General features: G+C 43.0%; 2 protein-coding genes across 2 annotated transcripts; both read right to left on the reverse strand.

The window, feature by feature from the left end:
- Positions 1-9,873: 9,873 nt before the first annotated feature.
- Positions 9,874-69,119, reverse strand: LOC126334826 (uncharacterized). Its single transcript, XM_049997486.1, has 4 exons — positions 69,066-69,119; positions 44,015-44,291; positions 26,008-26,598; positions 9,874-10,504 (listed from the first exon to the last, which is right to left on the reverse strand). The coding sequence occupies exons 2-4, from the start codon at positions 44,285-44,287 to the stop codon at positions 10,112-10,114; spliced, it is 1,257 nt and encodes a 418-aa protein (XP_049853443.1). The 5' UTR covers positions 44,288-44,291; positions 69,066-69,119; the 3' UTR covers positions 9,874-10,111.
- A 19,103-nt stretch (positions 69,120-88,222) lies between these two features.
- Positions 88,223-138,517, reverse strand: LOC126334827 (uncharacterized). The gene is made up of 4 exons (XM_049997487.1): positions 138,468-138,517; positions 117,097-117,370; positions 107,588-108,178; positions 88,223-89,504 (listed from the first exon to the last, which is right to left on the reverse strand). The coding sequence occupies exons 2-4, from the start codon at positions 117,364-117,366 to the stop codon at positions 89,112-89,114; spliced, it is 1,254 nt and encodes a 417-aa protein (XP_049853444.1). The 5' UTR covers positions 117,367-117,370; positions 138,468-138,517; the 3' UTR covers positions 88,223-89,111.
- Between the last annotated feature and the right edge of the window lie 5,662 nt (positions 138,518-144,179).

Consider the following 144,179-nt stretch of genomic DNA (forward strand, 5'->3'; position numbering starts at 1 on the left):
AGTTTGGAAAAGGTAACTGCGCTTGTAGAGTTTGATGGCCCCGTGAATCTAAGTGTAAATGTAATTGTAACTGAACAAGTTACTTTAACTGGAGACTAATTCAAAAAATTATAAAGAGATTGAAAATTTTTTATCTTCAGTATTTTTAATTATTATTGTCCTGGTGAAAGACGTACAGAAATGTGTAAAGCTCCATCTCTGACAATACTCATTGAAAAAAAAGAAAGAACAGAAATTTATTACTCCTCCTATAAATAATGAAAAATCAAATTCTCTTCCATCTGACTGCGATTATAAAGATATTTTCTAACATCTTCTAACCATTAACACAATAATGCTCCTGGATGCAACAGAAAACTTACCACGTCTTGCCACTGCAACTGCTTGAATAATCTGCATCCAGCAACATGGTAAAATAATTCAAAAGAAATATTGCGATCCATGCAGAGAGCAATGCATGGTGAGAACTACTGATAAGACTACTGCATTTTTTTGTATAGAAAGTGAATGATCAGGATGGGTTTGGTCAACAAGCCTTAAGCGTTGTACAAAAATGATAGATACCAATGAAAACTTTTAATTTACTATATTGACTTTTAATTTACTCTACTGACTATTCACACACTGACAATCTTTACACGGACCTTTCCTTTTCTTCGACAGTTTCATTAGCAACAACTTTAATTGTTCCACAATGTCTATAATCAATAATCACGTATCTGGTCTCAACAAAGATACGAATATTAGTATCAACGCACGCATACTCAAAACTGAGAAAATTCGTAAAGTGCGCAAACAAGCAACAACTACGTGCAGCAAAAAGACAAATTGCAAAAAATCCTCAATTAATACCAAAGTCTCCTCCGGCGCTACTAGCACGGTAACGGCTGGCTGTGACGTCATCTGTCGCGCGGCTTCTCTCCACCGCTGGCTGCATCCGACTACTCTCAACAACTGTTCGCTCGCTACCACTCGCGATAATATTATCTCAAACTCAAAGTTTGTGTTTACACACCATAGCAGACTCAGTGGCCAACTTTCTAAATAAATATGAACGTCCAACTTTCATGAGGAACCTGTTCAAACTAGAATGACTCACCCTGTTAGAAAAACTAACATCTCAGGGATACTTTGTCTTTTTGATAGTGGCATCCAAGCAAGTGTTTTGGCCCAACCATTCTTTGATCCTATTGATAATAAGAATGAGCTAACTTTCATGAAAGTAAGTGGTTTAAGAATAATAGGGGCTACTGGAAAAGTTTGTAGAGCAGCTTTGATACCAAATGGTATACGTAACATGGTAACATAACAGTGGATCATTCTTGTTCACTCATGTCTGGGTTAAGTGACGAAATGTTAATTGGTTCAGACCTTTTAACAAAACATCAAGGAAAGATTCACTTTGATTAGAGCCTCTTACTGTTGACTTTGTCAGATTCTGGAATGATTATAGTGCCTTTCATTGGAAATTATGTGGGCAGTAGTAATGAAGCATGGAACTGCCTAGAAGAGAAACGAGGAATAAGGAATAAATGCAAGAAGATACTGAATTCGGGAATAATGTGCAAAATGCTAATGTGGAAGAGAACTACATCCTGGAAGAGACAGAGGCTAAGGTACAGTTAATAGATCAGATTTCTGATAATCAAAGGGAACTATTATTTTAATAAATCAGCAACAGCATCAAACATGATACAACAGGTTCTGCTCCTTGTTGACTAATGTTTAATCAAGAAACTCACAACATTCTTTCAGACATGGTTGATTTTCCAGTCATGTTTCAGAGCTCAGTAGATGAAAAGATAGCACAGGCTAGGGCAAACATACGGAAAAGAGCCTTGGACAGAAAAAAATGGCATGACTTGAAAATCTGCTCCCACTGTTTTAACACAGTTAAACTAGTGTTTATTAAAACAAAAGAAAGATCTAAGAAAATTTCAGCGGAAACAAAGAAGTTTATTCATGTTTACCAAAGACTACTCAGGATAATAGGTAAGCCTCATGCAAAACACATACCGATTGTTTTATCCGAAAATTAAGAGAGAACAAGGTCTACAAAATTTACATCAGGAGCCTTTCAAAATTGGCAGTAATCAGATTCTTTAGGGAGTCTACCACACTTTGGCAGATACATAGTTTGGTGTACTGTGTGATCCCAAGTGGATGAAACTTTATTTTCCTATCAAGTTTCGGTCTTTTCTTCTGTTCTGTCTATAGCAAGTAAGGAGTATATTCCTTCATGTTGTACATATGCTATTAATTTGTAAAATCTTACTAGTAAGTAAGAATGATTCCCAAAAATTACTATTCCGAATGCTAAATCACAAGAAATATGGGAGTATAGTTTTCGGTAGTAAATTATAAATGTTAAAATAACAGTGGGTTTCTTATGAGCACCAATGGTAGAAAAATAATGGCAAATAAAGTAAAAAATAATAAATGCGATCCACATAAGGATTAGTAACAACAGAAAACAGATACTTCGCTTTAAGAGAAATAATTGAAGCTGAAAGTTCCTAAAAACTGAAAGAATAAGTTCTGTATAAATTAATAATTTTCATGTTGGAAGTAAGGTTGTCCAATGGTAAGAGAGGGTAATAATGTTGTACCAATAGAAGCAAGATAAGTGTTGTAATATTGATTAAAGGAGACTTGTGAAAGTAGTGCCAGTATTATAAAAAAAGTTCGTGATTCAAGTTTAATAATGAAGTAACTAGTAAAACTGGACTAGAGTAACGTCACGATTTTATGAAGAGGTGTATTGCCGATAATCATTTTGAAAGATTAATAATAGTTTTCGAAATAATTTAAATTATAAAGAAAAATTCTTTCTGATTACTTCTCAATTAATTACTTAAATTATAGATGGAATATATAGTATAGAATTTGTTTTGCCCTACATTAAATAAAAGTTGTGTACTGAAGCTTATGCTATGTTATCTGTTTCTCATGTATATGGAGGCTTCAAGAACGGCAGCCTACGAGCTGTATGGGGAAGGAAGTGAGAAGGACACCAACCATAGAGACTCCTCCTCTTCCCCTTTTTGTAATAGAATGTCTGTAAGACACCAACTACAGTGATTTCCCACCCCGTAACTAAAATGTTACAGTGAAAGTCGTTCTTAAGGACACGCAACACAGTGCCTACAGTTGTGATTAAATGCGTGAGTACTGAAAAGCTACAAAAGGGCGAAATGTTTTTGTGCGTTTCTCTTTCAGGTAAAGACTCCAAATTCTAAGTCCCAAAATTAATTTGGTTATAATCGAAAATTTTATTTCACATTTCTATGTCATTTTATGTACATGATTTGTAAAAATCCACTATATAATTTTGTGAGCGTAGTGTCAAGGAAAATGTAGCTAAAATCATTTAAACCAATTTCATTTAAAACAGATCAGCTATAGTAACACAACTGGTTCAAAATATTTAATTCCGGGCGGTTAATAGCAGATGTTCCATTTCACGGTCCACTGTACCCCTGTATAAATACAGCCGGAGAGGCGGTGGTAGGGCACACTTTGCACCGAGCTATCAGGCTGTCCGTGTCAATGAAACACCCGCGTGCGGTCCGTCTCGGATGAGACTTGAATACGTTTTCTGTAAAAGTAGGAAGTGAGATCGTGAGCACAATACGCCATCCCGATTCGCTTAGATTACGTGGAAGGAACTGTTTGTGTACTGTCCGTAATGTTGACGAATCCGCGTGGCAGGTGCCGAAATTATTTTGCACCTCTAAGGCGGGCAATTAGCTTTTGGTAATTAGAACTCAGGGCGATAGACCATTTTTGTTGGAACTTGCCGTAGAGGGCAGCTCTGAGGTGTTAATACTGATGTTTCTGATAGGGGTGCTACTTGTAATATTTTGTGCTTGTGTACTTTTCCAGATTATATCAATTAGTTAAATTTCAGAACTTTTATTTAGAGTCATAGTTCCTGATACCGCTGAGTAAATAGCAAGTAGGAACATTTTCTTTCAGTGAGCACAAAGGTTAATGTGGACTTGCAGATTGGAAATTATGGTCAATATTTTCTTCATCGCTTTCTGGCTGACTGCAAAAATATTTTCCAGTCTCTTGTAGATGGGGAAGGTAGCGGGAAAGCACTCAAATACAATTTAACAGTCTGTTAATAACGACATAACGAAGTATCGACCAATAGGATATCATCATTACTACCTGCTATCATTTGCAGCCTCACATACGCACATAAGGTTGACCAAAAGGTGAATCAAGAGAAAATGGAGTTCATGCAGTTAGAAAGAAGACGAGAGAAACAAGAATTCCTTGAGATAGGTGGCATGAGGTTCAAGAGGGTTCATTGCTTCAAATACTTGGGATTAGCAGCAACAACAGCATAGAAATGGACCTCATCGAAAGAATAGCAATGTATGTATTCCTTCAGCGAGACAGCTGAAAATCAATGTCATAGAATAGCACAAGATATACCAAGCAGCCAAGTACGGGTCAGAAATCAGCAGTATGACTAAATGAGAAAAGGGAAACTACCAATATCTGAAAGAAGAGTAATGAGGAAGGTTTGAGGACCGATCTCAGATAAAGGAGAATGGAGAGGGAGGAAGAACAAGGAAATCTACCTCTCAAAGCAACAGACAACAATCCTACGGGAGCTGAAGACCGAAAGAAGCTAGTGAGCGGGCCTTGTAGCCTGTATGCCGAATAAAGACAGGCGAAGAAACTACTTTAGGGAAAATCAACCACCATTGAGACGGGTGTTACGAATTATCAAGGAAATCCCCCAGTTGGGAAACGGGGCCAAAATTAGTTGGTTAGTGTCGAATTGCAATTTATAATTTCTTTATTGATTACTTCAGCCATTAAAAGTCATTTCTTTATCGCTTGACCAGGAACAGAGCCAAACAGCTAGTAGGCATGAGTGCCTTTTCAAAACAATTTACTTTACAGTTAACGGCCGAGCCATTTTACTTAAAAACGACTTTGATAAAACATTTGATAGCAAATCAAAATTTTCGAAGTAATGAATTTAAAAAAATTACTTTACCGTTAATAGCGAAGCCATTTTACTTAATACAGACTTTGATAAAGCATTTAATAACAATTAAAATTTACCAACTAATGAAACAAAAAAACACCAATTTTGGATACAATTTCTTTACCGAACATGTAGGGAGCCAACTTATTTTAAAATTTGGCATAACAAGATATTAAATTACAAGCGCTCGCTAACAGGGAGGCAGAAGCAGCATTTTCAAAGGATGCCAAGTAGATTAAAACAATCAAAGTAAAGATACAGACATTCACGTTTTACAATAACTAACAATTTGAAAGCCACGTAATTTTAAAAACCCACCAATGAAAGGCAAACCTAACCTTTATAAACAGTGGCCAAAAAAGAAAGAATCAATAAAATACAACCATTTAACATTTTACAATAACTAACAACTTTAATACCATGACCTGCCACCAGAATGTCCTAGGATAGAAATAATTAACCGACCGGGTGTAAGGGCGGCCACAATTGTCTGTTGCAGGATGCTCAGGCTAGAAGCGGACTAACAGACCCACAACGCCTCACATTCAGCAATCACATCGACCCACGCGAGGCGAGGGGAGAAGGAGGAGGAATCAAATCAGGAACCATAATCCCTGCACAAAAATACACTTCCTCCCAGGCAGTACTAATAATTTTTAAATGGCTCTGAGAACTATGGGACTTAACATTTGAGGTCATCAGTCCCCTAGAACTTAGAACTACTTAAACCTAAATAACCTACAGACATCACACACATCCTTGCCCGAGGCAGGATTCGAACCTGCGACCGTAGTAGTCGCGCTGTTCCGGACTGAAGCGCCTAGAACCGCTCCGCTACCGCGGCTGGCAGTACTAATAAGAAGCCAAAAGATCACTGTCTGTAATTACACCGGCGACAGGAACAGGAAATCCGAACGCAGGAGGCCACAAGGCAGAAAGGACGCTGGTTGCACAAATCAAAATTCTTCAATTAACATCTAAACCTTTAACCAACTTAACTTGCAGTTTATCAGAGACACAGCAGGAGAACTCCGATGCAAAGGTTCCTCACACCCGACCACACACGTCGCCAGCCTATCCAACTGGGCACAGTCACGCAGCCCCGCGCTCTGTCACCGGAGCCCTCGTCTTCTCTGCACCCATGGCGGCGAAATACCACTCCACAGGTTAGGCGAGTTACTAGTCCATCATTCCCGCCTCCAGACGGAAAATTTAAAGACATCCGTTGCCGCTCGCACCAAATCGTGACTCGGAACCACAGGCGTGGCCCCCGGGTGCTCACAGCAAGAGCCACTCGTCTCGCACCGCCAGGATAGACCTCGCGGCTTCCCGGAACAACAGCCAACTTTCCAGCGCCACGCCATGCCACGCCGCCGTCTCGTCGTACGACACTCTCTAATTACCGATTTTAAAAACCGACCGACCGACTGGTCACCGCTAGGCAACCAAACGGTCATCCCGCCGAAGATCTTATTCCCTTATACAAGGCTAACAGGAAGCAACAACTCGAAGATCGATAATACCAGACACGCCTCCAGAGGGGAATCTCAACAGAAAATATAAATATGAAAGAATCAATTAACGATGGAATGGAAAGACTCAGAACAATCTTTACAGCGCGATATAAGTTGAGAGCCGACACAAGGCTCAACCATATATCCTGTAGGACGACCAAGGCAGCACTGGATGAACGACCTGTCAGGGGATCTGGTAGCCCTGAACACTGAAGACACCTAGAAGAATCGAGCAAAAAATAGAAACTAATGAAGGCGGTTTGTGGAAGCAGCTCATGGTGTGCAAGGCCTGTGAATGCTGTATGTAAGTACTTAACAACGCTGGATGTGAAATTCAAGGAGTCCCATTATTTTATGACACGAAAGGATGTGTCTTTTCTTCAGTCAGAGTATTAGAAGGTGGGAGCCTCTGATATCTTCTCGTACCTTAAAAAGCTTTGCCGAAAACATTGGTCTTCGAGGTACCAGTTTGTTAATACCCTTCGTTATCTTTATGTCAATGTGCTTATGGCTCTGTAAAAAATAATGTTGATATCTAGGAAAAGGGAAGAAAGTGAAAGGGGTCAGGCTGTAGGCAGCCTCGCACTTCGTTCTGATTAAGCGTCTTCATTGGGTCTGTAACATGGCAGGTACGTTTCATTCTTGAGAGTGTAAAGTATGCAAACGACTTGATTCTCAAGGGACATGAGTGATGATTACTGAGATCACCCATTCCTAATTTTCATATAGCTTGCTGTACTGATTTCTGTGTAGTTAGAGGAAAGAACAACAGAGTGGTGCTAAGGGATGCTTTTAGAATAGAGCGCAGAAAAAGCCAAATGAGCCCCAGGGAACCAGCCACCCCATATCATTATAGAGACAATGGCCGCAGACCGTTTCGCCTCGTTCAGTTGGGTCGCCGGTGGCTTCCGTATTAGAGGGAATTAACATTTCTCCGAACTGGTAGCGCCTGAGCTGACGTGATCAGCCCGTCGTCTGCAGCACATCCCTGAGGCCTCGATATGTTCTGTAAAGCATCTCCAAACTGCCAGTAGCTACCGGTATTATGGCTCGGGGCGTCCGGACGTCAGGCTGTGAAAAGTGTGACACGCTGAGTGCCTTGGCAAGATAAGATCGCCTCGTAACGCGGGAAGAGCGTAATTCCACTATTGGGACCCACCTTGTAGCTCGCCGCTGGCACTATTAAAAACACTGTCTGCGAGGAGTATGGGCGAGAAAGTGAGGATAAGATACAATTCGTCGACGTTTGGACACAAAGGGAACGTTGACTTACCATTCATCAGAAATTGCAACTACCTGAGAATGATGAGACTGTTTTGCATTGCAAGTGCGCCATTTTCAGACGAGAGCTCCCAGTGGCAGAGTTTTTGGCGATATAAGGAGGGCAGAAGCAGTAGGGCAAAAGATTTTACTCAGCGAAACGCGAAGGATATGGTGCCCTCTTCAGAGACGTTTGGAATGCGGTCTTCTTCGGATTCACTTGCTGTGGACAGTAGCTGATAAAACGCGTTACTCAGCAGTCCGTCACCTGCTGCAGCATCATCACACCTCGGCTCAGATTAACTTGTGGTAGTTACGCAGCAAAGTGGCGAGTGAGTAATAGTCACGATATTATCTTACTCAATACTCATCGGTCACGCCTTGTACTTGACCTCTTGGCCATGACTTTGTTTTCTAGGATGCTTATCCATCTCGCTTACCTAATCAACGCCATCATATAAGCAGAACGACTCTGCGTTTAGATTCGAAGTATGTTGCCCGAGTAATCTCAATTCCTTTGTGAGCTACATCGCTCATCCTAATAGTTTAACATGATTATTTCCGTGAACTCACGTTCCACACTCATTTCTTTCAAGAGAGTAGAATTGTTTACTTGTTTTTGTCCATCGGTAATTTACATTCGATTAACTTGTCAATAAATCATAATGCTTCACAATTCCTGTTTCATTCCAGTAGCCATCTGTCCCAAATCTACTTCCATATTCATTAATGTAATACAAGACCTACAGTTACAGTTCAGGGCCAACCTTCCACGCCGTTTCCTTGTGCATGCATCATTACCATACATTTGAATCGTAGTGGGGAGGGAATACTCGATGCATATCATAGGCTTATTTTGTAAGAGTTTAGCCTTAACTCCTAGTGGCGTCTTGCAAAAGGAGCAAGCTGTTGTTTTGAAAAATCAATTGGAGTTGTTTGAATTAATTTTTCAGATAGTGTTCTCGAATGTACTAATTCAGCGTCTTCATTGATGCAGTTGGAAAATGTGTATCTTGAAAGGCGTGTACTCTTCTTCAGAATGCAGCTGAAAATTTATCTTGCTATTGAAACAATTTTGAGGACGCAATGTCATCAGCTACATCCTTGGCAATGAAATCCGAAATTTCACCACAATTTGAAAATAAAAGAATTCGAAGAGTGAAAAAAAAATTTTAATGAATTGTGTCAGGACCAGCTGCTAGCGGATGGAAATATATATTTCAAAATCACTGTCTTAATGGTAGTTTGGACAATATTGTAGACCAGTTAAAAAGCAGATTTGAGCGTATCGATAATGTTACTCACTCTTTACCTGAGGTGTAATGTTCGCCCACCAGAAAATAAAAATCGCGCTCTCTACAATGAAATGCATAATCTGTAAGTAACTACGTAGATTTAATTACAGCAGGAAGAAGTAGAAATTCAATTCAGTGTGTTGTATAATTCCACGTAACATAAAGACAGTGATTATCTGTTCACCATTTTCAATGTATTAAACAAAATTATCGGTAAACGTTAAAAAATAAAATGCATTGTAGTGACTGACACTCGGTTTACATAAGCATAGGCGTATACTTGTATCTGCTATTTGGTGTACTTGTGCTTCTAGAACCTCACTTTGCTCACATGTATCTCTAATGAAACTAGACCATGCAGCGTGCCTTCTGTGATGCGAAAGTAACTATCACAGTTCCTTCAAAGATTTTAGTTGTAATGGGATCCACAACCAACACAAATTTTCTGAATGATAAAAATGTATTCCAGTGGCAGCTACTGGCTGTATTAAAGTATTCTTTTCTTTTGAATTCACTACTACTGCGCAGTTTATGCTGTTTGCCTGTTTCGAGTGGTTGTATAGTATGGACCACAAAATGCACATACTTACATTACAAGCCAAAGTATTCATAAATTCATAAAATGGTAAAACATAGAGGACTGGTCAGAATTTGCAATGGTAGACGTGACATCAAGTTGATCATCTGTGACACAGCATACCATTTACAAGAGTGTACTCGAGTACATACATGAGTTATGCTGTACTACCACTTGAGGTTGGCTACGTATCCAAAACTGTACAATAGTGGTGAGTAGGAAATAAAAGGATGTTTTAATCCAGCTAAATACAACCAGCGATACAGATTTTTGTCGTTTAGAAAAAAAATTCATTCAGTGATAAGGTGAACAGAGCAAGTTACACATGGAGTTGAAATTTATTTCATTCTGCATGCATTGCAGACGTTGTAGTGCTGTGGCAAGATTTGGCGCATAAAGTATTGAAGTCATCAAGCAATTCTAGTGCTGCATCACACTATATAGCCAGTGTGATTCACAGGAGCCCCTTACTCTCGAAGTGGCGTATGATGTACTGCATATATGGTCGGGAGTATTCGTTGTCATACACGCCATACAATGTGTCTGGCTGAAAATTGAAGTCCTGTAGAGCTCGCGTGAATTTGTCTCCGACGCGCTCCGAGGAGACCACGAAACCACAGAAGGTGGAAGTGTAGAGGGTGAAATGCTTCAGGTCCTCCATGTCCCTGAACAGTTCGTCCAGTGGGTAGGCGTCCGCCGCAGCTGCCATCCCCAGCGCGCGCAGCGACGCCTGCAGCTGTGAGTGGTAGGTCTCCAGTAGCGAAGGCAGGCGCTCGTGCACATCCAGGCCGGTGTTTGCGAACAGGAAGTATGCCAGGTCTCGGGCAGGGCTGGACACGTGTGTCATCTGTGGATGTAGAAAGGCAGCAGAGCAAAATGAATTCCGTTTAATACTGAAGTGATAGATTAACATGCGCCACCTGATACTAGAACTGTATACCTGACAAAAGGTTGACACCAGGCTCACCCAGACCGAATATTAGACACTTCTTTAAAAGTGCACACGGGTCTCTTTGGGTGGATTTACATAGTGTAGAACTGAAACCAGTCAGTCACATAACTCTCCTCTGATGACATCAGTCATGGCAGTGTAGTGGTGTGCATGTGTTATTTTGTTGGATAGTGAAGATGAAAAGATGTGAAGATGTGTCAGAATGGTAGACAGGAGCTTCTGTTTGTTGATGTGGCCGTGATTGACTCAGATTACCCAATTTGCTGCTATATCAATGCAGGAAATCCGATTTGTCTCCAAGGAATATTATACCACTTCTGGAGATGTCAAATGGCGCAAGGACAATGGTCGTAAAAAGATGCTTACCATCAGGGATCAGAGGCGGTTGTAAAGTCTTTTCATTGACAATCGGTTTCAAACCTGACAGGAATCGCTGTGTGAATGAATGCAGATCCATCCTAACCAGTTTCGGAACGATTATGCAGTGGATATTTGAGGTCACTTACTTTACAAAAAGCCATTCCTCAAACTACCACATGAAGCTGCTGCACGTCATCCAAACAATACAGAAACTGGACAGTAGTCGGCTGCATAAGCTAAATGTAGGCCGACGAGTCGCGATTTTGTCCCTTTATTCAAATGGTACCAGGCTCCTAGTGAACTAATAGCCCAATAAAGGTTTCAAGGTGGATTGTGTGGAAGGCGATATTCAGGCTGGAGGTGGTTCTGTGATGTTTTGAGAGTGGTTTACATACAAAGACTTGGATTCGCCCGTTCAGGATATAAATAACGTGAATAAGGATATTTATTTAACACTCTCAGTGGTGAAGTGTTGCTCTTACAGCTTCATAATGAGTTTGCTATGCACACCCCTGACCTAGATTAGAACAGCAGTGTTCACTGGGCTAAAACCTCATTTTCCTGGCTCGATGAAGTCTACCTCACCCTAACACTTCTGGACTGGCTCACTAACTCACCCAATCTTAGTCCCGTTAATGTTTCTGGGATTACTTCGAGCAGTGGGTGAAATGTAGCAATCAACATCCTATTTTGCAGGTACGTGGGACTAAGTCATCAGTCAGCAGATTCAGCTGGATACAGTACACTTGAAGAATCCCATGGACTCTCTTCCTGCCGAACTGTGGCCATTAAAGGGATAAAGGCAGTGTTACACAGTATTAGCATCAGGTCTCCTCGGGGTGAATAATCTGATGTCTGGTGTGCTTACTTCTTTCACAACAAGTGGTATACCAAATCACACATTTCATAAAAAAAATATCTTGCGGATGCTAGAAGCTCTATTTGACATTTTTATTCAATGTTTCGAAATTTAATTTGAGTTTTTAAAACTCTGTCCCCTGCCTACAAAAATTTACGATGGACGAGAGTCTCCACGTACAAATGCAGTAAATAGTTTTCAAGGAATACACAGCTCTGTGCAACAAAAATCTACTTGCGATACTTAATGAGTTATAGAAAGAAACTTCCTCAAACAGAACCTAGTATTTAAACAGCTTCTGCTATCCGAAAATCCTTGCTTCTCAAGTTAGCTCCAGTGAAGAAGTATTTTTGGTGCAGGCAATGGCACAAGAATGGGGTGTTGTTTGAAAAGGCAGAGTGGTCATTGTCTGAAATATTCCATTTGAGTAAAGAGCAGAGAAATGGCTTGTTGGAAGTCTTGGGACTCTACCCAGAAATACTAACGATAGGCTAGGGGTCACCAACAAAGTCCAATATAAGGTATTGCTGAGAGATAAGGTACCAGGGTACCAGTTCGGCAGTCACCATACCAGTTATCAACACTGTAGATGAGAGAATTAAGAAAAATTATCGATCAGTTTTTAGCTGAGTGTGTAATTCCACCAATGGTCTCGCCCTACGCATTATCGATATTTTTGGTTCCTAAACCCAGTGGGGAAGGATCCTAGCTGGCTGTGGTTTATTGTGCGCTGAATCAAAAGGTGATTCAGGAATCTGTATCTTTGCCTGACCTTCATAACTGATAAATTGTTTTTCAGATACCCAATACTTCACCGTTCTTGACCTGAATCAGGCCTACTACCATATGTGTCTCCCAGAGGAGTCGATGCCTCTTCCTGCATTTTACATTGGATTAGAAGCTCTTTGAACGCAGCTGAGTTCCATTTGGGTTGACTACCAGAGCAGTCATATTTTCACGCTTTCTAGATTGTGTGCTGGGTGACTAAAATTTTGGGGTGTTACAATCATTTGGACAACTTGATTATTTGCAGCAAAACTTTCAGTGATCACCTGGACAATACAGGACAAGTCCATCACACACTGTCGGAAGCCAGGCTGAGTGTGAAACCTGCTAAGTTCAAACTGGCCCAAAAAGATATGTCATTCCTTGGTCATCCTGTGTACAGTAAGGGTGTACCACACAGATACCTCCTATTCAGGTGTTGTGGTCATCCTTCTCGAAGAGGAGGAGGGAAAGAGCAAGCCTGTCAGTTATCCCTGCACCCTCATTATCCATTGGGAAGATCAAATAATCTGTGTTATCTGGATTGGAATAATTCAAGTTTTATCTTAAAGTTAACCTATTCCACCTAGAGACCTACATCCAGACCTTAACATCTGTTCTAGTTAGCACACGGAAGACGCTGAGGATAGATCGGTGGGCTGTACACATATCTGCCTTACGTTTTAATGTTCATCAAATAAGGGATACAAATAACGGAGTGGCTGACGCTCATAGATAACTGTTTCAACATGACTCTTAGACGGCAGATATCCTGCAAGACGAGGAACAAATGGCTTGTGTGCGGACAGTCCTCAGGGAGATTTTGGGGCTGCTCAGAGGTTTGGCAAAAAAAAGGTGATAATGAACCTGGGTTACTGAAATTAAAGCAACGGCTTAAAGGAGTGGAAGAGGTGCCTGGGTATTCACTTAACAAAGGATTGCTTTGCCTCTGTAACCGCTATGACAGGGAGGATCAGATATGTTTATCCCAGGGGCTGAAACCTCTGGTGTTTAAGTACTTTTATCATTCCATGTGTTCAGAGCACCTGAGAGTATGTAAGACCATTACGAGGATTAAAGAGCACCACAGTTGGTCTACTCTTGTGTTAAATGGCGATGTTCATAAATTACTGCGCCAGTGTGCGGACTGTTTGGTAGTGAAACCAAGGTGAGGAAGCTTAGCTCTCATAGGGGAGAGAAAACGTTAGAGAAGATGTTCATCTATTAGTTAGGTCCCCTAATCTGTACGGTAGTGAAACCCAGGTGGGGAAGCTTAGCTCTCATAGGTGAGAGCAAACGTTAGACAATGTGTTCATCTATTAGCTAGGTCCCCTAACCTGTACGGTAGTGAAACCCAGGTGGGGAACTTTAGCTCTCATAAGGGAGAGAAAACGTTAGACAATGTGTTCATCTATTAGTTACGTCCCCTAACCTGTACGGTAGTGAAACCCAGGTGGGGAAGTTTATCTCTCATAGGAGACAGAAAACGTTAGACAAGGTGTTCATCTATTAGCTAGGTCCCCTAACCTGTACTAAACAGGGTAATCGGTATGTGTTGTTGGTGATGGGTGACTTCTTCTGTTTTGTTTGGCTGTTGCTGAGTAGGGCAGGTATTATGAGCATAGCCATTCAGCATTTTAGTCGTATCTTCTCCATCTTTGGGGCTTCAAGATTCTGGTCAATGACTATGCGCTAGTTACTGTGTGAATTTAAGAGGTTTTGTGTTACCAGCTCTAGTTTACATGTAACCACCACCACCTATTACTGGCACCACTATTCACGGAAAGTGTGAACTGCAGTCTTAATTTTGCCTTAATCGTCTACCACAAGAAGTTGCAGAAGAAGTGGGATGAATATGTTGGATGACTTAATTTTACCTTTTATATGACCATGTATGAGACTAATAGGACCATTCCCTCCAAACTTATGTTTGCATTCCCTGTTAACTTGTCACTTTCCAGCCTCTGGTCAGTTAATGATCTTCATCCTGTAGATAACAATATTAAGGCCATTAAGAAGAACCGAAACTCTATGAGAAATAACATCAGGCTTGCACATCAGAGAGTGGCTGCCTTGCGTAACAAGGACTGTCATCACTATGGCTGGGATCAGGTTCTGCTTGAACTTTTGGGAGCAAACCAAGGAAGAATGGGGATGGGGACGAAGGGGGTGGGGCAGAAGGTCACTTTTAATATGTTTCCACGGCTTGTGGGACTGTATAAGGGGCCAAAGGACCTTTCCAGAGAGCTTTCTGGTCCAAGACCTCTGTACCAGCAAATTAACTGAGGCTCACATCAGCCAGTTGAAGATCACCACTGGGAACCAAAATGCTAAACTCTCGTACCTTTGCCACTCCCGCCCCATAAGGGGGGAGGAGGAGAAGGAGGATGATGCAGTGTGTGCGTGACATCCTTGGCATTCAGTAAGCGATTGTGTCTGTCCTGCGTATGTTCTGCCCCCTTTGCTGGGATACCCAAGTATGCCTGTCCTCAAGGGGAAACGCGAGCAGCGGGAGCCGGCGAAAATGGGGCGTGCTCGGCAAGTAAGAAGGGAAATGACTTGCTGGCAGTTGTGTGGACAGTTGGATTTCTGGGGGTGCTAAGGACGTGCGAGTGCTCTGTCGTGCCAGACATAGCTGCAAGGTGGTTGTCTTGCCTGTGGAGTGTTATTGTCACCATCACACTGGTTGGAATTTGGAATTTGTCAGCTACTCGATCATAGGGGGAAGTGAGCCTGCTCAGGAAACCGTTTGGTACCCATATTGTGGACTGTACGGAGGTGCCTTTTGTAATGGGCAATAATTTTGTTCTTAACTGATGCGTGAGACACTGATCTTGGTCCCTTTTTGATATAGCTGATATCTGTGGTCATTCCTTCGATTTTCTGTTGTGAGCGAAAGTGCTCATTTGTATTTTCCTACCGGACTGTGTTTAGCGGTTTTTCTTGATACGTGTTTGTGATTTGTGGCTAACGTGGATAATGATTTGATTTTCGTTGCCTACTCTCCATGATACTGTGTGGTGTGGCTTCGTTGTTTGTCTACACAAGCTCGCACTTTCTGTCACGTTTTTCTGTAAAATTAAGTGTAAACTACTTTTCCGGTGCTTACTAGCATTTTTTATTTATTGGTGTTTTTATTTAATTGGAACAGTGTTTAACGCCTTCATTGGTTGCCAAACTCGTTACATTTTTCGGAGTTTTGTATTTTCTTAAAACAGTGTTTAATTCTGCTTATTTGTGCGTGTGCAGGTCATATTAGCCATTATTTAATGCCTTATTTATCGACTTCAGGAGCAAACAAAGAAAGGAACCTCGCTGTAAGCTGAGGTTGGTCTTACGGCATTCATAAAATCATTTTGTAATGTGAGTTACTCTTAAATCTCTGGAAAAGTTGTTTATTTTGAGAAGACTACTGGCCAGCTGATATAGTAAATCCCCATTGCCTGTTATTAGCTGTTTTTCGAACTACCTGCCTGTTTCTAATTATCTGGTGATTTGTTTGTTTTCTGTTCCCGCCCACCAGGATCAGATGACTCCTTCTGTGTATCTGTTCGGCTACTGCTGTTTGTTTGTATGTCTGTAGCTCTTGAGATTAAGCGTTCACCTTGCTTTGGCGTTCTATATTTCAGTTCTGTATGGTACACACAACAGAAACGTTAAATTTACAGTTAATTTTCCTTATGATTTAATGCAACTGATTTCTTCTAAATCTCTCTCAAGTAAGTCTAAACATTGCCTAGAGGCAGCCTTTAGTATAAGTTCAGTACAGTGTTTGGGTCGGTCATTGTGCCTTAAAGTTAACTGTATTTAAAGACCTGATAACATGACTGCCCATGGAGATATGTTCATATGTAAGATTACGATTCCTCAGAATAGTTACTAATGAATTTCTTTTATTTTAACCAAATTTCGTGTAAATACTAAAGCACCTTCACCAATCATTTACACAGAGGTGACAAAAGTCATGGGCCACCCCCTAATATAGTGTCGAACCTTCTTTTGTCAGACGTAGTACAGCAACTCGACGTGGTATGCATTCAAAAAGTCGTTGGAAGTCCATAATTGCGGAGAAGTTGGCGCTGCAGGGTTTTGTGAACGAAGTTTGACCTCTCGACTATGTCCCATAAACGTTCTTTTGGTTCATATCGAGCGATCTGGTTGGTGAAATCATTCGCTCGAACTGTGCAGAATGTGCTTCAAACCAACCGTGAACAATTGTAGCCTGGTGACAAGGCTCATTGCCATCGATAAAAATTCTATCGTTGTTTGTGAACGCGAAGGAATTAATGACTGCAAATGTTCTCCAAGTAGCCAAACATAACCATTTTCTGTCAATGGTCGGTGTAAACACAGCCCACATCATTATGGAGTCACCAGCAGCTTGCAGAATGTCTTGTTGACAACTTCGGCCCATGGATTCGTGAGGTCTGCGCAACACTCGAACCTTACCATCAGCTCTTACCAACTGAAATCGTAACTCATGTGACCAGGTCACCATTCTATTGAAACCGATATGATCACTAACCCAAGGCGCTGCAGGGCAAGTCGTGCCTTTAACAAAGATACTCACGTTGACCGTCTGCTGCTATAGCATATTAACACCAGATTTCACTGCACTGTCCTAACGGATACGTTCGTCGTACGTCTCACTTGATTTCTATAATTATTTCAAGCAGTGTTGCTTGTCTGTTAGCACCGACAACACTAAGTAAACACCGCTGTTCTCGGTCGTTAAGTGAAGGCCGTCGGCCACTGTGTTGTCCATGGTGAGAGGTAATGCCTGAAATTTGATATACTCGGCACCCTCCTGACACTACAGATCTCGGAATATTGAATTCACTAACGATTTTCGAAATGGAATGCCCCAGCCGTCTAGCGCCAACTACCACTGCGTGTAAAAGTCTCTTAAGTACCGCCTTGAGACCATAATCACGTCGGAAGCCTTTTCACACAAATCACCTGAGTTCAAATAATAGCTCCGCCCAAGCACTGCTCTTTTATATCATGTGTATGCGATACTACCGCCATCTGTATATGTTCGTATCGATATCCCATGACTTGCTACCTCATTGTGAAGCTTGTGGCGTGGTCGATGGCTATTAATGCAGGTATCCTGTTTCTGAAGTGCTATTCGTTGTAGAGAAATTCTGTTCACTTAAGACTCGTCAATGTTGTTGTTAACTGCTTTTAATGCCCGAGGCATCATGTTCCTTGACGTATATAGTATATAAAATTTAAGTATTTTGAATTATTGCGGGTTTCGTCATGCTAGACATTCATCATTGGGCCTTAAGCCGATTGTGCAGTTGCTAAGTGTAGTCATTGGTTTCATCAATTGACATTCTTGATCTTTAATTGTTTGTTTGTACTCTAGCTGCAACTGCTTGGTACTTTAAATTTTGTTGCCGTGGCAATTGTTATTGGGCTTTAAGCCATTTGTGCGGTTGCTAAGTGCAATTATTTGCTTGATCAGTTGATGCTCTTGATCTGTATTTGTCTGTTAACGAGCAACGCCGTGTGGCAACTAATATTTTGACCGCAACTGCTTAGTACTTATTTAGATAACTTTTTTCTCGCCTGCCAGATGGGGCGATCGTCGTTATCCTTTTAAACTACCATCTTGTATCCATGAATTTCAAGAATTGTATTTACTGATGTGGTGAGCTTTGGCCTAAACTGTCTTATTCAGTAGTCATCAATGCTCCCACTATTAAATAGTGTATTTTATCATTGTAAAGAGTTTAATTATACATGTTGTGTAGGTTAATTACCGCTTTTACCAACTGTAAGAAAACTCTTATTCAGATCAGTTGCGTTTCGCTTCATTTTAAAGCATCTTGAGTGGTCACTCTAACAGTATTGCTTTTTCTCTTAGAATTTCGTTTGTTTTGATCATTAACAGTTCTAATGCTTACTTATTATTATAAAGAGCTTGTATTCTTTTCGTTAGTCACGGGTGTTGTTGTTTATTCCACTCTTCTTCGTCTCCAACTTGTATGTGTTGAGTCTTAGCATTGCCCGCAGCACTTTCGCTGCAGTTAACACATTTACACTGTTGTGCACTGTCCTCTTGTCATTTTCCGTGTTTTGTTTTGTTATTGTGGGATGAGTTCGTGTCTTGTTGGTTTTGTATAGTGGTCGAGACGTCTGCTATCGTTCTGTTAGTGTTAATATTTTTGGACTAGGAAGGCAGTACGAGATAGACAGAAAGATATAGCGTCTGTGTGTGTGTGTGTGTGTATGCTCTCTTTCTCTCTGTCTTTCTCTCTTCTTAGCCAGAAAAGATAAACACTGACAGAGCGATAGCAGACGCCTCGATCACTATCTAAAACGAACAAAACGCGAACGCATCCCACAATAACAAAACAAAACATGGAAAATGACGAGAGGAAAGTGTTCAGAAGTGCTCAACACATACACGTGGGGGACGATGAATAATGGAATAAATACCAAAGAACCGTGAGTAACGAAAAGAATAAAAACTGTTTATAGCAATAAGTAAAGCTTGCGAATTATTAACTTGCCAAAAAAGACGAAGAAGACAAATTTAATTATTTCTGATAATAAACTGCTGTTCGTGTGTACCAAATATTGTGTGTCTTTGTACCTTTCCACTCTCTAGCAAGCTCCCTATCGCATCAGTTGCTTTATATAATGACCTAAGCGCTTGTTACAATAATTATTCAGTTATTTATGAGGATGTTTAGTGTATTCAGAATGTTATATTCATTCATAAAATATTTTGTATAAAAATCTTTCTAACTTTGTAACAAAATGCAAACTACATTAAAAATGAGCTCTGAGAAGAGTGAAATTACTGAAAAGTCACGTGTAGGCTACATGTCAACCAGCAGCTGTCGCAAGGATTTTGATAAATACGAGGGTAATCCCAAAAGTAAGGTCTCCTATTTTTTATAAGTACATAGACCTGTTTATTTGTACAATGGTTAACATCAGTTTACAGCTTGCACATTTACCGTTTTTTCGACATAATCACCATTTCTGTCGATGCATTTTTGTAGACGCTGTGGCAGTTTTTGTATGCCCATGTCATACCAGCTCGCCGCCATGCTGTTCAGAAAGTTATGAACCTCTTCCTTCACCTCGTCGTGGCGCTGAATCGCTTTCCGGCCAAATGTTCTTTTAACCTAGGGAACAGGTGATAGTCACTGGGTGCCAAGTCAGGACTATAGGATAGGTGGGTGGGTGATTATGTTCGACTGAAACTGTTCCAGGAGAGCAACGGTTTGCCGAGCGATGTGTGGGCGAGCGTTGTCATGGAGAATGTATCTGCCCTTGCTCAACATTCCTCTTCTCCAGTTCTGAATTGCCCGTTTGAGTTTTTTCAGAGTCTCGGCTCCGACGACGAGGTAAAAGAAGAGGTTCATAACTTTCTGAAGAGCATGGCGGCTAGCTGGTATGACATCGGCATCCAAAAACTGCCACAGCGTCTACAAAAATACATCGACAGAAATGGTGATTATGTCGAAACAAGGTAAATGTTCAAGCTGTAAACTGATGTAAACCATTGTAGAAATAAACAGGTGTATATACTTATAAAAAATAGGAGACCTTACTTTTGGGATTACCCTCGTATTAACACGTTCTGTTGTATGAGAAAAGGAAGGAGGATTAGAGTTTAACGCGTCAGTTACAATGACGTTATTACAAATGGTGCATGAAACCCGGGCAATGATGGGTAGGAAGTCAGCCGCGTTTTCCATCAAAGGAATCATCCTAACATTCACGCTCACCAGATTAGAGAAATCACAGAAAACTTAAACCATAACTGCTTCCTAAAAGTGAGTTCAGTGTACTCTGATTCAGAGTGTAATGCACGTAAATATGCAAAAAATTAGTAACGTTTAATTAAAAATATATGAGTAATTGAAAAACTAGCGCCTCAGAATGAGCGTCTGTGACGCTGAACATATGAGTTAAAGCTATATGCAAAGCTTGGCTCGAACGAGGATATCTGCCTTAAGCTTGTAAGACACTAACAGTTACGAAAGAAATCTGTCGCAGCAGCAACCCTGCTGGTGTTGATAAGTTACAGTTCGCAGCGTATTCTTACTTTTAGAGGTGTCAGTCTTACTGCGCGACGGGGGAACCTCTGTAATGTGTGGAAGGAGAGGAGAGCAGCTTCTTTCAGTCTCAGGCTTTGAGTTGGTTGTGGAGCATGTTCGAGTAGCCTAACTGATAGTGTATGCCTACAGTGGGGAAGGAGCTGCACGTGAATCCTGGTTTGGCACGCAGCGTTAGCTTTAAGCATACAATCAATGCAGCATACCCTCTGCACAGAGTAAAAGGTTTTCTTTCCAGTCAGTATGACAATTTTTGTCATTAATGGAGGCAGCTGAAATGTGAAGTGGATTTCATAGAGAGTGATGAGGAAGATGAGAACTATGTAAAAAGTATTGAAACGAAAAGGTGATCTACGTCGCCGGTTATTAAAACTGTATGTGTCTCAGAAAGGAGTTAATTACGTAGTAACAAAAATTGTTAATAATTTGCGCAAGAACATACGCTGACGGAAAGAACACGTGACACCAAGGAGCTGCGCGATGTAAACGAAATGTGGTAGGAGTGTTTTTACATCTGAAGGACTGTATCTATTCAGATTTCACGCTAATGACATAAGACTGTCGCTAGTTGTGCCACTGAGATGGACGTGCTGAGTTGATGTTCGTGAGGAATGCCTTTAAGGCGACAGGCACCATTATCAACACCTCAGTGAGTTTGAACGAGGTAGTGTAACACGGCTATGAGAAGCTTATGTTCATTCTGCGATTCTGTGGAAAGACGTGGCAGGAACACAGTCACTGTGCGTGATTTCTGTCAGCGGTGGTTACGACAATATACAGTCGCAAGACGACCGAGCTCCAGATGGCCGCACTACCTAGAGGGAAGACAATCCCATTAGGTGTATGGTTCTGGCACATGGAACTGCATCTACAGCAGCGATTTGAGTAGCAGTTGGCACCACAGTGTCGTAACACACTGGTTACTTCAAGGACAGCCCAAACCACCTCCATTTACGATTTCAGTGGTGTTAAGCGAGGGCTCACTGGAGGGCGCGGCGGAGGTCTGTTGTGTTTTCTGATGAAATCTGGTTCTGTTTGGGCGCAAGTGATGGCCACATATTGGTAAGAAGGAAGCTAGTTGAGCACCTGCAACCAACCTGTCTGCCTGCTCGACATACTGGATCAACACCGGGAGTTATGGTCTAGGGTGCGAGTTTCTATGATAGCAGGAGCACTAACGTTGTTATCCCACGCACCCTGGCTGCAGATTTGTACGGCAATCCGGTGATTCGACGTGTTGTGCTGCCATTCACGAACACCATCCCAGGGGTTGTTTTCCAACAGGATAGCGCTAGTCTACATACCACAGTTGTAACCTAACATGCTCTACAGAGTGTCGATATGTTGTCTTGGCCTCCTCGATCCCCAGATCTGTCTGCAATAGAGCACATATGAGACATCACTGGACGACAGCTCCAGCGTCATCCACAACTTTCTATTTTAAACTGATAGCCTGAATAGAACTGAAAAACAACGTTTTCATTAATGTTAGCAACACTCCCGTACACACATCCTGTAAAATGACTCGTTTTAATGATCTATGGAACATATAACTAATTACCTAGCACTCTCACCGCTGACGCAACCCGTTACAGCGCGGAAGCTCTGTAACAAATGTGTATGAAAAGGCCGCGTGCATAATCACAGTTTGGGGCTCTTGGAACTTGGTTCATATTTGAGGTAAAACCAGGGGCAAAATGTTTTTGCTTATCCTGGACCATCGGCTGTTTGTGTAGCCATTCGAACATCTGTCTTACTATAGTTATGTGTTTAAGAAAGTTTTGAACTACGAACCGAAGCTGACACTCAGGCAAATCAATTCGTTCTTCTCGCAAAAGATTGTAATTGGGCTGAAATTAACGCCAAGCTAATGGCACGATTTGTATGTGCACCGTTCGAATTTTACGTGCAAAAACAGTTTCTGTTAAATAATTATGGCCAGCTTGGCACAAAATGAGATACTGTTTGATCGAGTAATTAAAGCTTTGAAGATAACTATGTAGAAAATTCAACTAACACCAAAACTGCTCCGAAAACAGTTTTCAGATTAAAGGCCACCTTATTTCCAAGCAATATAAAACGTTTCAGTGTGTTTTCTTCAAAAAAATACCATGCCATATTGTGGAAAATTATTTTCGTATAAAACAAGCTAAGCTCGTCTATTCGCATATAGGATTGGAAAGCTGGTAGGGCTACTATTTTGTCGTTCTGCTTATTTCAGCCAATCATACTCATACTTCTTTCAGACTGGTTCTTGCAATATATAATTGGTTTACATTCGAGGATGATATAATTTAAATTTTAAGATTCACATTTTTTTATTTTTTTGGATATTTATTTTACTTATTTTTCCTATAGCACCTAAATAGCATATAGTTACAGAATGACCTTGAAGATTTTGAGGGAATATTTTTATTTTTAGGTTCAAAATAGTTCAAATGGTTCTGAGCACTGTGGGACTTAACATCTGAGGTAGTCAGTCCCCGAGAACTTAGAACTACTTAAACCTAACTAACCTAAGGACATCACACACATCCATGCCTGACGCAGGATTTGAACCTGCGACCGTATCGGTCGCACGGTTCCAGGCTGAAGTCCATAGAACCGCTCGGCACACTGACCGGCTATTTTTAGGTAATGTTTATAAATATAAACAAATTGTTTTTACAGTGGATATACATAAAAATTGGAATTGTTTATAGAATTTAAATGCTAATATAAAAAGTTAGCAGCTATCGTATTGATTTTGTAATTCCTGAAACAGAACTTGATAGCACAATTATATCATTAATAGTAAAATGCCTCTTTTTGACTTCAATTCAAAATAAGGGATTATTTAACAAACTTCCAGTTCGAAGCTGACTGCAATAATTTTCTACTTATTCAGTTTCAGGTTGACTGATTAATATCAAAAACTTCTTAATGCAACCAAATTTTTAAAGTGAACTAAAACCCTTCTTTTTTCCTCACTGAAGTGCAATGAAAAAAGACTTAGATCACTAATTGGAAAACCTCGTGAAGAATGGGACTCACTCTTTTTGAAGGCAGTGCTTCTTGGTGAATAAGACAGTATGTTTAAATAGTGTGAGGAGCCTCTTTATGGAACAAAGCTTGCAACTGAGCACAACAGAGAGCCATAACATTTGAACACCCTTCTACAAAGTTTTCCTGATGCTGTTTTCTCCTTAAATATTGTGTAGTATTTCAAGGGGCCCTATTGACTTTGTTCCAAATTTTCCCACAGGAAAGAAAATTTTCATGACATTTGTCGCCATGCATAAACCGCATGTAACAAATTAGATGCATATCATTGTGATTGTCTATAACTTCATCCATTTGAATAGCGAAATTCAAATTTGAGTTTTTCAATCAACTGACCATTAACGCCGTCAGCCATACCGAGTATTTTGCGACTAATGATAGTGTTGTCTGACAAAGACACACTTGCCAGTTACTGGGCAGCTGACTCACCTATCATAATAGATACCGTTTCGGTGTAAGGCGCTGCAGTCATGGACTGTGCGGCTGGTCCCGGCAGAGGTTCGAGTCCTCCCTCGGGCATGGGTGTGTGTGTGTGTGTGTGTTTGTCCTTAGGATAATTTAGATTACGTAGTGTGTAAGCTTAGGGACTGATGACCTTAGCAGTTAAGTCCCATAGGATTTCACACACATTTTTGAGATACCGTCTCCAGTGCTGCTTATAAAGTAAGGTCTTCTACTGCGGTGTTCATTTATTTCTCTTTGCTACAGATAGACGAAACAAAAGCCATTGTAGGAATCGTTGCTTGTTTAGTGACAAGTATTTTTGTGTCATTTCTTTCAACTTGTGTGAGAAGCATTCCCCTGATTTGTTCACCAAACTATCGCAATCTGATTCGAAACATTGTTTCATTTGATTAGGAAGCATGCTTTCAGTAACTAGGATTTTGATACAAATGACACAAAATACACATTCTTTATTTCCAGTAGTAGTAAAAGAGACTGTTGTACCTAGAGGATGGTGTACATCAGAACACCTGATGTTTTTGGATTGGTACTACAGTCTAGTGACTGATTTTAGAATCACATAAAAGGAATGTGCAGTAGAGACTGCCATAAGCAGCTTCAATTATTTTCTACAGTTTTTGTTGTCGCTAGACATGAGGTTGTGTTTTGTGAAACATTTCTATATATTTTGAATTCTATATATTTAAATACTGTATGATATATTAAAGCTATTTCGAATATACTGTCAGTTCTTCAGTTACAGAATTTTATAGCAAGTAAAATTCTATACGTTTTAAGTCTAGTTATATTATGTATGAAGGTTAAGTCACACTTTGTGGGTCGTGCACCATCTTGTTCCTTTAAACAGAAGGAGGTCTTTTACCACTGAACACGTGATATTTGCAAATTAACTGAGTTTCGTTAATATTTTAATGATTTTATATCTTGAAAATGCAGATTTTCCAATAGCTTCAGTTTCAAGATGTATTTAGCTTGTAACTGGTTTTCTTATAGTCCTCTTGCTTAATTTGATTTCTCCTATGCTCATGATCGTGTAGAAGTGTAATAGTACAGTATTGTCAAGATAATCTGAAATGCAAAGCCTTTAAATTTCAAGAGAATCTTTGTTCCTAGGTACATGACCATGTTGTAGCTTGGAACATGTTTTCATATTTGGAAAAACATTAATTTTATCTAGTAATGTTTCTAACTTCAGAAGAAGACTGCAGCACATAAAGGGTGAGTGCCATTGTTTAAAAAAAGACAAAGACAATATATTAATCTATTACACAGCCGGCTGTAGGTTAAATTCCGAAGAGTATTCCAGTGGTGCAACATTCTGCCCTACATGTAATACCAGAATTCATCTGTCTGTCATCATATTTATTACATTTTCGTATATTCATGTCTTTAAAACTGTATGACACATTCGAAATATCACCTTTTGTACTTACATTTAATAATTTGTCCATTCTGACAGAGGGACACAAATCACAGAAGACACAAAACAATTAAAAACGAATTGCAGTCGACAAAACTAATCTTTAAACTAATTATTACTGAATGAAAACAACTGAGTCAAGATGCACAGTTTGACTGCCATCTACCATGGAGACACAGTAATAACATTTACTTGCTGTCCTACTAGATATCGCTACTAGCACTCACATTGTTCTTTAACTCAGGCAGCAAATAAAGCAAATTACTGTTTTTATGAATGTACTATAACAACACCACTGTAAGGCTGGGCACCCCTGGGAACTGCAATGCACATTTTCAAAACATCTCAGGTAGACAAGTAGACTCACAGAATAGACATGTCACTGAATAGGTGACACACATACCTGAAAATCGACGAACCGCACATCAACAACCTCCCCTGCTGAGTACTTGAACATCATGTTGTTCTTCCAGCAGTCACCATGAACCAGTACCTTCAGCTTAGTATCTTGTACTTTTTTCTTCAACGTCTTTCTCATCAGTGGCAGTAATGTATCTGTGAGCTCCATATACTTGTCTGCGTAATGTTCATAGCTGGGAATTCTCTTCACGAAATCGGCAACAGCGGAAAACGTACTTCGCATCATCGGCCGCAGAATAAACTCCAAGTCCTCAGTGCTGAAGTAATCGACATAGAGTTGGGTACCACAGTCAGGGCGCTTGCTAAGCACGTAGGCTGTACCAGCATGGAGGCGCGCGTACGCTCGCATCACCACCTCGCAGTGCTGGTAGTCGAGAGGTCGATCCGCATCCGCCAGTCGATAGCCGGCCGCCACGAGGTCGTCCATCACGAGGAAGGCCCTGGGTGTGGCTCCGTGGTGCAGGCACGTGGCCGTCAGTGGACGGAAAGATGTGCCCTCCACCCGTTTCAGAGCCTCGTGCGCCGTGGGCAACACCTCGGCCAGCACCAGCGCCTCCGTCTTGAATACGTCCCACTGTGGAATAAGATGGTTATGGCACTGTCTCAGATTTTTGTACACTTAGTTTACTTAAGCTTTGTTATCTGAATTGGACAGTATGAGGTGTCACTGTGAAAACGGATTCAATTTGAAAAGAGTCAGCAATGTACTTTAATAGTAATTCTATGACAGCTATTTCCTAGGTCACTATGAGGTTTCCCAGGGGCCGATAACACTGACTGGCTGTGGGGCTGCTGCTCAGCACTACATATTCTTTTTTTGATTATAGTACGTCACGTAGTGTGTGTAAATGTTGATTGAGATTTTTATTTTATTTCTAGCTTTTCTCTTTAGTATTCTCCTGCAATATTCAAATAGAACTCGTTGTGGTGCACATGCCAACCAGAATCATCACTTCGGCAAAAGTTGTTTGTTCCTGTGGAATATGCTGACAAACAACCCACTATGGTTCAAATGGCTCTGAGCACTATGGGACTTAACATTGGAGGTCATCAGTCCCCTAGAACGTAGAACTACTTAAACCTAACTAACCTAAGGACATCACACACACCCATGCCCGAAGCAGGATTCGAATCTGCGATCGTAGCAGCAGCTCGGTTCCGGACTGAAGCGCCTAGAACCGCTCGGCTGCCGCGGCCGGCCAACCCACAATGCATTGCTGTTTGTACCTAGTAGCAAATGTGGGAGACAACTCACGTGTTGGCTGACAGTCGTCGCTTGCAGTGGTGCATCCGGACAGGAAGTTCTTTCTGGCTAGGGTTTTTCAGCTAGCAATGACGAGAAATCTCTCCTATTCTGTTTCTCGGACTTCATTCCGAAACTATAAGTAGCTTCTGTTCATCACACGTTGACTGGCTGATGGCCTCACAGCCTGGTCTAGGCGCAGGCATATTTATAACATATGAAGCTAATGTCTAATAATAGTTTATTCCACTAATTTGAACTGTTACATGAACAACATAAACAACATTAATCAAGATACTAAAACTACCTGCCACTGTTGACCTCTGATTAGCTCAACTGACATAACAAAGGAAACCACTGTTTATGAACAACAATCTTCACTGTTCCACATTTTCACCGTCTTTCAAATTACTAGTTAACAGTACTGACAGTTGCCTTACCGGTAAACAGAACTGACAGTTGCCCATGAATGCAGATGCTGACTTGGTTAAAATGTCACGATATCCGTTATTAATTATTACAGCTGACATTAGAAATTAAAATAAGTCGTACTACAAATTATAAATTTATAGATTTACATTTCTCAGTGGACAACATTTGACTTCAGATACAGCAAAACGTCGCGAGTCACTGTTTTTGAAAGCTTAATCTTTGTGTTTCTGAGAAGCGAAAGTTGAATACCTCATACTGGATATTAAGGACATACCACTTCTAGTGAAGTGGTATGTTTGGTGGGGTTCGATCCTGCAACTGCCCAGTTTCCTAACCCTACTCCCGCCTTACGGATGCTTTATCCCTTGCCGCCTCTTGGTGGATACTGGCACAGTTAGGTCATTTTCTAGGAAGTCTGTTTCATTGAAGGTATTTCACATTTCAGCTCAATTGCAATACCATAATTGGAAATAATATCTTGATCAGTCAGGAATTTGACATTGCGATTGGGCATTTAAAGCATGATAGAATTCCTAAATAGGTTCTCTCTGCTACATTTGTAAGGAAGAGGAAGGGCCTACTGCATGATAGCATAGACACGACAACAACAAATACCACTGCAAGACAGTCCACTGCAATGTACTGAGAAGCACTAAACATGATACACTTAAACCACGATTCAATCCATATTAGCAGTTGTCATGTTCAGATGTCAACATGCATTGCCTCAGGCCAAATGCTGCGCAACACTAGTGGCTACCATAGGACGCATTTCTCAGTGATTGCACGAAGTCTGCAGGTAGACGGCCATCTGTAGAGGACCACCCAGTTGTGGAGGGTGTCCAGGATGACTGGACTGGTTGGAACTCGGATGTTATCAGTATGTCCAACGCCAACACTCGTCATATTGAATCTTCTCAAATATCCACGTAAAAATCGGATAAATATCTATCAATACCTTTATCCTTCTTGTGACTGGAGATAATTTGTCACGTAAAATTTTACATCCCCCATATGCCTTATGGCTATCGATGCGCTGAAATTGCAATTTCCCACATCAAATCCATACCTCCCTTACGACTGGGCATTATCATTTTCTTTGCACATATCGGAACGATGACCACAGGAACTTTACACCGCAACATATACTTTATAATCCAACTGATTACAGCGAATCTATCACACATCTCTTACTAGGTGTAATACTTCGCCAATAACTGAATGCTAGTGACACTAAACATATCGAGTGAAAATCCGTGATCGATGGACATGCTCCATTTGTTTTTCTTGCGAGTGGTACGTAATCGTCTTATAAGCTATTAAAAACGCGATCGCGACGATCATTTTACTATCACCCTGCATAAAAAAAGCAGTCTTGGTTCTACAGGCACACACAAGTATCACCAAAGATACCCAATTTAAAATTTATACATGCTTTATAAAACGAAGTGTGGTATTGCTTCAAAATGATATGGTCTTCCACACAAATACCGTGACAATGAAAATAGGTGGTGATCGTGGGGTGTGTATTAAAAGATCGAAAGTACAGGTGGACATAGCCACCAAACTCACCGAAAGTAAAAGTTAGGTGGCTAAGGTACATGGTATTAAGCCAATATTTGCAACTCCCTCATGCTGATGGTAGATATTTCCCACACTAACAAACAATATTTGTAATGAGCTCTATCTCGATACCATATAGACAGTGCAGCAGAGGTTCTGTGATGTATCTGTGGGGTTACAGTTGAGGGAGGATGATGGTTGATTGAGAATGATTACATGTGAGCAACCACTTAAAATGCAATGCTAGACTGAAGTCATAAGAAATATAAAAAATCCTATGACCAATACACCGGGTTTTCAGATCTACAGTGTTACACTTTTTAGTAGAAATGCTGTCCGTGATTTGGAATCAGGTCTCTCCATTCAAGTACATAATTTCGTTCGATCCTATGGAGATATGTTTTAGTAATTACAGCAACTGGTGCATGATACCCATGGCACTCTCACATCTCGAAGTGAGTCACCCTTTTCGAACCTATCTGCTAAGGACCCCATACAGCACACCAGCAGTGTGGTTTTAGATGGTGTCTCTGCATCTTGCAAGTGTTCCTCAGTCTCTTCTCATCCTCCATGTAGCTTCGTCCATGTGATCGTTCCAGTTTAAGTCGGAACCGAGCAGAAGTTTGAGCACTGTATCTACCACCTTCTCCATCCTGTGGAGAAACAGGGTGAGCTGACTTAATACGACAAGACCGTGTTTTTGTGAAAGGCTAGCGTCAAACAAAGATTTCTGCTGAAACGAGGTAGTAGAAAAGATCGTACAAGGAGTTATGGCGGTCTTTCCTACCGGGAAAATTAGGAAGGATAAGAATTTTGCTCCTGCATTGTGGTATATTTCCAAACTACATACAGGTATAGGAGCCCAAAGGAGACCTGCGTCCTTTAGGGTGCATTCATGCCTGTCACCCTAACATTCCCTCCTTCCTGGTTATTTTGTACCATCCAACGGAGAAAAATTACGAACTATAAAAACTTCACAAATAGCACCCAGTAGAGATCTCAATAAGATATTGTTGCATTCCTTTCTTCCCATAGATCGAAAACAAATACCGTCTGCATTGTGAGACCGAGCATATGTGGTGTATCCTATTAAATATACAGGTACTGGCCCACAGGAGCAGGTGTCCAGTGATCAAAGTCGTTTCTACAGACCAGTGCAAACTTTCGTCACCCATACTGTAGGCGAACCATATCAAACAGACTATCAACCACAAAGAAACGGTGTCTTGTGTTGTTGTTTCATAAGTAGTTGGATACACTATTTCTTTGCTGTAACACATTGAATCAGTTTATGACTACAGCTATACATTTTTTTTTTCTACCATAACTTCGACATCTGTGTCAGGTGCCAAACTGATATTAACATATTTTGATCCATTGGCTCTCACAAAAAGCTGGACATCCCGTGGTGCAAACTATGCTGCTTCAAAAACAAATAGGATGGCTAAAATAAAAGACAGAGGCAGTGTTTATATTGACAATTCACAACAGATCCGAAACGGAAAGAATTTACGGCACTATAGAACGTTTCCAAACACACATCCGAAGTTGATGACCTCTGCCTTTTATGTCATCTTCCACAGTGACAGAGTTGCAGATGTGTAGATGTTCCGTTCTGAAGAGACGAATAGCATTGATTGCTCATATTGAAGGCATGTATACGATCAGAGTATTGGTGCTGGTCAGCCCCAGAAGGTGTTGCTCCCACCAAGACTCTCTCTCCATCTCAAACAAAAGGTATTAGTCAATCATTATGTGGTAATCAACAGCATACCAGTGGATAGATGGGTTGGAAAAGATACTGCCCATGTGTGACGATGTACTAGTATAACCACCACAGTTAATAATAAGATCAATTTTAGCAATGTAAGTAGTTTTTCCGTAAGTTTTACTTTGACCAATGACATGACAGCATGTTCCCCAGTTTCGGCATCTTCGCTAAATCACCCCTCCACTACTGTGCATGTACCATATACTAGATTACGAGTGTAGATAGATACACTCCTGGAAATTGAAATAAGAACACCGTGAATTCATTGTCCCAGGAAGGGGAAACTTTATTGACACATTCCTGGGGTCAGATACATCACATGATCACACTGACAGAACTACAGGCAGATAGACACAGGCAACAGAGCATGCACAATGTCGGCACTAGTACAGGGTATATCCACCTTTCGCAGCAATGCAGACTGCTATTCTCCCATGGAGACGATCGCAGAGATGCTGGATGTAGTCCTGTGGAACGGCTTGCCATGCCATTTCCACCTGGCGCCTCAGTTGGACCGGCGTTCGTGCTGGACGTGCAGACCGCGTGAGACGACGCTTCATCCAGTCCCAAACATGCTCAATGGGGGACAGATCCGGAGATCTTGCTGGCCAGGGTAGTTGACTTACACCTTCTAGAGCACGTTGGGTGGCATGGGATACATGCGGACGTGCATTGTCCTATTGGAACAGCAAGTTCCCTTGCCGGTCTAGGAATGGTTCGATGACGGTTTGGATGTACCGTGCACTATTCAGTGTCCCCTCGACGATCACCAGAGGTGTACGGCCAATGTAGGAGATCGCTCCCCATACCATGATGCCGGGTGTTGGCCCTGAGTGCCTCGGTCGTATGCAATCCTGATTGTGGCGCTCACCTGCACGGCGCCAAACACGCATACGACCATCATTGGCACCAAGGCAGAAGCGACTCTCATCGCTGAAGACGACACGTCTCCATTCGTCCCTCCATTCACGCCTGTCGCGACACCACTGGAGGCGGGCTGCACGATGTTGGGGCGTGAGCGGAAGACGGCCTAACGGTGTGCGGGACCGTAGCCCAGCTTCATGGAGACGGTTGCGAATGGTCCTCGCCGATACCCCAGGAGCAACAGTGTCCCTAATTTGCTGGGAAGTGGCGGTGCGGTCCCCTACGGCACTGCGTAGGATCCTACGGTCTTGGCGTGCATCCGTGCGTCGCTGCGGTCCGGTCCCAGGTCGACGGGCACGTGCACCTTCCGCCGACCACTGGCGACAACATCGATGCACTGTGGAGACCGCACGCCCCACGTGTTGAGCAATTCGGCGGTACGTCCACCCGGCCTCCCGCATGCCCACTATACGCCCTCGCTCAAAGTCCGTCAACTGCACATACGGTTCACGTCCACGCTGTCGCGGCATGCTACCAGTGTTAAAGACTGCGATGGAGCTCCGTATGCCACGGAAAACTGGCTGACACTGACGGCGGCGGTGCACAAATGCTGCGCAGTTAGCGCCATTCGACGGCCAACACCGCGGTTCCTGGTGTGTCCGCTGTGCCGTGTGTGTGATCATTGCTTGTACAGCAGTCTCGCAGTGTCCGGAGCAAGTATGGTGGGTCTGACACACCGGTTTCAATGTGTTCTGTTTTCCATTTCCAGGAGTGTACGTCCATTTATGGTTAATTCTTGAACATATACACCCAACTATACCAGACAGCGTCCTACATCGATGCAGTTAGTTAATCTACATAATTCCAGCACTCCTATCAGTGTGCATGATTTGTGATTACGATTGCACGTCTTTCCCTACGTGGATGGGAGTTCTAGAGTATTTCGCATTCATAGGAAAAAGTCTGAAATTGAAAGATTTCCCCGCATTGTGTTTGACCAACCCTCACAGCAACACTGTCACTGAATTAATCTGCAGCTGGATAGGAGTAGGGTACTATACCGACTACATTTCACTTCTCGTGCAGCAAGAGAACTGAGTCCCTAAATGCTATTCACCGAAGACTGTTCCACATCAGTCTTACTGACGACACCTATCCCTTACTACGCAGTAAGGTATCTTCGATCATAGTGGATCATTCATGATTACGATGTCCATCTTTGGTTCAAATGGCTCTGAGCACTATTGGACTTAACATCTGAGGTCATCAGTCCCCTATAACTTAGAACTACTTAAACCTAACTAACCTAAGGACATCACATACATCCATGCCCGAGGCAGGATTCGAACCTGCGACCGTAGCGGTCGCGCATTTCCACACTGAAGCGCCTAGACCGCTCGGCCACGCTGGCCGGCGATGTACACCTTTCCCTCTGTGGATAGGAGTCACAAAGTATTCTCACATTCTTGAGATAAAATTTTGTAGATTAAAGCCCTCCCTACAACAATGTTGCCGATTTAATTTCAAGCTGACTAGAAGTTATAGGGTACTACACCTGATACATTCCACGTCTCGCGAAGGAACAGGGTGAGCTGAGTCCATAATTGGTATTTAACGGAGACTGTTCCATACAAGTCTTACGACACTCATCGAAGAGCACGCGATCTCTGCAGATGCGCGGATGGTTAGCAACCTCTATCGGTGGATAGTGCTACAGTGATACAGATAGCCGTACTGTAGATGCAGTCATAACGAAGGGGTCTCTTTTGAGAGTCCAGACAATATTGTGGTCGTGAAGAGGGATAGCAGCCTCTGCAGTAGTTGCAGGAGGAACAGTCGGGATGATCAATTGATATGGTCTTGTAACACAAAAAAAAAAAAAATCGCCTTGCTGTGCTGGTACTGTGAATGGCTCAAAGCAAGGGGAAACTACAGCCGTAATTTTCACCAAACAATGCAGCTCTATGGTTAAATGATAATGGCATCCTCTTTGGTAAAATATTCTAGAGGTAAAGTAGTTTCCCATTTGGATCTCTGGGTGGTGACTACTCAGGAGACGTTGTTATAAGGAGAAACAAATCTGGTGTAAGCCGCGCCGAGTGGCCGCGGGGTTTGAGGCGCCATGTTACGGATGGCGCAGCCCCTGCCGCCGGAGATTCGAGTGCTCTCTCGGTCCTGTGTGTGTGTGTGTTGTTCTTAGCATAAGTTAGTTTAAGTAGTGTGTTCATCTAGGGACCAATGACCTTAGCAGTTTGGTCCCTTAGGAATTCACACAAATTTGAACATTTGAAATCTCGCGTTCTACGGATCGAAGCGTGGAATGTCAGACCCCTTGATCAGGTAGGTAGGTTAGAAAATTTAAAAAGGGAAATATAGATTGAACTTAGATATGGTGGGAATTACTGAAGTTTGGCTGTAGGACAAAGAAGAATTCTGGTCAGGTGGGTCCAGTTTATAAATACAAAATCAGTTAGGGGTAGTATGGAATAGGTTTAATAATGAATAAGAAAATAGGAATGTGGGTGAGCTACTATGAACAGGACAGTGAATGCATTATTATAGCCAATGTAGACACGAAGCTCATACCCACCACAGCATACAATTGTGTATGGCACATAACTCCGCAGATGATGAAGAGATTGAAGAGATGTAAGATGAGATAAAAAAAATTATTGAGATAGTTAAGGGAGACGAAAATTTAATAGTCATTGGGGACTGGAATTCGATAGTAGGAAGAGGAAGGGAAGGAAAAGTTGTCGGTGAATATGGACTGGAGGAAAGGAATGAAGAGGAAGCTGCCTAGTAGAATTTAGCAAAGAGCATTAGGGAAAGGATGATAATAACAGGGCGAAAGAATACAGTAGAAGAAGAGTGAGTAGCTTTGAGGGATTAAATAGTCAAAGCAGCAGAGGACCAGGTAGGCAAAAAGACGAGGATTAGTAGATATCCATGAGCAACACGAGAAATGTTGAATTTAATTGACTACATGAGAAAACATAAAAATGCAGTAAATGAAGCAGGTGAAATGGAACACAAACATGTAAAAAATGAGCTCGACAGGAAGTTCAAAATGGCTAAGCAGGAATGGATAGAGGATGTTCTCGTAGAAGCAAACAGCGCTAGGGTTAAGATATATGCCGTCTACGGGAAAATTAAATAGACCTTTGGAAGAAGAAGAACCACCTGTATGAATATCAAGAGCTCAGATAGAAGAGCAGTCCTAAGCAAAGAAGGAAAAGCACAAAGATGGAAGGAGTATGTAGGGGGTCTATACAAGGGCGATACACCTGAGGGCAGTATTATGGAAATGAAAGAGGACGTAGATGAAGACGAGATGGGAGATATGATACGTGTGAAGAATTTGACAGAGAACTGAAAGACTTAAGTCGAAACAAGCTCCTGGAAGTAGACAACATTCCGTTAGAACTACTGATACCCTTGGGAGAGCCAGCAGTTTTGAGAAGGGAGAGCTTTTCCCAAATGTTATTTGATTTGTATATTGAGCAAGTAGTAAAAGAAACCAAAGTAAAATTTGGAGTAGGAATTAAAGTCCAGGAGAATTAATAAAAACATTCTATTGTAATTCTATCAGAGAGAGAAAAGGACTTGGAAGACCAGTTGAATGTAATGGACAGTGTCTTGAAAGGAGGATATAAGATGAATGTCAACAAAAGCAAAACGATGATAATGGAATGTATTAGAATTAAATCAGGTGATGCTGATGGAATTAGGTAAGGAAATGAGACACTTAGAGTAGAAGATGAGTTTTGCTACTTGGGCAGCAAAATAACTGTCGATGCAGAGTGGATGTAAAATGTAGAATGGCAATGGCAATAAAAGCGTTTCTGAAGAAGAGAAAGTTCTTAACATCGAGTATAGATTTAAGTGTCAGAAAATCTTTTCTGAAAGTATTGGTGTTGAGTGTAGCCATGTATGGAAGTGAAACATGGATGATAACCATTTCAGACAACAAAAGAATAGAAGCTTTTGACATGCAGTGCTACAGGAGAATCCTGAAGGTTAGATGGACAGATCACATAACTAATGAGGAGGCACTGAATAGAATTGGAGAGAAGAGAAATTTGTGGCACGGCCTGACTATAAAGGAAGCATGAGAGGTAATAATCGTAGAGGGAGACAAAGAGATGAGTACAGTAAGCAGATTCAGAAGGATGTAGTTGCAATAGTTACTTGGTGATGAAGAGGCTTGCGCAGGATAGAGTAGCATGGTCAGCTGCATCAAACCAGTCTATGGACTGTAGAACACAACAACAGCAACAACAACATCGGTGTATAGTAGATAGTGTTGTGATGGTATAACAAATGGTTAAGAAGAAACGTGTAGTTTATGCATGATGGAGCCCTCGCTCAAAGTCCGTCAACTGCACATACGGTTCACGTCCACGCTGTCGCGGCATGCTACCAGTGTTAAAGACTGCGATGGAGCTCCGTATGCCACGGCAAACTGGCTGACACTGACGGCGGCGGTGCACAAATGCTGCGCAGCTAGCGCCATTCGACGGCCAACACCGCGGTTCCTGGTGTGTCCGCTGTGCCGTGCGTGTGATCATTGCTTGTACAGCCCTCTCGCAGTGTCCGGAGCAAGTATGGTGGGTCTGACACACCGGTGTCAATATGTTCTTCTTTCCATTTCCAGGAGTGTAGTTAAATGGAAAGATTTGATTCCAAATCACAGACAGCATTTCTACTACAAAGTGTAACACTACACATTTGAATAGCAGGTTTATTGGTCATAGGATTTTGTATATTTCTTATGAGCTCAATCTACCATTGCATTTTTAGGTGATAGCTCACATAGCATACCATGCACCTTATGAGATCAATCTCAATCGGCAATCATACTGCCTCATCTATAATCACATGGATGCATCACAGGACCTCTGCTAACTGTCTACATGGTATCCAGATAGAATTCGTTACAAATGCTGTTTGTTAGTGTGGCAAATATCTTGCATCAGTATGAGGGGGCTGCAAAGTTTTATTACGAGCTTACATTGCTGGATACAAGCACCTGAAATTTCGGTCTGTTAATATAAATCCCACGATTACCATCTGTATTTACTGTCACAGTATTTGAGTGAAAGATCACACCATTTAGAAGCAGTACAACTCTTCGATTTACAATGAATGTAAAATTTTTAAATTGGATATCGTTGGTGATACTTGTGTGTGGCCGTAGAACCAAGACCGCTTTTTTATCCAGGGTGAAGATCGTTGCGATCGAGTTTTTAATATCTGCTCGCTTATAAGACGATTATGTCTGTCTTCCTAAGACACGCTGGTACCTCTCGCAATAAGAACAAATGGAGCATGTGCATCGATCACTGGTTTTCGCTCAATATCTTATCGTGTCACTAGCATTCAGTTTTTGGGGAAGTATTGTACCTAGAAGGGGATGGGCAATAGATTCACTGTGATAAATGGGCTTCTAAAGCATGCGTTGGAGTGTAAAGATACTATGGCTATTGTTCCAACACGAGTAAAGAAATTGACAATGCCTAGTCGTAAGGAAGGTATGGGTTTCACATTGGGAATTGTGGTTTCAGCGCATCGATAGCTATAATGGGGTTGAAAGATTTTACATGGAAAATTATGTCCAGTCACAAAAAGGATATAGATGCAGATCTTTTCAGTCGTCAGCAGGAGGTATTTCCGGTACTTCACTCATTGTTGGATGTTCCCAGATTGGCGCTATGATCGTAATATTTAATTTTGATTGCTCTGACTAATATGTAGCTGTTTTCCTAGCACATATCTGCCTGGTGTCTGTGAGCATGGCAGAGGGAGCCAGTGTCCAGAACGAACTGACATTTGTTAATTAAGGCGGGAGGTATACCTAAGCCTCTGATCTGGTCAGGTGGGTACAACCGTATCAGCAGTAGCAAAATAGCAAAATAATGCTCAGTATGTATTGGGCAGCTTTTGTGATCGTATGCATGGGAGTATTCTCTGATTTTTACGTGGATATTTGAGAAGATTCAATCCTGCGAGTGTTGACGTTGGACATATTGATAACATCCGAATTACAACCACTCCAGTCATCCTGGACACGCTCTACAATCGGGCAGTAGTCTATGGTGGACCGAGTCCAGCTGCAGACCGGCCGCGATCGCTGAGATGTGCACCCACGGTGGCAGCTAGCGATTTGTAGTGTGCAGTGCGCCGCTGTGTTTGGGCAATCGGGCACAAGTGCACAGGATGTGCAAGTGTTTCAGCAACCTCTGACTACTACTGCAGATTGGATTGTGGTTTAAGTTTGTCATGTTAAGTGCTTCTCAGTATACTGCAGTGGACTCGTCTTGCAGTGGTATTTGTTGTTGTATCCAGACACCCCAAAAAACATACGTTATTAATATTAGGTGCACTGTGCTGCCACCTACTGCCACGTACACCATATCAGCGACAGCAGCAGTCTTTATACATCGTGAGAGAGCAGAATGGGGCGCTATGCAAAACGCACGGTCTTCGAACATGGCCAGGTGACTGGGTATCACTGGTGTCATACATCTGTAAGCAAGATCTCCACACCCCTAAACATCCCTAGTCCACTGTTTCCAATGTGATTCTGAAGTGGAAACGTGAAGGGACACATGCGACAGAAAAGTGTCCAGGCCGACCTCGTCTGCTGACTGACAAGAGACTGCTCATAGTTGAAGAGGGTGGTAATGTGTAACAGGCAGGCATCTATGTGGACTACCACACAGGAATTTGAAACTGCATCAGGATCCGCTGCAAGTACTATGATACTTACTGAGAGGTCGAGCAGCTGCTCATAAGCCATACATCACGCCGATGAATGCCAAACGACGCCTCGCTTGGTGTAAGGAGCGTAAACATTGGACGATTGAGAGGTGGAAAAACGTGTGTGGAGTGACGAACCACAGTTCACAATGTGGTGATCCGATGGAAAGGCGAGGATATGGCGAATGCCCACTGAAAGTCATCTGCCAGCGTGAGTAGTGCCAACAGTAGAGTTAGGAAGTGGTGGTGCTATGGTGTGGTTGTGTTTTTCATGGACGGTACTTGCACCCATTGTTTTTTTGTGTGGCACTACCACAGCACAGGCCTAAATTGATGTTTTAAGCATCTTGTTTGTTACCACTGTTGAAGAGCAATTGGGGGATGGCGACTGCATCTTTCAACACGATCGAGTATAATGCATGGCCTGTCGCAGAGTGATTGCATGAGAATAACATCCCTATAATGGACTGTCCCGCACAGAGCCCTGACCGGAATCCAATAGAACACCTTTGGGATATTTTGGAACGCCGACTCCATGCCAGGCATCACCAACCAACATCGATACCTCTCCTCGGTGCAACACTCTGTGAAGAATGGGTACCGTTCCCTAAGAAACCTTCCAGCACATGATTGAATGTATGCCACGATAGTGGGAGCTGTCATCAACGCTAAGGGTGGGCTAAGACCATACTGAATTCCAACATTACCGATGGAGGGCTCCACGAACTAATAAGTCATTTTCAGCCAGGTGTCCAGATACTTTTGATCACATAGCGCAGCACAGAGAAACAATTTAGGAATTATATACTGCCTCAAAAACCCAATCATGATGTCAAATTTCTGGGTGATCAGTTTATTGTTTCCAATAGTGATATTGCGAGCATTCATCTGTCCAGCCCCTCCCACACACTTTTTACGGACAGACAATGTGATTGAGCCAAAACATGAATTTTTCAGCTACTTCCAACGTAATGGACTTCCTACCAAATGACCTAACTGTGCCGGTATCCTCTAATAGGAGGAAAAGAAAGAAAATACACATAAGGGGAAAAACAGGGTTTGGAAACTGGCAGTTGTGGGATCAAATCCCACCAAATATGCCACTCCTAGTGTCCTTAACACGAAGCAAGGAAAAACTGCCTGTATACATAGGCTGCAGATTTAATTAATTAGTCAATCAGTCTGATAGGGGAATATTTCTAACACATCCACAACTGGAGAGGAGGGGGAGGCCCCTGGTATGCACTACTTTGTTCAGGAAAAAGCTGGGGTTATTGTGCCACACGCGAGCAAGTGTTTCGACAGGAATTTCTGAGGTATCGATATCAAAGGGTTTCTGAAATCTGAAGCTTTTTTTCAGGGCATTAGCATGATTCTGGTCTGTGGAGTATATGAGAGAGTACTGTGTGCAGGCCTGTGGGGGGAGGGAGGGGGGTTGAAAGTTTCCAGAGGGTTGGGAGAGGAGGAGGGGTAGGGGAGGAGTAGAGAAGTTTCGTGGAAGAACGGATTATCCCCAGGAGATCAATAGGTTAAGGGGGAAGGGGATCATAAATCAATCAGCTGTCAAAATTTAATCAATTTGCATTACAATGTGAAATCAAAAGTGGCGCAGAACGAACTTTGTCCCACTACTCCTGTTTTTCTTCTGCTGGCCGAGGCTGCACGATACCCGTTATTCGCTGGTAATGCTCGCGACATTTGTTGTCGGTTCTGAGGACTGGCTGCCAAGATGGGGCAAACCTGATTCCATTCTGTCTGTTTATGTTGTTGGTGTATTTTACCATTTCGATAACTTCTCCTAAATTGTATTTTATTAAACCTGGATGCTTAACAAATATGTGGGTTTCTTTAAACTTTTTTTCGCTGCTGCAGCCATGCCGTTGTGCAGCCAGTGTAGATTTGCTACGTTGTTCTAGACGAATGTAGAACTCATATTCTTGAACGCGCTTGCAGTTGGCCTCCTGGTCTCACTGATGTGTACTTCTCCACACTGACATTCCGTCTTGTACACAGCTGCAGTACATATAGCATCTACCTTGTCCTTGGTGAAGCCTAGAACATCCTGTATCTTACAGCTCCTGCAGAAGACAAGCTGGACATAAACCCGACGAAGTTGTTTACCAGTTAGGTCATATAGGGCAGCGCGCTGCTAGCTGCAGTTTGTCCATTTCTTGTCTATCTTGCTTTTTTTACCATGGCTGTTGGGATCGATCTGGTAACCACTGGTAAGTAATGTAGTACGCGGCCTTTTGAGCTCATGTGTTACGTAATAGTAAAACACGATCAAAACATCAATAGAGAAGATGGACTCAGGCTCTCCATATCAGTCCAAAAGGCTGCACCAACAACATTACATTCTTACTTGTGCGGGTGTTTACCTTCTTCAAGAATCTCATCTCTGCTTGCTATAATTTGCTGTCATCTTTTTTTTTGTGCGTCTAACTCTCGCTTGCACAAAATAGTAAGAGTATCGCCATAGTTTTATACACTTTAATTTTTGTATTTTCGTGTTTGTTATCAAATGTTGTGTTTACTGTTCCACATATTCCATGAAATACAGAGATATGAATGTTCATCTATGTTATTATAATAATCCTCACTTGGGTTGCAGCCCAGATATTTAAAATGTGACGCCTGTTCTGTTACTTTGTAATTAATTAATATTTTCGACTTAATTATCTTCTGTTTTATTAATGAAAATTTAGGACTGTATTCTGTACATATTTGATGCAACCAACGTGCTCTCAACTGGAAGTTGTCTCTGCTTTCTTGTTTTATTAATTTGTCATCTGCAAGTAATAATCCACCTATATTTGTGTTTTTATCTAATTTAATTCCTAGATTACTATCCGATTTACAATATTTAAGGACATTCTCAATACAAATGTTGGAAAGACCAGCTGATAGACAACTCTGCTTCCTCACTCGTTCATTGATTTTATATCATTTTTCCTTTTGTCTCCTGCATTTATTACTGTTTTGTTTCATGATATATGCTTTGTATATATTTTTTGAGGTGCAATGAGTAGACATGGTCGTTTATTACCATTCATAATTGCAGGATGGATCTAAATATTTTTGTGATAATTCTATTTATTTCCATTACATGCAAAATGTGCTACATTCTCAACGCAGAAGACTTCGTATTCGTGACAGCCACAGTGTGAATATATCATTTTGAAGATAAAATCGCTTCAGTTGTAAATACTCTATAAGCACAACCGGCTTTTCGGAATTATAGCTGCATCATCAGGCGAAATAAAATCAAATCATGTTCTGATGAAAAAAGAGAATGGGATCACCCACCGTTCATAGTCAGCAATTTTTTCGATATGTGGCGGACGTCTACTATAAAATAGCGTAAAACAACACAGAACGCTCCCGTGATATGCTCACGTGATACCAAGGGTGCCAGCTGATAAAAGCGGCCATGCTCATAAATAAAGTACTTTATCTTCAAAATAATTTTCTCAACGGTTGTTCAGAGTGACATCCCACAGGTTCTATGACGTCGTGATATTATCACACACACACTTCTGTTATATGCGTTAGTGGCATTATCTGTCCACATACCTCACGATGTAAACTTACGAGTTAGTTACATTCACCTATTCCCAGAAATTTGGCAGTTTATAACCTATAAGTGAATTTTACGTTATATAGACAGAATTACTGCATGCCACGTTTAGGTACATACATTTTAGCATAATCGTTTCTAGATCAGGGTTCCTTAACTCGAATTAACTTCTCCATAATCCCTGATTCTTAGTATTGCCAACCCGGTGACACCGTCCGTAACATCGGCATTTCTTCACAGATTTTATAGAAGAGCAAAATGATCTTTAGTCACCAAAACAAGAGGTTTTACCTGAGTGGAGAACGTAAAAAAATACAAAGCTTATAGAAATTGCGCTTTCAAAGTTTTCTCTTTCTACAATGGTTAAAATCAGGCTAAATTAGCATTACCTTTATACTTTTATTTTGTGTGTCTATGAAATCAGCGCTTCATTCAAACCGAAACGCGAGCAGTAATCTAAGCATTCGACAAGCAAGGCCTCATCGGTTCTAGCTTCTGTGCTCACATATTGCTTTCTTTCAGGCTGTACTGTATGACACCACTTGGACTTAGTTGTTGGCACATGGTAAATGAAAGGATCCTCTATTTGACTAACATATCTCATAATTTTACCAAGTCGTCACAATTACCTTCAACTACTACCATCATATTTCTGTGGGCTAGCGACGAAGTGGAGAAGTAAAACGATGTGTCTATATTTACAAGTTCACATAGATTAGTCATAAATTTTCAGTCACCTCTTAGAATAATTATCAGTGATCTTTTTCTTTGTTAGCAGTTCTTTTACAGATTCAACTCCAATAACATGCCACTAGAGGAGCCAAAAACAAAATGGCGCAGCTCTTTGATGAATTGGAGTATCGTATGGTAATTTTGTATTCTGCATATTATGTGGGTCAACGTACCACAATTCTCCCCGAGTTGGTGGAAGTGTACGGTAGCAAAGCACTGTCGTATCACACAGCAGTGACAAGGTTCAGAGGCTTACAGTCTGGTTCAACGTGTCTGTATGATCAAGCACAAAGTGACATGCCATTTCTCTGCGAAAAAAAAAAAAACTGGAGTCGTAAGAGAAGTGGAAGTCTTGGTGCTCCTACCAGCGTGTCACAATCTAAACGATGGTGTAAACAGTTATAAACCGTCATCGATCAGTTTTCAACATCTTACAGGCAGTTTGCATATGACAAAGTCGCTGCCCACTGGGTTCCATGACTGCACACCTACTGAAAAGGCCTGTCGAATCGAAGCAGCCACAGGAACATTGCAGTTGTGTTTGGCCAGTCCAGATGACTTCTTTGGCCACCTGATCACCACGGATTTTGTCCAGTGATAAAGGAGGAAAGCAAGTAGTGGAAACATGTGGACTTACGACAGCCAAAAAAGGCACAGACATAACCATCATCAGGAAATATAGCGCTGAATTTATTTAGGCCTGCCGTGGCGCGGTGCTAACAAATTATGCTCGTAAAGGGCAAACTGCCACTGCACCATTCTACCAAACTATGCTTGTCAGAGTATAGAAGGCTCACAAAATGGAGAGTCATGGGAATCTGTCGAAGCTACATGGAAAACAGACCTCAACAAAAACGTCTCTACCACGTCATTCATAGCTGGTATAAATATTTCACCTTGAAGGATGAACATGGAGAAAAAGGCTAACACCATCACAATGTTTCAAGGTCACAACTTCACTCTTTCAGGGTCTTAAAACATCTTTATGACTAGCCTTCGTACTTGGTTTAGTCACCGACCACCACCATCTTGACGCTGCATCTCACCTTATCCACCTGCTGCTGCGCGTCCATTCTGCTATGGTCGGCCTTCACGATCAACGGCAGCTGCTGAGTCGCCTCTTCCTCGCCCTTCCTGAAGGCGACCCTCACCCTGGACATCTGGCTGCCGTAGCCGGCGCCGACCTTGTTCGCCGGCTCCACCGCGATGGACTCCACAGTGATGGTGTCGCAAGAGAAACGCCTCTTCAGGGCCGCCTCCATCATGGAGTGGTCGATATAGTCAGTCACTTCCGGACCTTTGCTTCCTGGCGCATCCATCGTTCTGCGAACGGGTCGAGAAGTCACAATGTAGCAATATGGTTCTTCTTGTGCCAGAATCGCTACAAAAGTGCAAAGAAACATGGAGTGAAAGAAGTTAAAACTATTTTATGACAACATTTTCTAAATGAACTTAGCATGAAACTCTACTCACGTTATATATCTTGTGAATCAGTTTTAAAAACAGTTTTACACATGTTTGCTTCACAAGATGGCCGGCCGCGGTGGTCTCGCGGTTCTAGGCGCGCAGTCCGGAACCGTGCGACTGCTACGGTCGCAGGTTCGAATCCTGCCTCGGGCATGGATGTGTGTGATGTCCTTAGGTTAGTTAAGTTTAAGTAGTTCTAAGTTCTAGGGGACTAATGACCACAGCAGTTGAGTCCCATAGTGCTCAGAGCCATTTGAACCATTTTTTTCCACAAGATGTTACATGTCTTTACAAATAGTAACAGGCGGTCACATCAGAACGCTAATCCATGCACTGAAGGTGATGTTGACTGTGTGTCTACCTGTATTACGCCAGTGCAAGACGATGTCCTGTACTTCTCCTCATGTAGACCATTTCAGAATTTTTGGTAGGCCTGTCATTCTGTATCACAAAGATATGAACCCCCTTTGTTCCTCCAGATACACAGATTCATTATGAACAATTTTCGAGGACTAAGTTCCCACCAATTCATTTTCAGATTTTCGTGGAGCATTTCATTTTTGTTCGTGTGTATTCGTTGTGAGACTGTCACAAGGTCAACTAACGCTGTGTTTATGGATTTAAATGGACATTTCAAGATGAATCATCAGTATAAGTGCCGAAACTATGGATCTTACCTCTTTTACGCAGGTCCTCCAAAGTTGGAGCATGTGTTTCCTGGTGTATAACTACGTCAATATCATTATCTACAAGGACTTTAGATAGGTATTTGTTTTTAGCTTGGATAATGCCTTCTGTATTTGAATGACATACTCGGATTGAAGGGCCAAGTGCTGTAATCAGTTGGTTCATATGGTTCTAAGCACTATGGGACTTAACATCTCAGGTCATCAGTCCCCTAGACTTAGAACTAATTAAACCTAAATAACGTAAGAACATCACACACATCCATGCCCGAGGCAGGATTCGAACCTGCGACCGTGGCAGCAACGCGTTTCCGGAATGAAGCACCACAGCGGCCGGCAACCAGTTGGTCCTGAAAAGATCCATTTTTTAAAGATTTTTGATTTTGATTTGTCTGCATGTTTGTAGCCCGATGCGCAGCCTCTCTTTACAAATGGGGTGCTACAGAGTCTCCGGTTTGTGACCGACGAGTCCTTCCTGACAAACACATTCATGGCCATCCTCGGATATGACCTCAAATGACTCTGTAGTGTCACTTACGTATCCTTCAGCGTCACTCTATTGTTTCCTGGAACTACTTTCTCCAGAGTGGCCATGTTCTTCAGCGTCACTGTACACACCTGGCGTTCTCGTCCTCTTAGAAATCCCCAGAACCATCGGTACACGTCGCAGGATAGGTGAAAGTTTGTCGAAAGCTCATTTAAAAGGCTGCAAAATATTATCTCAGGCAAGTGATCTTGTATCGCCATGCAAGAGATAGCAGAAGAAGGCCAGCTCTGTGTGTTCTGCTGCTCTAGGTAACTAACATATCTGTCCACCATCGCACAGTCTCCTTTCCCGAATTATAATTTTTTTAGCAGTATTATGAAGCGGTGTAGTTTATTCCCAACAATCATTTTTGCTGCTGCCATCGCAGCAGGAGTTTGATTTTGTATTGTGTGAGTCATGAAACAAAACTACTAACAAATAGAAGCACAGTTAAACTAGTATGTTGATATGTTTTTGATGTGCTTCTCAACTCTGGTTAATCCACATTTTGGGACCCTAGACTGCTGCGTGATTCATCTGTACGGCAAACTCAGCCCTGAACTGAATCTTAAACAATCGCTGTCTTTCTACCAAAATTAATAACCCGAGGCAGATGAAGTCAGCACGGTTTCTCATTGTTGGGCACATTTCTACAGAGTCACCACTTACCCTATCTCAATAGTCTTTTAGGGACACTTGTTCGCTGCTTCTTGGAATACAGTTTTCGCTGATGCCCTCAAGGCGTTGGCAGTGTGAACGATAATCTGCCGTGATGAGCGACAACATGTTATGGTTATGATATAGTGCCGCTATACTACCGTAATGAACCTAAAGGAGCCTAAAGAAGCCCATCGAGACGGAACAAGCTCATATAGGGAAAAGATGAAAATGAAATGGGCGTGCCCGTTGAAAGGAACCAACCCAGAATTCGCCTTAAGCGATTTGGGGACATCACGGAAAACCAGAATCTTGATGGTCAGATGGTGGTCTCTACTGCTGCCCACCACGCACGGTGGTAATGTCCTGATGGATGAAGTTAATCATGTCGAAAGTTATAGAATATATAGGGTGTTCGAAAATTCCCGTTAAAAACTTGTAGGGATTGTAGAGGAAAGTGAGTACCTAATATTTTGAACAGGAACCAATGTCTGGGAACACACCGTTTCCATGCTACAGACGTTTGAAAACATGTTAGCTATGTAGGTATGCAATAGCGTAGTCATGTTGGGAGGGGTTGCTTACGTGGGATTGCCTGGCGTCATTTACGTCTATCCTACCTCTCTGACCAGGTTCGAGCTTCATTCATGTATCTGTGTGGTAGAGCAACATGGCTGAGAACGCGTTTGCAGGATATATTGACATGATTCTTCTGTATGGCGAAGCTCACGGTAATGGAAGAGCTGCTCGTCGCCTTGATCAACACTGTTACTCACAACATCCGACACCATCGCATACTTTTTTCGCCACAATTTCACAACGGCTTCGAAAAATGGGTACCTTGACCGTCAACAGGCTTGACTGTGGTGCTCCAAGGAGTCGCTGCACACCCGAAATGGAAGAGGCTGTACTGCATCACGTTGAAGCGAACTCGTCAACGAGTACCCGAGCAATATCTTTGGTTATTAATGAGCGGAACTGTAAAACAAGAGATGTGCTGGGTCACGCATAGTAAATTACGTGTAAAAGTGATCGAGTTACCAACCGTACGTTTCCGTAAATGGGTTCCTATTCAAAAGTCGTAAAAGTGTATAACGGGAATTTCCGAACACCCTGTATTTCGTCACCCCAGTGATCACTGTCGCCACACAAAACCGATCGAAGTTACAGAATGGTAAGTCTGCTCTGTCGTAGGGAAGCCTCGTAGCCTACATTTTCACTGAGCCACCAGAAGGTAATTACTACGTAATAACACAACGCATGTAACGATTTACGATCACCAGATCGATTAATGTAGGTAAATTATAATCAACATCAAGATCAGCTTGTGAAGAGCGAGGTGACGCACACTGGACTCGCATTCGGGAGAACGGCGGTTCAAAGCCTATAGTAGCCGTCCACTTTCTTCTGACCCGATCAGACGCTCTCCTCTCCTGCCCTCTTGGGCAGCAGCCCATTCTGTTTCGGCGGCTTCTCTAGGCCTGCCTTTCCTTTTTATTGCATTGAACATCCATGCATTTAAAATATGTTTGATTTTTCACCTCAAAGGGTGCCCACTGCTTTCCCTTACTCGCCAATCCTGATACGTTAACAACATGCTTATATACACCATCGACTGCTGTGCAAACTTCATTAAAATTATATGGATTACCTTCATTATATGGGTTACCTTCAGGCACTATTTTAAAATTTATTATAGTATTTTGCTTTGGTTCAAAAAATGGCTCTGAGCACTATGGGACTCAACTGCTGTGGTCATTAGTCCCCTAGAACTTAGAACTACTTAAACCTAACTAACCTAAGGACATCACACACATCCATGCCCGAGGCAGGATTCGAACCTGCGACCGTAGCAGTCGCACGTTTCAGTATTCGTATTACATGTCCCTAACAACCATTTTATCACTTAACGCATCTATACTCTCGATGAAAAAGTCGTACAAATGTGTATGTGCCACCTTTTTCAGAGCGATTATAGATGTGCCCAATTTTCAAATGTGTGTTAGTGATCTGCAATACAAATACTAATATTTGCTTACTAGATTCGTATTAAGTTAACTATGTGTGGTACATCAGAAAGCAAAATATAGTAACAAATTTTTGGCAACTGGCAGAAGATGATCCACACAGGATAAAACTAGTGGCACGTTTTAATAAAGTTTATACAACTGATGGTGCACATAAAAAAATGGCTATCATTAAACGTATTACTGCCGTGGATCACCATTTTGCTTGCTCCACTTTGTGCATTTCACCATCCCACATTAATGACTTTTTTGTACGTGTTTACTAATTTCGGCCGTTACACCCGCGTAAGTATCTGTTGAAAACATTTCATTTCAGAATAACATAAGTATAGATAAGTAACGTGTTTCGTGATCATCACCCGAGCCACATGAAAAGTGAAGTGCACCTCATCAAATATCAACATCTCACAAGGATTCAACAAGTTTACTGGAAACGGTGCACCATCAGCGAAAATGTTAATGCACATGAAATTCTTCTATCTTGGAGATGATGCAAAGTAGAGCATAAGTTAATATGAACATTCTTGCTTCAAATGGCCATTTCCTTAACCTCTCGGATACTGACATTTCCTGTGGTTTCGAGTGAGACGATTCCAAAAACAGTCTATTTGTATAGAAGAATATGTGAGGATGACAACGTTGTAAAATACTCTGTTAAATCTATAGCTGCACCAAATTGGAATTTAAGATAAGGAGACCGCAGTTCGTAACAAAAAAGTCAAATGACTTGAGTCAATAGGGACTTTTAGGAATGGACGTTTTCGAGATTCAGTTAGAATCCAACTACACCACATATGGTATTTTGCACATCAATGACGTGTACATGAAATTTCAAGAGTAAATGCAATGCAATATTATCTAGTATTCGCCTAAAAAGTATGACCAGTTTACGATATAGTCGTGTCATGGAGAAACAGCCGTAGTTCGGATGTCATAATCAAGAGTGTGTATTGTTGTGCTCCGGAATAAATTCGGTGTGCATTCTTTTTTTTTTTTTTTTAATTTTACCCAGTGAGCTCAAAGCTGAGGAGGCCAGCTCGTGTTATGTGTACCAAACGGAACGTCAACATGATATGTCATGGTTGTAGCGGAAGACAGGGCTCCAAAAGAGCGACACTCAAACGTTGCAGGAAAACCTCAGCTCAACAACCCAGAATGATTATTGAACCACCCCACGAGGGCAAGGAGCGCTGATCAGACCAATAAACGAACGCAAATTTACTCATGCATCTACAGCCACCATGTCATAGGTGTGGGGTCGAATTTTTCAATAACAGAGCCTTTGAGGCTTGAGGACACGTTCAGTTGTGTCGCTATTCTATCCAGGTCACCAGAATTGAGAGTTTCAGTGAAGCCATGGCAAGCTGATAGGCAATGGTCTGCTGGCTATCTGGTTGTTGGCTTCAGCGCCGTGACACAGTCACCCTGATGCAAACTACAGACGTGGTCTGCCATTGCTGGCTACTGGGACGCCACAGACGAAGAGAATGGTGTACTGTCAGCCATCCTCCCACTGAGAATCATTCACAGATGACCTGCGACTTGTCATCTCCCCACTGCCCAAGTTTGCACAGCCCCTACGCTGGTTCAAATGGCTCCGAGCACTATGGTACTTAACTTCTGAGGTCATCAGTCCCCTAGGACTTAGAACTAATTAAACCTAACTAACCTAAGGACATCACTCACAGCCATGCCTGAGGCAGGGTTCGAACCTGCGATCGTAGCGGTCGCGCGGTTACAGACTGTAGCACCCTAGGCTGAGTCGTGAACATCTGATGCAGTCTTGGTCGACTCATGGTGGATGACAAGGGCCCAACCTTCACAAAAACCGACATCCTGGACCACCAGTCGGCTTTTCTCAATTCAGTGCGGCTGCCTACGAGAGTTCTGAGATGTAGAGCCGCACCGTATTGCAGAACGTCTAGAGTGGGCCACCCTGCCCATCGCCATAGCGCCACCTGCACAACGCACTGGTCTTAGCACAGTGACCTGCGACTCTGATGTCACGAATCGCTGGAGAGGCATGCCAGCACTTCTTCACGGCATGCGCCTAGGCCCAGCAACTGTACAATGCACTGAGGCAGCTTTATGACGCTTTACACTCATCGTGACGAATAAATGAATAAATTTTATTACAGATATTGCTGCTTTTCTAACGCGTCCAGGCGTTTCACCAGGCAACTCTCATACACTACGTGATTGGCCTCCTGCAGATCCAACAGCTCCCTAGCTCGCAACAGGGCTGTCCGAACTGGCTATCACTTCAGGACATCGTTGACAGTGGGATCATGTCTGCAGCATCGAGCATCGTCTGGAATGAAATAATATGGTAAGCGTAAATTTTCTTTGTTGTTGCCGTTTTGATGCACTTCGAAAGTGTCATTTATTAGATTGCGCCACCCTGTGGACTTGTCGTTATTTAACGGAAATGTCAGGGAAATGTACTTAACGCTAGTACGATGCACGTTTTGTAACCTGACAGTGTTTGAACTGTCATATACCAAGGCTGTGTCAGCGACATGTAATACCTGTAGACGATTCGGAAATTTGGCACTGGATTGTTCTGAGGCCCATTGCGCAATGATATGGCAAAACGACCGGTGCAAAATTATTTTTTTCGTATTTTAAGTACAATTTTCCTTTTTGTACTTTTTTGTTGTTGTGAACGGTAGTTATAGGCTTCGCAAAAATGGTAGAGGCATGGGCTGTTACTGTGGGTGAGGCTGTTGCTGCTTTCACAGAACCAATACATGCATTGCTAGACTTGAATTCTCAAGAACAGCAGGAAAAGGAAGACCTACGTCAGCACGTTCAAACTTTACAAGCTGTGGTGCAGCAATTGCAGATGGAGAAAGCTAAGGCAGAGTTGAGTGTACCTTCCTCTTGTCTCTATCCATTAGGATCTACCTTGAGAATGCCTTTCTCTGGTAAGTCAACAGAGGACGTAGTTGTGCTCATTGACGATGTTCGTGCTACCACCGCAATGAGTACGTGGTCAGAAAAGACTTCTCTCCGTGTGGCTAATTTATGACTGAAAGGCGAAGCTAAAACGTACGTAATGTTTGAATACTCCATTAGTAGTGTAGCGCTTGGCACAGTCACGTCGATTAAATATTTGGGCGTAACATTGCAGAGCGATATGAAGTGGCACAAGCATGTAATGGCAGTTGTGTGGAAGGCGGATAGTCGCCTTCGGTTCATTGGTAGAATTTTGGGAAGATGTGGTTCATTTGTAAAAGAGACGGCTTATAAAACACTAATACGACCTATTCTTGAGTAGTGCTCGAGCGTTTGGGATCCCTATCAGGTAGGATTGAGGGAGGACATAGAAGCAATTCAGAGGCTGGCTGCTAGATTTGTTACTGGTAGGTTTGATCATCATGCGACTGTTACGGAAATGCTTCAGGAACTCGGGTGGGAGTCTCTAGAGGAAAGGAGGCGCTCTTTTCATGAATCGCTACTGAGGAAATTAAGAGAACCAGGATTTGAGGCTGACTGCAGTACAGTTTTACTGCCGCCGACTTACATTTCGCGGAAAGACCACAAAGGTAAGATAAGAGAGATTAGAGCTCGTACAGAGCCATATAGGCAGTCAGTTTTCCCTCTTTCTGTTTGGGAGTGGAACAGGGAGAGAAGATGCTAGTTGTGGTACCAGGTACCCTCCGCCACGCACCGAATGGTGGATTGAGGAGTATGTATGTAGATGTAGATGTAGATATCATGAAGTTCTTACTAAATTGGAGATATTCGAAAAGTTAGCTGATGACTTGAGTTGTGCCATAAGAAAAATAGCACGAGATTCTTCTGAGAAAAACTGAGTACTTTAACGCTAAGGCACAATGAATCAGTAGAGGCCTTTTCAGACGGGATCCGGAAGATAATGTGCAAGCGTATGAAATGCTGCAAAACACCGAAGCTGATAGAGTCTTACTTTATCAACCCAAAAAAGAGTTGTCTTTCTGGGTTGTATCCCTCCAGAGATGTTATGTACAGTTGGGACTGAAAGTCCTGGCGACTTGGCCGCAGCTCTTAAGGACGCTACCACATTTAGAAGAAACTGGCATTGTCATTAACGTACATACAGACCGCAGTGTTTTTGTTTCAGAAGTAAAAGTGCTATACATGTGGGCATAGAGGTCATATACAGAAGGAGTAGCTGCAGCATGAATGGTATAGGTGTGGAGTAGATGGACCCCGAGCACAGTATAATGGGAATCAAGGTCAGTGGTAGCAGTCGTGAAACGCAAATGGGAGTGCTTAAATTGTTGCAAAGCATTCTCAATAGGACATAAAATTGCACAAATAGATGCACAGATAGATTGATGCTTGGCAGGCTTTGTTGACAGCAAGGAACATAAATTTCTGGTAGACAAGGATGTGCACGTGTCAGTCGTAAGTCTGGAGGAGATTAGGGTCTCTGCGTTACAAATGACGAAAAGTTGGTGGAAATAACGTACAGTCATTGGTGCGCAACTGTTCACTTTTAGTATTGGAGCTAAGAATTTTCGTGAGTGTGTGGAAGTGTCACCGTATGTAGGTGAAGGCTATTCAGCGACTATGCCAGATTTTCTCGATAAACATCATGTTATGTCGATCTTCTGCAGTACACAGAAGAGCTCAGTGGAACATTATTTCTGCTGGGGGTTACAGCTGTAAATGAGGCAACATCACATGGCCACTCCGCACGAAGGTATTGCCAACAACAGCGATCACATACACAGAGCTTTGTTCCCATGATAAAGCACCAGCAGGTAAGGCAAAATTGGTGTGGGATTCTGTGTTTATGCCGATTTGCCAATTAAAGCGTTATTTGTAGTAGAGCCACTTGTGGATGATGAAGAGTTAGTCAAAATGCATTGTTCTGTGCGCAGAAGCATAGCGCGTATAGGTGCTGTTAATCGTGAATACCTTGGACATGTGTTTAATGGAAAAGGTGTTCAAACTGTTCCTGGCTCAACAGAGACGATCCAGATCTTCGTAACATCACAGACCATGAAACAACTAGAGTCATTTCTGGTTTTATGCAATTATTATTAGTTGATAAAAACTTTCTAAAGCCAAGATCGCACAGATATTTCTTTATTTAGAAACAAGCACTTTCGACAGACTTTTCTTTCATCTCTAGATCTTCAAAACTTTATTTTATAAAATGCGTTCACTTGGATCTGACGCCAAAAAGACGAAAGGTCCAACTCAAAACGAGCACATTTCATAACATGGATTTTTGAAGATCTGAAGGTGACAACAAATTCTGTCGAAATCAGTTATTTGTAAATAAAGAAATATTTTTTAATCATGGGTTTGGGAAGTTTTTACCAAGTAAAACATACCGCTCCTTTTAATTTCTCAGCATGAGGAAGTTCAGTTATTATTGCATATCCGAAAAGAATTTTACACACATCACACATCCATTGAATCGATTATTGAGACTGGATTAAAATTCCAGTAATCAGTGGGATTTCAAATAGCATTTAACACACCGAAGACAGTTTCATCTGGTAGCTTTTTTCCAAAACAATTCCATAACCTGTTTAATAATCCAATATGCTTATCTAACTAGTAAATCACGTCAGATCACTAATGCTACATGAAAGCGGCAAGCAATAACATCGAATGCCAATGATTGCAATTCTGAATAGAAGTACCTCTGAAGAATCTTGTAATGTTCTGCAGCCTCCAGGCTTTTAGAAACCTGGAAAATGTCGAGGGTCTTGTGGGCAACTGTACAGGCGTAAAAATATTTCTGTTGAAAGCCAAACTCTCGAAAAGTAAATGCAGGACAGAGCACTCTGCCGATCGAACGCAGCTGGAGCAACTAGCGAGCGCGACCCAGCTTGTTACAAAGTGTCATTGTGCACAAAGAGAAAAGAATTCCTTTTAGCAAAGATAATAACTGAAAGACAGGAAAAACAACAATGGGATCCACTCGTCAGTCCTGAAGGAGGTCAGGTGGAATTTGTCTTCAAAATTTTGTAAGGTGGTCCCTAATCTTCTCATAGTAATTGTTTCAGTAGTGAATGAGAGTTTCCCTGCATGTGTTCGTGGATACCCTCTTATTGGCAGCGATTAGAAATTTTTACATGGGGAGAGGGAGAGAGTTTTCCTGTCTTCTTCTACCCCACTCCAAGGCAAAAATATTATTCATTGACAAACCATGGCAGAATCCGTACTGGTAGACAATTTGTGAACATGTTTATGAATTTACAGGGTGTTTCAAAAATGACCGGTATATTTGAAACGGCAATACAAACTAAACGAGCAGCGATAGAAATACACCGTTTGTTGCAATATGCTTTGGACAACAGTACATTTTCAGGCAGACAAACTTTCGAAATTACAGTAGTTACAATTGTCAACAACAGATGGCGCTGCGGTCTGGGAAACTCTATAGTACGATATTTTCCACATATCCACCACGCGTAGCAATAATATGGCGTCGTCTCTGAATGAAATTACCCGAAACCTTTGACAACGTGTCTGGCGGAATGGCTTCACATGCAGATGAGATGTACTGCTTCAGCTGTTCAATTGTTTCTGGATTCTGGCGGTACACCTGGTCTTTCAAGTGTCCCCACAGAAAGAAGTCACAGGGGTTCATGTCCGGCGAATAGGGAGGCCAATCCACGCCGCCTCCTGTATGTTTCGGATAGCCCAAAGCAATCACACGATCATCCAAATATTCATTCAGGAAATTAAAGACGTCGGCCGTGCGATGTGGCCGGGCACCATCTTGCATAAACCACGAGGTGTTTGCAGTGTCGTCTAAGGCAGTTTGTACCGCCACAAATTCACGAAAAATGTCCAGATATCGTGATGCAGTAATCGTTTCGGATCTGAAAAATGGGCCAATGAGTCCTTTGGAAGAAATGGCGGCCCAGACCAGTACTTTTTGAGGATGCAGGGACGATGGGACTGCAACATGGGACTTTTCGGTTCCCCATATGCGCCAGTTCTGTTTATTGACGCAGCCGTCCAGGTAAAAATAAGTTTCGTCAGTAAACCAAATGCTGCCCACATGCATATTGCCTTCATCAATCCTGTGCACTATATCGTTAGCGAATGTCTCTCGTGCAGCAATGGTAGCGGCGCTGAGGGGTTGCCGCGTTTGAATTTTGTATGGATAGAGGTGTAAACTCTGGCGCATGAGACGATACGTGGACGTTGGCGTCATTTGGACCGCAGCTGCAACACGGCGAACGGAAACCCGAGGCCGCTGTTGGATCACCTGCTGCACTAGCTGCGCATTGCCCTTTGTGGTTGCCGTACGCGGTCGGCCTACCTTTCCAGCACGTTCATCCGTCACGTTCCCAGTCCGTTGAAATTTTTCAAACAGATCTTTTATTGTATCGCTTTTCGGTCCTTTTGTTACATTAAACCTCCGTTGAAAACTTCGTCTTGTTGCAACAACACTGTGTTCTAGGCGGTGGAATTCCAACACCAGAAAAATCCTCTGTTCTAATGAATAAACCATGTTCTCCACAACACACTTACACGTTGTGAACAACACACGCTTACAGCAGAAAGACGACGTACAGAATGGCGCACCTACAGACTGCGTTGTCTTCAATATCTTTCACATCACTTGCAGCGCCATCTGTTGTTGAAAATTGTAACTACTGTAATTTCGAAAGTTTGTCCGCCTGAAAATGTACTGTTGTCCCAAGCATATTGCAACAAACAGTGTATTTCTATCACTGCTCGTTTAGTTTTTATTGCCGTTTCAAATATACCGGTCATTTCTGAAACACCCTGTATCATTGGTGGGAAACTGGAATCTCTGTTTCAATAGGCTGATCATATTCTGGTGTTGGAAGAGTCAGCAAAGTTCAGCAAATGAGAGTAAGAGAGCAATTCTTTTTTGGACATCACAGAGGCAGTACACTTCGTCTTAGAGCTGCAGAGCGAGGTGCCTCCATCTTACAGCAGAACTCAGATGGTGGGGATGAACTTAAGAATTCTCAGACGTTACTGCAACCGTCTTTTGTTGTCATACATTAGAGTTGCAAACATGGGGCGTATTCGGTATCACTTAGACAAGGTGAGTTCTGAGACATTTCTTTTGCATGACAGTGTCATTCTGCTAATCTGATTTTCACATCTAGCTAGCTGTACCCACTACAATCTTAGGCAAGAATAATAATGTTTGTTCATGCTTTTACATTACTTTTCATTAACTCATTTGCTCATTGCGCAATGATTGGTCATATTTTCAAACAAAGTTTTATGTCATTTCTGTCATGCGTCCCATCACCTGTGCCAAGGTTGTTGTACATATTTTCAATCACTTGACAATTGAGTGTATTCTTCCTTGAGTGGATAAAACAGTTTTTGATCTCTTTTAGCAATAAATCAGATTTTTATAATGATCCTTAGCTTTCTCGTATTTTGTTGGACCTTTTTATCAATGTATCTGTGTAAGGCTTGTTAACCATGTTACCATCTTTAATTGGGACATCCCTGTCAATTAAATTATATACGCCGATATTTGTTGCACAGTAATGTTTTTTTTTAATTCACACGATCATTAGGGGAATTATTTTATCACTGTAGGTCACTGGAGATGGATTCAGTAGCATCTCATGGATATACTAAACTGCTCAACAGACACCTAACAACTGTATTACTTTCTGACCCAGTTCTGAGCTTTCCTGATTTTGATAAGTAATCAGCAATGGGGCGGTTGCTTCTATTCTCAGCCAGAACATCGATGGGCAGGAACATCCACTAGCGTATGCTTCAATGCAAATGAAGAGGGTGAACGTTAGTACTCCACTACAGAATAGGAAATGCTAGTGGTTATACATTTCCATTATCATTTGTAGAGCCAGAAGTTTAAGATTGTAGTGGATCACGCATCATTGAAATGACTGTTGGGGCTGAAAGACCCTTAGAATACATTAACGAGGTGGCCACTGAAACTCAATGAGCTTGATTGTGAAGTGTTTCATAAACCATATAGAAAACACACAAATGTAGATACATCGAATAGAAAGAGTGCAATGTTGAATGCGCTAGAGAATAAGTCTAACGCGATGCTAGAGAGTACAGACAGCTGACAGAGACTGACAGGCAGTCAAGTCACAGTTGCAGTCAATAACAAACGAGGGCTAACTCCACAGAATGATGAAATGTGGACGACATACAGAGGTTCCAGCAGCGTTGAGGAACGACTTGCAGCAATAATAACGAAGCCATCTGTTGTCAGGTCATGATGGATGCAGATTGACGAATAGACGAGTCACGAAATGGTTCTGGTGTAGAACAAGAAAACACCGTAATGAGCGATACGTAAAGGACTGTGTATTTTGTGCAGAAGGGACTGTCCTTAGTGATCAAAAAATCTCTTTACAAAGTCTACCCGAGACGCCTATACCTTTCCAGACGATAGGTTATTGATATCTTGGGCACCGTTCAATAGAAGACCTACCGGAAATAAAATATACTAACAGTTATAGATCATGATATATATTAGTAGGCTTCAACAGCCAGTGTCAATTTGAATAACATAATTTTGGGTGTTAGGCCCATCATTATGAAACATTAAAGCAACTTAATTGCCAATGTTTTGTCAACTTGTTGCGGTACTCTTCAGGCTTACTACTGGATACCGCTGAATGTCTTCCCTTGTGTATTTTCTGTTTCGCTCATCTGATTGCTACTGACTCACAGATCTTGGAAGTCACTGGAAAATGTAAAGAGGGATTTCTATGGAGGGGGATGGCTGTACGGTAGGCTATTGCCTGTGGTACTCTAGTGGTTAATAGAAAGGCAACTCTAGTAGGCGACTGGTGGGAAATAGCGTATTGGCAGGCTGTTGTCTTTGGTAACTTAGTAGGTGATCGGTAGGCAGCTCTAGTTGGCGATTGGTAGGCAACAGCAAATCGGCAGGATGTATCCAATGAGTAGTGTTTTCCCGCAGCGAGCGTGAAGTCCACATGACTGTTGTAGCGTGGCCGTTGTTTACGCTGTCAGACCTGGGTCAAATGGCGCTGCTGGCTGGCAAACGCTTGTGGTTCGCTGTGCTCCAATCTCCGGCAGCCACGCCGCAGTTACCTTTTAGCCATACTACCTGCTCATGATGTCAGGGTGTTTGACTACGTCGTTAGTTCTCTTATTTTTCGCTGCTGCTTGGCCATCTGCTGAGCAAGCATACGATAATCTACAAAACTTATAGGACGGCCAAATTCCTGCTGATGTATCACTACAGCTGTTGTGTCTTTCTACTCCAGTCTTACATAATGTTCATGCTCCGAGATACGAGTGTTAATGGCTCTTCCAGTTTCACAGTTCCACCAGAACAGACTTCGCCGCAAACACACCGAATTTCGTAGATGCTTGCATTGTGGAGAGCATCCAGAGGATCCTTACTGGGCCTCAACAGATCTCAGTTCTTATGGCATTTCTGGAGCATGGGTCTGATTCCTTTATGATGCAAAATCTGACCTATACGGTCACTTACGTACACTGTGTGATCAACAGTATCCAGACACCTGGCTGAAAATGACAAGTTAGAGGCGGCTTCCATCGGTAATTCTGGAATTCAATATGATATTGGCCCATCCTTAGCCTTGATGACAGCTTCCACTCTCACAGGCATACTTTCAATGTCAGCCCACTCTTCACGGAGTGCTGCACTGAGGAGAGGTATCGATGTCGGTCGGTGAGGCCTGCCACGAAGTCGGCGTTTCAAAACATCCCAACGGTGATCTATAGGATTCAGGTCAGGACTCTCTGCAAGTCCAGTCCATTACAGGCCGCCACAGGCAGTGCATTATGCTTGATAGTGTTGAAATATGCAATCGCCATCCCCGAATTGCTCTACAACACTGGTAAGCAAGAAGGTGCTTAAAACATCAGTTTAGGCCTGTTCTGTGATAGGGCCACGCAAAACAATAAGTGGTGCAAGCTCCCTCCATGAAAACCTCGAGCACACCATAACACCACCGGCTCCAAATTTTACTATTGGCACTACACACGCTGGCAGATGACGTTCAACGGGCATTTGCCATACCCACACCCTGCCATAGGCTCGCCACATTTGTACTGTGATTCGTCACTCCACACAACGTTTTTTCACTGTTCAATCGTCCAATGTTTACGTTTCTTACACCGAGCGAAGCGTCGTTTGGCATTTAGTGGCGTGATGTATGACTTATGAGCAGCCGCTCGACCATGAAATCCAAGTTTTCTCGCCTTTCGCCTAACTGTCATTGTACTTGCAGTAGATCCTGATGCAGCTTGGAATATCTGTGTGATGGTCTGCATAGATGTCTGCCTATTACAAATTATGACCCTCTTCAACTATTTATCTATCGCATCGGAAACAGTGGACTAAGGGATGTTTAGGACTGTGGAAATCTCGCGTACAGACGTGCGACACAAATGACACCCAATCACCTGATCACGTTCGAAGTCCGTGAGTTCCGCGGGCCGGCCGGAATGGCCGAACGGTTCTAGGCGCTTAAGTGTGGAACAGCGCGACCGCTACGGTCGCAGGTTCGAATCTTGCCTCGGGCCTGGATGTGTGTGATGTCCTTAGGTTAGTTAGTTTTAAGTAGTTCTATGTTCTAAGAGACTGATGACCTCAGATGTTAAGACCCACAGTGCTCAGAGTCATTTGAACCATTTGTTTGAGTTCCGCGGAGCGCCCCATTCTGCTCTCTCACGATGTCTAATGACTACCGACGTCGCTGATATAAAGTACCTGGCTGTAGGTGGCTGCACAATGCACCTAATATGAAAAACATAGTTTTTTGGGAGCGTCCGGATACATTTGATCACATGGTGTATCTCGTGGAAGGTATGCGAGCAACAGAAATAGTTTCTTTTGCATTTTTGTCTGGTTTATCTTTGCTGTTCCTCGCAGCTCGTTGTATGTCTCTGTCGTTGTATCCATTTGTATGGAAGGTTGTCTTAAGCTCGTTCAGTTCATGTTGTGTGTGATTAGCATCCGGTGAATCTGGGCTGTCTGTATACGTAGTACACCGTTCTCTTGTCCTGGGTGGTGCTGTGAATCCTCATACAAGTACGTTTCAGTGCGCGTTAGTTTCCTGTGAGCTTTATGTCCTAGTTTCCTACTAGATGTTCTATAAATCTCCATATCCGGGAGAGGAATCACTCCGTTGTTTTCTACTTCTAGGGTGGACTTTATGTTCTTATATAGGCTGTTGATATGCTCATGAAATTGTCTAGTTCTATTTCCTCATGAAGCCATAAGACGCTGGTCTCTTCCACGTACCCTCAGCCAGTAGGATGGATGTCCGTCGGTTTTTGTTCTTGCAGGATGTTGATGGTTTCAGCTATAGGCATGTTGGTAAATAAAGATTTTATGTCCGAGCTAACCATAAGATCCATAGCCAGTACTTACTGTTCCCGTATGAGCTGGATAAAATGCATAGAAACCTTGTATGCAGCGATCTGACGCCCACGACTCTATGGAAGAATCTCCGTAGCTTGGGGGTCGGAAAGGCAAAATCGGTAACTACTTTTCATTTGTCAGCTAACGAATTAAATGAATTCTTCTCTGCACCGCTGAATACCCGCACGGCTGATAATTACCGTCCACAAGAATCCCCAAAACAGGATAACTAACCACGATACCTTCCATCTAAAACATGTAACAACAAATACGGCAAGAAAAGCAATAAAGAGAATCTCTTCTGATGCAATAGGCAACGACAGCATCGGTATAACCATGATTAAGAATGTTGTCGATATCTTAGTACCTGTCTTAACTGACATATTTAATTTTTCCCTCGTGAACGGAATATACCCCACTGCATGGAAAAGAAGCATAATTCGACCCATCCCTAAGATCGAAAACTCGCAACTGCCTAGTGATTACCGACCAATTAGCATACTGCCTGCTGTTTCCAAAGCACTTGAATATATTGTTCATGACCAAATCAGAGAACACTTGCATGAATTCAGCCTATATGACAAATTTCAATCCGGTTTCCGTAAACATCACAGCACAAACACTGCTCTAATTAAAGTAACTGATGACCTGAAATATGCCATCGACAATCGAAAGGCAACAATATTGACGCTACTGGACTTCAGAAAAGCTTTTTACACTGTTAACTTTGACATATTGCTCAGAAAAATGCAGCTTAAATTCTCTGATAGTGCAATGAGATGGTTTGAAAGCAACTTAAAAGACAGACTGCAATGTGTTCTCTGCGTAAATGAAAAATCTTCCTGGAAACATGTTTTCTCGGGAGTGCCACAAGGATCAGTCTTAGGACCACTTTTGTTTTCTTTGTATGTCAACAATATTTCCTTGGTTCTGTCCTCCTGTAAATATCATTTCTATGCTGACGACCTCCAGCTCTACCTAAGCGTCAGACCTGAAGATGTAAACACTGCAATCGCTCAGATGAATGGTGATCTGTCTTCAGTAGTGACATGGGCGAAAAACCTGGGGCTTAAACTAAATGCAAAAAAGACGCAAGTAATCTTAATAGCCCATCAGAAATTAATAAGTTCAGATTTCCGTGAACGGCTACCTCCTATTCTACTCGACGGTACTCCAATACCATATCAGAAAACAGTGAAGAACTTGGGTGTAACTGTGGATGAGCATCTCAACTGGGAGGAGAATACAGTCGCAGTGTGCCAAAAGACGTCTGCTTGTCTCTATGCTCTCAAAAAGTTTCGGAACATATTTCCACAGGACTTCAAACGCCAGCTCGTGCAAGCACTCGTTCTACCGAACCTCCACTTTGTGATGTGATTCAACAAGGCATGAGTAGTGAAAACAGAAGACGGCTAGAGCTAACCATGAATGCCTGTGTGCGTTACACCTGCAACATTTCGCCGATATGATCATGTTAGTACTTCATACTCCGAGCTAGGGTGGCTGCGGCCGGACAAATTGCGTGACTACCACACTCTATGTCTACTTCACCGACTCCTCGTCGTGCAAGCACCCCAGTACCTTGCTTCAGAGATTAAAAACCCGTCATGACATCATAATCGAGACACGAGGTCACTCTTATTTGGTATCCTAACTGTGCCCACTCACAAAACAAAAACTTTTGCAAACTCCTTCACAGTTGCCGCTGTCCGCCTCTGGAACAAATTGCCCCTTACCTTGCGAAAAATTCAATCTCCTGCTGCTTTTAAGAAGAAGTTGAAGCATTTCCTGCTATCATCCTCATAAAGTTCTCCACTAAATTAATGTACAAGGCCAATCCTCTCATCTGTCAAATAGGAAAGCTAGCGTCTCCTATCTTGCTCCTGAGAGTCCTTCCCCTTCATCTATTTCTATTAGCCACGCAATCTTCTTTTCCTTTATATTTCCTTAATTATGTTTCATCATGTCTCTCTATCCTTCTCCTCCTTCACCATGAGTCTCCCTTATACTCCCTGCTGCCAGCACTCCTATCTAAAATCTGTCTGTTCGATAATGTCTAATTATAACAGTACTTATGATCTACGAATATAAACTCTATATGTATGTATTTTTCCAGGTGTACCTTTCTAATTGTTTATTTCACTTTTTGTAATAGATGTAGTTTAACATGCCTACTAAAACATATGAATGTAAAATAAGTAGAATGCCTGGTTAGATGTAAGAGAGGGCCTGATGGCCCTAATCTTGCCAGGTTAAATAAATAAATAAATAAATAAATAAACATAAGACTCCATGTGGTTAACCAGGCTCCGTATCTTGTGGTCCAGATGTTTTGCCACATAATACGTGGGTTGTTTGATTCCCTTGACAACCGGTTTGAAAAGACAGCCTTCCTCGTGAAACTCTGGTGCTCCATATATGCTTGATGGCACTGGAACCCGAGGGAGACAAGTTGCCGATTTGTTGTTGTGTACCAACCACCAACAAGAGATGCCTGTCAATCACTTACTAGAGTGGCGTGGGAAATAATCTGTCGATACACTATGTCCTACCAATCACCTACTGAAGTTGCCTTCCAGTCAGCCACTAGAGCAGCACAGGTAATACCATACAGTACAGCCATTCCCCTCCAAAGCAACATCTCTTCAGATTGTCCAATGACACCCAAGGCATATGACGTCGGCTGCCACCAGACAGCCGAAACAGAAGACATTCACCAATATCCAGCGGTTAACCGTCCACAAGAGGACCGCAATGAGTCAGACGAAGCATCGACAATTTCGTTGCTTTAGTTATTTATAATGACTGAGCCTAATAGCCAAAATTATTCAAAATTATAAATCTTTTTCACGAGTCCTGGCAATGGTACCGTAGCTCAGGCTATAGTTTATTGCTGGATATTTAAATTTAGGTGTGCCTGACACGTCAGATACAGATCAGGGTACGCCTTTTATATCAGACTTTATGAAGAATTTATGTAATTTACTTGGTATTTTGATGTTATTAATAAGTTCGTTCCATCCAAAAGCTAATGTCAGAACGGAGTGAGTTCATAGAGCCGTCTCTAGAATGTTAAGTTGTTATGTTAATAGCCAGCACAGCAACTGGGATAAGCAGTCAGGCTGTGCCACCCCTTCAGTCTCATTTCCTTGTAATCCGTGACCTGCCTGCTCCTCGCAGTGTGTCAGAACTGCAGTCAGTACTAGGCAAAATGGCATACTACATTCGGTTCATACCGAATGCCATTCAGATCGCAGCTCCATTGCATCGCCTGCGTCGTAATTGTGCCTTTCGTGTGGGCCAAAGACTGTCAAGAGGCATTTCAGGAACTCAAAAATGCTTAGCTTAGTGATAGATGTTTAGTGCATTTTGACCCGGCCAAGCGGTAGTTTTGCAAGTAGACGCTTCTTCTTATGCAATAGGCGCTGTGCTTTCGCATAAATTTGCTGCAGAAGACAGACCTATTGCTTTTGCCTCAAAGTTGTTACCTCAGTGCAATTATTCACAAATTCAAAAAGGAGCTCTCACTATTATGTATGGATTGACCAACGTCCATCACTATTTACATGGTCGCAAGTTCTTTTTTGTGACAGATCACAAGCCTTTGCAGTCCTAGTTTCATCCATTAAAGCCGATTCCTACACGCACAGCTCGAAAATTGCAACATTGGGCTTTGCTGCTCTCGCAGTACCAGTATGAAATTGTGTACAAACCTACAGCAAAGTATAGCAATGCAGACACTCTGTCTCGCCTTCCTATTGGCTCAGACACTGATTGTTATTCATCTGACGCATCTTGTTGCCAAATCGACGAGCACCTTTTCCCTTTCACTACAGAAAAATTGCACAGGCCACGGAAGCAGACCCATATCTCAAGAGCCGGCCCGTGTGGCCTCTCAGTTCCAGGCGCTTCAGTCTGGAACTGCGCAACTGTTACAGTCGCAGGTTCGAATCCTGCCTTGGGCATGGATGTGTGTGATGTCCTTAGGTTAGTTAGGTTTAAGTAGTTATAAGTTCTAGGGGACTGATGACGTCAGATGTTAAGTCGCATGGTGCTCAGAACCATTTTGAACCATATCTCAAGATTTTGTTGCATTACATTCGCGCGTCTTGGCTTTGATCATTGAACAGTATCCAGAACTCAGTTGTGCCCCGATATTTTGCACGTCGTCATATCCGGAAGTTCAACAGGGTGTGATTCTAGTTTATAATGACAGTGACAATCGCGTGTGCTTATTCCCAAAGTGTTTGTAAAATGATGTGTTGCGATTGCTCCACCAAAGACGTTGGGGAATTGTTTGCACTAAACAGCGCAACGGCACTGTACTTAGCAGGGCATGGGCACCCACATTCAACAGGTGACGTCATAGTGTTGCGCATGCGCGGAAAACCAATCCGCTCCAACACAGACATTATCATCTTGGCCTAAGACTCAATACCTATGGCAACGAGTGTACACAGACTTTGCAGGATCATTTTGGAACACTCGTTGGCTCATAGTGATAGGCTCTCTTAGCAAGTTCCCATTTGCTGTGCCTATTGCTTCTACTATGTGACGTGGCACCATTCAAGCGTTGTCCTCCATATTTTGCGTAGAAAGCTTGCCAGAAGTACTTGCGTCAGACAACGGACCACAGTTCACTTCGCGTGATTTTGAACAGTTTTGTGAACGAAATGAAATTCGTCATCTAACAAGTACTCTGTTTCAATCTCAGTCCAACGGAGAAGCAGAAAGCTTCTTACACACCTTTAAACAACAGATGGACAATCTTCGCACTACTCACACAGGGGAACAGGCGCTGTAACTATTTTTCGCCTCCTATCGCTCCTACCCACGAGACGGACCATCACCGACGGAACTTCTGCATGGCCGCCGCCATCGGACGCTGCTACATTTGTTACACCCACCGCAGCATCGGCGCCGCAAAGGGTCCGCAAGTATCGCTTTGCGCCGCGCAATCTTGTTCTTTTCAGGGCTCATGGCAACCTTGGGCGCTGGAAAGGGGATTTGCAGCTCCGCCACCAGAAGCACATTCGTGTGCGTCATTTGCCCCGTTATTCTGCTGCTTTTCTTCCCCCAGATTCACGGTCTCACGGGACCGAGCGGCCTTCACAGCCGCCCTCTGGTGCCACCAGGGCACCCCAGGAGGAGCAGATGGACGATGCGCCCTTACCCCCGCCGTCCCCATTCGCTGACCCGATGGACGTGGACCAGTTGTCGCCGTCGCCGGTATGCCCCATGACACACCATCAGACCTGGACATGTGCCCTGGCAGCAGTTTTCCAGAGGATGTTCCTGTTGCCTCGCAAGCCGGATAGTAGAGTACGGTCGGCAGTATGCCGTCCTCCACAGTCGCGGCTGCCAGCTCATATGTACATCCAGCTTCCCGCCTTCCCTCCCCCCTCCGCCCCATTATTCGCATCCTCCCTACACGACAACAGTGCGGCATTTTAAGGGGGGGGGGATGTGCTGGATCAAGCGCGCCTATCATGAGAGAGACCAGAGACACACCGACAAGCAACAAGCCACCAACGCCCTCTTGACAGCATATATTTAGGCCGCCGACGTTGACCAGAGGGCCTCACTCAATCGCTCGGACTCACTGACTCACTCATTCCAGTTTGGTGTCTGTCAGTACTTTCGCAGAAAGGGCTGAGTTCATGTCACAGGCTATAACAGTACATAGCGACCAGATTAGCGATTAGATCGGGACTAGCGGTAGACTGAAGTTTGTAACAGCAAGACAAGCGATATTGTTTGCAGGAGGACTATTACTGATGAGCTTGTACCACAACACAAGGACTCTACTTCAGTTAAGTAAATACACTCCTGGAAATGGAAAAAAGAACACATTGACACCGGTGTGTCAGACCCACCATACTTGCTCCGGACACTGCGAGAGGGCTGTACAAGCAATGATCACACGCACGGCACAGCGGACACACCAGGAACCGCGGTGTTGGCCGTCGAATGGCGCTAGCTGCGCAGCATTTGTGCACCGCCGCCGTCAGTGTCAGCCAGTTTGCCGTGGCATACGGAGCTCCATCGCAATCTTTAACACTGGTAGCATGCCACGACAGTGTGGACGTGAACCGTATGTGCAGTTGACGGACTTTGAGCGAGGGCGTATAGTGGGCATGCGGGAGGCCAGGTGGATGTACTACCTAATTGCTCAACACGTGGGGCGTGAGGTCTCCACAGTACATCGATGTTGTCGCCAGTGGTCAGCGGAAGGAGCACGTGCCCATCGACCTGGGACCGGACCGCAGCGACGCACGGAAGCACGCCAGGATCGTAGGATACTACGCAGTGCCGTACGGGACCGCACCACCACTTCCCAGCAAATTAGGGACACTGTTGCATCTGGGGTATCGGCGAGGACCATTCGCAACCGTCTCCATGAAGCTGGGCTACGGTCCCGCACACCGTTAGGCCGTCTTCCGCTCACGCCCCAACATCGTGCAGCCTGCCTCCAGTGGTGTCGCGACTGGCGTGAATGGAGGGACGAATGGAGACGTGTCGTCTTCAGCGATGAGAGTCGCTTCTGCCTTGGTGCCAATGATGGTCGTATGCGTGTTTGGCGCCGTGCAGGTGAGCGCCACAATCAGGACTGCATACGACCGAGGCACACAGGGCCAACACCCGGCATCATGGTGTGGGGAGCGATCTCCTACACTGGCCGTACACCTCTGGTGATCATCGAGGGGACACTGAATAGTGCACGGTACATCCAAACCGTCATCGAACCCATCGTTCTACCATTCCTAGACCGGCAAGGGAACTTGCTGTTCCAACAGGACAATGCACGTCCGCATGTATCCCGTGCCACCCAACGTGCTCTAGAAGGTGTAAGTCAACTACCCTGGTCAGCAAGATCTCCGGATCTGTCCCCCATTGAGGATGTTTGGGACTGGATGAAGCGTCGTCTCACGCGGTCTGCATGTCCAGCACGAACGCTGGTCCAACTGAGGCGCTAGGTGGAAATGGCATGGCAAGCCGTTCCACAGGACTACATCCAGCATCTCTACGATCGTCTCCATGGGAGAATAGCAGCTTGCATTGCTGCGAAAGGTGGATATACACTGTACTAGTGCCGACATTGTGCATGCTCTGTTGCCTGTGTCTATGTGTCTGTGGTTCTGTCAGTGTGATCATGTGATGTATCTGACCCCAGGAATGTGTCAATAAAGTTTCCCCTTCCTGGGACAATGAATTCACGGTGTTCTTATTTCAATTTCCAGGAGTGTACATCCAGTACAAGTAAATAAAGAATTGTAATTAATCCACGTCTGCATTTATGTTGCAGAAAGAGTGTATTGTCCACCAATAACAACATCCTCTCCTTTCCTTTCTTGCGGTACATGACTCTACAGAGCCAAAGCTTAAATTTTTTTTATCAAATTTGTGTATTGCCTTGACTGTGCCGTTAGCATGTGAGGGAGTTTTTTTTCGGAAACAAGTACTGTTTCTCACCTCAGAAATCCTTGTAGATGCTTAGCACATCAGGTTTCTGGTACTGATTCACAATAGACGTGACACTTGATGATTCCTTGTCATTTAAATAAAGACATTAAAAGTACACTTTTCTTGGTACAAATAAGATGGCTGTTCTCATTTCGACAAAAGCACCAAGACAGCCGTCAAGAAGAATGTTGTAGGCACCTGATGCCACTTAGCTCAAGGAGTATGTAAAAGACGTACCTCAAAAATTCATGGCGAAGCATGAGAGATGGCATTGGCTCCTTGGGAAGGTGAATGGAGTTGCGTATCTTCAAGTAAAATGACAATCATCTGTTGGCGATTTCATAGTGATACAGGAAACTTGCATCTCAACGCTATGAGGAAAGTAACTGAACAGAAAACGCATTCTAATTTCCAGATGTAACACCCCACTCCCCGCAAGAGATGCTAGCCGTTGTATGGTTGTGACCGACTGAACCACAATGAAGCAAACTTAGACAGAGGAATTAAGTATGTGGTGTGTCTAAAAGAAAGTGTACATTTAGGAATTACGTCAACTACCACAAAAAATTAATAATTAACTTTTCAGATTCAAGTAATGTGTTTGTTAAACCTCGTCGAAAAGATAAAATGCATTATTAATTACATTCCACAGCATTAATCGCGACTGCTGTCCAATAACCCCGCAGGTATGGGATTAATGTAAGCAGTTACTTATCTACATAAAAAACGCAACGTCAACTGTTTTATAATCTAAAAATAACAATTATCAAAACAAAACTGTATCGTTCTGGGTCCCATTAAAGATGCCTAAGAGTTAAAAAGAAAGGCGAAACGCGTCCGGGAGAAATTAATTACATGGCAGTGAGAGAAGGTGGTTTTTATTTACAAAACAAATAACGACAACACCCTTACCTCAGTAAAATCACTCCGACCTGAAACACCAAAACAGCGACAGGCAATTGCGCAGACTGACGCTCAGATGTACATAATCGGTTGTTGCCTGCAGATGCCTTTATCGGGAGGAGCGCCTTATCACCGTCAGAGGTTGCAGAGATATCTGCCCCGGAGAGCAATGTGCACGGCATAAATACCCGGTGAAACTACGCAAGATTAGAGAGCAATAAAGCAGCTATATTATCGGTCAGCCGACTCCCAGGTTATTTTCAAATTTAAGACATCGTGAGTCTGGTAGCTGTGAATAATCTACATCTACACTCCGAGTGTCATCTACCGGTGTGTGTGTGTGTGGCAGAGGGTTCGTCGGCTACAAGCTCAATTTTCCCTTTTCCCTCTTCCATTCGCGAACGCGGCTGTTCCAGTCCACGCCACCGGCGATGCAGTGGTGGCTGAACAACTGCTTGGCGGCGCTGCGGCACAGGCGAAGCGATATACGCGTCAGCGCGAGGTCAGGTGGAGAGAAGAGGAAGCGGACGAGGAATCTGGTGGTGGAGAGCGAGCGGGCAACAAGCAGCTGGCAGAAGCCAGTGGAGGAAACGGTCGTTGGATCTGATTGCTCGCCGTGGTTACCGTGGTGGTCCCACCACTCAACAGGAAGGAGCGAACTGGCCGAATCCCTGCTTTACGGCGAGGCTGGGCGCAGTTTGCTTCACTGTTAGCTGGCCGATCTTTTTCCGCAAACAGAACCTGGAGACAGGGGAATTGCCTGTGTGAGTGTGTTGTAAGACGTTGCTGGTCTCTACTGGTTGGTTGTCTACGGATGTTATAATAAGTCAATTGTCGGCTGTTGTATGTACTGAGTGTGATTCAGCTTAATCAGTGCAAACAAATTAACAGCATTTGCTGTGTGATTTGTGTCTGCGTGTCTGAACTGTCCAAGTGCAATATCCAAGTACATCAGTCGCCGGTCCGTTTTGCCCCCTTTCAGTTTAATGTCATTCGAGCTTTCACTCATGTTTTTGTAACCAACTCGCTCCATATTTAACTGCCAGACTTCACCTACATTTTGTAGAAAATTTTCTAGCGCGGCGGTTGTACAAATAAACGTTTTGACCGCTTGCGCTTTTCTATCATGGTTCCATTTGGTTTGTTCCTGTGTGGGCACGTGCTGTTTATGTAGATTACTTCGTATTTCCTTTTTGTATTATTGTGTATTTCATTGTAAAAGCCTAAGTGGTATTTGTTCCTTCTATAATTGTTGTAGTGTCTCATGTACATTACTCACACACCTGTGAATAAGTTATTACAGAATATTTCAATATTCCGTGTTTGGTTAAGCTTTTGCTGTTGTGTTGGTACCATTTTGTAAATCCCATGTACAGACAGATTCAGTTGCGTCTGTTTAATTATCTTTCAGAAGTTATTTTGCCAAGTTTGAAATGAATTACTGAGGTGTTTGTTTGCTATTAATTTAATTTTAATTGACGTTAATAGCGAAGCTCTATTGGTACTTAATGGATCGTCTATTGTAAAGGTATTAAATTATTTCTCCAGTAGATTGGTAGATTTTTCTATTAATCTGCTACAGAGTGACTTGTTATTTAATGGTAAATTAATTCCTTTTCTGGAAAGTATAACTCCCTTAAAATATACTAAAATTTATTGTATGTATGGGCAAATAAATATTTAAAGGTTGTTAAAATACACTACTGGCCATTAAAATTGCTACACCATGAACATGACGTCCTACAGACGCGGAATTTAACCGACAAGAAGAAGATGCTGTGGTATGCAAATGATTAGCTTTTCAGAGCATTCACACAAGGTTGGCGCCGTAGGCGACACCTACAACGTTGTGACATGACGAAAGTTTAAAACCGATTTCTCATACACAAACAGCAGCTGACCGGCGTTGCCTGGCGAAACGTTGTTGTGATGCCTCGTGTAAGGAGCAGAAATGCGTACCATCACGCTTCTGACTTTGATAAAGGTCGGGTTGTAGCCTATCGCGATTGCGATTTATCGTATCGCGACATTGCTGCTCGCGTTGGTCGCGATCCAATTACTGTTAGCAGAATATGGAATCGGTGGGTTCAGGAGTGTAATACGGAACGCCGTGCTGGATCCCAACGGCCTCGTATCACGATCACTCTAGATGACAGGCATCTTATCCGCATGTCTGTAACTGACCGTGCAGCCACGTCTCGATCAGTGAGTCTACTGATGGGGACGTTTGCAAGACAACAACCATCTGCACGAACAGTTCGACGACGTTTTCAGCAGCATGGACTATCAGCTCGGACACCATGGCTGCGGTTACCCTTGACGCTGCATCACAGACAGGGGCGCCTGCGATGGTGTACTCAACGACGAACCTGGGTGCACCAATGGCAAAACGTCATTCTTTCGGATGAATCCAGGTTCTGTTTACAGCATCATGATGGTCGCATCCGTATTTGGCGACTTTGCGGTGAACGCACATTGGAAGCGTGTATTCGTCATCGCCATACTGGCGTATCACCCGGCTTGATGGTATGGGGTACCATTGGTTACACGTCTCGGTCACCTCTTGTTCGCATTGACGGCACTTTTAACAGTGGACGTTACATTTCAGATGTGTTACGACCCGTGGCTCTACCCTTCATTCGATTCCTGCGAAACCCTGCATTTCACAAGGGTAGTGCACGACCGCAAGTTGCAGGTCCTGTATGGGCCTTTCTGGATACAGAAAATGTTCGACTGCTGCCCTGGCCAGCACATTATCCAGGTCTCTCACCAACTGAAAACATCTGGTCAATGGTGGCCGAGCAACTGGCTCGTCACAATACTCCAGTCACTACTCTTGATGAACTGTGGTATCGTGTTGAAGATGCATGAGCAGCTGTTCCTGTACACGCCATCCAAGGTCTGTTTGACTCAATGCCCAGGCGTATCAAGGCCGTTATTACGGGAAAAGGTGGTTGTTCTGGGTACTGATTTCTCAGGATCTATGCGCCCAAATTGCGTGAAAATGTAATCACATGTCAGTTCTAGTATAATATATTTGTGTAATGAATACCCGTTTATCATCTGCATTTCTTCTTGGTGTAGCAATTTTAATGGCCAGTAGTGTATTTTATCAAAAATGAGTAAGTTCAGACTATCTACAATGCTACCACAAGCTAAAACTAGCGGATCTTACGTAGTACAGTTCATACTCCGACCAAGAACACAAACAAAAGACCTTTAAATATGCACTGTCTGTTTCTCCTCAACATGATTACGTGACCACAACTTGAGTCATGTTAGCTCTACGTTTTAGACACCTCTTCTAAATTATTTGCAATTTTTGAACATATTAAACAAACGCGATATATCTTTACACATTATTTTCATTATATACTATGCAGATTAATTTCATATACAGCTGAAATTATGTCTGTTAGATAGGTATTTTACACTATGAATCGGAACTTCAGGAACATTTTCAACTTCACAGCTCAATTATTCATGCCCTGCGTTACTGCTCTAGTCAAATGACACTGTTGCAGCACTGTATTACCAGAATTTCTCACTAATACATGTAAATAAAAGACATTAATATAAACTATTTATGCAGAGAGTAATCTTTTTGTCTAATTGTGTAATTTATGTAATTGGCACATAACCATTTAAGTAAAATGTTTTTTGTTTATTAAAAATTCATATTTTGTCTAATAGTCTGTCACGTTGGTCGATTCTACAGCTGTTTTCATTTTTTTTTTTTTTTTTTACATTGCGTGGCATTTGTTATGGAAAATGTGTGTAGTCGTGATTATTCCTACTATAAACAACACACACACACACACAAATATATGTATATTCCCACACCAGTAATATTATTGTAAAAGTATATATTATTTGTATAGATATACTTTTTAATAAGATCAGTGATACTGGTATTACGTGATTGGTTTAGACTTTATTGAAGTCGTCACTTTATTGCGAGTTTTTAGCTCTGTTTTGGCTAATATATAACTTAGTTCTTAGATACACTCAGAACTTCGCTATATTAGCGTAATTCCTGCGAGTACGTAACTGTGTAGGTTAATTAAGGACTTGGATATTTCTTGGAAGCAGTCGCATAATCACCCGTGGCTTAGCAGTTCAAACCCATTGTACGGCACTCAGTATACCTCGCCTACGTTCTAAATCATTTTGCTGCAACTCGCCAGTTATATATCGATCAACTCGATCTTCATTCTTCTTGCCGGCCGTGATGGTCTCGCGGTTCTAGGCGCGCAGTCCGGAACCGTGCGACTGCTACGGTCGCAGGTTCGAATCCTGCCTCGGGCATGGATGTGTGTGATGTCCTTAGGTTAGTTAGGTTTAAGTAGTTCTAAGTTCTAGGGGACTGATGACCACAACAGTTGAGTCCCATAGTGCTCAGAGCCATTTGAACCATTTTTTTCATTCTTCTTGATGAATTTATACATATAAAAACTATAGCTTGTTCCGTTACAACAGGCAGAGTCACTCATTTCTGGACATCATTCCTCGGAAAGATAGAACACATCCCTTCGCTATCTCAGTACAATACGCTGTATATCTGTCTCAAGACGAATTCATTACGCCACTCATTTAATGGTAAGACCATGCCCTCATAGTTGACAGTGTTAAGTCTGACAAGGATATTCCAACTCTGAAGAGTTGCCAACCAAACATGTAATTTAAAATGACACCAACATTTGTCTGGGGCATCGGAACTTGAATTAGGAGGCCGAGACTGGCACTATTTGAAAGAAGAAAGCACGACACGAAATAAAACTTTACAGAAAATAAAGGAGACGCCTTAGACCTCGTGGCTCCAGGAGTACTTTGATTGAGATGCTCATACTTCAATAGAATCTGTTTGTACTAGGAAAACCAATGTAAAACTTGCAGCCCTTGGGATCCTTACCGTAGGGGTAGTATTCAGCATGTGAACCTTGTGGTTGATGAGTCATGTGACGGTATCTGACATTCAGGACACCGTAAATTGCAGGCCACGCAATAACTCCAGGCGTGCTGAGGGCACTGTTCGCTGATGGTGCAGTGATGTTTACACTCAGTATGGGGGTCCACATCATGCAGCTTCACATTCGGGTATCCTTGGAAAGTTTCACAAAATTAGCGGCTTACCGCCGATTATCAGATGCAACCTCACGTCGATTCATTGTGACAGTCATGCCAGATATCTGGGCATAGAACACGAACAGGTAGCTCATGCGATGTCAGTATGAGTAAAACCTGTAGGTGACAGGTAGGATGGGGCAAATCTACCTCTAGTCACCTTGGCATCCACGCTGCCACTGAAGCTTGGTAATGTAGACATGTCGTTAATCCCAGCCCAAAAATACGTAGCACTCAACAGAGTAAACAAGTATTATATGCTATTTGTAACGAGCGTAAATCCAAGAATCCAAAGAATACGGTACGACTGCCACGCATTTCCAGCTTCCTGTCTTATTCAGGTGGCAGATATAAGAACCCTCCAAGAGAGATTCAAGCGATAGTGGTTATCCTTGGAGAAGTGTTTTATATGGCACGTGTTTTACACAAGATGATTATTAGCATTTTTCCTCCACTTTGGCCTGTCTACACATAGTTGCAAACCTTCATAAAAAATATAAAAATATATACACATAAAAATTCAACCTGCGTATGGTTGTGTTCGCAAAACTTGAAAAGAAGCTGAACGATTGACATGAAATTTTGACACAACGTTGCATTGCAATACGTGCGCGTTTTTATATACCTCCTGGAGCGCCATATAGTATATAAATATAGATATAATATGTAAAGAAGATAAGTTTTTAGCGAAAATCTCATCTTCGTTTGTAAAAAACTTTCAATCTCTGAAATTTCTTCCCCGACTGCTTTGAAATCTAGATACAACTCTGCGTGTGTATGCACGCGTGTTTTTATATGCCTTTAATTTAATATACGTAGTGTACAATTAAATATCTGATATAAAGAGCAGAAGGTGTTGTTACCAAAAATCTCAAAAAGTTGTTGACCGACTTACTTCAAATTTGTACATGATATTCTAAGAGTTGTGTGTGTGTGTGTGTGTGTGTGTGTGTGTGTGTGTGTGTGTGTGTGTGTGTGTGTGTAATAGTGGGATGTTGTTCTCAAACATCTCCAAAAATTCTTCAGCGGTTTACTTCAAATTTTAAATGATTTTCTGCTATATATTCAGGCGAACATAGACAACATATTTTTAAACAACAATGTACAGATTTTCTGTTAAAACCGAATGCAAGAAAGAAAATGCTCTTCTGTGTTCTGCTGTAAAAATGAGCAGTTTTATTTCCTTTTATGCAGGGAGGTTTAACTAGGATATTTAAACCATTGTATATTCTTTCTCATTACAGATATTTTTAAACACAAATTGTTTTCGCAACAGTGTGCTGCTGTGCTTTCTTTCTCACCGACGGTTTTCATAGACAACAGGAAATTTGTATTCCTGGGTGATCGACTTATAATTAGAATGCTACTACAGAATCTGAATTTGGAATAGCAGTAACAAGGCTCAAGGTCAGAGAGGTTGGGGGGGGGGGGGGGGTGCAGGAAATGGACAGAGGCGTGGGAGGAAATGGACAGAGCAGAAAGGATATGATGAACAAACAGAGGGGGCCAAAGGAGATGGAGAGATAGGGGGAGGAGATGATGGGTTGAGAGAGAGGGGGAGGGGAAATGAAGTGATCGTTGGAGAGAATACGGGGGAGCAGAAGATGAAGAGAGTGGGGAGATTCGGACGTACATCCGATTTCCATCCATATTAGAAACCTGTGCATTTCTTTTTCTTGTTCCATGCCACAGCGATGCCTGGCCGTATACAGCTAGTTTCGTGTAAGAACAGAGATGAGGTGCAGCCATCGACATTAATGGAAAATGTCCTTAATAACAATTGCTTTGTATAAGATATAACGTAGTAATGTAACAACTTCCGAAAGCCACAGAGATAGGGAGCGTTTGCATCACGCAACCAAACTGTTGATGATGATGGTGCAGGAAACACGGTAGAACCTGTTAGCAGGGGTGAAATGAACTAAAAAAAGTGGTTAATGTATCGAGAAGTACACAATCTGATTAGAATGAGTTCAGTAGAAAACCTTCCATAGCGATCGTAACGCAAGCGACTGGAGAAATTCATTTTGTATGAGTATTTACATGGGTCCCTCTTTCTATCCATTCATATAATTCTCCGCATCTCCCTCAACAACTTTCCACAATGCAAAAATGATGCACTGATAGAAATGAAACGCCTGTTATAGACTTATTAGCTGCCTGCGAGCCACTGGCGTAGTCTGAACGGACCAGAACTAATTTAGCTCACATTAAATAGATTAAATCTCGATCATGATGATGATTATATGTTCACCTATAATTATACTTTGATGCATGTCATATTTTCTTTCCTTACCTACTTCTCACATTTTTAATTATTCTTCATTTATTTTCTTTTTATGTTATGAGGGAATACTCTAGTTGCCTGAACTTAGTTTTTCTGAAGTTCTACACCTCTTCTTTCCTCTTTGTGCAGTAACGTGCCTCCACCAAGATTTATTGTACCCTTAGAGTGTCTGAAAATGGCACCGTTTGCTTCAGCTGTTGCAGGTGAGCCGATATTTTTGTAAGACATTGTTAATAGTTTGACTTAAACTAAATCACAGTCATTCAATTACATCCACGCCGATTCAAGGTATAAAATAAATTACGTGTTGCTTTTCCCTGATGAAGGAAAATCTGAGCTTTGCTATTCAGCATCCTTTTGACTCTTTGTGGCACTTTTTCTGGTACTGTATCATGGTCATTAAGCTCAACCTCAATATGAGAATTCCTCACTACGTCTGATACTTTGATACCAATAGCTTTGTGAAATAGCAAATTGTTTTCGAATACAACTTCTTTAATTATAGTTTCTCATGATTATTCCCGCTGCACTGGATAAATGAAATTCATTCAAAATCAAACCATCTATTTCCAAGTGTAGTCCATCTGTTGGCCAAATTCATTGTCCCATACCGCATCAGATCATTCTTAAACGATAAACGCTTTTCATTTTTTCGATATATATATAAATGAAAAGCGTTTATCGTTTAAGATATTTGATATTTTTTTCGATATAAAAAAGAAAAAAACATCGAAGTAGTAAGGGGCACGATAAGGCCTATAAAGACGGTTGTCAAGATCTTTCATCCATATAGCACATAAACAACCTTTCCGGACTAAATATTAGCCAACCTCTTATGAAAGTACCCTGATCCGTTTGGAGTGCTGGAGAGATGGTGATAGGTACCAGGCGGTTATGTGACCGCCACCGCTGACGTACATCATGAAAGTGATGTGATGTGTGCGTGTATCAGTCGGTTATATGGAATCAGCAAGTAAGATTGGTCGACGTCGAAACGTGGCAGAAGGCAAAAATGGATCTATCGTTTGTGGACGTGTCACGGTCACGCTCTGTCGTTTGTGGACGTGTCACGGTCACACTCCAAATGAAACTCTATTTGTTGATGAATGTGGACTCTTCAGTGTTTTTACAAGGAAGGTGATTACTTTTCTCTGAACTGGCTCCACCAGTGTGTATTTACGTCTTCCAGGAAGTATACTTGACAATTCATATGCAGTGGAAAAGTTCAGAGCGAAGGAGGCCGCTATGATGTGCTGGTTTTACCCAAGACTTAAGCTGATATGTTTGTTGCCAGTGGAGCTTGGAATTATCTACAAAACGTCGCTAGCCGATAAGATTAAAATTTCCCGATATCTTTTAAACTGATAATTTCGTTCGACGCACTGTTTGAACTCTTCTCATGTTTGAATGTAGGGTTTCCCGGTGTATACTGCTGATGAAATCTTCTCGGGCTTCCGTCCGGGTAGCTGCGTCAAAAATCAGCGACGTTTCAAATGGTTCAAATGGCTCTGAGCACTATGGGACATCTGTGATCATCAGTCCCCTAGAACTCAGAACTACTTAAACCTAACTAACCTAAGGACATCACACACATCCATGCCCGAGGCAGGATTCGAACTTGCGACCGTAGCAGTCACGCGGTTCTGGACCGAGAGCGACGTTTCGATGAGTGTCAGAAGATGATGAGAATGACACACATCGAAACGTCGCGGATTTTCGACGCAGCTACCTGTATGGAAGCCCGAGAAGATTTCATCTTCTCATATTTTATAACAGTCACTCAGCAGAGTGTAGCATCTGTGGTTGTATCACATGGATCACTATGTGGAGGCCCACAAACGCAGGGACACCACAAAGTTTCTACTGATATATTACCACAAATTATATTTCTTATGTAAAGTCAAAGAGTTCATTAAACTCGAACGATTCCATACATGGATCATCACAAGATTATTCTCGGCTTACGTCTATTAACATATTGTACATGTTGATCTAGAGTGAAGATGAACTTCGAAAGCCTTGTGGTGCTCGTCGGTTGGAGGATGACGTTTGGAAAGCTGATGAGTAAGACCACGTAGAAATGTGAATAGAATTGAATCGAAAGTTGGGGGACCAGAACGTGGTTCCGATTGAGAGAGAAATATGTCAAAGACTTGAATACTGGCATAATGATATTAGTGTAATTTGAATAAAAATAAATAAATGTTAGGCGGAACGATTTTGAAACACTGAAACAACTATGGAATCGTACAACATATCGTGCAGTGTGCCGGCTTGTGAGACAGAGAGCGAGCCAACAATGGGTCGAAACCAAGCAGAACACTCACAACCACAGGCTGGTACGCCGACACATGCCCGAATGTCGTTTTCTGGCAGTTTCCCTTGCTCGTTTAGGTGAATGCTAGGCTGTTCCCTGAATTCCACCTCAACCAATGCACAAACATTTGAACTACGAACACACATAGGACAATTTTCACACAATTCATAGCAAATAGCGCACTTGACTTCCCTATCTTAGGTAGAAATAATAAAAAAAGAAAATTCGCATTCAGGGCTAATGACCAGCTATGTTCACATCTAGTCCTATAGACATACACTGATGAGCCGAAACATCATGACCATCTGCTTAATAAATTGTTTGTCCATCTTCGGAACGAAATACCTCACTGATTCTTCTTAATAGATATCTGACAGCTTTTTGGTATCCCTGTATGAACAGGTCATTTTATTAGCGTGAATAATGGGTCACTGATTTGTGTACGCGGTAATGACGCCCAACAGTGACGCAGACAGGTTCCACATGATTTACACCAGGCAAATTTGGTCACAGATACGTCAATCTGAGTTCATGATAATGCTCCTCAAACCACTGTAGCATGTTTCTGGCTCCGAGACATGGATAATTATACTCCTGAAAGCTGACATCGCCACTGGGGAAGATATAAAGCATGAAGGTATGCAGGTGTTTCGCGGCTGTCAGCATGTCATCGATTACTACTCCAGGTCCCATGTAAGTGCAGGACAACGTTTCCCATTGCATAAAACTGCTTCCACCAGCCTGCGTCCATGGCATGCTGCACTTTTAAATCCGCCGTTCACCTTGATAACGGCGTTTGTGAAGACGATCATCCACCTAGTGTAGCAAAAATATGATTTCCATTGATCGATAGATTCCAATGGTGCTGTGCCCACTGTAATTTTAATGGATGATGACGTTGGGTCAACATGGGAAGACATAGGGGTGGTATGGTGTGGAACGCCATGTTCAACAATGTACGGTGAATGGTGTGCTCTGAAACCCTTATGCATGCACCAGCATTTTGTTCTTTCGGCAGAGATGCCACGTATCACTATCTGTCTTACTTTACAGAGCAGACAAGCTTCTGAATCCCATGTTCTGTGAAGAGTCGTGTAAGTCCAACAGTTTAGCACCTGGTGGTAGTTTCACTCTCCTTATACCTCTTTCCCTAGATGCTGACGACAGCAGCATGTGAACATGCGGGCAGCTTCGCCGTTTTTGAGATACTTGTTCACAGGCTCTGCGTAAAAATAATCTGTCCTTTGGTTCAAATGGCTCTGAGCACTATGGGACTTAACATCTGTGGTCATCAGTCCCCTAGAACTCAGAACTACTTAAACCTAACTAACGTAAGGACATCACATACATCCATGCCCGAGGCAAGATTCGAACCTGCGACCGTAGCGGTCACGCGGTTCCATACTGAAGCGCCTAGAACCGCTCGGCCACCGCGGTCGGCTAATCTGTCCTTTGTCAAAGTCGCTTATCTCAATGTATTTCTCCATTTGCAGCAGTTATCTGAGACAGGGCAATCCTCTATTCGTGTCTGCTCCACTTACATACGTAAGGCGTCACACTAATAACACACCTTACATTGAATTCCTGAAACAATTCCGGTTAACTCGATATGTCACATGACATAGTTACGTGAAAATGTACGAATTTTATTGACAGACAAAGTTAAGTGAATAAACAAAATGACATTTCGTAAATATAAACCACTAACACTCACACTAGTAATTTCACGCAAGTAATTTCCCCGATCTGTCTGTCTCGATGGCTGAGCGGTCAGCGCAGCCGAAGGCTGTGCAAAGGGGCCCGGGTTCGATTCCCGGCAGGGTCGGAGGTTTTCTCCGCTCAGAGACTGGGTGTTGTGTTGTCTTCATCACCATCATATCATCCCCATCGACACGCAAGTCGCTGAAGTGGCGTTAACTCAAAAGACTTGCACCAGGCGATCAGTCTAACCTATAGGAGGCTCTAGCCAGATGACATCTAACTTTTTTTTCTCTGACCTGAGCTATGAGATGCAGTTCTGAGGAATAGGAGAATTTTACGACGCCGCGCCGTCTCATGTGGCTGAAACCCTCGCCACAGGATACCTAGCAGACACAAGAGACCCCACAGCCACTGCGTAGGCCTCCGGCAAAAGCTGCCTTTGTCCCTGCTTTTGACGACGTCCATTTCTACAGGAACATGGCTGGAGATCACAGATAAACGTCTGGATAAACCCAACTCAAATAACTGCTCACTCACTGTAGCCACTTGCGTTAAAACTCGCATGAAAGAAGAAGCTGTATATCTCAGTACTACGTAGCAGAAGTTAAACTCTGCCCTACAAAAGAAACGACACCTGTGATAGGATACAAAAATTCTAGTGGATGGAATTATAAGAAGTACAAACGCCCAGATTGGGCAGAAAGAAAACGTGTGGCCTCAGTTTTGATACAGGTTAATTGCAGACAGAGTAATTGGCTTCTTCTCTTGCAGAAAATCGTCGAGTGTTTGAGCAAGGAGACTTGCCCCACGATGAGACGATTGCGAGAGCCATTATGTGAACACTTATTCACAGGCTCATCTTAACTCGTAAGGAGTTAAACTGCAAAGTCTCCTAGTATGGAGACTCGTATCGAGAGAAATTTTAGGCGAGCACCATACGCGCTATTCCAGTCAAATAGCGTGTACCATGCCAATTAACTTAGCTAGGGAATAAATAGGAGTCTTTGCTTCACCGAAGACGTAGGAAAGGATTCAGGCTGGTGTTTAAGAGTCGAGAGAGATTTAGAATACATTCGCAGATTCACAGCTTGCGCCGGCAGCCGACACTGCCATCGCCAACGCACGGCCATCACACACAATTGCGTGACACCAGCAAGTGATTTCAATTGACACTCAGAAGTGCGGCCACCTCTGTCTTTCCTAATTTTCATACATTCAGAAAAGACCTGTAGTTAAACACATTCACGATTGTAGGGCTTAACTGAACATAGACACGAATTGTCCGATCTAACAAAAAGGATTGATCAGCCACTGTAGAGTTATGAGTTGTTTTAGTTGTGTACTTCTTTTTGATTACTCTTTACCGACCCCCATTCAATTTTGGGCATTTCCATTGTGCATTTTAGCGTAATTGATATCTCTAGCGTCAATTTATTTAATTTCTCTGTATTTTTATCGACCCCCAAATATGGTCATCAACCTTCTTACCATTAAAGAATATTTAGGAGTTTCGCTTCACAGTTATGAACACTCAGTATCAATATTTTACCATCTAGTACGTAATTTTGCTAACACTGCTATATCATAAAGTCATACTTAGAATAAAAATAAATCTTAATGACGAAAATATACGATTTCCATTTTTGCTAACATATAGTTACGCCTGAATCCATGCACTAATTTCTGTTAGCGATAACGTTTCCTTTACAGGGAGTGTAGTGGAACTGACACTGAGATCATTGTCTGATTACATCACTGTCCGTACTGCTGCACTCTTCTGAACTCTGCATGCGTGAGATGGGATCTTCCTACCCTGCAGGTCATGCTTTCAACAAGAAATTCCTAAAACACTCACAGAGCGTCCTTGCGCATCTGTGGTAGGAAGATAGACCAGAACCAGTCTCACACGTCCTGGACATAATTTTATTACTGTAGCACTGTGGCACTGGGTGGCATCCAACGCCATGGTGGGCAGTGTCCATAATGTTTAGACTGATCAGTGTATTGTTCCAGAAGCTGTATAATTGCTCCTTAGCACTAAGCAAGTGAGGTCCTTCCACTCTCGTCAAAAAACTGCGACAGGCCTCCCTAGTTGCGTACAAGGTGTTACTTGATTCCTTACGTACCTATGATTAACTATTTGTTAAATGAAATAGACTTAGATGCAATCCAAGCCCTCAGACGGTTGGGGAGACACGTTGCCTTAATGAGAAAACCAATCAGGTGTGTTTTTGCACTGCGTGTTTCTTAAAGCTGTTTCTTTCTGGACTGCAAAAGTGTACTGCTCAGTGTTAACTGTGATTGTACAAGATTATTTTCCTCAGCAATCCACGCAAATGGAAGTCAATCATCTGCTTCAGCCTCTTAAGCTCGATTATTATGTGTTACATGTAATAGGTAAATAATATCCTGATATTTAGTAAAACGTCATGATTGTCCTCAAGAGCATGATAACCTCACTGAGAAGAACACGTATTAGATTCTATGTTTGGAACTGCGGCTCATCATGTCCCACCAAAAACTTTCAATATTTCTTATACGGCTCCCAGGAAAAGGTAGAACATTTCGCAACTGTTCCCGATTTGACCCAACAGCGAGTGATGAAAGGATACACAGGGACAGTGCTATGAAACACCCACCACTTCTGTACGGTATTTACCCATGCACTGCTCATATTGTTGGTCTGTGTAAGAAATGTCGTGGAGGAAGGCTGTTCGCCGTGTACACCCAGCAATGGACAAATACACATCTACATCTACTTTATACCCTGCAAGCCAACTAATGGTGTGTAGCGGAGGGTGCTTTTTGTAGCACTAACTGAGCCTTCCAACCTTGTTCCCCTTGCGAATAGCACGTAGCAAGAATGATTGTCGGTAAGCCCCATATTAGCTCTAATTTCTCGAATATTCCTCTCATGGTTATTATGCGAGATGTTTGTGGGGGGAATTTTATCCTAATCTTCTCGAAAAGCGCTCTCCCGAAATTTCATTCGTAAACCTATCCGTGATGCACGACACCTCTCTGCCAATGCAAACCGTTAACGCTCTCGCGCTGGCTAAACGATCCCGAGACGAAACGCTCCGCTCTTAGCTGGATCTTCTCTATCTCTTCTATAAGTCCTAGCTGGTATGGATCCCAGACAGATGAACAGTACTCAAGAATCTGTCGAACAAGCACCTTATAAACCACTCTGTTCGTGGATGAGTTACATTTCCTTAAAAATCTTCCTATGAAGCTGAGTCATGCAACTGCTTTTCCCGTTATTTGTTTTATGTGGTCATTCCGATTAAAGTCTTTCTGGACAGTTACTCCTAAATATTATCTGCGAATAGCCTTAAAGAGCATCCGGAGCTTTGTTCTTGATCATTTATATACATTCCAAGCAGTAGCTCTCCAATTGCACTTCCTTGGGGTACTCCAGTGGTCATCTTTTCATGTGTTAATCTTGTTCCGTTAAAAACGACGTGTTGCGTTCTATCTGCAAGGAAGTCTTGAAGCCAGCAGCAAGTCTGCTCCGATACTCGATAAGTTTGTTCCTTCCTGAAGTCAAACAACACGGCATCAACCTGAGTGCTGTTGTCTACTGAGCTTTGGATCTCATGGAGGAACAGAGCGAGCTCAGTTTCGCAGGATCTCTGTTTACGAAATCCATGACGACTTTTATAGAGGAGATTTTCATTCTCGAGAAACGTCATAATTCTTGAGCATAAATCATATTACATAATTAAACAACAGATTGACGTCATCGACATAGGTCTATAATTGCGCGAAACTGCCCCACGGCCCTTCTTAAAAACGGGAATGACCTGCCCTTTGTTCCAGTCGCTATGTACTCTTCGTTGCTCAAGCGATCTACGATAAATTACTTCTAGAATCTTCTGAGAATCTTATAGGTATCTCATCTAGTCCTGATGCCTTTCCACTACTATGAGATTGTAGGTTTTTTTCCGTTTCGCGAGCGGTTTTCTCAATATCTGTCGTTTCGATGTTCGTACAACGACTGGAGGGCGGGATCGTGTTATTATCTTCCCTGTGAAGAAATTTCGGAAGGCTGGATGCACACTAAATGCGTGAATACACGTTTCTGACTCATTTACTGGTTTTACATACAATGAAAACCTCTTAGAATTTTTATTCAGATTGATTGACAAACATTTACTTTCAAAGTCATTGAAGGCTTCTCTCATTGCTCTCCTTAAATTCATTTTCGATTCGTTCAGCTTTTGTTTGTGAGCAAGGTTCTTACTTCTCTTGAACTTGAAATGAAGTTCTCCTTGTTTACGTAGCAGTTTTGTAACACGGCTATTAAACCAAGGTGGGTCTTTCCCATCTCTTAAGATCTTACTCGGAACATACGTGTGTAGGCAATATTGCATGATGTCTTTGAATTGTTTCCATTTGTTCCCCACATCTTCGTCCTCACCACCAAATATTTGATGCTGACAACTCAGATATTCTGAAATTTGTATCCCGTAACACTTACAAAGCAAAAATATTTTCCTGCCTTTCTTAACATTCTTTGTAGGACCCGTTGTCATACATGCTGTCACAGAGAACCGCTGCGGAGAACATATAACAAGTACACTATACACGAATATCAATATCAAATGATGCAAATAATTACTGTTCATAGCCGCTTCAAAGCTTGTAAACCAAATTAAAGTTTAAGTAGCCCCTAAAAAATCAATAACCAAAAATCTAAGTGCTGTCAAATGTTAGAGTCCATAACTCACACTCACAAAATTAAACTAAGTTCACTAAAATGATAGAATACTTACCTCAAATTTGCTCAACTGTGCAGCCCCTCGACGAAAGCACCAATATCAACAAAAGCCTGCGAACCAAAGATCTTGTGCGCCATACCACTTGCGCTTAAATGGCGTCACACAGTACTAAATCCAAGTCAGGCACTTAACTAATGATCGCCATTCAAATTTAAAACTAATTATACCTACACATAGTGTACCTATTGTAACGCATCTTATCGGATTATGGAAATAAAAAGCACTCCGTCTTCAGGCCACGAGTGGCCTACCGGGACCATCCGACCGCCGTGTCTTCCTCAGAAGAGTATGCGGATAGGAGGGGCGTGGGGTGAAGCACACCGCTCTCCCGGTCGTTATGATGGTTTTCTTGACCGAAGCCGCTACTATTCGGTTGAGTAGCTCCTCAATGGGCATCACGAGGCTGGGTGCACCCCGACAAATGGCAACCGCGCATGGCGGCTGGATGGTCACCCATCCAAGTGCCGGCCACGCCCAACAGCGCTTAACTTCGGTAACCTCACGGGAACCGGTGTATCCACGGCGGCAAGGCCGTTGCCGATTATGGAAATACTATTTATTTTACGCTGCCTTAGCGCACCATGCTCTGTCATGATAATCATTGCCATGTACATGGAGTATTCATTGAATATATAATTTGATCTTTGTGTTAATTATTTGCTGTCGCTGGAATTGTGTGAGATATACCATCACGACACATATGAAATTAATCACTTCTATTCGGCTTCTCTACAAAAGAAGAGACTTACGGAATACCACAAGCCACACGCTTTGTTCACAAAATAAGTAGTGATTCACTGTACTATTATAAAACAGAGTACATTCTTGTGGCCACTGGGGAGCCACTCATTAAAATATCAACACAGTATTAAGAAAAGCTCATGTCCTTGCACTGTTTCTGCGTTAAGAGTCTCATTTATCTTGGCCTGTTTGCGTTTACTACTTAACTGTATCGACAATGGAAGCCTTAAGTTAAGCGAGGTAAAGTGATTGCTCATTTTTCAGGAAAGCTCTAGCTACCAGGCATCCTCGTAATTATCTGCTAGCAAGATTCGTTGAAGGCTACTTTCATACGGTTCATATTACTGAAAATTGCACTTATCTGTCAGTATAGAAAAGGGGAATGTCAAAGGATTTACTGTCAGTGTTGTATAAGGGTAATCTTTCTGCAGCGTTAATGACATTCTTCACAGGTATCCTACAGGAGCAAGATTAATATTGTGGACAGGTAGATTTTCGTGAAGAGGGACCGGTTAGTTGATGGGGCAATATTGGATGATGTAATTCAAGAAACTTTTTAGATCTACGCATTTTTGTATTTAACCACCATTCAAAACAGCTGTAAAATAATAAAGCTGATTAATTTCATACTGAAATAGGCAACTATCATTAAAAGTGCTCGATGGAAATACATGGGCATTATGGCAAATACACTATGTGATCAAAAGTATCTAGACAGCCAGAAAAACATACGTTTTTCATATTAGGTACATTGTGCTGCCACCTACTGCCAGTTAGTCCATATCAGCAACCTCAGTAGTCATCAGACATCGTGAGAGAGCAGAATGGGGAGCTCCGCGGAACTCTTTTCCCGATGTGACAGTAAAGTGGAAACGTGAAGGGACACTTACAGCACAAAAGCGTACAGGCCGACCTCGTCTGTTGACTGATAGAGATCGCCGACAGTTGAAGAGGGTCGTAATGTGTAATAGGCGCACATCTATCCAGACAATCACACAGGAATTCCAAAATGCATCAGGATCAACTGCAAATACTATGACAGTTAGGTGGGAGATGAGAAAACTTGGATTTCGTGGAAGTGAAACATGGACGATAAATAGTTTGGACAAGAAGAGAATAGAAGCTTTTGAAATGTGGTGCTACAGAAGAATGCTGGAGATTAGTTGGGTAGATCACATAACTAATGAGGAAGTATTGAATAGAATTGGGGAGAAGAGAAGTTAGTGGCACAACTTGACCAGAAGAAGGGATCGGTTGGTAGGACATGTTCTGAGGCATCAAGGGATCACCAATTTAGCATTGGAGGGCAGCGTGGAGGGTAAAAATTGTAGAGGGAGACCAAGAGATGACTACACTAAGCAGATTCAGAAAGATGTAGGTTGCAGTAGGTACTGGGAGATGAAGAAGCTTGCACAGGATAGAGTAGCATGGAGAGGTGCATCAAACCAGTCTCAGAACTGAAGACCACAACAACAACAACAACAACAACAACATGTTGAAGGATGATTCTTTGTATTCAGTTTCATGTGCAAAACATTAATTGGTTAAGCTACATTACTTACATATGAAACTTTTTGCACTGCAGTTGTATAAGCCCAGGAAAGATTCAAGGTGCTTAATCATATTCAGTGTACTCTTTTAAATTGGCTCAGGTGATATTCACTGCATCTTCATTGCTAATGGCTGGAAAATATATCAGTGGCAGATCTTTGCCTAGGAAGCACTATGTGGGGACGCATAACACTGTGAGTGAAAGATATTTTTCCAACAATACACCTCTTTATATTCATTGCATCCATCAGTTTGTCAAATATCCAATGCGATGTATAATTATGTAGCTGCTTGCTGAACAGCATCCTCAGCAGACATGAAAGACTGCCACATGATCTTGAATAATATCTGGCAAACAGCTGCTGAGAATGAGATATAACTCGACAATCCACTGCAGCACTGCTAATAAAGACCGTCACCTTAAAGGAAAATCCCAGAAAATGAGGTGTGTCCTGCCTTTAGTAGTGCCAATCAAGCATGACATATGCTAAAACTTTTTTCATAATGCATCACAAAGTGTTCACAGCTAAGCAATCAATTTTCCCACTATTTCCTGAAATTTACTTTATGTGAAAGGGTAATGAACACACCAGAACAGGATTCCACTCAGAGGGTTGGTAAATTTAACAAGTGAACAAATACTGTGAAAACTATCACTCTCGACGAGCTATAAAAAATATATTTCCTTCAAATATTTTAGCTGTAATTGGGTCCACATCCAAAACACTTTTTTAATGATAGAAAATAGGTTGCACTGGAGGCTATTGTCTGGAGTAAATATGCTTTTATTTTGAGTTTACTACTACTGTGCAGTTTTGGCTGTGTAACCTAAAAAATGGTTCAAATTGCTCTGAACACTATGGGACTTAACATCTGAGATCATCAGTCCCCTAGAACTTAGAACTATTTAAACCTAACCAACCTAAGGACATCACACACATCCATGCCCAAGGCAGGATTCGAACCTGCGTCCGTTGCAGTCGCCCGGTTCCGGACTGAAGCTCCTAGAACCGCTCGGCCACACGCGGACAGCTGTGTAACCTATTTCAAGTGGATGTATAGTATGAACCATGAAATGTACACGCTTGCGTTGCAAGTGGAAATATTCGTGAAGTCATACAATGGTAAAAATGTAGATTATTAGTCAGAATTTACAACTACAGACATGACACCAAGTCAATCATCTGGGATGTAACATACCATTTAGAAGCGCAAGAAGAACATTATTTACGAGGGTTACACTGTACTACCAGTTAAAAACGGATTTATATCCAACATTGCACAGTAATGGTGAATGTGAAATAAAAGAACGTTTTAATACAATTAGCGGCGAACAGCAGGACGGTTATCATTATTTAGGGAAAAAAACCGCTTCCTCCAGTGAGTAGGTAAACTGAGAAATTACACTTGCGGTTGAAGGTCACTTTAACAATTAGCTCATTCTGCATGGGTTGCAGACAACATAGTGGTAAGCCGAGTTTTGGCTCGTGACAGTACTGAAGTCATAACTTCAGTTATACTGCTGTACCACACTGTATAGTGAGCGTCATTCACAGGAGTCCCTTACTCTCGAAGCGACGTATGACGTACTGCACGTATGGCCCGGAGTACCCGTTGTCATACATGCCGTAGAATGTGTCTGGCTGAAAATTAAGGTCCCGCACAGCTTGCGAGAACTTGTCCCCGAAGCGGTGTGAGGAGAGAGTGAAACCACTGCAGGAGGAGTTGTACAGAGCGAAGTAGTTCAGGTCCTCCACGTCCCTGAGCAGTTCGTCCAGCGGGTAGGCGTCCGCCGCAGCTGCCATCCCCAGCGCGCGCAGCGACACCTGCAGCTGTGAGTGGTAGGTCTCCAGTAGCGAAGGCAGGCGCTCGTGTACGTCCACGACAGCGTTCGCGTACAGGAAGTACACCAGGTCGCGCGCAGGGCTGGACACGTGCGTCAGCTGCGGACGTGGGAAGGTTGTCGAGCAAACAGAACAAATCAATTTGATTTCATGTGGGAGGGTGGTTTAAAATGTATACCTGACAGAGTATTAAAGGCGTAGACCAGGATGACGCTCGATTTTGAAACCGATATTCATGAACGTTTTCAGTAAACTAACAAACAAATTATAAAACTGACTTTAGACGTTTATTGTACACTCTTAAGATTGTATTGTGTATTTTTTTAAGTGAAATACTTGCACCCAGAGGATAATACGCGACATCGACGAAAGGCCTACGTGAAGTGCGAGGGCGGTTGGTGGGAACTCTGAATGCTACAACTTTCAACGTAGAACAAAATTTCAAAAACTGCTCTGGAGCTGATAATATTGTCAAACGCAGTGCACAGGGATATCTAAAAATGGTTTTTAAGAAACTGGCTGGACTCCGAACTATAAGCCAATGTCTTCCACAAAAAAAATCGTTGTAAAAACGTGCAACCAAAAATAGAGAAAAATATATCGCAAAAATCCTACCCACTAAAGGAGGAAAAATGCCGACTCGCAAATTGCAAAATTGTATGATGTAATTGCGGGAACCCTTGCCGCAGTGGATACACCGGTTCCCGTGAGATCACCGAAGTTTAAGCGGTGTCGGGCGTGGTCGGCACTTGGATGGGTTACCATCTATACCGCCATGCGCTGTTGTCATTTTTCGGGGTGCACTCAGCCTCGTGATGCCAATTAAGGAGCTCCTCGACCGAACAGTAGCGGCTTCGCTCAAGAATACCATCTTACGACCGAGAGAGCTGACCCCACGCCCCTCCTACCGCATCCTCCACAGAGGATGACACGGTTGTCGGATGGTCCCGATAGGCCACTCGCGGCCTGAAGACGGAATGAGTAACTGCGGGTATATTACATGAGCAATAGTTCCTGCCAACTTGAAAAATGTTGTTTAGAAGGAAGAAAAATTTGAGGTTTGAACTTGTGATTTTTAATATTGAAATCGAACCAACTTTTAATTTGCAATGCGAGCACCGTACAGTTTGTCTTTTCTTCGCCTATGTCGAAACATTCTCGTTTCGACGAAATTGTATCGATCAACTGGCTTCCGCTTATCAGTCGAAGCGTTTTTATGCACGATAGGGATTATCTTTTGAAACTTTTTTATCCGCATAAATACCTCTGCTTGTCATTTTCATGCACTCACGTTTTACTACATACAAATACACAAGCGATATGGCAAGTTAAGCAGACGTGAGACAAGCCCGTGATTTTATACTGTTTACCATAAACGAATGTTGTTACGAAGAGAAATCTTTTTGTGGATAGTATTTTAGTTCACACTAATGCCCCTCTGTGATATCCGAAACTAACAGGATCCCTATTCTGTCGTTAACTATTATAGTATTACATCGGTTGCATTCGAGCGCTCGGATGAGCCACACACCGTGCAGTACATCGCGGTTTTGGCATATTTTGACGTTTATAGCACACTTTATATGAATGAAACGTAAAAATGGACTCTCAAAGGAGCATTTTTAGCCGATAAAAATTGGGCTAAAACAATTTCTACTCTGGTCCACCCCCTTGATTCATTTATTTAAAAGAACACGCAGGTCGTTTCTGATTACTGTAGATCGGTGTGGAACTGATACCAACTGCCGATGCGATTCTCTACTGCTGACACCTGTCATTGTAACTATGTGATGTGTATGTGCTCGTCTGTTGTATGGAATCACTGCAGTAAGGTATGATTTCATCAAGATGTAACAGAATGACAGAAAGGATCTTACATTATTCGATGTGCCCAAGACTACACTATGGATCAAATTGCTCGATATGTTGTTGTATCAAAGCGAAATGTTCGATTTGTCTACAAGGAATGGTGTTCCACTTGTGGCGATGTCAAATGCCGCAATATCAGTTGTCTTACAAAGATCGCAGATAGGAACCGAAGACGGTTGTAAAGCCTTGTATTGCAGGAATTGCTGCTGTGAATGACTGTTGGTCCATCTCAACCAGTCTCTGAGCGAACCTTCCGAAGATAACTCCATGCAATGGACATTTGGAACCAGGAGCCTTGCAAGAGGCCCTTGATCACACCACCACACAGAGCTGCACGTGCTCAGTGGGCCAAACAACACAGCAACTGGACAGTTATCGAGGGCAGAAGTCTAATGTGGCCGACGAGTCGCGATTTGTCTCGTATAAAATGATGTAAGGCGTCTAGTGAACTGAAGCTCCAATGAAGGGTTTAACCTGGAGTATGTGGAACATGCTACTCATGCTGGAGATAGTTCTGCGATGTTTTGAGTGTGGTTTTCGTACCAGGACTTGGGCTCACTCATACAGTTTACTGCGAACATAAGCCAGGATTTTCAAAGAGTGGTTACAATTAAACTTTCGCTGCTTGAGTATGTTTAGACGAAAGACTGTTTAACATATGGGTACTCAGCTTTACAGGAATGATGTTCATACTGTGATTTGCGTTGTTAGTAGTGTTAGTATCATGACTTCCCGTTAGGGGACGCTACTGTTACGGCGACGTTGGGTTGAAACACAAACATCACTGCTCATTACAACTGCAAGTCGATGTGGTTCTGGACAACAGAGTTTTACTGGTAAAGCTGTTTTATCAAAACGACAGCAACAGTGATACTGCTCTTCGAATCGGAAGTTGCAATTAGCCAGAGGTTTGTGAATATCTCGTCGGAGAAGTTGACGGTCAGTTGCACCACCAATTTTTGGGAAAGCTAGTGTACCCATGGCTGAGAATACTGGATGCAACGTGTGATTGTCAAGCAGTGCACGAGCTGGGTCGCGATAGCTGGACATCCCAGGGTCCACCGTTCGAAAAGTGCTACGAACAATTGTCTAATGGTATCACTGGTACGGTTCCAGGCTGTCGTGGATGCAGATTGTTGTCACACAGAGCAACGTTTGTAACCTGGAACGTGAACATCGTACGCTAGTAAATGTTACTCTCACATGTAGAAATCAAAATGTGTTTCTTTGAATGGTTTGTTCATTGTTTCTCTTCCGCATGTCCTTACAAATCTTCCTACAAAGTTTTACTATTTTGCGATCACTGGCTTTTCGTGGGAACCCTCTCAAGTAGCGATAGTTTAATTGGTACCATCCCATGTTTTAACACTCACGGTGACTAAGTGCTGCTCTTCCTTCGACATCTTCATGAAGAGTTTTCCGTGTACACTCCGGTCCTCCTAGGTTAGAACACCAGTGTTCACTGGACTGCAACACACGTTCCTGACTCGGATAACTTTCCGGCATGCTATCAAATTTGGACTGGCTTGTTAAATCAGCCAATCTTCATCTCATTCATATTGCTGGAATTATTTTGAGTTGTGAGTGAAAAGTAGCATTTTTTGTTTATTGTTATTTCATCCCCCACGCCCCATATGGACGGGACGTAGCCTTCCAGCGCTATAAACAACCCGCTCTTCGGCCAACTGACATTAAAAATTAAATGAGATGAAAAACAGACAAAAAGGGGAAATATGTACATTGTATTTAAAACTATTTCGAAACGAAAAATAAAATGGAAGTTTTTAGATGTACGAGAGATATGAGCTCCTCCACTAGTACTTAGAATCAGTAATAATAAAAGGTAGAACGAAATGCAATAAGCGCAGATTCAAAAACATTTAACACTTGATGCCGAAACATAAATACCTAAAAGAAGCGCTTTTCTGTCACTAAGAACGTGGAGGCCCTGCCCTGGCACAGGACGTCTGTTGATGAAGGAGGAAGATTGGCCGGTGGGGAAGGTAGGATAGTGGTTATATAAGGATGGAGGATGCTGCGATGGGGTAGGAGCGAGAAGGGGCGGAGAAGTGGCAAAAACTGGTGACACTAACAGTTGTTGGAAAAAGGGGAATGGGGAAAAAATTGCAGATGGGGAAAAAGTGGGGTAAGGAAATGAGACAAAAGGAGGGAGAGGAAGCCAGCGTGAGGTGCCATTGGTGATATGGACTTATAGCTGGTGGGATAGGTAAATGTCGGGATGGAGTTCATGATCTATGAGAGGGAGATGGTTGAAATTTCTGTGGGAGAATATGTGGAGGGTGTCTAGGTGTACAGTTGGTAGAATGTGCTGCTAGAAGTCCAGCATATGAGGATTGGAAAGCAGAGGCGAAACGATGGGACTATTGCAGTCGAGTTTGAGGATGGTAGAACGCAGTAATCAGCGTCCCCACAGTTAGGATTAAATCTCCAATGAGTGGCTACAGCTGGGTATGGCACACTTGAATAATATATGTGGTGTCTGTTCTTTTGGACATGTCTGAAAGAACATGTCCGAAAGAACATACACCATACATTCATTAAACTGATTCATCGTGATGGGCAATGATTCCACCACCTTCATTACGGAACCACAACTACGTTGGACCTTCCTTGAGAATTTCAAAATTGCCAGCATGGAGGACATGGACAGGGACAGTGGATAAGTGGTGCTGGGTGAAAATGTCAGTTAGCCACGGAGTGTGTCGAGTCTGCGCATTTGTGTTAAACACTGCGTCTGCATGGCGCAATGGTTAACACAACTGCCTATTAAGCATAAGATCTTGGGTTCGCAGGCCAGCACGCATTTCCATTCGTAGCCGTTGATTCCACATGAAGACCTTGTAATGGTACTTGAATTACGTAACCATTAGGGCACCTCAACTCAACCTCTCGATACCAGCAATATTCTACTGTGTTTCTGTGAAGTAGTTGACATATTTCTGAGACAGCATTCAGATTTGATTTCATTAATGTAGAGGTACTTTGATACATCGATGTGTTTATATTGCAATGATATTATTCGTATGTGTATTCTTTCTTTTGTCACTATCATCTTTGACGTACTTGTAACTCTGATTTTTGGGCGCATAAGCGGTTATTAGTTAGTAGTTAGAGAGTCGGACCTTGAGAAGGTCAAGTCTTGGACATCATGTTGAAAAGACGCATATTGTAGTCAGTTTATAAAATGTGAACTTTAACAGTGAGGAATATGTTTTCAAGTATGTTTTGTATTGTGAAGTGATGTTTTGTGCGTTCCGTGATACTGCAATAAAAGCAATTAAAAGGAAGTGCTCATTACTTTTTTTACATCACCATTGTCTTGCAAAAGTGTAATCTTCAAGAATGGTTTGTGAAACACAGCTATAAAACTTTTGAATATCGCAGAATAAAACCTAGGCCTCTTTGCATCCGATCTTGGAATCATCAGCACCTAGATTTTCGACGATTGAGCCATGATTTTACAACGAGACCAGCGTGGGAAACACGAAAAGATGAGTGCCTAGTTTATTGATTATTACATGACATGACTTTATTAACTGCTCTCTAATAACACCTGCCACATAATAACTTTGTTGTGGCCCGAAAATGCAGTATTTAGCAGCGTGAGCAACACCACAATCATTATTAAATTTTGACCTATGTTGTGGTAGGGTTGTTAGAACCTGATGCAGCTGACATCCATAGTTCCCTCCCTTTCCTTTCCTTTCGTCCTCTATCTCCCATTTTACATAACTTCAGATAGACTGAATGTACCAAAAAAGCCTCCTTGTACTTCAAAATACTTGCTCTACGTATAGTAGTGTGTAAGATCCTATCTTCGGGACATGAGGAAAGCTGAATATCCCGAGCTTGTGTAAGCACGGTGGTAAATACACTCCTGGAAATGGAAAAAAGAACACATTGACACCGGTGTGTCAGACCCACCATATTTGCTCCGGACACTGCGAGAGGGCTGTACAAGCAATGATCACACGCACGGCACAGCGGACACACCAGGAACCGCGGTGTTGGCCGTCGAATGGCGCTAGCTGCGCAGCATTTGTGCACCGCCGCCGTCAGTGTCAGCCAGTTTGCCGTGGCAGACGGAGCTCCATCGCAGTCTTTAACACTAGTAGCATGCCGCGACAGCATGGACGTGAACCGTATGTGCAGTTGACGGACTTTGAGCGAGGGCGTATAGTGGGCATGCGGGAGGCCGGGTGGACGTACCGCCGAATTGCTCAACACGTGCGGCGTGAGGTCTCCACAGTACTTAGATGTTGTCGCCAGTGGTCGGCGGAAGGTGCACGTGCCCGTCGACCTGGGACCGGACCGCAGCCACGCACGGATGCACGCCAAGACCGTAGGATCCTACGCAGTGTGCAGTGCCGTAGGGACCGCACCGCCACTTCCCAGCAAATTAGGGACACTGTTGCTCCTGGGGTATCGGCGAGGACCATTCGCAACCGTCTCCATGAAGCTGGGCTACGGTCCCGCACACCGTTAGGCCGTCTTCCGCTCACGCCCCAACATCGTGCAGCCCGCCTCCAGTGGTGTCGCGACAGGCGTGAATGGAGGGACGAATGGAGACGTGTCGTCTTCAGCGATGAGAGTCGCTTCTGCCTTGGTGCCAATGATGGTCGTATGCGTGTTTGGCGCCGTGCAGGTGAGCGCCACAATCAGGACTGCATACCACCGAGGCACACAGGGCCAACACCCGGCATCATGGTGTGGGGTGCGATCTCCTACACTGGCCGTACACCTCTGGTGATCGTCGATGGGACACTGAATAGTGCACGGTACATCCAAACCATCATCGAACCCATCGTTCTACCATTCCTAGACCGGCAAGGGAACTTGCTGTTCCAACAGGACAATGCACGTCCGCATGTATCCCGTGCCACCCAACGTGCTCTAGAAGGTGTAAGTCAACTACCCTGGCCAGCAAGATCTCCGGATCTGTCCCCCATTGAGCATGTTTGGGACTGGATGAAGCGTCGTCTCACGCGGTCTGCACGTCCAGCACGAACGCTGGTCCAACTGAGGCGCCAGGTGGAAATGGCATGGCAAGCCGTTCCACAGGACTACATCCAGCATCTCTACGATCGTCTCCATGGGAGAATAGCAGCCTGCATTGCTGCGAAAGGTGGATATACACTGTACTAGTGCCGACATTGTGCATGGTCTGTTGCTTGTGTCTATGTGCCTGTGGTTCTGTCAGTGTGATCATGTGATGTATCTGACCCCAGGAATGTGTCAATAAAGTTTCCCCTTCCTGGGGCAATGAATTCACGGTGTTCTTATTTCAATTTCCAGGAGTGTATGTTATAACCTATGTCACTTTCCTACAAGCAACAAGTCATCTCAATAATTTTCATTGTGAATCTTTTGTGCCCAGTGCTTTATGATCCAAAGGAAAGCCAAATTAGAAGAAGAAAGAAGATTAAGAGTTTAACGTCCCGTCGACATCGAAGTTATTACAGACGGAGCACAAGCTCGGGTTGTTTGAGGAATGGGGAATTGCAGAGGACATGCTGCGAAGGTACAAAGGCACATAAAAGTAAACCACCCTGTACAATTTCATCTTCACTACTTCTGTAGTTAAAGGTGAGCTGTAAAATAAGCACGCACTACAGTTTTAGGCCTAAAATATGAAATCAACTACGACCTTAGTATAATATTTTTACAGAAATAAATTCAAACCTGCTGAAGAGGACACAAAGGTCTTGAAACATGTTTTCGTAGAGAATAGAAAAAGAAATACATTGTTTTTCGCAGAAGGCAGAGCTTTAAAAACTCAAAATCTAAAATAGCGGTTGCCTGATAAATTTTCCATATTCCATTCCCTGTCTCGTAGTTCACAAATTGTGTAGTATACCTGTCATCCTGCTACTGTCATGGTCTGCAAATACACAGCAGCACGTAATATTTGTCCGGCATCCTGGTACTCTAAGAAATTTTATATCCGTTCAATTCAGGCAATAAGTAAAGGGTATACGTCTGTAGTTCCTGAAAAATGGTGCGCAGTTGTCTTGGGTTACATTCTAGACTTCTCTAGACGACCAAGGTCATGAGGCCCATCTGACTGTAAACACCTCGCCACACAAGGCCATAAAACGTGACCATCCCTCTGGTTTCGCTTAACAACGGAAGTACGCGCTATGCTACTGCGCGTCGTCTCTCTAGTCTCTCGCCAGCGATCGTAACACAATACCACTCTGCAGATCCACTCTTTGCAAACATTTACGCTGAACCGTTACCCTGCATATAAAATTCATATCTCGAGGAAAAAAGATGTTAGCAAGGTTAACAGAGAAATCTTTTTGCAGTGTGTGGCTAGGCCTATCTTTGGAATCTTTCAGTCAATTGCACTATACAATGTTACTTTCTAAGACAATTTCCATGAGACATCATATGATGAAGAGTTATCTGGCGACAGCCTGAAGTAAATTTCAAAACTGTACGTTTGACACTGTAAGGCAGCCAGTAATGACTTGACAGAATGCAAATTTGCTTCAGATTGAGTGAGCTGTCTTCAAACAACTCTGTTGGAAGTCGAAAGTATGGTGCAGCAAGAGACACATAATATTTCAGTGCTGGTTTAAAAGCTGAAAAATTCTGCTAATAACAATTTTTGGGTTTTTCAGTTTTATGCTGCCTAAATTTGTATAAAATAAACAAAAAAATTTCATCACTTTATTCTCTAAGAACACAATATTCGCATTTACTTTAATACACAACCTGCACAGTATATCTGAGTGTTAAGGATTTCACTAGAGTTTATCAGGAAGTCGTTAGACCTAAATATGGACCAACCCGACAGTCATGCAAAACAATTTATAGGATCTGTTTTGCGTAGCTAGACGTAAGTTTAAGCTAAGTGAATAAAGTCATGTGATAAGGAGTATGAAGGCAGCTTTACATAATAATCAAAGCGTTTCTAATAACAATAATATAGGTATTTATTTGAAGGTTTAGTGTAATCAAAATGTTTTATTCATTCATAATATCTATTGCATGAGAATCTTACTAATTTTGTTGCACAATTTTGATTAACTGCTTTAAAACTGAACTGTAAGTAGACCTAAATTACTCTAAAGTCATGTATGAATTACAAAAATAAGAACTAGTAGTTGTAGCAAAGTTTTTGAAATATGTTAACCTTTTCTATTACATGAAAAGAGGAAGAAAGAGTGTGGTTTAATGTGCCAGCAAAAATGGTGTTATTGCAAATGAAGCAAGGACCAGGGCATCTAATGGGCATGAAATCAGCCGTATAATTTTCAAAGGAATCATTCTAGCATTCACCTTAACCAGTTTAGAGAAATACAGAAAACGTAACCTGTAATTTCAAGATGAATATGTAAAACCTCCTTCTCCTAAAAGAGGGTCCAGTGAGCTCGGTGAGAGACTGTTCAACTATTGTAATGTAGTGGACATAATCATGTGAAAAACTTTATCATGGTTGAAACTTATCTTGTCATGATTATTTAACGACTTATAAATAATTGAACAACAGTGAAGTTGAACCTAGCATCTGAGAAAGAGCCTGTCTGACGTTGATCATGTGTGACAAGTTCAACTGTGTCACAGGCTTGGATCGAACAAGAGTGTGTGCCTTGAGCATGTAGTACACTACCAATAACGAAAGAAATCTTTCTCAGCAGCAATCCTGATATTGTTGATAAGATGGAGTTCCGAAGCGCATTCTTACTCTTAGGTTATAGACCCACTGCTCCACGGAGGAACCTCTGTAATACGAATGTCTATTTTATAACAGGTAGACTATAAAAATAGTTCATTAATGTTAACACGAATCATGTATACATATCCTGTAAACTGACACGTTCCACACCATTTCGATAAAAGGATCGTTCAAATGATCTACAGAACATTAGAACATATAACTGACTAATTAACTAATATTTGCATAACTGAACGTAATCGAGAAACAGATGCAGTATCTTTTATGAAGTGTGATATACATACATCAAAAAAAGTTTTGCATCGCCCCAGTTCCAGAACTACTGAAGATAGATGTTGACTATGGATATTGTATCACAGGCACAGTCAATTTGACTGTTCCGAGAGGTCACTAAACCCGCCCAAAGATATAAACAACCATGCATGACAGCGCCTTTTAGATGAAGGAGGTCCGACAGCCAATCGGTTCCAGTCATTACACCAGGAAAGAGTTATACGTCTCGTGTTGTCTGTAGTTCAACCATGCCTAGACAGTCAATACAACGGTTCGATCGCATCCATATTGTTACTTTGTGCTAGGAAGGGCTCCCAACAAGGGAAGTGTCCAGGCGTCTCGGACTGAACCAAAGCGATGATGTTCGAAAATGGAGGAGATACAGAGAGACAGGAACTGCCTATGACATGCCTCGCTCAGGCCGCCCAATGGCTACTACTACAGTGGATGACCGCTACCTACGGATTATGGCTCGGAGAAAGCCTGGCAGCAACGACACCATGTTGAATGACGCTTTTCGTGCGGCCACAGGACATTGTGTTACGACTCAAACAGTGCGCAATAGGCTGCATGATGCGCAATTTCACTCCCGACGCCCATGACGAGCTCCATCTTTGCAACCACGACACCACGCAGCGCGGTACAGATGGGCCCAACATGTCGAATGGACCGCTCAGGATTGGCATCACGTTCTCTTCACCGATGAGTGTCGCATATGCCTTCAACCAGACATATGCCTTCAACCAGACAACCAGGCAACCCGGTCATTCTTAGGCACATTGTCCAGCGAGCGCAGCAATGTGGAGGTTCCCTGCTGTTTTGGGGTGGCATTATGTGGGACCGACATACGCTGCTGTCGGTCATGGAAGGCGCCATAACCGCGGTACGATACGTGAATGCCGTCCCCGGACAGATAGTATAACCATATCGGCAGCATATTGGCGGGGCATTCGTATTCATGGACGACAATGCGCGTCCCCATCGTGCACGTCTTGTGAATGACTTCCTTCAGGATAACAGCATCGCTTGACTAGAGTGGCCAGCACGTTCTCCAAACATGAACCCTGTCGAACATGCCTGGGATGGATTGAAAAAGGCTGTTTATGGACGACGTGATCCACCAACCACTCTGAGGGATCTACGCCGCATCGCCATTGAGCAATGGCACAATCTGGACCAACAGTGCCTTGATGAAATTATGGATAGTATTCGACGACAAATACAGGCATTCATGCAAGAGGACGTGCTACTGGGTATTAGAAGTACCGTTGTGTACAGCAGTCTGAACCACAGCCTCTGAAGGTCTCGCTGTATAGTGGTACAACATGCAATGTGTGGTTTTCATGAGCAATAAAATGAGCGGAAATGATGTTTATGTTGATCTCTATTCCAATTTTCTGTACAGGTTCCGGAACTATCGGAACTCTCGTGATGGAAAACTTCTTTATGTGTGTATATGGGCAGTTACAGCATTTTGTAACTACAGTTAAGATACGCCCACAAATAGGTGTGAAGAACCAATAATGTTAAACAGGTAATCACGGACCACTCAAAAGTGTAAAGTGACTATTGTTGTTCGTCTGGACGGACATGAAGCATGAAAATTATATATCAGTAAGTATAGCTGTAGGAAGGGCAAGTAACAGACGGAGATACATTGGGAAATTACTTATGAAGTGTAATTCATTCATTAAGGATGTTCCTTATCAGAACTTTCATTCAACCAGTTGTGTCTTAAAATCCTTAATACGTAAAATTCGAACTAATAAGAGGCATACAAACTGCAAAGAAGAGTTGTCTAATGTGGTATAGGTGTTTAGTCACCACAAAAACACACATTTGTTCAGTAATCATCAATGAAATATGCTGGAATATGTGTGTTGCACTTCATGTAAAGTTTTTTTTTCATGAAATTTCAAAAAATGGTTCAAATGGCTCTGAGCAGTATGGGACTCAATATCTGACGTCGTCAGTCCCTTGAACTTAGAATTACTTAAACCTAACTAACTTAAGGACATCACACACATCCATGCCCGAGGCAGGAATCGAACCTGCGACCGTAACGGTCGCGCGGTTCCAGACGGAAGAAATCTCAGAAATGTGCTTTCCAAGTTGTGTTAAGAAACGTAATATTCTTTACCATACTAATTTCTACAAGTTGATTTTTTGATGAATATGAAAACGTCACCTACAGAATGTACAGTTAATTTCCAGACGAAAAAATACTGTTTCTTTTTCTTTTTTAGTTCAGACAATAATTAACGTCAGAGTTTTTTTCTTAATAGGAATGATCTTCAGAGGCCACCAGTAGTGCGAAAGGGAACCATAGCATATTTTGGAACAAACAACTGTATGGCACACATCCTGGTTCATTATTCATCTGACATTACTTTCTCCGGAGGCTGCAGTTACTGTACAACTGCTATGAATCTGAAGAAGTTCCATATTTGAATAAAACCGGGAACCATTACAAAAACAAATGCGAAACAGACTGCAATGGAAGATATAGAGTAATAATCAGCTGTCATAAATATATCCCCACTTGACATCATGTCAACTTTCTTTCCTGTTCTTGTTGACAGTATCTAGATAATATATACTGAGTGACAATTATTGAACTGTATGAAATAAAACAGACATAACTTCTGAACGATTTGCGTTATAACGTTCGAACTGCATAGTTGGCTATAGGGTCATGGTGGGAATTAGTATGGTTTGGTTTGGTTTAGCGACGAAGCCCACATTCATTTGGATGGGTTCGACAATAAGCTAAATTGGAGTTTTGGGGGGACTGAGAATCCGCATCTCGTGATCGAGAAGTCTCTTCACCCTCAATGGGTGACTGTGTGGTGTGGAATGTCCAGTCACAGAATAATCGGTGCAATATTCCTTGATGGCACGGAGTCTACCGAATGGTACGTGAAGGTTTTGGAAGATAATTTCATCCCCATGACCCCTATTTCGACAAGATGTAGTTCATACAAAACGGAGTTCGACCCCATCGAAGCAGGAGAGTGTTTGACGTCCTGGTGGAACACTTTTGGGACCACATTCTGGCTCTGGGGTACCCAGAGGGCACTGGCCTGGGCCTCGATTAGCCGCCATATTCTCTGGATCTGAACACACGCAACTCCTTTTTATGGGGCTATATTAAAGACAAGATGTACAGCAATGCCCCAAAACCATTGCTGAGTTGAAAACAGCCATTCACGAGGTCATCGACAGCATCAGTGTCAGCAGGTCATGCAGAATTTCGCTTTTCGTCTGCGCCACATCATCGACAAGGATGGCAGGCATATCGAATATGTCATAACCTAAATCCGAATATCTGTAATGTCGTTTACAGTTTGTGTGTACACATCTTAGTTTTGCTATTAATAGCAACGGGACACTTCCAGAAATGAAAGGTCGAATTATGCCATAACACACAGCTCTAAATTAGTATCTTTCTGGCATTTTGGAACATGCCTATGTTTTGATTCGTTGGACAACAGTCGTTTTTGTAGTATGGTGACCACCACTTAAAGAAGTTGTACGCATGTTTAGTTTCTGTTAGCTTTACGGAGAGCTTACGATGTTTGGATGCCCTTGGAATGATTTCCCAATATTATTTCACCATGTTCATTTTATGAGCTCTTCTAGTTACCCATTTCACCACGGAACATTTCCTATCACATACGTTATACGAATGTCGACGGATAGGAAAACACTATTCCACTTTATCGATAAGTTTAGCTTTCGGCAAAGTGGACATATTACACTCCTGGAAATTGAAATAAGAACACCTTGAATTCATTGTCCCAGGAAGGGGAAACTTTATTGACACATTCCTGGGGTCAGATACATCACAAGATCACACTGACAGAACCACAGGCACATAGACACAGGCAGCAGAGCATGCACAATGTCGGACCTAGTACAGCGTATATCCACCTTTCGCAGCAATGCAGGCTGCTATTCTCCCATGGAGACGATCGTAGAGGTGCTGGATGTAGTCCTGTGGAACGGCTTGCCATGCCATTTCCACCTGGCGCCTCAGTTGGACCAGCGTTCGTGCTGGACGTGCAGACCGCGTGAGACGACGCTTCATCCAGTCCCAAACATGCTCAATGGGGGACAGATCCGGAGATCTTGCTGGCCAGGGTAGTTGACTTACACCTTGTAGAGCACGTTGGGTGGCACGGGATACTTGCGGACGTGCATTGTCCTGTTGGAACAGCAAGTTCCCTTGCCGGTCTAGGAATGGTAGAACGATGGGTTCGATGACGGTTTGGATGTACCGTGCACTATTCAGTGTCCCATCGACGATCACTAGAGGTGTACGGCCAGTGTAGGAGATCGCACCCCACACCATGATGCCGGGTGTTGGCCGTGTGTGCCTCGGTCGTATGCAGTCCTGACTGTGGCGCTCACCTGCACGGCGCCAAACACGCATACGGCCATCATTGGCACCAAGGCAGAAGCGACTCTCATCGCTGAAGACGACACGTCTCCATTCGTCCCTCCATTCACGCCTGTCGCGACACCACTGGAGGCGGGCTGCACGATGTTGGGGCGTGAGCGGAAGACGGCCTAACGGTGTGCGGGAGCGTAGCCCAGCTTCATGGAGACGGTTGCGAATGGTCCTCGCCGATACCCCAGGAGCAACAGTGTCCCTAATTTGCTGGGAAGTAGCGGTGCGGTCCCCTACGGCACTGCGCACTGCGTAGGATCCTACGGTCTTGGCGTGCATCCGTGCGTCGCTGCTGTCCGGTCCTAGGTCGACGGGCACGTGCACCTTCCGCCGACCACTGGCGACAACATCGAAGTACTGTGGAGACCTCACGCCGCACGTGTTGAGCAATTCTGCGGTACGTCCACCCGGCCTCCCGCATGCTCACTATACGCCCTCGCTCAAAGTCCGTCAACTGCACATACGGTTCACGTTCACGCTGTTGCGGCATGCTACCAGTGTTAAAGACTGCGATGGAGCTCCGTATGCCACGGCAAACTGGCTGACACTGACGGCGGCGGTGCACAAATGCTGTGCAGCTAGCGCCATTCGACGGCCAACACCGCGGTTCCTGGTGTGTCCGCTGTGCCGTGTGTGTGATCATTGCTTGTACAGCTCTCTCGCAGTGTCCGGAGCAAGTATGGTGGGTCTGACACACCGGTATCAATGTGTTCTTTTTTCCATTTCCAGGAGTGTAGAATCTTACAATGATTCTTATTTTTCCCAACGCAATCGTCGGAAAACAAACCTAGTTCTTCGACATTTTCTTGTGCACATTGTTTTATGTCATGAAATCAGAAGGAGTACACTTCATTTGCTCCTTTCTTTGCAATGCCTTCATGATATAGATGCATTACAGGCTCATCATTTTTCATATTATGCATACAATTTAGCGATATCGTTCAACATATGACTTGAACTACGAAAAGCGAAACATACCGCATAGTGAATCAGGTGTTCAATTAGACGGTACGTGAAGATAATCACCATTGAAAGAGTATTACTCCAGGAGAAAAGTCCTTTCAAAAATGACATCGCTGTAACGAAGTCGCAAAAACACATTTACAATATCTGGAATAAAGCCCTTTTCATGGAGAAAGGTTTATCTATGTGTATAGAATCTGGTAGCGTTCTTAAGATATTTTCTTAATACCTGGATTAAGCCTAATTCAAAAAAGACGGTATTAATTGCCTGGAAAAGGCAAAGTAGTGATAGCTTCATAAGTGTTGGTTTACATTTAGTAATACATAATTTTTTCAATTCCTTTGAACATTATCTGTACATTTCTAAATTTCAATGCACAGCCTGCACAATTATCATACCGGTAATATTAGAAGAATTTGGGATTTTGTATCAAGAACTATTTTCCATGCACAGCATCTGTGAATGGAGTAGAGAAGTCATAAGTCGTTAGGTGTATGTTGTTGTTGTGGTCTTCAGTCCAGAGACTGGTTTCATCAGCCCTCCATGCTACTCAATCCTGTGCAAGTTTCTTCATCTCCGAGTAACTACTGCAACCTACATCCTTGTGAATCTGCTTAGTGTATTCATCTCTTGGTCTCCCTCTACGATTTTTACCCTCCACACTTCCCTCTAGTACTAAATTGGTGATCCCTTGATGCCTTAGAATGTGTCCTACGAACCGATCCCATTTTCTATTCAAGTTGTACTACAAATTCCTCTTCTCCCCAGTTCTGTTCAGTACCTCCTCCTTAGTTATGTGATTTACCCATGTAATCTTCAGGATTCTTCTGTAGCACCAAATTTCGAAAGCTTCTGTTCTATTCTTGGCCAGCCATTGTGGCCGAGCGGTTCTAGGCGCTTCAGTCCAGAACCGCGCTGGTGCTACGGTCGCAGGTTCGAATCCTGCCTCGGGCATGGATGTATGTGATGCCCTTAGGTTAGTTAGGTTTAAGTAGTTCTAAGTCTAGGGGACTGATGACCTCAGATCTTAAGTCTCATAGTTCTCAGAGCCATTTGAACTTTTTTTATTCTCTTCTTGTCTAAACTATTTGTCGTCCATCTTTCAGTTCCATACATGGCTACACTCGATGCAAATTCTTTCAAAAAGACTTTGTGACACTGAAATCTATACTCGATGTTAACAAATTTTTCTTCTTCAGAAACGCTTTCCTTGCCATAGCCAGTCCACGTTTTATCCTCTCTTCCTCGATCATCATCAGTTATTTTGCTCTCCAAATGCCAAAACTCATCTACTACTTTAAGTGTCTCATTTCCTAATCTAATTCCCTCAGCATCACCTGATTTAATCCGACTACATTCCGTTTACCTTGTTTTGCCCTTGTTGATATTCATCTTGGATACTCCATTCAACACACTGTCTGTTCCATTCAACTGCTCTCCCAGGTCCTTTGCTGTCTCTGACAGAACTGCAATGTCATCGGCAACCTCAAAGTTTTTATTTCTTCACCAAGTCGTATCTTATCGATACGACTGCTCTTCCAGGTCCTTTGCTGTCTCTGACAGAATTACAATGTCATCGGCAACCTCAAAGTTTTTATTTCTTCACCAAGTCGTATCTTATCGATACGACTGCTCTTCCAGGTCCTTTGCTGTCTCTGACAGAATTACAATGTCATCGGCAACCTCAAAGTTTTTATTTCTTCACCATGGATTTTAATTCCTACTCCAAATATTACTTTTGTTTCCTTTACTGCTTGCTCAGTATATAGATTGAATAACTCTGGGGACAGGCCTTAACCCTGTCTCACTCCCTTCTCAACCAATGCTTCCCTTTCATGCCCCTCAACTATTATAACTGCCATCTAGTTTCTGTACAAATTGTAAAATGCCTTTCTTTCCCTGTATTCTACCCCTGCCTCCCTCAGAATTTGAAAGAGAGTATTCCAGTCAACCTTTTCAAAAGCTTTCTCCAAGTCTACAAAAGTTAGAAACGTAGGTTTGCCTTTACTTAAGCTATTTTCTAAGATAAGTCGGCGGGCCAGTGTTGCCTCATGTATTCCAACATTTCTATGGAATCCAAACCGATCTTCCCCAAGGTCGGCTTCTACCAGTTTTTCCATTCGTCTGTAAGGAATTCGTGTTAGTATTTTGCAGCTGTGACTTATTAAACTGATAGTTCGGTAATTTTCGCACCTGTCATCACTTGCTCTCTTTGGGATTGGAATTATTATATTCTTCTTGAAGTCTGAGGGTATTTTGCCTGTCGCATACATCTTGCTCACCAGATGGTGGAGTTTTGTCAGGGCTGGCTCTCACAAGGTTATCAGTAGTCCTAATGGAATGTTGTCTACTCCCGGGGCCTTGTTTCGACTTAGGTCTTTCAGTGCTCTGTCAAACTCTTCATGCAGTGGGCTTATCATATCTTCCATTTCATCTTCATCCTCTTCCATTACCATAATATTGCCTCATGGACATACCTCTTGTATACACCCTCTATATATTCCTTCCAGCTTACTGCTTCCCCTTCTTTGCTTAGAACTGGTTTTCCATCTGAGCTCTTGATATTCATACAGGTGGTTCTCTTTTCTCCAAAGGTATCTTTAATTCTTTGCATTTGTCCTGTAGCCATCCCTTCTTAGCCATTTTGCACTTCCTGTCGATCTCATTTTTGAGACATTCGTATTCCTTTTGGCCTGCTTCGTTTACTGCGTCTTTATATTTTCTCCTTTCATCAATTAAATTCAAGTTATATATGAAGATCTAAACGGAATACATAATAAGTAGGTGTCACATGAGTAATTGTTAACTTATGCAAAGAAAATTTTATGTATGTCTCGCATCTGGCATAGGTGAACAAGACATAAGGGAGACAATCAGCACACAGAATGGACATGTTACTGAATAGTCAACACACATACCTGAAAATCCACGAAGCGTACATCAACAACCTCCCCTGATGAGTACTTGAACATCATGTTGTTCTTCCAACAGTCACCATGAACCAGCACCTTGAGTTTAGTATCTAGAACTTTTTTCTTCAATGCCTTTCTCATTAGTGGCAACAAGGTATCTGCGAGTTCCAAATACTTGGCGGCGTAGTGTTCATAGTTGGGAACTCTCTTCACGAAATCGGCGAGAGCAGAAAACATACACTGCGTAATCGACCGCAGCATAAACTCCGCGTTGTCGGCGGTGAAGTAATCCATATCGAGTTGGACGCCGTAGTCGGGGCGCTTGCTGAGCGCGTAGGCCGTGCCGGCGTGGAGGCGCGCGTAGGCTCGCATCACCACCTCGCAGTGCTGGTAGTCGAGAGGTCGATCGGAGTCCGCCAATCGATAGCCGGCCACCACGAGGTCGTCCAGCACGAGGAAGGCCCTGGGTGTGGCTCCGTGGTGCAGGCACGTGGCCGTCAGTGGCCGGAACATTGCGCCCTCCACCCGACGCAGAGCCTCGTGCGCCGTGGGCAACACCTCGGCCAGCACCAGCGCCTCCGTCTTGAATACGTCCCACTGTGGAACAATATTATGTTTGAAACTGTCGGAACTGTCTGAGGCTTTCGTACATGAAGTCTACTCAAGCTAGTAGTATGACAGCGCAAGGACCGGTGCATTTTTATCTAATTTACGATCTTGATCCTTGACTCCAACAAGAAGTAAAACTTTTTTTAATATTGTTTTGTATAACTGGGTTCTTACGTAATTGCTCTCTCTGTCTCAGCCCTTTCTGTAACTCTCTGTCTCCGCATCTCCTCGAATGCTTGTTGCTCATTGCGCTCTTCGGTTCGTGGGTGCTTGAGCTTAGCACTCCAAGGTCGCCAAGTGCAGTGCCTGATCCTACTATCAATTGGGTGAGCAGTGCCAGCGCCAGTTGTTCACTAGCAACAGCAACACTAGCAGCACAAAAGCAAGAAAGGACATTTTGAGTAGCAGCAGGCAGCCAGTATGTATTTGCAAATGTTACTATTTGTCACATGCCAATGGCCTTGGTGCAGTGTTAATACTGGTTCCCTCCAGATCACCGAAGTTAACCACTATCAGGCTTGGCTAGCCCTTGGATGGGTCACTGTCGAGTCTGCCGAGCGCTGCTGGCAAGAGGGGTGCACTCATCCCTTGTGACACCAATTGAGGAGCTTCTTGACCTAGAAGTAGCGGCACTGGCCACAAGAAGTGACAACGGCAGGGAGAGTGGTGTGTTGACCACATGCCCCTCCGTATCTACATCCAGTAATGCCTAACGGCTGAGGACGACACGGAGGCCGGTCGGTTCCGTTGGGTCTTCAAGGTCTGTTTGGACAGAGTTTGTTATTTTCTGTTTCTCAAATACTGATATTCGCAAGCAGACAGTAAGTAGGTGGTTCAAATACGTTTGTGATATTATTCCTGTTATAATTGTTTCTAAGCAACCAAACACTGATAGTGTTCTCATTACACCTGTTTATAATTGCATTTTAGCACCCAATGCAATGTTGCTTCCAGCAGCACAACATTAGAGTACGAAGCAGTGGCAATATAACTGAGCCATTAATGAGCAACATTGCCTGCTCATCAGGATATGTCAGATGTCTGTCAACTAACTTCTGCGCAACCATGCAGTGGTATGGATGGGGAATTGAAAGTCTTAATTAATACTTCCATTGTCAGTCTACATCTTGTGATGTGGTGTGAGCAGCATACCTGTCAATACAAAATGGTGTGCACCTGTCGTGATGCAACGTTAACAGCAGCAGGGTCAATATGCATTGGCATGTGGTGTGGGTAGTTCAAAAAACAGTTCTAAGTCTGTGGTGAGACAAAGGATTAATAATGCAATGAAACTGCAGAGGCAGCAGAATTATTATTGGTCTGCTCCACTGGAACTGTGTCAGGTTGCATACTAGCCACGAATTAACAAGTATTATTGTGTGGAGAGAATACCTCCTCCTCCATTCTTAGAAAGATCGATTAACCAGTACTGCACCTCATTATTCTACCGAAATATGCCAATAAACAAGAGGCACAGCGTCACAAAACAGTATATAAGCAATGCAGCAAATGCGCACTTGCTCTGTTCCCCCTGGACTATTACTGAGTAACATCATGGCAGCGGGTCACAGAATCATCTACAGATGCTGGCTACCCCTAGCTGCCCCACACCACTGCTCTGGCTATCGCCACACCGGAGCATGGCTGCAAGCCCTGCTGTACTCGCCAGCGCACCGTTGCTACTCCCCGCCAATCTGTAGAGTAGGAAATGCACTTAATTTATCTAAAAAATACATGTGTCACAGTCCACAGCGTTTGCACACGAGCGACTGGCAGGCTAGCTGGACAAAGACTGGCGCTCCAGAGATGCAGTCTTCGGTCGGGAATCCCCCACTCTCCGCAACCCCAACAGTGGAATGATAAGCAGGCGGACGGTTTTATGAAGCAACGATCATGCGTACTAATCTCTTTTTACAAAAAATGTCCCCATTTCTGAAGCATGTTTTCCATAAAATGAAACAGTAATAGCACTTTACTGCTGATAGCATAGCCTTCCCATATTGTAAAGTACTTGAAATTCGAAGACATCTGCTGAACCGTATCACAGAATATGCATCAACCTTCTTGTTTGGAAACGTAAATTGCTAATCATAATAAGCACACTTGTGTCAGGCCAGAACTTTGATCTGTGATTTCTAATTACAGACCGCAGAAGCTTCTTGTTGACCGTGCCGTAATCCTTATGACGGATCAAGGACACCTCTCTCGTTAATATGCGAGGGCCTCAGGATAGCGGATAAGTACTCGAAAAGAATGATCTATCTAATAAATGTTTCGTAAGCCACTTCTCTCCTCTATAACGAACTGCATTCCTCCAAGTGAATCTGAATCTGTAAGCTGCATCATACAAACCACATCACAGTAGAAATAAAACAAATAGAGGTAAGTGGGCACAGCACATGTCAGAGAGTTATTATTATTCCCCCTAAACCCCCATGTTCAGAATTGGCATTGTAGCCAGTCACTGGTTGTACACCAGCATAGGTCCCCATAGTTATTTATATCTGGGAACAAAATGCGCTGTGAGTTCGACCCTGTCAAAGACAGTTCAAATGAATTAGACACTGAAAGTACTATTTACAACGTACGGAACAGCTGTTGTGCGTTGGCAACTAGTCAGAGTGCTGCTATATTAGTTATTTAGAGTATAAAAGGAGGCTAGACAGCCACAACTGAACAGTCTTTCGCGGTAGTGGAAAGCGTCAACACGGATTCCTCAAAAATACTGAACATCGCTCAGCTATTAGGAGGAAGACGCTTTGGTTTGTAATTATTACTGGAGAACCTGGACAATCTTGTTGCTAACATTAAGGACGTAAATTGTTGGGATTTTAATCAAAATGGAGATGTGTGACTGCGTTACAGTAAACAACGGCTTCTGCGTGGACGGAATTAGTCAGGGACATATCTGTGGGATTATGGACAATGATAAAATAGTTGAGCTTGATAGTTTAATGGCGTTAAGCCCCAACAATAGAGGGAAGATACAACAGAGCCATAGGTCTCTTTGGCAGTTGCATCTATGTCATGTCAGTTAACGAATATCTTACAGAAAAGCTGCTGCATGGTGTTTAACAACGTTCTGCAGTACAAGTGGGATAAAAAGAATGCACGAAAACTGACTGGCATACAAACTAGTCAACCAGACAATCAAGCCACATAAAAGTTTATAAACTATGTTCTGTCTTCATACAGTTTTAATAATATATCTGTAAACTATTTTGAGATACTTCACACCGCCTCCAACAAAGACGATATATGTTTTACACGGAAGTGCTATATTAAAGTGAGGGGGGGGGGGGAGGGGGGCACATCTCTTTCAATCCAGGACATAATACCACAAATATAAACATTGCCAGATTAGGCCTGATCCCCACAGACAGTGTTATTCTACAACTACTAAGAAAAAGAACCAGTATGACGAACAGACTTAAGCCATTCCCCATTAAAGGTATTAGCATCAAGTGTAGATAGAAATGGAAAGTGTATGTTGGCGTCCGGGCCGTAAATGAGGGATGGAGCATGTTTACAGTGTTAAAGCACACATTCTTTATAAAACTCCATTCCCAACCTGTGTCTGCTTAAAAAGGATATTATATTATACAGAAACGCGATGGAGTTAATGTCGTACATCTCACGAGAGAACAGCAATTTGCAGAGCTTAAAAGCAGCTTATAAGAACCTTTAATGGTAATTTGTATCCAAAAATCCTAAACTTAAAGTTGTATACGGAAATTGCACAAGGATTTGCATCCAGGAAGATGTGGAGTGTTATAATAATATAGCTATGCAGGAAATAAGAGGAAATATTAAACTCCCTGAATGCTCTTGCCTAGAAGATTTGTGGGAAGGAACGGGACTAATGGTTAAAGCCATAACACAGATAGTTTACGCGGAAAAAATTACATACGTCTTGGATTCGAGAATACACCTTCTTTGTACTTGTCAACTACTAGCTCAAGAAAGAATTGGAAGTTTGAAATGTGGATTTAAATCATAAATTAAAAATTAAGCTGGATGTTATTAAAACTACACAGAGTACAAATAGAGAACATGTGTACATTGAATTTAATAAACATGTTCTGCTAGCTTATGTATTTTTCGTAAACTGCAGCCCTGCCAAAAATACTAAAAAGATACCCTATTCATGTTCATGACAATCTACATGTATGAGAAGGACGGAGCTACAGAATAAAACTGGACAGGCAAAGTTTAAATATTGCTTTGAACAGTGATTGGTAGCCATACGATGGAGCACTAGTGGTAAATGTTAGAACTGAGACTCTTTACCACACTAATGGAATTATAATTCCCCAGTCACACCTGGACGTGCTTAGATGTTGTACACCCAACAGAAAACAAGTTTTTGTTTAAGTTTTAAAATCTATTACGAATGCTGTGGTGATCTTTAGACAGATACTCTTTGCATTCCTCTAACTATTTATTTGTCCTTAGTCTTAACACTAGGCGCACGGTCTAGAGCATCTTGTCACGGTCCGCGCGGTCCCCACCGTCGGAGGTTCGAGTGCTCCCTTAGGCGTGTGTGTGTGTGTGTGTGTGTGTGTGTGTGTGTGTGTGTATGTGTGTGTGTGTGTGTGTGTGTGTGTTGTCCCTAGCGTAAGATAGATTAAGTAGTGCGTAAGCTTAGGGTCCCATAAGACCTTACCACAAATTTCGAATTTTTCTTCTTAACACTAACGACGAAATCTGCTGTTTAGGTGATGCCATTGTCAACCTTAGTAACCTCAAATATCTGTACATGGAGTACTGGTCAAAAATCCCTCAGGCACGTGTGTGTGTGTGTGTGTGTGTGTGTGTCTGTGTGTGTGTGTGTGTGTGTGTGTGTGTGTGTGTGTTGTCCATAGCGTATGATTGTTTAAGTTAGATAGATTAAGTAGTGCGTAAGCTTAGGGTTCCATAAGACCTTACCACAAATTTCGAATTTTTCTTCTTAACACTAACGAAGAAATCTGCTGTTTAGGTGATGCCATTGTCAACCTTAGTAACCTCAAATAGCTGTACATCGGAGTACTGGTCAAAAATTTTGGAATCGACGTTGTTTATTGGATTAAGATAACACATAAAAAAAGGTTATATAAAGTTCCATTCACAATTGTATCTGCTTTAAAAAGTCATGGTCACATTGGGTCTAAGATGTGGCGCACTAGGTGTTCTCTTACACGCCTAGGTCTATGTATAAATGTAGTGGTTTTACCAAACGAATGGATCCTTACCAGCTTACGCCAAAATAGAATCTTATAGCTGGGAACAGAATGGATCGCGTGTCTGACCATGTAAAAAGATCAGCAACCAGTATTTACAACTGTACTCTAGATTTTGTCCCTATTCTTAACACTGATAAAGGAAACCCTCTGAGAAGATGGTGCTTTTGCGTCTTCTTAATAGCAAATACCCATGGATTGGAGCCCTGTTCGGAAAAATATCGGAATAGAGATCGTTTACTGCATTAAGGGATAAGCTGGGAAAAATGACTATGCATCTAAATGTGACGATAATCTTATAGCTGGGAGCAGAATCGATCGAGTGTTTGGCCCGTGTGCAAAGACCAACAACCAGTATTTATAACTGTACTGTTTGGTAGTCACTTCCAAGCCCGAGGAGCATTCAGTAAGTAGTGCAACATATTTTTTTTCTGAAATCAGTTTGGTTTTATTCTGGAATTCCAGTATACCATACTATTCCGCACTCTTTGGCTACAAAACGCCACTTTTATACATAGTCTCTGTTCAATGCGACGGCCTCACGCCATCTTACTGGGAGGACCTGTATTCGCACAAGGTACTACTCTACAGGTCGATATCGGAGCCAGCTTCTTGCTGCATCAGTAACGCCTCCATCATCCATGTACTGCGTCCCGCAATATGCATCCTTCGTTGGGCCAAACAGATGGAAGTAAGAAGGAGCTTGATTCGGGATGTACGGTGGTTGAGGAAGAAATGTGCGACGAAGCTTTGTGAGCTCCTCTCGGATGCTCTGATTTGGGTGAGGCCCTGTGAGCTCATGGAAAAGGAGAAGTATGTTCGCATTTTTGTGACAAGTTGCACAAGTCGTCTGCAAACTCCAACACTGCAGGAGCCACAGTTCATTACAGACGCCGCTTTGAAGGCTACGAATAGCGCCGCCACCTATCGGAACTTCATGAAACTATGGGGGCTGAACAGGGAATATTTCACGATATCCCTACATCAAATTTTGAATTTTTTCAACGAAAATTAGCTGAAAACGTGTTGCATTTGTTACTGAACGTCCCTCGTCGTATTGCTCAAAGAATAACTTGCGGAACTGCTACTACGTGGTGTTTAACAGTGTTCTGCAGTGTATCTCCTGAAATACTAAGCTCTTATTATTCCAAAAATATTGTAGTTGAGAACAAAGTGGATCTTGTGTTCGACCCTGTGGTAAGACCAACAAAGGCCGTACTGCCTTAAGGGATACACAGCAAAAAATTGTGCAAGTAAATGTGACGAAAATCGTATAGCTGGGAGCTGGTAGCTGCGTCGAAAATCCGCGACGTTTCGATGTGTGTCATTCTCATCATCTTCTGACACTCATCGAAACGTCGCTCTCAGTCCAGAACCGCGTGACTGCTACGGTCGCAGGTTCGAATCCTGCCTCGGGCATGGATGTGTGATGTTCTTAGGTTAGTTAGGTTAAAGTAGTTGTAAGTGCTAGGGGAATGATGACCTGAGATGTTAAGTCCCATAATGATCAGAGCCATTTAGAGTAAAATAGCAATAGCATGCAAGCATACATCGGTATACTGGCAGAAACAATGAATGAATCGAGACGTCGCACACCTAGCAAGATAACGACTTAACTACGTAGGATCCCGCGGCCGGTGTCATGATGACGCACCGCATCATTGTATAAAATACTTTAATTGTAAACATAAAAACTGCGTTCCGACCGTACTACAATGGCCAATTTGAGAGCAAAACTGGTTTTGCTGGAGGAAAGGCGGCTGTATTTATTGTAGACGATATGTGGTTAACACATCTTATTTTCATAAACTTTGTTGGCCCGAATATACGAGGGCTGGAACTTAAAGAGTGCAAACTATTTATTCACAACAGATACAGAAGAGTTACACGTCTGCACCTGTTATTGTCCTTCAGAGTAGTCACCAGCGTTGTGTAGAACCCGTTGCCAGTGATGTGGAAGGCGTAGTATACCGTTAGCAGACCATGTTCTGTTGATGGTGCGAATGGAGCGGTCTACTGCCTGTCGAACCTCTGGAACAGCTCTGAAGCGAATGCCACGAAGTGGTGCCTTCATCTTCGCAATCAAATCAAAGTCACAAGGACTTAAGTTCGGCGAGTATGGTGGATGATACAGTACTTCTCAGTTCCTTCGACCGAACAGAGCAGCGACAGCTTGCGCATTGTCGTGCAAAATGATGGGTGGTTTGTGCAGGAAGTGTCGCAGCTTCTTTCGCAAAGCTGGTCGCAGGTGATGCTACAAAAACGAACAGTAATACGACTTACGTCCTTGTGACTTTGATTTGATTGCGAAGATGAAGGAACCATTTCGTGGCATTCGCTTCAGAACTGTTCCAGAGATTCGACAGGCAGTAAACCGCTCCATTCGTACCATCAACAGAACAGGCTCTGCTAAAGGTATAATGCGCCTTCCACGTCACTGGCAACGGGTTCTACACAACGCTGGTGACAACTCTGAAGCACAGTAACGGGTGCAAACATGTAACTCTTTTGTATCGGTTGTGAATAAATAGTTGCCACTATTTAAGTTCCAACCCTCGTATAACAAGCTAGTAATGACGGACGGGGGAGAGTAGGAAAGAAGCTACGGACGCGACAGCCTACACAAACTGCCGTTGCATTTCCGCGCACACCAGGATGAAAACGTGTCCACCAGAAGTGAAGCTCTCATTTACAGACTGTCGTCAGTAACTGACAATCGGGCTTGCCCACGAATAGCTTCCTTCGTATCCTCCCCCGTCCGTCATGGATAGTTTATTACATTCTAGTGACAAAATTTCAAGAATACGATGTATTGACACTGATCGTCTGCAATAAATAGAGCCAACTTTCCTCCAACAAAACCTCACTTGTCCTGAGGAAAGCCATAGTAATACGGTCGAAAAATTGGTTTGAAGTATAAAATTAAAGCATTTTACACAATGAGGCACTACAACACACAGAAGAATTTTAATCATCACGATAACGTTCGTTTGCAGAGTATAAAGCAGCTCTTAAAGGTAATGCGTTTGTAAAAATGGTTAACTTAAAGTTCCACACGCAGGCTCTTTACGACGTGAGTGAGCAGAGCAGTCAGCTGTGTAGACTCATATTGATGGCTACATAGTTTTGAGCACAGCACAGATTATACGAAAGTTAATTATGCGCTCTGCACAGAAACAGATTGTCGAATGACTGTCCGCGCGGGTCTTAAGCACTGTAACAGCCCAGACCGACTGCCGGATGAGAGTTGCCGAGTCGTCTGCGCACATTAAGTAACGGAGATTGATACTTGAGAACCTTTGACATTGCAGCGCGTCAGCAATCGTGAATAATTTAATGATTATAAAGAATTCGCCTCGATTGCAAATAGAAATCGGATGTTGACCTAGGTTTCGGGGTGGATAACCACGCCTTCTTCGGAACACACTAAAACTACAAACTGCCTAAAGAGTCATGGTCCCGCATTAACACAGAACGCCCAAAAGAGCAAAAGACTCGCATAAAATGTAAAATAAACGGTACGTGTGTACCATCTCAATAGCTGTAATTAGCCCAAACGTCAGAAGCGACATTGCTCAGAAAAACACATTGCACTGAAGAGCGAATATGTACAAACAAGACGAACGCCATCCCTTCTTACGTGGTTTGCTCGCAGACCACCACCAGCTTGACGGTGCTTCTCACCTGCCCCACCTGCACCCACGCCGACTCGCTAAGTGTGGCCTTCACGATCAACGGCAGCTGCTGAGTCGCCTCTTCCTCGCCCTTCCTGAAGGCGACCCTCACCCTCGACATCTGGCTGCCGTAGCCGGCTCCAGCCTTGTTCGCCGGCTCCACCACGATGGACTCCACAATGATGGTGTCACACGAGAAATACCTCTTTAGGGCCGCCTCCATCATGGAGTGGTCGATATAGTCAGTCACTTCCGGACCATTGCTTCCTGGCGCATCCATCGTTCTGCAAACGGGTCGAGAAGTCACAATGCAGCAATATGGTTCTTCTTGTGCCAGAATCGCTATAAAAGTGCAAAGAAACACGGAAAGGAAAGAACTTTTACCGCTACACTTTCTAAAGGTATTCAGCACACAACTCACTTTACCTTTCCAGTCTTGTGAACTACTTTTAAGCACAGTAGGCATTAAGAGATTAAATGCAAACAGGCGTTGATGTACTTCATTAGGGACATGTTGAAAATGTGTGCTCCAATGTAGTCGAGGAGCCCTAAGGGCGTGACATAGGCCGAGGGTACTTTTGATAGAGAGAATGACAGTGTTGTAACCTTTGAATCATGTATTCTTGGATTTTATTTTCTCTTTGGAAGTGGTGCAGTCCAGTCAACAGGAGGAAAGGTGCAACCCTACAGCAGCCAACCAGCCACAGCAATGGCAACCTGACAATTTAACGCTTGTCTGGAGTCCCCATCCCCCAGCCATGACTAGCACACAGTCCTTGGCACACATGGAGAGTTTCCAGCTCAGGCGCCAGTAGAGTAATCCCTGCAATGTCAGGGGGCTATCGCCGTGCAGTGGGGAAGGCGCAAAGATACAAACTCACAATAGGTGGAACGTACTTCTGTAAACTTTGGAAGAGGAGTGGTAGGTTACCCAACAATGTGAACCATGTAGTGAAGGATGAAAAGTTGCATGAAGTGCCAGAAGAGAAAAAAAGTGTGAAAAATCATTAACTATATCCAACCAGTCGAAAGGTAGATGGGAAAAAAAAATAGTAGGATGGACTTCCAGCACGAAAAGGGAAGTGGCGGTGCAAGGGTCGGGGACCTGTTGTGGCCAAGGTGTTCATGTGTTTGGGGTTCATGTAAAAACTAGTTTGTGATGATTTTTTGGAGTTGTGGTTTCTTTTTGTACCATTGTGTGTAATGGACAGTAGGAGTGTAGCAATGGCACTGTCTGGGACGCAAGGTTTGCTGGAGCCGGAGGCAGTACAGGCATTTTTAGAAAAGTTACCGCAGCTGTCAATGGATAATACGCGGTTGCATGAGCAGGATGTGGCCCGCCACAAATTCCTCTTTTGCGCTAACCTCTTTATCTCAGTGAAGTACGCACCCTCAGTTATCTGTTAAGTGTATTCAAATCCCTGTCTTCCCCTTACAGTTTTTATCCTCTACAGTTCCCCACAGTACATGCACTTTATTCCCTGACGCCTTAAAACGTGTCCTATCATTCTCTCCGTTCTTCTCGTCAGCATTTTCCGTATGTTCCTTCCTTTGCCGATTCTGGTAAACACCTGCTCTTCCTTATCTTATCAGTAGACCTGCTTTTCAACATTTTTCTGTAGCACAACATCTGAAAGTATTTGACTGTCTTCTGTTCCCGTTTTCCCACTGTCCAAATTTCTCTACCATACAATGCTGTGCTCTAAACGTATATTCTCAGAAATTTCTTTCTCAAATTAAGGTCAATGTTTGATACCAGAAGACTTTTCTGGGCCAGGTGTGCTTTCTTTGACTGTACTAGTGTGCTTTTTATGTCTCTCTTGCTCCGTCCGTCTTGGGTAATTTTGCTTTCAATGTAGTACAATTACTTAACTTTGTCTATATCGTGACACCACTTTGAAAAGTTTGTTGCCATTTTCGTTTCTGCTACATCTCATTACTTTTGTCTTTTTCCGGTATACTCTATATCCGTATTCTGTATTCATTAGACTGTTCATACCGTCCAGTAGATCCTGTAATTCTTCTTCACATTCATTTAGGACAGCAACGTCATCAGTGGATCTTATCATTGATGTCCTTTCGCCTGAATTTTAATCCCAGTCTTGAACCTTTCTTTTATTTCAGATGTTGCTTTTTTTGCTGTACAGATTCAATAGTAGGGACGAAAGAGTGTATCCCTCTCTTAAACCATTTTTAATTCGAGTACTTCGATCTTTGTCTTAGAGTCTTGTTGTTCCCTCTTGGGTCGTGTCAATATTGTACACTACCCGACTTTCCCAATGCTTACTCCTACTTTTCTCAGACCTTCGAACATCTTGCACGATTTCACACTGTCTAATGATTTTCTAGGTCGACGAATGCTATGAGCGTGTCTTCGTTTTTCTTCAACCTTGCATCCACTACCAAGCGGAAAGTGAGAAGTGCGTCTCTGCTGCCTTTACCTTACCTAAAGACAAACTGATCGTCATCTAACGGATCCTCGATTCCCCTTTTTCATTCTTCTGTTTATTATTCTAAGCAGCAACTTGCATGCATGAACTGTTAAAGTGACTGTGGTATAGTTTTCTGCCCTTGCTATCGTCCAGATTGTGTGGATGATATTTTTCAGAAAGTTGATGGTACGCACCAGTCTCATAGGCTCTACCCACCAACTTGTACAGTCGTTTGGTTGTCACTTCCCCCAGCGATCTTAGACACTCTGAAGGAATGCTATCTATCCCTTCTGCCTTTTTTGATCCCTAGTCTTCCAGAGCTCTTTTAAATTCTGCCTCTAATAATATATCCGCTGTGTTATTCCTATCGACTCCAATTTCTTCTGACACGTTACCAGAAAAGTCCACTCCCTCATACAGGCCTTCGGGATTTAGAAGGCAATGAAAACCACTGCATTAAAGACACATAATGTGTACCCACAGGACACGTGGCCTGCAATTGAAAAATCTTATTATTATCTCTCCATTGGCAAAAGATTTCGGAATAGTCCCCATTCGGATCTCCGGGACAGGACTGTCAAGGGGGAGGTGACTACGAGAAAGAGATGGAATATCCAACGAAAGAATATCATTCTACGAGTCGGAGCGTGGAATGTTAGAAGTTTGAACGTGGTAGGAAAGCTAGGAAATCTGAAAACGATAATGTCTAGATATCACGGGGGTCAGTGAATTTAAATGGAAAGAAGAGAAGGATTTCTGGTCAGATGATTATAGAATAATGTCTACAGCAGCAAAAAATGGTATAACGGGAATAGGATTCGTTGTGAATAGGAAAGTATGGCAGAGAGTGAGTTGCTGTGAACATTTCAGTGACAGGGTTGTTCTCATCAGAATCGACAGCAAATCGACACCGACACCGATAGTACACGTTTTCATGCTAACGTCGCAAGATGAAGGAATAAAGAAAGTAAGAAAGTATATGAGGACATTGAACGGACAGTTCAGTAAGAAAAGGGAGATCTAATGGTCGTGGGGTACTGGAATGCAGTTGTAGGGGAACGGTTGGAAGAAATGGTTAGGGGAGAATACGGGCTTTGTCGTAGGTATGAGACAGGAGAAAGACTAATTGACTTTTGCAATAAATTTCAGCTAGTAATAACGAATACTCTGTCCAAGAATCACAAGAGGAGCAGGTACTTGGAAAAGGCCGGGAGATATGGGAATATTTCAGTTGGGTTACATCACGGCCAGGCAGAGATTCCGGAAACAGACACTGGAGTGGACAGGACGTTCAGATCACAATTTAGTTGCGTTGAGGAGTAGGCTGAAGTTTAATTGACTAGTCAGGACGAATTAATACGCAAAGAAGTGGAATACGGAAGTACTAAGGAATGAAGAGATACTGTTGGAGTTATCTAAGATTATAGATACTGCGATACGGAATAGACCATATCTAAAGAGGAATGGATATCTCTAAAAAAAGGTTATCACAGAAGTTGTTAAGAAAAACATAGGTACAAAGGCTGATCAACGAAAGAAGGAAGTACAAATCCATTCAGGGAAATACAGGAATACAGAAGCACAAGTCGTTTAACAATGACATAAATGGGAAGTGCAGGGAAGCCGAAATGGCTGCATGAAAATGTGAAGACTGACTCAGCATACAGAAAAGTCAAAAGAGTCTTCGCTGAAATTCAAAGCAAATATGGTAACTTTCAGAATGCAATGGGAATTCCGCTGTTAGATGCAGATGAGAGAGAGGATAGGTTGAAAGAGTACCTTGAAGGCCTTAATGAGGGGAAAGGTTTATCTGATGTGATAAAAGGAGAAACATCTCACGCATCCAAGCTGCTGACATACAGAAGAATGGAAAAGAGAATTGAGGATCTATTAGATGACGGTCACTTTGGCTTTAGTAAAGGTAAAGGCATGAGAGGGACAGTTCTCACGTTGCTTCTGACTTAAGAAAAATCAAGACACCTGCATAGGATTTTTGACCTTGAAAAAGCGTTCGACAATGACAATTGGTACAAGATATTCGAAATTCTGAAGGAAGTAGGGGTAAGCTATTGGGAGAGACGGGTAGTACACAACATGTACAAGAGCGAAGAGAGAAAAACAAGAGTGGAAGATCAAGAACCAAGTGCTTGATTAAAGATGGTGCAAGACAGGGATGTAGTCCTTCGCCACTATTGTTCGGTCTATCCATCGAAGAACCAATGACTGAAATAAAAGAAAAGGTTCAAGGCTGGAAATAAAACTCAATGTGAAAGGATGTTAATAATATTATTTGCTGATGACATTTCTATCCTGGGTGAAAGTGAAGAAGGACCACACGATCTGCTGAGTGGAATGAACAGTCTAATGAGCGCAGAATATGGACTGAGAGTAAATGGAAGAACGACGAAAGTAATGAGAAGTAGCGGAAATACTGCGAGAAACGTAACATTAGGATTGATGGCCATAAAGTAGATGAAGTAGAGAAATTCTGCTACCTAGGTATCAAAACAAGCCATGACGGTTACAACGAGGAGGACTTCAAAAGCCGAGTAGTATTGGCAGAAATGGCATTCCTGGCCAAGAGAAGTCTACTAGTATCGAACACACGTCTTAATTTGCGGAAGAAATTTCTGAGATTGTATGAAAGTGAAACACTGACTGTGCGAAAACCAGAACACAAGAGAATCGAAGCATACCACAGGTAAATGTTGAAAATTTGGTGGGCTGATAAGGTTAGGAATGAGGAGGTTCTGCGTAGAGTCGGAGAGGAAAGGAATATGTGGAAAACACTGACAAGGAGAAGGGTCAGGAAGCTTTAGACAGTAAAAACTCTAGAGGAAGACAGAGATTGGAATGCATCCAACTAATAATTAAGGACATATGTCGCGAGCGAGGTGGCTCAGTGGTTAGTACTTGCATTCGGGAGGACGACGGTTGAAACCCTGATTTGGGTATTCCGTGAGTTCGCTGAATCACTCCAGGCAAATGCCGAGATGGTTCCTCCGAAAGGGCACGGCCGATTCCCTTCCTCGTCCTTCTCTAATCCGATGGGACCGAAGACCTCACTGTCTGGTCCCCTCCCTGAAACCAACCAACTCAAATCATTGTTTTCCACTCGTGGTAGATGGGCGGTAGTCGACAAATATCACGTGAGTCTGTTTTTGAAATTAAGAACCGACGCATTTGATTCTATACTTCATTTATGATGGAAACGTAAATCTTCATGTTCTAACTGTTGATATTTATGTTCCAGATTTACTCAGTGTTGCAAATTTGATTGTACAGTACAACACGGTAAGCCACTTCAGTGTCTGGCTGGGAGCTACGTTTCGCGTGATCCAGGAACAATGACGCTAATGTGATAGTTTTCTTTTCCCATCGGGATGCTTGATACGGGTAAGATCCCCCGCCCTTCACCATTAGGGTGTTCGATTTCGATGAGAGCTCTTTCCTCTCACCATTTGGGTGTTCGATTTCGGTGAGTTACCATGGGCAGGTACACCTATCACTATCAGTTCGCAGGACATTTTACCTTCTTACAATGGGTATGGTTCGCATTCCGCCGGTAGCCGCGTAGAGGGTAGCGCGAGAGTTATAGCGGCTGGATGCAAACGCACTTGGAAATCAGCCACCATGATGGTGACGTTCGAGGGCGGCCACCAAAATCAAGAATTTCGATGGTCTAGAGATTCATCACAATCAACCTAGTCGGTTACAGCGCCACTTGTAACGAATGGGTAACAATGGTTTGAGTAACCTGCACATGTTTTTTGAATACGCAGCAAAACTAGGGGTGGTTCCAGTTTGAAAATACTAAGTTGACCCTGCCCACGCAAGTGGGGTGATTAGGGGGTGGACAAATGTAGCATTCACAGATGTCCTCTTTACTAAGACTAATTTTTCACCTGGAATTTTTTTTCGTACGATGCGTTGTTATCGAGGCAAATGTGTCATGTTAAAATAAACATCCAGTATATACATACGAGGTGCTACAATAAAGTAATGAGACTCATTTTCTTTGCAAGATGTGACAATCCTACAGGCTTGCGCAGGCAGAATATCTTTGACCTTGGACTATAAGCTGCTCCTAGTCCAAGCTGCACATCGATGCAACTGCTCAGTCGTTGAGTTGTGCTGTAATAAGTTAACACGTGTTTGTGTCTCTCGTCACGGAAATGGAACCGAATAATATTGCGCAACGGTGTGCAGTTTCTTTTTGCGTTAAAGTGGGTGAAAACGCGACGACAACTTACGGTAAGCATCAGAAGGCTTTTGGAGAGAAGGTTATGTCAAGAGCTCAAGTTGGCATAAAATGTTTAGTGAAGGCAGAACGAATGTTGAAGATGAAGACCGCAGTGGACGACCATCAGCCTCACGGACAGATGTCAACTTGGTCAGGGTGCGTGAACTCGTACTATCTGAAAAGAAATTTTAGAAAGACTTCGTAAAAAGAGTTCATCGTGTCCGTGCCAACATTGCTGATAATTGGATTCTGCATCACGATAATACGCCATCCCATACTGCTCTGTCAGTACAGCAATTCTTAACCTCAAAACAAATTTCAGTACTACCATAGCCACCAGATATCGCTCCGTACGACGTTTTTCTATTTGCAAGAGTGAAAACGGTGGTCAAGGGACACCATTTTTAAACAACACGAGATGTCCAAAAAGCTGTGACGAGGGTCTTGGAGGATATTACAGAAGATGAGTTCCAGAAATGTTACCATCAGCGGCACAAGCGCTGCAAAAAGTGTGTGCAATCAGAATGGAACTATTTTGAAGGAGACAACATTCACCTTGATTAAAACGGTTAGCAACATTTTTTCTAACATCAGTCTCATTACTTTATTGTCGCACCTCGTTTATCCGCAAATACACTCCTGGAAATGGAAAAAAGAACACATTGACATCGGTGTGTCAGACCCACCATACTTGCTCCGGACACTGCGAGAGGGCTGTACAAGCAATGATCACACGCACGGCACAGCGGACACACCAGGAACCGCGGTGTTGGCCGTCGAATGGCGCTAGCTGCGCAGCATTTGTGCACCGCCGCCGTCATTGTCAGCCAGTTTTCCGTGGCATACGAAGCTCCATCGCAGTCATTAACACTGGTAGCATGCCGCGACAGCGTGGACGTGAACCGTATGTGCAGTTGACGGACTTTGAGCGAGGGCGTATAGTGGGCATGCGGGAGGCCGGGTGGACGTACCGCCGAACTGCTCAACACGTCGGGCGTGAGGTCTCCACAGCACATCGATGTTGTCGCAAGTGGTCAGCGGAAGGTGCACGTGCCCGTCGACCTGGGACCGGACCGCGGCGACGCACGGATGCACGCCAAGATCGTAGGATCCTACGCAGTGCCGTAGGGGACCGCACCGCCACTTCCCAGCAAATTAGGGACACTGTTACTCCTGGATATCGGCGAGGACCATTCGCAACCGTCTCCATGAAGCTGGGCTACGGTCCCGGACACCGTTAGGCCGTCTTCCGCTCACGCCCCAACATGGTGCAGCCCGCCTCCAGTGGTGTCGCGACAGGCGTGAATGGAGGGACGAATGGAGACGTGTCGTCTTCAGCGATGAGAGTCGCTTCTGCCTTGGTGCCAATGATGGTCGTATGCGTGTTTGGCGCTGTGCAGGTGAGCGCCACAATCAGGACTGCATACGACCGAGGCACACAGGGCCAACACCCGGCATCATGGTGTGGGGAGCGATCTCCTACACTGGCCGTACACCTCTGGTGATCGTCGAGGGGACACTGAATAGTGCACAGTACATCCAAACCGTCATCGAACCCATCGTTCTACCATTCCTAGACCGGCAAGGGAATTTGCTGTTCCAACAGGACAATGCACGTCAGCACGTATCCCGTGCCACCCAACGTGCTCTAGAAGGTGTAAGTCAACTACCCTGGCCAGCAAGATCTCCGGATCTGTCCCCCATTGAGCATGTTTTGGACTGGATGAAGCGTCGTCTCACGCGGTCTGCTCGTCCAGCACGAACGCTGGTCCAACTGAGGCGCCAGGTGGAAATGGCATGGCAAGCCGTTCCACAGGACTACTTCCAGCATCTCTACGATCGTCTCCATGGGAGAGTAGCAGCCTGCATTGCTGCGAAAGGTGGATATACACTGTACTAGTGCCGACATTGTGCATGTTCTGTTGCCTGTGTCTATGTGCCTGTGGTTTTGTCAGTCTGATCATGTGATGTATCTGACCCCAGGAATGTGTCAATAAAGTTTCCCCTTCCTGGGACAATGAATTCACGGTGTTCTTATTTCAATTTCCAGGAGTGTACATATGTTGCTGACAGACTGCGCGTGAAAATGCTGCTTCCATGGGGTCATATTTCGGGTTCTACTTATCGCAAAGATACGGATTGAAGTACAATGTTGCAGTGCCTGTGCTATTACGATGCAAAGTTGTGAAATGTATTTGCAATTGTGAATATGGGCAACCATCAGCTATGTAGTGGAATAACGACAGTGAAAATTTGTGCTGGACTGGGACTCGAACGCCGATTTCCCGCTTATCGCGAGTGGTTAGCTTACCATTAGGCTATTCAAGCACGACTGACGGCCACACCCAATGTTTACAGCCTGTACTCGCACATCCGTCATGTATGTTCCTGTACAGGCGAGACATTTCACTTGAAAGTCGCTTGCCCGTTATTGGCAGATAAATACAATATTGCAGTGCCTGCGTTGTTCTGAATTACGATATAATTTCCCTTTGGACACGCATGCATATCCATTATACAGCTGATGGTTGTCCAAATACGTTTAACATCATTCATAACAGCTGCAGTCGCCACAGTGCCTGTTCCGTTGACATGCATGCACGTCCAAAGGAACGTCGCATTGTAATGCAGAGTAACACAGGTACTGCTATATCGTATTTACCTACTGACACCGGGCAAACTACTTTCAAGTAAAATGTCTCGCCTGTACAGAAATACACAATCGATGTACTAGCCACGTGGAATGGCCTCGCGGGTTGATGCGTCCTGTCACGGGCTGGGCGGCCACTCCTGCCGGAGGTTCGAGTTCTCCCTCGGACTTGGGTGTGTGTGTGTTGTTCTTAGCATAAGTTAGTTTAACTTAGTTTAAGTAGTGTGTAAGTCTAGGGATCAATGGCCTATGCAGTTTGGTCCCTTAGGAATTCACATACATTTTAACATTTTTGACGTACGAATATAGGTTTAGACATATGTTTGATGACATACGGAAGCTTGGGTCTGGCCGTGAGTTGTGGTCGGATAGCCTAGTAGTAAGGTCACCACTCGCAAGAAGCGAGAGATTCGCATTCGAGTGCCGGGTCGGCACCAGTTTTCATTGTCGTCATTCCATTATAAAGCTGATGGTTGTCCATATTTGCAACTGCGAATTCTTTTAACGTATTTGCATACTGTTGTAACCACAACCAACAGCGGGAACGCCTTGGGCTGCGGATCAGAGCCACAAGGCGGGGAAGCAGCCGGCGGTGGAGCACGCACCACTGGGTAAACACAGGATGAGTGGGACGACAGACCAATGACAACTGACAACAACCGACCATAACTGACTATGAGCAATACAACAAGGAAGAGATAAACAATGGAGGCTTGTGGAAACCACAACACCAAACACCAGACATAAATTCACTCAGAACCAGAGCCAGGCAAATGTCAACAACGAGCAACGACCAGAACGCAGTACTGCCGAGATAGAAACGAAATCCAGAGCGGGTACCAGACTGGCTGGCCTAGGTTTTTCTTTCCTTTGTTGCGATTTCATTCCCCTGTCCCATATGGGCAGGGGAGGGCTGTCAGCGGCACAATCCGCCGCTCTTCAGCCGAGTGACACTACAACTAAAACAAAAATAAAATTATACATACATAATGATAAAAAAAGGGGAACATAAAACAGAGTAAGGGGAGAAAATGGAGGTAAAATATACACTGACATGGAGATGTTCATGGGGAACAGTTAAAAAGAAGTCACCAGAAAGTTAAAAAACACAGTTGGCGATTCTTAAAACACAGAGAAGGCACTGAATACGCAGGCACAGGTTAAAAGTCGGCCACAGTAGTAAAAACACTCCAGAACAACACTCTTAAAACCCACTTAGAGCACACACAATGAAAAATAAAACTGCCAGGTGAGACCTGCCGAGGGAAAAGGTCAGAGAGTATGGAAAAGGAGGGGAGAGCATGGGGCAGCTGGGGAAGCGGCGGGATGAAGAGAGGAGGGGCATCAGTGGGTTCACGAAGAGGCAGGAGACACGTGGGGCGGGAGAAGAAGAGGGAAGGCAGGGCAGGAGGGAGTGCAGAGACACTGGAAGGAGACACAAGAGATGGAGGGCGAGTAGGAGGGGAAGCAGCTCAGGAGGAGGGAGGGGGAGGATAGGGAGCCCAGAGGAGGAGGCAGGAAAAATGGGGTTAGAGTTAGTAGGAAGGGTAGATGTCAGGGCGAAGCTCATCATCCGGAAGGGGTAGACGATGGAAGTTGTTGGGAAAGGGTGCTGGACTAGGGCAGAGCGGGTCCCTATATACGAAACCGGAGGGAGCGGCTATTGGCCGCTGTCTGCACGTGGCTTAGAGGTGGCGCCCTCCCTGCACGGAATAGCTGCCGCAGAGACGGAGCCCTATATGGTCTGCCCACGTCCATTTGTTCTGCTGCGCGTTCGACTTCCACGGCGGAAGATACTAGACATACCTGTCGGAAGAAGTGGAGTAATGAAGCTACCCTGTGGTATAAGATCCAAACCGCTGTCGCTCTTCAACTGGCGCTTCACGGCTCTACTGATATGCCGAAAGTGGTACTTCAGTGATCACAAATGGGCTAAAAAAGGCCTTAAGGTCTTAACATGCCTGATAAAGAACTTGAAATGACTTCCAAACATTATGTAAAACCTTAAAGACTGCAAAATGTTTCTAACTGCATTTTTACTGTTTTAAAATAAGAATCATAAACTGGGCCTATTCGATGGATTGCGATCGATGAGCAAAATATCCAGAGGCAATTTTGCGATAGCCTTAGATTATGTACATTTATTTGTTGTTTGTATATGTCAAAGTATATAAATGTGTCGAAGTACTGGTATATAAAAAAACTGTCAAAAATTTAATGGCATATAGAATTCATTCTATGTAAGCAGCACCCGCTGGCTGTAGAAGGGAAAAGAAGGGAACCAGCGGAAAGTACTCCAGTTGGAGTACAAGAGAGGCGAATATATCCCTCTTCAGAACACTCTGAGAGAAAAGTATGGTACCATCTGCCATCCGGCGTGGGCGTGCGGTTCTATGCGCTTCCGTCTGGAACCGCGTGACCGCTACGGTCGCAGGTATGAATCCTGCCTCGGGCATGGATGTGTGTGATGTCCATAGGTTAGTTAGCTTTAAGTAGTTCTAAGTTCTTGGGAACTGATGACCTCAGCAGTTAAGTGCCATAGTGCTCAAGCCATCTGAATCATTTGGTACCAGCTGCTTCAACCCTCATTCTACCTTCCTCACCATGAGTACAAACATATTCGCGATTTTTTGTGCTCAAAAGGAGGCAGTGAAGGTGTAACTGAGAGGCAACAGTACCACTGGGAGAGAAAGAGAGTGGAGACAGTGGTGGTGCGAGAGAGAAAGTGACATTGAAATAGAAAGAGATCGGGATGAAGTCAACAGCAGTGGGACACAAAAAGAGAAGAGATGGTGATGGTCAGTAAGAGACAGTGACAGTAAAAGAGAAGAGAGGTGGCTGGAGACAGAAATGGTGGGAGCAAAAGAGAGAGGGGACAGTGTAAATGAGAAAGGCATACGACTGGAATCCATACATAGGCTTGAGGTGTCTGGGCCCTCCCAGACCAGCGAACTTCAACAATAGGCACAGGGGAGGGCATATTTTGGATCGAAATTTTAAACGTGTGGGTATAGAGGAAAACCATTCCATAATTTTTGAGCTGCAAAGGTATGATGGAGATAGTTGGAAAGAAAGACAGAAGAAGACAGTATATGCGACAGAAGACACAGTGGCAGCGGGGTAACTATAAATCAGTGGGAGAAATGAGACAATGGGAGAGAGATATGGGGGTATCTGCACAGTGGCAGTGAGAGGAGGATGCTGAGTCCGAAGGCTTACTACAAAGAAATACCGGGTAAGATGGTGTAGAATGGTCTGTGTTAAAGGAGGGCGAATGTGTTCATGTGCCAAATTTTTTTCTGAGGTAGGTTGAATAAGGATTGAGGCAGCTGGTTCCCCACTTTTCTGTCAGCGGCTTTTCTGCTCCAACAGGAACATTTTCCCTCTGGTTACAATACGTTCCATATTATTCATTTAAAATTACACAAGATAGAAAATCGTGAATTTTGTACAAATAAATATGAAACCGTGGAACGACGCTAACGAGCATGATGGAAACCAAAAGGTAGTTTATTGCTGTAACAAGATTAAATGAAGCCTTGCTTATCAGATGGTCATGCACGCGAGCCGGAACTGCGAGAAAATATACTACTAGGGACAGATTAACTCAACTCAGTCTCATAAACACTCAGAGAAATTACGTCGTAGATTGTAAAATTGTTTTACCAGTGATTATCAACAGATAACTGTTGCTGGCACACATCCTGGTTACGTAGCCTACGATGTAATTTGTTTGGTATCAGACTGAGAGTAAAGATAATCGGCCACAATCTGCAGGCATTTTTGGATTCTGTGAAAGAGCGGTATACGACGGATGCTGATATTCCTATGCGACACATTTGTGTATTCTCTGACATTTCTCGACTGCTGGAAAATGTCTCCCTAATCCAGGGAAGGACTGTCATCATTCTCAGCACAGCCTTGTAAACATACAATAAATACTGATGTAAGGCATCTCCTATTCGTGCATTAGAGTGACCAGTAAAGGGAAAATGTTAAACAGCATCGAGATGTGCTTATCTTCATTTTCTTTAATATATACAGCTACAAGCTCCATTCCCAAAGCGAAGGGAAGCATTTGTGAAGATGCAAGAAATAAGAGAATGGAAAGTGTAATTGTGACTTGCCTATCATCATTTTTCTGCATAGCCCTAATTTCCTCTCGTTGTTGTTATGGTCCTCAGCTTGAAGCCTGATTTGATGCAACGCTCCATGTTACTCTATCCTGTGAAAGCCTCTTCATCTCCGAATAACTACTGCAACCTACATCCTTTTTAACCTGCTTACTGCATTCATATCTTGGTTTCCTTCTACTGTTTTAGCCCCCACACTTCCCTTCAGTACTAAACTGGTGAAACCTTGATGTCTCGAAACGTTTCCTACCAACCAATCCCTTCTTTAATGAAGTTGTGCCACAAATTTTTCTCCTCAATTCTATTCAGTATCTCCTCATCAGTACATGATCTACTCACCTAATCTTCAGCATTTTTCCGTAGCACCATATTTCAAAAACGTCTACTCTCTTCTTGTATATTCGATTTAACAAATTTCTCTTCTGCATAAAAGCTATTTTTGCCACTGCCAGTCTGCATTTTATCCTTTGTACATCGGCCATTATCAGTTATTTTACTGCATAAATAGCAAAACTCATCTACTACTTTTAGTTTGTCGTTTCCTAATTTAATACCCTCGACATCGCCTGATGTAATTCGACTACATGCCAGTATCCTTGTCTTGCTTTTGTTGAATTCGTCTTGTATCCTCCTTTCAAGACACTGTCTATTCCGTTCAACTGCTCTTCCAAACCCTTTACAGTTTTATCTGCAAACCTTTAAGCTTTTGTTTCCTCTCCCTGAACTTTAATTTCTTCACCACATTTTTCTTTGGTTTCCTTTACCGGTTGCTCAGTGTACAGATTGGATGACATAGGGGATAGGCCTTAAACCTGTCGCTCTCCCTTTTCAACCACTGGTTCCCTGTCATGCCCTCTACGCTTATAACTGCCGTCTCCTTTCTGGACAAGTTGTAAATAGTCCCTCGCTCCTGTATTTTACACCTGCTGCCTTCTGAATTTCAGGCAATGCATTGCAGTCAACAGTGTCAAACGCTTTCTTTAAGTCTACAAATGCTGAAGGTGTTGCACAAAAGTGTGGAAACACCAAAAACACATTACCATGACCAATAAGGTGTTGGAAGTCTGTTGGCATCCAAAACAGCTTCCAGCCGTCTCGAATAGATAAACACAGGTCCTGTATAGTAGTCAACGAAATCTTCGCGCATTCTTCCTGCAAAATATTGGAAGGTTTAGGTAAAGATGCTGCAGATGGATAGCGATCACGCATCCTTCTCTCCAAAGTAGGCCACAAAGGCTTAATAATAAAGAGGTCTGCTGACTTCAGTGATAAAGGGAGATACGAGACAATTCATCCTCGTACTCACAAAACCAGTCCTGGTCTATCCTAGCTGTGAGAACAGGGGCCCTGTCATCTTGGCACATAGCATCATCAGTGGGCAACATACGCTGTTCCGTCGAATGGACCTGATCACTCAAAATGATTACATAATCGTTGGCAGTAATAGAAAAAGTGGGAGCTAACGAACACCACGACATAACCTCACAGATCATAACCGAATTCCATTTATGTTTCACTCTCGGGACGTAAAATCTGCCAGAAATTGGAAGCTGTGAGCTACAAGACTCATCCGACAAAATGATGTTCTTCCGTTGCTCCGTATTCCAGGTTTTATGGTTTAGTCACACGTTTTCCTGTTACAGGCATTTGCATCACTGATGAGTAGTTTAGGAATTCCAACACGCTCTGCAATTCCCTGCTGCTGGGTTTCCCTTGGTATTGTTTTGGTGCTGAAACGTGTTCCGAAAGCGACATTCAGTTCTGCAGTGACTTTTGTAGCTGTCGTCCTCTTATTTTTCGTCACAGTCCTCTTCAATGATTGGTCTAAATCTTCGACAAGGTGCCTCTTCAAACGTTAAACGTTTCAGCTCCCTTGCTAACAGAAGCACACACCATACGAGCAGCAAAAATTTGCCCACGTTAGAAGTCATTTAGCTCCAGCATAACGCACTCACATCTACACCTAACAGTATCCTGACCATGGCTGACACATGCAATGTTTTGAAGAGATTTCACTGGTGCCGTACATAGTCGTTTACAACAGCGCAACGTGCAGGCTGGTCTAGTATCTGCATATCTGTTCAAGCATGCATTTCTCGCCGTGTTTCCAAAATTTTTTGACCAACCCCAGTATAAACCTAGGTTTGCCTTTCCTTAACCTATCCTCGAAGATAAGTCGTAGGGTCAGTACTGACTAGCGTTTTCCAACGTACACTATATGATCAAAAGTACCAGGACACCTGGCTGAAAATGACTTACAAGTTCGTGGCATCCCCCGTAGATAATGCTGAAATTCAGTATGATGTTGGCCCATTCGCAGGCATACGTTCACAGTCACGTGCTGGAAGGTTACTTGGGGAATGGCAACCCATTCTTCATCGAGTGCTCCAGGAGAGGTATCGATGTCGGTCGGTGAGGCCTGGCACGAAATCGGCGTTCCAAAACACCCCAAAGGTGTTCTACACGACTCAGGTCAGGACTCTGTGCAGGCCAGTCCATTAAAGGGATGTTATTGTCGTGTAATCACTCCACCACAGGTCGTACATTATGAACATGTGCTCGATCGTGTTGAAAGATACAACCGCAATCCCCGAATTGCCCTTCCACAATGGGAAGCAAGAAGATGCTTAAAACATCTGTGCTGTGATAGTGGCACGCAAAACAACAAAATGCAAGTCCCCACCATGAAAGACACGACCACCTCCTCCGAATTTTACTGTTGGCAGATGACGTTCACCAGGTATTCGACATACCCACACCCTGCCATCGGATCACCACATGTGTGTACTGTGATTCGTCACTCCACACAACGTTTTTACACTGTTCAACCGCTCCTTACACAAAGCGAGGCGTCGTTTGGCATTTACCGGCGTGATGTGTGGCTTACGAGCAGCTCCTTGACCATGAAATCCAATTTTTCTCACCTCCCGCCTACCTGTCATAGTGCTTGCAGTGGATCCTGAGGTAGTGTGGAATTCCTGCGTGATGGTCTGGATAGATGTGCGCCTATTACACATTACGACTCTCTTCAACTGTCGGCGGTCTCTGTCAGTCAACAGATGTCCCTTCACGTTTCCTCTTCACTATCACATCGGATACAGTGAACCTAGAGATGTTTAGGAGTGTCGAAATCTTGCCTACACGCGTTGACACAAGTGACACTCAATCACCTGACTACGTTCGAAGTCCGCGAGTTCCACGGAGCGCGCCATTCTGTTCTTCCACAATCTGTAATGACCGCTGAGCTCGCTGATATGGAGTACCTGGCAGTACGTGGCAGCACAACACAACTGTATGGGGGTGTACGGATGCTTTTGGTCACATAGTGTATCTCTGGAACCCAAACTGACTTCCCTAAGGTCGGCTTCTACCAGTTTCTCCATTCTTCTGTTAATAATTCGTGTTATTACTCGTATTTCGCAACCATGACATACTGAAGTGGTAGTTCGGTAAAATTCACCTCTGTCAGCGCTGCTTTCTTTGGAATTGGTGTTATTTCGAGGGGGTGTGGAAAAATAATGCCTCCAAAACTTTTATTATGTTATCAATTCCAACCGAGGTCTTACATGTCGTGCAAACTACTCGACGACTTTCCCGCTTCTCTGACGCAAGTTGAAACCCCTGCCGCTAGAGGGCTCCGAACTGTAGCGTTAACATGGCGGTGTGTAAAGTAACTACTATGTCGCTGTGTGAGAGCCTAAAAGTACGGATTCGAAGAGCTCATCCACACCCTCTCCCTCAACATGACAATGCCAGACCGCGCACGATCGCTGAGACATCTGCGTCAATCCGACGCCTCGGTTTCAGTGTCATCGATCATCCTCCACGCAGTTACGTTTTGGCCTCATCCAATTTTCAGAACATCTTGGAGGGATTCACTTTGATAGTGATGAAGTGGTGCAAGCAGAGGCGAGATTGTGGTTCCGTCATCGAAGTCAAACATTCTACCGTGACGGTATCAATAACAAACTGGACTCCCGTTGGAAGAAAGTCCATCACCAGGGTGACTTTGTTGAGAAATAAATATACAGACTGGAAGAATACAGATTTAGAATGTTAATAAACTTTGTTTCATTTAAAAATCTTTAGGAGATTTTACATAAACAATTCGGAGGCATTTCCTTCCAGCAAGCTCTCGGACTTTCATCTTTAAATCTGAGGAAATTTGGCCTTTCACAATACGTTTTGTGTACCGGGCGGAATGGTTTTGTCATAGCTGTCTCTCCCAAGAATATCAGCAATTCTGAACCATTCTCAACTACTCCAAGGGCCTTTTTTCGTCTTAAGTCTTTCAGTACCATGTCCGTTTCTTCTCGTAGCATCACATCTTCCATCTCATCTCCATCCTCTTCTCTTTCTATTTTCCCTTGTATTTTCCTTTTCAGCTTTCTCTTCTTTGCTTAGTAATGGTTTTCCATCTGAGCTCTTGAGAACTATATATCTGCTTCTCTTTTCTCCGCCGAGCGGGATTAGCCGAGCGGTCTTTTGCGCTGCAGTCATGGACTGTGCGGCTAGTCCCGGCGGAGGTTCGAGTCCTCCCTTGGGCGTAGATGTGTGTGTTTGTCCTTAGGATAATTTAGGTTAAGTAGTGTGTAAGCTTAGGGACTGATGACCTTAGCAGTTAAGTCCCATAAGATTTCACACACATTTGAACATTTTTCTCTTTTGTCCAAAGGCCCCTTTAATTTTCCTATAGGCGGTAAATGGCTTTTCCTTAGTTATACAAGCTTACACATCCTTATATTTGTACTCTTTCCAGTTCCTGTAAGTCTAATGTTTTAGACGTTTATATTCCCTTTCGTCTGCTTCGTTTGCTGCTTTTTCATATTTTGTGTAATGTGATATCCAATGATTTCTACTATTCATTGTATTTTTAGCTATGTGATCCTCTGCTGCCTTCACTATTTCATTTCTCAAAGCAATCAGTTCGTGTTCCAGTGTATTCCTTTCCCCTGTTTCAGTCAATGGTTACCTAATGCCCCTGCTCAAACTCTCATTAATCTCTGATTCTTTCAGCTTCTCCATGTCCCATATCCTTAATTTCTTACCTTTTTGCAATTTCTTCATCTTTAATCTACAGTTTATTGCCAGTAAACTGTGGTCAGAGTCCACATCTGTCCCTGGAAACATCCTACAGTTTAAAACTTGGTTCCGAAGTCATTAAATAATCGATTTGCAACATTCCACTGTCCCCACGTTCCTTCCACGTATACAACCTTCTTTTATGATTCTTAAACCAAGTGTTAGCGATGATTAAACCATGCCCTGTGAGAATTCTACCAGGTAGTTTCATCTTTCATTCCTGTCCCCCAGGCCATACTGACGTTGTATTTTTTCCTTCTGTTCCTTTTCCTATTGCCGATTTCCAGCCGCCCATTACAATTAAATTTTACTCTCCCTTAACTGCTTGAGTAATATCTTTTATTTCATTAAACACTTTATGCATTGTCTTCAAAATTTGTGGAACTAGTTGACAAATACGCATGTACAACTGTGGTGGGCGTCGGCTTCGTGTCTATCTTGGCTACGACAATGCGTTCACAATGTTGTTTGTAGTAGCTTGCCCGCATTCCTATTTTCTTATTCATTATTAGACCTACTCCTGCGTGTCCCTCTCTAGTTTTGTATAAATATCCCTGTACTCACCTGTCCCTCTTGCCACCAAATTTCACTAATACTCACTATATCCCTTTTCAGAAATTTCTTACCTACCAGTGTGATAAAGGGATCTAACGTTCCATGCTCCAACCCTTAGAACGTCAGTTTTGTTTCTCTTGATGACGACACTCTCCTGAGTAGTCCTCGCCCGGAGATCGGAATGGGAGGAACTATTTTATCTCCGTAATATTTTACCCAAGGGGATACCATCTTCATTGAACCATACAGCATGCCCTTGCGATAAATAACCACACAGTATGCACTTGGGATAAATAACGGCTGTGTTTTACCCTTACTTTCAACCGTTCACAGTAACACGACACAAGGCCATGTTGGTTGATGTTACAAGTCAAGACCAGTCAAGCATCAAGATTATGACCCTGCATCTTCTCAAAATGCTGTTTCCCATCATCATCAACAACACTTCTGTCCAGCCTCTCGAAAGATGCCTCTCCATTTTGGTTGCTGTTATGGTACGACTGTATGTGAGGCACGAAAGCCTCCCCATCAAGGCAAAGTTACATATCAAGTAACACAGAAATCAGCTGTTGGTAACTTCAAAGTGATGCAGGAAACTAGGATCTCAGCTATATGCCGAAAGTAACCCGACGAAAACACATTCTGATTTTCAGATGTAACATCTCGTTCATTACGGAAGAACCTAGCCGTTGTATGGTTGGCACTGATTTCTCCACAATGAGAGAGACTTAGAGAGAGGAGGGATGTGTTTGTGGTATGACTGAAAGTGTTAGGTATTACGTCAACTGTTCCAAGAAATTAACCCTGAACTTTTCAAATTCAGATAAAGTGGTTTTTAAATTCACCGTAAAAGACATCTTTAGGCATAAAACGCATAATTAGATACATTCCACGGCATTAATCGTGATTACTGACCAGTAACACCGCAGTTTTGGAATTACTGACAGCTCCCTTACCTCAGTTCACTCCTAGCGTAAACATCTCACCTTCATGAGGGATATTTCCTCTTAAAGACAAATTCATGAAAAAGATTTTAGATCTTCACAAAAAATGGCTCTGAGCACTATGGAGCTTAACATCTGAGGCCATCAGTCCCCTAGAATTTAGAACTACTTAAACCTAACTAACCTAAGGACATCACACACATCCATGCCCGAGGCAGGATTCGAACCTGCGATCGTAGCAGCAGCGCGGTTCCAGACTGAAGCGCCTAGAACCCCTCGGCCACTCCGGCCGGCTTAGATCTTCACAGAAAACTGCGTCAATCGGTAACAGATAGATTTACAAGCGTTGCATTTATTCAGTACACAGCACTGCAGCCTTTTCTCACAACTACGCGTTGCGAGCGAACTAGTCTCACCTACAGGCATTATACTGTCCTTTATATCTTGTCAATTCTGTTCAAAACACCTTCTATCAAATGACGATGTTTTACACAGAACTTTTTAATTACAGGTAGAACTGCTAAGGCTCAAACCTCTTCACAAGATGCAGAGACAGATGATCCTCTCTGGTGACGAATTATGAGTAAAAGATTAAAAATTTCTGTTCCAATTTTGCATTGCCTTTTTTGTGCCAGCAGTATTTGAGGTGGTGTCTTTTTTTTATTTTTTTTTTCAACGAATACTGTTCCTCCGCTCAAAAATCTCCTAGATACTTACAATGGTACATCAGATTTATGGTAGGCTATTGATTCACAATAAACATGATAGTTGGTGATACTTTCTAGTACAAGACCGACGCAAAAAGTACACTCCTCATGGTACCAAAATCTGACCACGGTATCCAGACGTATGTCTAGGAGGGTGCTTTGGGAAGCTGACACCACTTGTCACATGGACCGTGTGAGTGTCTCAAAACAGCGAAGCAGTTACATATCAAGTAACACAGAAATCAGCTGTTGGTAACTTCAAAGTGATGCAGGAAACTAGGATCTCAGCTATATGTCGAAAGTAACCCGACGAAAACACATTCTGATTTTCAGATGTAACATCTCGTTCATTACGGAAGAAGCTAGACGTTGTATGGTTGTCACTGATTTCTCCACAATGAGAGAGACTTAGAGAGAGGAGGGATGTGTTTGTGGTATGACTGAAAGTGTTAGGTATTACGTCAACTGTTCCAAGAAATTAACCCTGAACTTTCCAAATTCAAATACAGTAGTTTTTAAATTCACCGTAAAAACATCTTTAGGCATAAAACGCATAATTAGATACATTCCACGGCATTAATCGTGATTACTGACCAGTAACACCGCAGTTTTAGAATTACTGACAGCTCCCTTACCTCAGTTCACTCCTAGCGTAAACACCTCTAACCGGCAGCAGGCAATTGCGCAGACTGGCGTGCAGATCGTTCATAATCGGCTGCTGCCTGCCGATGTATATATCGGAGGAAAGAGCTTTGTCAGAGATTGCAGAGATATCCGTGTCGGAGAACGGTACACAGGACATTGCACAATGCAAAGTAAAGACACAGTTCCCTTACAAGTTTACAGAGTCCCAGGCTCTTTTGATACTTGAGATGTCACAAGTCTGTGGTAACTGTGAACATTCTACGTCTACATCTACACTCCGCAAGACATCTACCGGTGTGTGCCAGAGGGTATGTCAGGTGCAACTATCATTACCCTCTCTTCCTGTTGCATTCGTGAAAAATATGTGGGACTCGCGTTTGTTAGTAAGGTTCCGATTGAACTCTAGTTTCTCTGTTTTATTCGTCGAGGTCATTTCGCGAAACGTATGTGATAAGATGAATTTAATATGTTGTCCGATTGGTCTTGGAAAGTACGATCTCCGAATTTCGATAGTGTACATCTCTTCATGATGCACAACGCTCCTCTATCGTCTGCCACTGGGGTTTGTTGAGCATCCTAGCAAGGGTCTATATAAATTTGCAGGGTGGTCCATTGATCGTGACCGGGCCAGATATCTCACGAAATAAGCGTCAAACGAAAAAACTACAAAGAACGAAACTTGTATAGCTTGAAGGGGGAAATCAGATGGCACTATGGTTGGCCCGCTAGATGGCGCTGCCATAGGTCAAACGGATATCAACTGCGTTTTTTAAAATAGGAACCCCTATTTTTTTTATTACAAATTCGTGAACTACGTAAAGAAATATGAATGTATTAGTTGGTCCACTTTTTTCGCTTTGTGACAGATGGCGCTGTAGTAGTCACAAACGTATAAGTACGTGGTATCCCGTAACATTCCGCCAGTACGGACGGTTTTTGCTTCGTGATACATTACCCGTGTTAAAATGGACCGTTTACTAATTGCGGAAAAGTCGATATCGTGTTGATGTTTGGCTATTGTGATCACAATGTCTGATGGGCGTGTGCTATGTATGCTGCTCGGTATCCTGGACGACATCATCCATAGGTCCGGACTGTTCACCGGATAGTTACGTTATTTAAGGAAACAGGAAATGTTCAGCCACATACGAAACGTCAACCACGACCTGCAACAAATGATGATGTCGAAGTAGGTGTTTTAGCTGCTGTCGCGGCTAATCCGCATATCAGGAGCAGACAAATTACGCGAGAATCGGGAATCTCAAAAACGTCGGTGTTGAGAATGCTACATCAACATCAATTGCACCCATACCATATTTCTTGCACCAGGAATTGCATGGCGACGACTTTGAACGTCGTGTACAGTTCTGCCACTGGACACAAGAGAAACTACGGTACGATGGCAGATTTTTTTGCACGCGTTCTATTTAGCGACGAAGCACCATTCACCAACAGCGGTAACGTAAACCGGCATAATATGCACTATTGGGCAACAGAAAATCCACGATGGCTGCGACAAGTGGAACATCAGCGACCTTGGAGGGTTAATGTACGGTGCGGCATTATGGGAGGAAGGATAATTGGCCCCCATTTTATCGATGGCAATCTAAATGGTGCAATGTTTGCCGATTTCCTACGTAATGTTCTATCGATGTTACTACAAGATGTTTCACTGCATGACAGAATGGCGATGTACTTCCAACATGATGGATGTCTGGCACATAGTTCGCGTGCGGTTGAAGCGGTATTGAATAGCATATTTCATGACAGGTGGATTCATCGTCGAAGCACCATACCACGGGCCGCACGTTCACCGAATCTGACGTCCCCGGATTTCCCCTTCTGTGGGGAAAGTTGAAGAATATTTGCTATCGTGATCCACCGACAACGCCTGACAACATGCGTCAGCGCAGCGTCAATGCATGCGCGAACATTACGGAAGGCGAACTACTTGCTGTTGAGAGAAATTTCGTTACACGTAATACCAAATGCATTGAGTTTGACGGACATCATTTTGAGCATTTATTATGTTAATGTGGTATTTACAGGTAAACACGCTGTAACAGCATGCGTTCTCAGAAACGATAAGTTCACAAAGTTACATGTATCACATTGGAACAACCGAAATAAAATGTTCAAACGTACCTACGTTCTGTATTTTAATTTAAAAAACTTACCTGTTACGAACTGTTCATCTAAAATTGTGAGCCATATGTCTGTGACTATTACAGTGCCATCTATCACAAAGCGAAAAAAGTGGTCCAACTAATACATTCATATTTCTTTACGTACTACACGAATATGTAATAAAAAATGGGGGTTCTTATTTTAAAAAACGCAGTTGATATCCGTTTGACCTATGGCAGCGCCATCTAGCGGGTCAACCAAAGCTCCATCTGGTTTCCCCCTTCAAGCTGTACAAGTTTCGTTCTTTGTAGGTTTTTCGTTTGACGCAACTTCGTGAGATATTTGGCCTGCTTACGATCAATATATATTTTGTAATTCTTGTGGGAGTTATAATCTATTTTTTCTTTCTCCTTGGTACCGTACGACAGCTACAGTAACCCATCCATTACCTTGGCTATTATCATCATTGTTACTCAAAGTAACGAACAACCACAGAGAAAATCTATTAACGTACAAATCTCTGAGAACCAGAAATTTGTGGAATAGTCGTGGAATACTGATAGTACGACAGGAATACGATATGTTACGCACGGTAAGTACAACAGTGCGTATATAGTCTTGTGCTACAGAAAACAACACATCGTATTATCCATGGATCATGTTGCATTTTTTTAAAAAAATTGAATCCAGAATCGTTCAGAATCTCTTATCAGAGAAAATTTCTTTTTTTGTGGGTTAAAGAGAAAGTGTATAATAATAAGAACAGTGCCTTTAATTTCTAGATGATTAAGTTAAAGAAAAGGGGAAGGACAGAATTTGATAATATTTCTGATATGGGATTACGCGAAAATATTCATGTCTGCTTCAATAAATATGACAGAAGAAGCAGACGAAGTCACAAGCATAGAATCTGTCTAGGCAGATATGACGTCGGGGCAAATAAAACAAATAGTGTAGTATCTACATCGATAAATATTGGTGCTAATTTCCTAGGGAACCAAACAGCTGAGATGATCGGCCCCTAGGCTTACATACTATATAATCTAACTTACGCTAAGGGCAACACACACACACACATGCCCGAGGGAGGACGGAGCCTTCGACGGGCGGTGCAGCGCGGGCCGTGGCAAGACGCCTTACACCAAGGGCAACCCCGCTGGGCTGATGAATGTTGCGTCGGGGGCAGAGCAGCTAGAAACAGTACCTCTATGTTCTCCAATTAGTGACCCATTTGTTAAATTGTTAAAGAAGTTAGAGGCACATGATAGGGTGAAAGCAGGAGGCTCTTGCTAAAGAACTTATCATACAGTTAGAATAGAAACAAAAAGAATGTGCTAAGGAATTCTTCACACAGATGGACATAAAACTAGATACTAAAATCAAAGAGAGCGAAATTTTGGAGATGAAAGGTTGCAAGGAAATACCAGATTTGGTATTATCCTTGTTTCAGATATACAGAATGTACAGTCACCATAAACCACAAGAAAAGATAGCGCACAGACATTAACCACAGAGCCATAAAAATTACACATCAGGCTTAAGCACAAGCGCTTTGCACCTCAATCAAAAAGATGGAAGAGGATTTTAATAACTGAATAGAGACAAAAGATTTAGAGATAAGGGGTCAGTTAATTCTGAACTGAAAATTGCTCTCCAACTGTCCAACACGCTAGTATAGAAGCATCTTTTGGTAGCTGTGAGCCCACAGGAGCGCTTAATATTAGATGATACAGCTCTTTGCGTAACGGATTGCGGTAGAAGGGCGACAAGAAGTAAAGACTATCAAATTGGATTTAGGAAAAGAAAAGGACGTTTTACTTTGAAACAACTCATAGAGCGCAGGACATTGTAGAACGATAAGACGGAACCTTCTTGGAATTCACGAAGGCCTGTGACTCCAACAACTAGAAGGCTCTTGAAAGGATCTTTAGGAACTGGGACTAGGGAGACGTACGTGAGAACTAATAACGGGAATTCTGACAGACGCTAAGACGAGGCTGAGATCCAGAGGAGCGCTATGGGGAGAGTTTTGAGATCAAGACCTGTGTCAGACAGTGACTGGATAACCACCTTTTTTTCAGCAGTGCACTGGACGAGATAATCAAACAGTGGTGAGCAATAAACGAGGTATACCGAAGACGCGCGTGGGGCAAAAAAAGGAAAATAGGTCCCAAGTGGAGTGGCTAGGCTTTGTTGATGACATAGCGATAATAACTGAGAAAGAAGAAGACGCAAAGACACAACTGGACACTCTAGATAAGGTAAACGGAAGGATGGAACTTAGTATAACCTACGATAAGATAAACGTACCATATTGAAGACCCATGCGGATTGCAAAACACCAAAAGACACCAAACAAAACGTAGAATAATTTAAGTATTTGGGAAAAAATAAAACAACAAGAAACAAGATAAATGAGGGAATAATAGAGAGGATGAAGAAGATGAGGTCAGACTTCTGTATGACCGGAAATATATGCTACAAAAAGAACATACACTGTTCAACACTATTAAAGGATCACTTTTTGAAACCCTGCAATTGCCTCCCAGTGTGGCGCAGAAGTCTGAAATTTGACTGAAAGGTGCCCACAACCTTCTTTTGTAATGGTGCACACTGCGCCATCGCGCCGTCACTCTAGGGCTAGGCGACTCTTCAGACAGCAAGGTTCCGATACATGCGGAGGACAGTCCAGAGCTCAGAAGTGAGCTTTAAGGTGGTTCAGTGGTACCAAATTTCGCCACAATTCTACTCGCTGCCACAGTGGACGTGTTCATTTGATGGGAAGGTCATTACACCTCCTCTTACCCACATTCCACTCCATCGTTTGACGCCTCTGCTATGGCGACGGCATGTAACGTTGAAATCACACGTGTTTTTCTTTGGGTGGCCAAGAAGAATATTTTAGATGACCGCCGCTCATAATCGACACGAAGAGGCCTCAAGAGGTGACATAAATGGAGTCAATGAAACCTCCCCTTCCCTAGAGGCGTTCATTTTTACACATTTCGCGCTCGAAGACAACAGTTTGCAGGGCGATGTTCAACAGGATGATGTTCTTGACAAATTTTGCCACTGCTGACACCCTCGCACGTCCCGGACGATTTAACCATTTTCTAAGGACATCGTGGGTCTGTAATCCCAATGAATGTGATCTCGCCCCCCTCGCTGACTCTAAGTCTTGATCTGATAAGCAGGGTGGAAATACTAGGGCCAATCCAGAACCATTTGACGAAATTTGAACATTATCAGGAGCAGAAAATCGTGTTTATGCTTTTTCATCCCCCCTTATTCGCGCCACCCTGTGGCGTATGCACAGAAGGGAGCAACACTGACATTAGCGTCAACTGCCACCTGACACACCATACAGCAATCTTTTCTAAATCGCTTTGCAACTGATACTGGTCTTCGGATGACCTTACTAGACGGTAAATTACAGCACCATCTGCGAACAATCTAAGAGAACTGCTCAGATTGTCACCCAGGTCATTTATATAGATCAGGAACAGCAGAGGTGCTCTTCAAAAATGTCCTTGTACAGAAATACTCATTCAGCGATCCCTACCCCGCAGGCAGGA

This window comes from Schistocerca gregaria, chromosome 2 (assembly GCF_023897955.1).
Source record: "Schistocerca gregaria isolate iqSchGreg1 chromosome 2, iqSchGreg1.2, whole genome shotgun sequence".
Taxonomy (NCBI): Eukaryota; Metazoa; Arthropoda; class Insecta; order Orthoptera; family Acrididae; genus Schistocerca; species Schistocerca gregaria.

Bases quoted from the DNA above. Each gene is read 5' to 3' on its own strand.
- LOC126334826 (XM_049997486.1), bottom strand. From the start codon at position 44,287: ATGGATGCGCCAGGAAGCAAAGGTCCGGAAGTGACTGACTATATCGAC. The intron at 26,599-44,014 runs GTGAGATGCAGC...CTTATTCCACAG, and splicing joins CGCAGCAGCAGGTGGATAAG to TGGGACGTATTCAAGACGGA. The intron at 10,505-26,007 runs GTATGTGTGTCA...CTACATCCACAG, and splicing joins TGCGGTTCGTCGATTTTCAG to ATGACACACGTGTCCAGCCC.
- LOC126334827 (XM_049997487.1), bottom strand. From the start codon at position 117,366: ATGGATGCGCCAGGAAGCAATGGTCCGGAAGTGACTGACTATATCGAC. The intron at 108,179-117,096 runs GTGAGAAGCACC...ATTGTTCCACAG, and splicing joins CGTGGGTGCAGGTGGGGCAG to TGGGACGTATTCAAGACGGA. The intron at 89,505-107,587 runs GTATGTGTGTTG...CCACGTCCGCAG, and splicing joins TACGCTTCGTGGATTTTCAG to CTGACGCACGTGTCCAGCCC.